The 144,179-nt window shown below is 35.7% G+C and overlaps 3 pseudogenes; all 3 read right to left on the reverse strand.

The window, feature by feature from the left end:
• Nucleotides 1-24,703: 24,703 nt before the first annotated feature.
• On the reverse strand, nt 24,704-25,286 carry LOC101051111 (RNA polymerase II subunit A C-terminal domain phosphatase SSU72 pseudogene; annotated as a pseudogene).
• A 553-nt stretch (nt 25,287-25,839) lies between these two features.
• Nucleotides 25,840-113,701, reverse strand: LOC101048359 (transportin-3-like; annotated as a pseudogene).
• A 12,968-nt stretch (nt 113,702-126,669) lies between these two features.
• On the reverse strand, nt 126,670-127,032 carry LOC101048664 (HIG1 domain family member 1A, mitochondrial pseudogene; annotated as a pseudogene).
• Between the last annotated feature and the right edge of the window lie 17,147 nt (nt 127,033-144,179).

Below are 144,179 nucleotides of genomic sequence, written 5' to 3' on the forward strand. Positions count from 1 at the left end.
CAATTACATTTGATAGAGAGGTGAATATTATTATACTGAACTTTTCTGTTTTGTAGGTGTTAAGTTTAGAGAGACAGTGACATAATCACATCTAAGTTCCAACCAGTGATATTATGAAATAGCTCTATAAGAATTGAAGGTTTCAATTTTAATGAAAACACCAGCAATCAAATGCAAAGGTCAACACATTCTACATTTTCATAAAATGAAACCCACAATGTGCATAAGAAAAGTCTTAAAATATTGTTTCGTTATAAATATTCTTAGATTTTTCTTCCTCCCTGCATCGATAGCAGTGGGATACCAGCTTTGTTTCTATGATTACAAAAGAAAAGAAAACATGCTTCTGCCAAAAAAAAAAGTGTATAACAAATTGGTCTTAGAAAATACAAGTTATCTGGGTATCGTAACTGACATGTTTTTCTTCAAGATAATGCTACTTATTATGCACCTTGAGCTATTCTATTTTTTGAGATAAAACTGCTTACTTTTTAAATTAAAAAGGGTGACTCACATAACAGAGGGAAAAAAATTCTGACATCAACACAAATAACTATGAACTGTTAAATTTTTACTGATTTGGAAAAAGAAGTATACTACATTTATAAAACAAGAAAGAAATCTAAGCAGGAAAATCACTGCCATTTACTTAGTATTTGCATACTCGAAGGGAGAATATGGTATCACAATAGATAAATATGATACCATGTATTTTCCAACTACATTATGCAAAAAAGTAGCCATTACAGTTTGCATAATCGGAATTAAGTGTGCCATCAAAGCAAGAACTCCTACAACTGATCATGATATCTACTTATATAGTCTATAGTATCTGTCACTAGAATGAGACTTACGATAATATCCATTTTAGGATTGTAGCATTTAATTAAACGTCCCAATAAAATAACAGGAGACAGAAGAGAAGCATTTTTTAAAGTAACTGAAACAACTGCAGTTGTTTGTTTTTATTCCACTCTCTCATTAAAAAAAAAAAAAAAGAAGTAGTTTAGTGAAATAGCCCTTTTGTCTATAAAGATGACAGCACTGATGTTATTTCTTAAGGTAAGTACTGTTGGGTAATACTCCCTTTTTTCAAAACATTTCGATTTTGCTGAGAGTATACATTTGTACCCATATATTCCTTGGTTATAGTGAGGGAATTTTTCCGTATCTTCTGGTAGATTGGATTCTACCATTTCATTTTGACTTTGTTGCTTTTTAGCCTTGTGAGGAACCTACACTGATTTAGTAGCAAAATAATATTGAATTATCTTCCCTTCTACTTAGATTCATATATTTTGGGTATGACACTTTAAGTTTACCTTTAAAGTGAAATTCTAAAATAAAAAATTGTATATATATTTTCAAATGTAAAATATGATGCTTTGATATACATAGTGAAATAATTACTACAGACAAGTAAATTCATTTATCCTTCTCCTTACATTGTTATCTTTTTATTTTTCGGATAACAATACCTAAAATCTACTCAGCAAATTTCCTGGATGAAATATTTTTAACTATAGCCTTCATGCTCCACATTAGATCTCTAGACTTCTTCATTCTACATAACTGCAACTTTGATCTCTTTGACCAATATCTGTCTATTTTCCCCACCCCTGGTAACCACTATATATTCTCTGTTTCTATGTAGTCAGCTTTTTAAGATTTCATGTATAAGTGAAATGCAGCATTTCTTTTGTTTATTTTCAGCTCATTTCACTTAGCATAATGTCCTCTAGGTTCATCTATGTTGTCACAAAGGCAGGGGTTCCTTCTTTATTAAGATTGAATAATTTCCAAAGACATAAAAATGGCCACATGTAAACAAAAAGGTGCTGAGCATCACCAATCATCAGAGAAACACAAATCAAAACCACAATGAGATACCATGTCACACCTGTTAGGATGGTTATCAAAAAGACAAGAAGTAATAAATGTTGGAAAGGATGTGAAAAAAAAATTGGAACCCTCGTTGGTGGGAATGTAAGTGGTGCAGCCAGTATGGAAAACAGCATGGAGGTTCCTCCAAATATAAAAATAGAACTTCCATATAATCTAGCAATCCCATTTCTGGATATATTCCCAGAGGAAATGAAACCAGTACCTGGTAGGGTTATCTGTTCTTCCATTCTTGTTGCAGGAGCCAAGATATGGAAACAACATATGTATCCCTTGATGGATGAATGGGTAAAGAAATTGTGGTGTGTATAAATATATGAAATGTATGTATAACTTAGATACACAAATAATTTTAATACATATGTGATAAATATGTATTAAATTATATATGTGTGTGTATATATATATATATAGAGAGAGAGAGAGAGCGAGAGTGAGAGACAGAGAGAGAGACAGAGAGAAAGAGAGAGAAAGAGAAACAATATCTTGCTCTGCCATCCAGGCTGGAGTACAGTGGCATGATCTGGGCTCACTGCAACCTACACTTCCTGAGCTCAAGTTATCCTCCCGGAGTAGCTGGGACTACAGGCGCATGCCACCACATCCAGGTAATTTTTAAAAAATATTTTATGTAGAGTCAAGGGTCTCTTCATGTTGCCCAGGCTGTTCACGAACTCCTGGCCTCAAGTGATCCTTCTGCCTCGTCCTCACAAACTGTTGAGATTACAGGTATAAGCCTAACTTTAATATTATATATCCAGCCTAACTTTAATATTAAAGTTAAAAACTTGACTTTTTTCTACCCCTTCCTTTTTAAGCCATGGGATAGTGCAAGTTTATTTTTATAATCAGTAAGAAAAAATGCATTTTTGTACACTTCAATACTAATTGGAATTTCCCAGCAAGGTGTCTTATCCTATAGTGTCACCTTTCATACCTAGCACAGCACTGGAGGAACTGAGGTTATTATTTGTTTCTCAGACTCCATATCAAAATATTCTGCCTGCTTGAATAAAACTATTTCGTGATTATTTACCCACCTGTAGTTGTCATTGTAGATATAATGCCTATGAATAGAAAGACATTATTCATTTCTTTTACTTTATTATAATCTCATACACACACCATCAGACTGCATAGGATTTTTAAAGACATTCAAAATGCTAATGATAGCTTTTACTAACGGAATTTTGAGTATATTAAATAGCTTGCAGTTTGCATACCACCAAAAAGCAAAGGAAAAAAAGTGTCATACTGGAAAAAGTATTTTTGTTTCCTTATTAATAATACTGGTTAGTTCTAATGTATATAAATGTCACCAAAGCCAAGAAAAGACAGCTTTTCTGGCCCAGAAAAAAGTAACATTCATAATAAAACTTTCACACTCTAAAAGTAAAGTTTAAAAGATTTCCCAGAGATATGCCACAGCATATTGGCTTTCTTGAATCTCCCAGTTCCAAATAATAAAATTTGTTCCAAATTAATCTTAAAGCATCAGAATTCCCTGATATTTCTTGATATATAAATGCATAAAGTTTCATCATACCTTTTTCTACTTGGAATTCAAAAGCTTTATTCTGAATAAGTTTATCTGCAATTCTTTAAATATTTAAGACAAGGCAACATTTTTTTCTGGTAGAGATTATAATCACAAATGCACTTTTCACAATCTCATATAATATAAAAATTAAATGAAGAAAAAATTGGTTTTAACGTTGTCCAACCTATTTACCTTCCCCTCCTTTATATGTGTCTCTCCTTTAAACTCGTTGTTCAAAATTTGTTTTCGTTGTTGATAGACATTTTTCTTTAAGCATCACAAGTTATTTAATGTCTTATAACACATTTTAAACTCTTATGAAATGTAGAAAGCCTATATCAAGTTTCTTTTTTAAATAAGTTAAAAAATTAAGGAAAAAAATTTTTGCACAGTAGCTTCTGTTGTGCCTCTACTATCTATGTACTTCTGGTGCTGGGGAAAATAATCCCTGGCCCAGCACCTTTATGCCATGGTAGTTGAGTAGCACTGTAGACAAAAGCATTCATGGGAATCTTCTTACACAGGAACAGCTAGTAATAATTTATTCACCAGGGTGATTGAGAAACAAATGTACCCCACTAAGGACAAACTAAATCACTTTATGTGTTACCTCCCCTTACCTGGATCATAAAATTACCTGGAGTCATTTTAATATGAGGGGAAGTGCGACTAATGGGAATTCAAAGTAACGATGATCTTAAACATTTGGAGTTGCATTATTGTCTTTTTATTATTTCGTTTTCTAGATACTGTATCAGGCATTATATCTACAATGACAATTACAGGTGGTAAATTGATAACAGAATAGCTTTATTCAAGCAGGCAAAAACATCTTGATGTGAGGTTTAAGAAACAAATCATAATCCTTTTTAAAAGGTAAAAGTTGCCAATGCCTTCTGTTAACTCCAAGTTTTGTTCAACATAATAGACATTTACATAAGCTTGCACTGCTCTGGATTTGGATATTTCTTTGGTGGTATGACAGATTTGTCAGAGCCTTGTTTTCAGTTTGTGTTATTCTTCTCATCGTCATTTTACATTTTCAATACTGATGGGCGAGTACTAGAACAACATCCTCTACCTCGGCTCGACTTGGATGTTGTTAGAATTATACATTTGTTATCACATATCAAGCTGTTTTGACTTATTTTGTAGATAACTATCTTTTAACTTTGGAGTAAACTGCCTAATAAATGGGGCCCATGGAGGCAGCCTTTTCTAGGTAGAGGGAAGCAAAGTGCTGTCAATAGTGAAAATATATGAGCTTCAAACAATTGCAGGATTGGATAACTAAGATGTCATAAGTTTTGAAAAACTTATAATTTTAGTTTAAACGTTTATTTTGCATTGACATTGTGGCCACAATTTTTTTCTTCCTGGGAGATGGAGTCTCCCTCTGTCACCCAGGCTGGAGTGCAGTGGCACGATCTTGGCCTCACTGAAACCTTTGCCTCCCAGGTTCAAACAATTCTGCCTCAGCCTCCCAAGCAGCTGGGATTACAGGCATGCACCACTGTGCCTGGCTAATTTTGTATTTTTAGTAAAGACAGGGGTTTCACCATGTTGACCAGGCTGGTCTTGGACTCCTAACCTCAAGTGATCTGCCCACCTCAGAATCTCTAATTGCTAAGATTACAGGCATGAGCCACCACATCTGGCCTACAAAGCTTTGTTTTTGTTGTTGTTTGTTTTTTTTCTAAATCAGCCATAAAGTGTAAATATCTGTTCTTCTTTCCCCAATATGAGCACCATAGCTCCCAATCAAATTTAATAATGAGTGTAACTACATTATAAGAGCAATAAGATTTGGAGAGCATTTGATTTTTAAAAAACAGAAATATTACAAGGGATCCAAAACATTTTCCAAAACATTACTTTCAAAGGAAAGTACTACTTCCCTAAGGCTTCATAATAAAGTATTCATTCTCTATTCTATCCACCTTCCCCAAATCAGCATTTTCTTTAATGGCATTGGAGGCCAGCTTTTAACTCTTAAATTTCTAGCCAGGTTTGAAATAACTTGAATCAAAGCATTTATTCATGGGGCTTAATGTAAAGGTGTTAAATCAGAGTTTCAGAACTGAAATTCAGATTAACATTATAGAACTACAAATGTTTGATTTTCATTTTCTAGCATATATGTTGTAGGGTATATTTTAAGCATGAATGCCCTCCTGATTGTGACATTTAAGGATAAATTACAAAATAACAACACTGCTATTGGAAATATTTCCCATAAAATCTTTATGGCATCTATCTTTGTGTATTTCAAAGACTATAGTTGTTTCAACGTTATCATTAAGGATTCCTGGGCCTAAAATTTTCTGAGATGATCTGATTGGATTAGCATGAAAACACATGAAACATTTAATGAATCAGAATGCTTACACAGAATTATAGCAATTATGTTACTTCAGATCTAGTATCTTTCAGTGAATTATTTTACACTTGGCTGTTAAAACAAGATGAAAGGATATTTTCTGAGAAATTTTAGAGAAGACATTACAATTTAAAACATTTTAAATGACCTTTTGTTGTCTGCATTTTCTGGTTACAAACGTGGTACACACTGATTCAGAAAATTTAACTTAAAACATGGGAGTGATATCTAAAGCAAAAAAAGAAAAAGAAAGTTCTCTGTCATTTCCACCCTGAATAACCACTCAAAACAGTATTTCAAACTCAGGCTACAAGAGGTTAGTTGGAAGAAGCTTGAGCAGGGAAGTGTTTTAATTAAGGCTTTCTTGATGAGACTATCTATAAAGCAACTGCAGCATGGAGACAAAAATGCTCCTTGAAAAAATAAAATAAAAATTATTTTATATTCGGTTAACACATTAAAATATACTCTATTATTTGAGGAGTTATTACCTATGACAATGCTCTTCATATTGAATATATCAATTGATAATTTATTTAGCATAGCTGTCTCTTTAAGCATTAGCACTTTGCTTAAAACACCTAGAATACACTTTTGTTTCAGTGTAATTTTTAACATGATGTAAGAATTTTGCAAAGAAAATTTCCATCATAAATAACAGTAGAGTCTAGCAAAATGTCTAGATCTTAGTAATCATGGGGATCTATTAGTAGTTGATTTGAAGCTAGCTTCACCTTTTTCTGGCTTCATTTCCTTATTTACTAAATGATAATATTGTTATCTGCCATGGCAGCTTGTAAGAGTGTTATAGGTAGCAAATAAATAATATATAGGGGAGTGTTTTGAAATTATTTTAAGAAAAAAATCCAGAATAATTATAGCCCTCCTTTTCATTTTAATTGAAATGTTGGTGATGTTAGGTTAGTTACCTGGAGCAAGCATTCTAATTGCTAATTTCATTATGCAAATCTAAAAACTTAGAGCAAATGTCTTTGGAGTATAATTACCCAGGAGACAAGAACTGGTATTTTTTCTCAACATGCATACCAGTATAAGATATAAAATAAACACAAGATCACAGGGAGCCAGCAAACATTGGGTTGAGTTTATGCCTTGCCACTTAGTAAATATGACCTCAGGCAACACATTAGAGCCAGGTGTCTTGATTGCTTCATATTAAAAAGAGGGATAATAACACTTTCCCAACGATCTCAAAGAAATAGTAGAAGGTGTAAATGAAGTAATGTGTATGAAAGCTCATTGTAATCTCTAAAGCCCAACCCCAATATAAGGTATTATAAATTAGATACTGTAACCTCACTAGAATGTGAAGTAGCACTGGAAGTTAGAGAGGAGGAGATAGGGCATTCTAAATAAATTCACTCAGTGTACAAACTGTCCCTTTTCTCCACAAAAACAATAAAACTCAAAGAAGCAGAGGATAACGGTGGCTAGCAAAGGCTAGGGGAGTGGGAGATGATGGATAAATAAGATTTCTTTTCCCTTACATTGAGATATATTGCACATCATGGTGAATACAGTAAATATTAATGCACATATCAAAATTGCTGTGAGTAAATTCCAAATGATCTCACCACAAAAAATAGCTATTTGAGGTGATGGATATATTAATTCACTTGATGTAATTATTCCACACGTATTCAGAAATCATAACACCAAACTCTACACAGTAAAAATAAAGTACTGGTGCATGTAACAATACGGATGTTGGGCAGAACAAAAGAAGAAGTCAAGCAAAAAAGACTATATACTGTATCATCCCATTTTTGTAAGATTCAAAAGAAGGCAAAACCAAGACCTAAACAAAGGTATCAGAATAGCAGTTACCCTGGGAATGGGGGTTGGTTGGAGGGGATTGGATTTCACGTTGGAGTTGAGCAAGAAACCTGAGAGGAAACCTTCTGAGATGGCAGAAATTTCCAAGGTCTTCATGGAAGCTGTGATAGTGTAGTGTATACATATGATGATTGCATTGCACCTTTGAAAATTAATATACTCTACTGTTTATATACTTCAATAAAAGGTAAAAGCAATAATAAATTTAAATAAATAAAAAATTTAAAAAGTTAAGCATAACATAATAAAAAAGAAATTATAACATCATTTTGTACTCCATAAATACATAGAAGCATAATTTGTCAATTTAAAATTTAAAAATAAAAGTTAAAAAATTAAAACATAAAAAACAATGAATTCATTCAAGAGAGAAAATCTCAAATGGAAGTATCTCTTGATTTGGCATTTTACTGGAAAAAAAATAGAGACATTCCTAAAAGAAATAATTGCTGCTGGCAATTCCCAAACTCACCTATAATCATTGGAGAGGTATGTATATTAAGAAATAACAGGATTTCTTTCTTTCTTTTTTTTTTTTTTTTTTTTCAGATTTAGAGTGGAAAATGAACTCAGGGTTATTTTCTAGCTCAATAACGTATTATTACTCTATTTCTGTTTATGTAACAAATACAAATAGCAATTGCCTAGTGATATTTCTGCTAGGATGTCTCGCCGACTGCTCAAAATTTTAGATCTGAAACAGAGCTCTTCATTTCTCTTTTAAGCATATTCCTTGTACTGTACCTCCCACATATGCAACAGCTGTACCTCCACGAATTTTCTCAGCAAATTCTCCTTTTTTTCTTCTTTCCTTCAACGCCAACCTCCACCTTCTACTTCTAAGACATAGCCTGAATGCGACCACTTCTCTCTGTGCCTCCTTACTACCCAAAGCTTTGCCCAAACCACAGCATCTTCCTTAAAAGGCTGACCATTTCTACTATGGATCTCCTTCATTCTATTCTTCACAAAGCAGACAGAATTATGTACATTTAAAAATTGATTTTAGTAAACATTGAACAGAAAAAGAAAAAGAAATCCATGGAAATTATAATCATTCTATAATTATATTATACACTGAATGGCTATGTTTCCCCAAAATTAATATATTGAAATCCTAATCTACAGAGTTATGGTATTAGAAGGTGGGAATTTTGAGAGAAAATTAGGCAATGGGGGCAGACCCCTCATGTATGGTGGGATTAGTGCCCTTGTAAAAGGGGCCCCAGCGAGCTTGCTCACTTTTTCTGCCATGTAAGTATGCAAGGAGAAGCCCACTTTCTGCAACCTGGAAGAGCACTCTCACCAGAGCTGACCATGTTGGTGTCCAGATCTCAGACTTCCCAGCCTCTTGAACTTTAAGATATAAATGTTTGTTTTTTAAAATATCCAATTTATAGTATTTTGTTATAGAAGCCCAAGTTGATTAAGACAAATAATCATCTACATGCCTACTATCCAGGTTAAGAAAAAGAACATTGCTTCTTATGTTTTTCCCTCTGATCCCATACTTTTCCTTCTGACTAAGGTAATTCACTAGCTTGATATTTGCGCTTATTGTCCCCTTTCATTCATTATAGTTTCACTACATGTTTGTTGCTTAGATTGCCTGTTTTTCTATTTTTTTTTCACATAGAATCATATACTATACATTCCTCTTGCTCTCCTGAAATTCATCCATGTTGTTGTGTGTAATTATAAGTCATTCATTTTCACTGCAGCAAAATACTCATATACAGTGTGAAAATATCACAAGGCATTTGTACATTCTACTGTTGATAGACGTTTGGGTCACAGATTTTTTTTTCTATTTTAAACAGTCCTGCTTTGTGCATTTTGTGTAAGAGGTTTTATAGAATGAGTTTTTTAATTGCACCAGGGACTTTTTTTGGAAATCTGGTAAAGCTTATTGGCTTCCTTTTCGGATTAAGTTTTTAAATGCACAAAATAAAATGATAGGACTATAAAAGACACCAATCATACTGAAACATGGTTATAAAAATGTTAAATTTTTATATAATATTAAATATCTTTCTTTATTAATCCATTAAATAGCAAGATCTAGGGATAGGTCGAATAACTTCCCTGGTTTTGAAGTCATAATTAAAAGACATTTATACTGTTATCTTCAATAGTTGTAATGTGATACAAAAATATTTTTTATTATTTTGTCACAAAGTCACTGGTACTGCTAAGACTGCTGTGGTTTGTTGCCTACATTCACAAACAAATGAAATAAATAAAGTAAATGGTAGATTTCATTTAAGGACTAGAAATAAGCAATTTTTTCCCATTCAAGTTCACATGGCCTTTACATTCTAACCATGGATTTTAAGATCAGAAACCTTTATTCTATGTTATATTCCTACTTTTCTTAGATTATGGAAGTGAAAAAAAGGGAAAAAATAGGATATATTCCTAGAAGAGGAATTGTTTTATAGAAGTACGAGCATCTTATATAGATATTCAATGCTGTTGTGCCTATTTATACATCTGTCTCTGTCCATTCATTTTTTTTTATAAGAAAACACTTTAGACTGGGTTATTTACAAAAGGCATACATTTATTGTTCGCAATTCTGGAAGCTGGGAAGTCCAAGAACAAGGCATCAACAGATTAAGTATTGGTACTTCCATCTTGTTGCCAAGATCAAGCCCTTGGTGAGGACTTGCTCTATGCTTCAAAGATGGTGCTTCCTAGCTGTGTCCTCACATGGTAGAAGGGCAAAGGGCCTAATAAGCTCCCTCAGGTTTCTTTTCTAAAGGCACTAATTCCATTCATGAGGACAGAGACCTCCTGACTTAATCACCTTCTAACATTCCCACCTTGTAATACCACATTGGAGATTAGGTTTCAGCATAATGAATTTAGGCAAGAAACATTCAGACCATAGCAACACTCACCAGTGGTATTTGAGTTCCCACTGCTTCATATGTTAGTCAGCATTTGATATTAACAGATTTCTTAATTTTGCCAATCTTGATAGTATAAAATATTATTTCATTAAATTTGTATTTAGTAATATTCTCTAATTAAAGCTGAGACTAAGCATATTTTCATATGTTTATTGACTATTTGGGTTTCCTCTTCCATAAGGTGCTTGTTAAGTTCTTTTGTTCATTATTTTTTTCTTCTAGGTTTGTCTTTCACTTAATTCAAAGGAATTATATATATATATATATATATATATATATATATATATATATATGTGTGTGTGTGTGTGTGTGTGCGTGTGTGTGTATGCATAAATATGACATTAATTCCTTCATACATATTGTAAATACTTGGCTTTCTTTTTTGTCTTGTCTTTTTCTCTCTCTCTCTTTGTGTTGCATTTTGAATAGATGTTCTTAATTTTAATGTGGTTTAATTTATTAGATTTTTATTTTATAAAATTATTAAGATTTGTGTCACATTTAAGAAATCATTACTTCCCACATGATAATAAAGATATTCTTCTATATTGTGTTAAAATGCTTTCTGGTTTAGAATTACAAATATTTTGTAGTTTAGAACTAATTTTAGTATATCACATGATGTAGAGGTCCAATTCATTTTTTTCCTACATGTTTAACCAATAGTCTCAACTACATATTGTGAAATCTGTTTTTCTTTCCTACTGACAGGATTTCCATAAAATATTTTCAGTCACAGATACATCTGTTTCTAAAATCTCTGCTCTATTTAGTTAACTTATCTATTCTTGCACTAAGACTAAAAAGCCTTATTTTACATTTATGATCATTATAGATTGTTCCTCTTTGGCAATATCTTCGTTATTGATAAACAACTAAGGCTCTTTCCATGGCTTGCCTCTGGGATCCTCAAAATGTGGCTAGAATATGAGGAGAAGAAAGTATAGAGGGTGCAGAAAAGACATACCGACTCCTAACTGATTTGGAATAAAAGTGACATATCATTCAGTCTTGCATTTGATTGTTGAGAATAGTCACATGGGCCTACCTAGGTCCACCTGGTAGGCAAAGGTAGTTTCTTTTTATTTATTTATTTATTTATTTAATTGCATTTTAGGTTTTGGACTGCCTTGCTAGGTGGGGAAGCTTTCCTGGATAACATCCTGAAGAGCATTTTCCTGCTTGGATTTATTCTCTCCGTCACATTCAGGTACACCTATCAAACTTAGCTTAGGTCTTTTCACATAGTCCCATATTTCTTAGAGACTTTGTTCATTCCTTTTTACCCTTTTTTCTCTAATTTTGCCTTCTTGTTTTATTTCATTGAGTTGATCTTCGACCTCTGATATCCTTTCTTCTGCTTGGTCAATTCGGCTGTTGAAACTTGTGCATGCTTCGTGAAGTTCTGGTGTTGTGTTTTTCAGCTCCATCAATTCACTTATAGTCCTCTCTAAGTTGTTTATTCTCATTAGCATTTCCTCAGATCTTTTTTCAAGGTTCTTACTTTTCTTGCATTGGGTTAGAACATGTTCTTTTAGCTCACAGATGTTTCTCATTACCCACCTTCTGAAGCCTGATTCTGTCAATTCATCACACTCATTCTCCATCCAGCCTTGTTCCCTTGCTGGTGCGGAGTTGTGATCCCTTGTAGGAGGAGAGGTGTTCTGGTTTTGGGTGTTTTCATCCTTTTTGGGCTGGTTTCTTCCCATCTTTGTGGATTTAACCACCTGTCCTCTTTGTAGTTGTTGACTTTCAGATTGGGTCTCTGAGTGGACATCCACTTTGTTGATGATTAAGTTATTTCTTTCTGTTTCTTAGTTTTCCTTCTAGCAGTCTGGCCCCTCTGCTGTAGGACTGCTGAGGTCCACCCAAGGCCCTGCTTGCCTGGGAGTCACCTGCAGCAGCTGCAGAACAGTAAGGGTTGCTGCCAGTTTCTTCTTCTGCTATCTTCGTCCCAGAAGGATACCTGCCAGATGTCAGTCTGAGCTCTCCTTTATGAGGTGACTCTTTGGACATATGGGGGTCAGGAAGCTGCTTGGGGAGACAGTGTGTCCCTTATAGGAGCTCAAGTGCTGAGCTGTGAGCTCCATTGTTCATTCAGAGTTGCTGGGCAGGTACTTTTAAGTCTGCTGCAGCAGAACTCATAATCCCCCTTTTTTATTTTTATTTTTCCCAGGTGCTCTGTCCTGGGGAGTTAGGGCTTTATTTGTGAGTTTCTGTTGTGCTGCTTTTTTCAGGGCTGCCCTGTCCAGAGAGGAGGCAGCCTAGTCACTGTCTGCCTGCAGAGGCTTTGCTGAGCTGCTGTGGTCTCCGCCCAGCTTCCGTGAACTTCCCTACAGTCCTGTTTATAGGGGTATAGTTAGAACTACTTCCACAGTGGTGGTCCACCTCTATAATGGTGGACTTTCTCTGTAAGATCAGGCTGCCTCAGCAATGGCAAACTACCTCTGTAGTGGTGGACTGCCTCAGTAATGGTGAACACCCCTCCCCCACAGAGCTGGACCATCCCAGGTTCAGCTGTGCTTGCTGTGAAACTCTCAATCCAGAGCGTTTCCCATTGCTGTTCTTTTGGGGGAGTGGGGCCAGCTGAGCCTGATCACTTGGCTCCCTGCCTCAGACTCCCCCTGCCCCCTTTTTTTTTAGTTGAATGGTCGACTTTGTCTACCAGGTGTTCCAGTAACCTGTGGAAAAGGCACTGGGATCTGTGTGATTTCCTGTGCAGCAACCCACTGTGCCTGCACCAGCTGAAACAGCCACACTGAGATTTGTGATGCTTTTTTGTCCAGGAAACTCCTGGCCTGGCTCCCTGTTTCAGTCCCCTTTTTAATCAGTTGAATGGGTGCCTGTCTGCCAGGAGCACCAATCACCAGCTAAAACGGCACCTGGACCTGTTTATTTTGTATGGAGAACCGCCGACAAAACAGCCGAGCCAGTGAAAACAGCCGAGCCGGTGAAACCAGCCGCACCGATCAAACCAGCCATGCTGGTGACCCATGGGGCTCCTCTGCCTGGGAATCTCCTGGTCTGTGGGCAATAAAAATTAATTTGGAAATGAGGCGGCCACTCACCCTCTGCGTTTGCTGGGAGCTGCAATCCTGAGGTGCTCCTAATCAGCAATCTTGGATCCCTCCTTCAAAGGTAGTTTCCTATTGCTCAAAAAAAAAAAAAAAAAAAAAAAAAAAAAAAAAAAGGAAATTATTTCAGTGAATATCTGGGCTATTGCCTAGGAAAATTTTATATCTGACTAATTAAATGTGCTGTAAATGTTTGTTAGAGCTTTCTGGTCAAAACTTTTAGGATTGAAAACTTTTAATAGAAACATTATAAATTATTGATTCAATACTTAAGTAATTATTGCATTATTTCAGCTACTTCTTCAGTCAGGATTGGAAAATTATGAACTCTAGGAACTTTTATATTTCCTGTGAGTTTTTGTTTATATTCATGAAGTTTATAATAGTTGAATTTAATCCTTATAATGTCTGTAACATCTATACTTATGTTTTCCTTCTCATTCCTAATCTTATTTATTAGTATCCTCTCTCTTTTTTTTCCATATTGGTCTGCTAGGATCTTCGTCAATTTTATTTACTCTTTTTCAGGGTACCAAATTCAGAAAGTTAGAATTGTTACATTTTTGTCTTGAAGTTAACATTTTATCATTATGTGGTTATCCTTTTTAACTAATAAATTTTGGCATTAAAATTCATTTTATCTGTTATTAATGTAGTCATCCCAGCTTTCTTTCATTTGCCTGTTAATGCTTTATATGGTTTTTTGCTTTCAAACTTTTTGTATCCTTATATTTTTAGTATATCTTTTCTAGACTATATATATATAGCTGGATTTTGTTTTACTACATGTTTTTCCAATTTTTTCTCTTTAACTGGAGAATTTAGTCTCTTTTTTACTTAATAAATATTCTCAAATTTAGTTTTCCAGAAATAGTTTTATTTTATTTTTTTTCAAAATATATTTTTGTGAGTTATAGAATCTTAGGTTACCAGTATCTTTTAGTACACTGGATTACTATTTCATTGTACTCTGGCTTCCTTTTTCACTCTTGAGAAGTAAAAAGGTTTTACCTGTATAATCTCAATCTCTTCTTCCATGTTATGTATTCTCTATTGTCTTTTTGTGCTACAAATCTGAATAATCTCTTGGGGTTTATTTTTTCAGTTTTCCATTTCTCTTCTCAGCTGGGTCAAGTCTGATATTTACTCTACCTCTTGAGTTATTATTTTTTATTACTATATTTAATTATAGTGATTCTATTTAAATTTTATTCTGATCTACTGGGTTAATTTTTGTAGCTTTTTTCCTCCAATATGACATTTAATTTTTAAAAATGTCTTTGAAATTATCACATATATAACTTTTATATTTTGAACCTAAGATTTCCAGTATCTGATAACATAAGTCTGATTTGCTGATTGCTATTTCTGCTAACTCTTGTTCATGGTTGTATTTATCTGTTTTCATGCTGCTGATAAAGACATACCTGAGACTGGGCAATTTATAAAAGAAAGATGTTTGATTGGACTTACAATTCTGTGTGGCTGGGTAAGCCTCACAATCATGGTGGAAGGCAAAGAGGAGCAAGTCACGTCTTACATGGATGGCAGCAAACAAAGAGAGAGGGGTGCTTCTTCAGGGAATCTCCCCTTTTTATAACCATCAGACCTAATAAGACTTATTCACTATCATGAGAACAGCACAGGAAAGATCTTCCCCCATTATTCAACTACTTCCCACCAGGTCCTTCCCACAACACATGGGAATTCCAGATGAGATGTGGGTAGGGACACAGCCAAAGCACATCAATGGTCAAGAGTTATTGTTTTATGTTTTTGTTTTGTTTTGTTTTGCATGCTTTGTGGTATTAGTGACTTTTCCTTAGAAAAGTATCCATTGTTATTTCTTGGGTCATGAATAAACATGGATTCTTCTGATGAAAACTTTTATGGTTGCTTCTGATGGGGTTATCTGTGGGTGCTATGAGTCCTAGAGAACTAAGTCATGATTATGAATTCTAAAATAAATTGTTTCTTTCTTCACTCAATACGCTTCTCCCTGAAGACCAATGAGTAAATGGTTGTGTTTATTTTCAGCCTTTCCTCTTACTCCCTTTCTCCTCTAGATTAGATTATGTCTAGTGATCTATCAACATTTCTAACACTTTTAAAACTTATCTTCAACCTGCTGTTAAGCCTTTCTAGTGGCATTTTATATCAGGCCTTGTGTTTTTAGGCTCTAGATATTTCATGTGATCCTTTTTAATTGTTTCTATTCTTGGTTGAGATTGCATATATCTCATACATCATTTCCTTTATTACTTTAAGTACAATTAGAAAACCTGTTTTTAAAATCTTTGTTTGATATCTACATTACTGGTTACCTTGGTGTTGGCTTTTTTTGTATTATCTTTTCTCTTTAAAAGGGGCCATGTTTTCCTGTTTCTTCATATTTCCATTAATTTTTTTTATTGTATGATGTACTTTCTGGGTGATAGAAAGATTCTGGATTCTGCTCTCTCTCTCTCTCTCTCTCTCTCTCTCTCTCTCTCTCTCTGAAGCATTCTATTCTTTTCTTCCCCCCTCCTCTTTTTTTTAGGTAAATGGTTGATTTTTCTGAACACAAACTCCAGACTTGGAAATATTAGATCAGTTTTTCTAGCCTTTAGCTTGGTTACTTGAACCATATTCTATGCAGGCATGGTTCAAAAGTCAATGAGAGATTTGAGTACAGCTCGTATGCAGAATCAGGGCTCCCTATCTATGGCTTTGTCCCTCAAAGATTTCTCCCCTCACTTTTTAGCTGCTATGATTGCCTCAGACTTTGTTCTCTGGTTATTCAATCCAGTAAAACTGCCTTGTTTCTATCTGCATGTAGCCCCCCAGTAATACAACTGGCTTCCTCCTCAGAATAAGAGCCATGCAAAATTTAAAACTCATTTATTACCATTTTTCCATGCAGATATCAGCACCCTCTGTCATCTTCCTGCTTTGTTCCCTTGCCAGTGGCGTCAAGTGTTTTTTAAAAAAATATATTTGCATAGTATATAGTTTTTATCTGCAAAACAGCTGATCTAATATAATCTATTGAGCCATTCAGAAGTACAATATAGAGTCTAAATTTTAAAATGCTCTCACATATTTCTAGGTCACCCTGTCAGGATGGCTTCATTCCTTTGGGGTTCAAGCTTTATGTGGGTATGTTACATTAGTCTCCTGGGTGGGCCATAAGACTTATGGCCTGTCTCTTAATCCTCATGAGGTTACGAAAACTGACGTTAAAACTCACCATATTTGAAACATCCCCTCGTGTATAAGCTTTAGTCAGTGCTTCACTCACTTTTTTTAGTTTCCTACTTTTCTTAATTTTTGACTTTTTAAAACTGTGTATTCCATATTTCTTACCAATACACATAGAAAAAACTTAATCCAGCATTTTTAGTTAGTATGAATTTGAGAGCCAGTCAGTTCATCTAGTCTATCAATCTGTTGGAAGGGGAAATTGGACAAGGGTTTAAAATATATATATATATATATATATATATATATATATATATATAATCATACAAACTGATCACTGAAGTGTTTAAAGCCCTTAAATAATTTCTGATAACATTTAGCATAAAAATAAATTATTCTCAATGTCTTCCTCTGTAACATCATCTCTTGTCACTTTCCTTCTCTGCTCCAGCCATTTAGAGCAGCTTTCAAATCTTTGAACATGATATGATCTCTCCCATCTCAAATACTTTCTATGTGTTATTTTTTTCTACTTGGAGTTCCTCCTTTTCACCCTTGTCTAACCAAATTCTAGTCATTCTTTGATTCTCTGCTTCTTTGTAACCTCTTTCAGGCATTTTCCTTTGGTATCATAGACCAGTAATGAACTCCCATATCTTTTACATTGACCTCTTTTTCCACTTTTATGACACATATCACTTTATGTGGATTACACTTAACCTAGTATACTCCATGGTGACAGCAACCATGTCTTCCCTTCATCACTATTTCCCAAAATCTGATACAATGACTGTTATAGCAATGGTGCTCAAAATTTAGTTGCTAATTATTTTGTTTGAATAAGTCACATAAGAATCTTACAAGCTTTGGGGCACATAGATTTTTATAAAACTTTCGGTATAAGAACTAGACCTTGAACATTGGTGACATTACCACAATAATGCTGAGCTGAAAACCTGAACTAGCTGGCAGTTTTCCCCAATCTTGCTAATTATGCACATCCCTTTGTTTTACCCCTCCCAAAAGTGATTCTATTATGTTATTCACTTACTCAAAAACACACTGTGTTTTTATCCCTTCTTGTGTACTCTATTCTAAACTCTATATTTTTACGTTATATCCTGTCTACAACCTACCTACTTATCTATCCAAGTCTGTCTTCCACTACTTCCCAATACAAACATTCGAAACAATATCAGACTATTCTCCCAATCGTTTTCTGTTTTTGCATATTAAATGCTATTCTTCAGCTTACATAATATTTGCTCATCTGTAGCACTTTTCTATCTTGATTCGCTCATTCCCAATCTATTTCATCTTTGATGGACCAGTGTAAAACGTAAGTATAAAGACAATGTGGTGTAGTACTTAATAGCATTTTCTTTGTTACTTGACAGCTGTGTATAACTTTGGACAAATTACTTAGACTTCAGTGCCTCCACTTCTATATTTGCAAAATTGAGATAATAAGAGTAACTTATTCTATAATGCCTTTGAGATGACTTTGTGATTTAATATATGAGTACACAGAATGGATCCTGGTGTATAGTAAGGCATCAATATTTTTTAGCTATATTCAATACCTCCACAAAGCTTTCCAATCCCATTCATTCATTCCATCTCCCAATATTTATGGTGAGTTTATTTTGTGTCAAATCCTTCACTAAGTGTTGCTTGTAAAGGAATGAACAAGGAAGCTCAAGAAACTCACATAATTTATTAAGAGATGGGTAGCATATGCATTGGAACATGGAGCAGGGGCACCAAAATCAATCCCATCAACCCAGTGTAAGGACTGGAGATTGAATTGTCAAGAAAAGATTTCTTTCCTCAGGTTGGTGAGCTGAAAGAGACTTAATAGATAAGTTGGAGATAACCAGATGAAGAAGGTGGCAGGGCCAGGGCCAGCAGGAAGAGGTGAGAAATAAGAGTGTATTCTGAATGTATATGCATAAATAGGAGAGATTAGAGAGAACAAAGAACACTGAAGAAAACCACAAATAGTTCTTTGTGACTATGGCATATGGTGAGAAGAAAAGAGAGGTAAGAAGTAAACCTGAAGAGATTGAAATGTACATAAATGATCATAAATATTTTCATGAATTTGTCATGGCAGGATCTTAGACCCATTAGTCTTATTTCTCAGTTGGAGAATTTAGAGAGAAATTTGTTGGCAACATTTTGTTATCAAGTTGTAATAGAAAAAATGCTGTTGACACTCCTCAAATATTAATTAATTTCCTAATATATACTAAGCCATGCACTAGATGACAGAGCAATAAATAAAAACTGGTGCTTACTCTCATGGAACTCACATTTTATTGAGGGGCACAGACAAGCAAATAGGCAGTTATAATGCAGAGTGAGAAGAACTGAGTTGCAGACAAGTGCAAAATGCTGAAGGAGTATAGAATGGTCACGTAAGCCAATTGTATGTGTGCATTGTTGTGGGGACTAGAGAGGGCATAGTTGTTCAGAGAAGGCATTCCAGAGGTTCTGTCAACACAGAGGCCTTCTATGAGCAAGGTGAAGGAAGCAGAGAGTAAGGAAAATCTGACATTTAGGGAAAATACATATGGCTTGGCCTACCTTCATTGCTCTCTTCTCTAGATACTGATCTCATTTACTGTCTGCACTATTCATTTTAGCACTGGATCATAAATGCATCTTATGCAGCCTTAGATGACTATGTTATTTTTGTCTTCCTAGTCAAAATACAAACTCTTGGTTAGCAGAGAGTTTTTTTTTCTAACACAATAGCAAGCAGTATTAGATAGGAAATGAATATTTACTGAATTACTTGGTTAACATTTTCCCTATTTTATTTAGTCTGCCCTAGGCTATTTTTACAAAGCAAGTAGACACTTTCCTGTCTCCCTCTCTCCTTCCCTCAGAGAAAAATCGTGCCTTAAATTTCTTTTCAGCCTCTTAGATATATTTAATTTCTTTTAGTTGCAGTCCTCTAAAACAACAACTGTATAACACCTGCATTCTTTTTCAACCGCAGAATCCTAAACTAAATGTAGCTCAGTAATAAAGATTTAGTCAAGCCAAGTATAGACAGATTTCATACTGGATTTTGCTTACTTCTGTCACTAGTTTCGATCATTATATTCTTAAATCGTGTAGGTTGCACATTTTTTCCACTTAAGTAATCTTCTTTGTCTTTTGTCTTTCTAATGTTAATATGTAAAAACTCTAATTAATGCCCGACACATAGTGAACATTACATCATTTAGCTATTATTCATATCATCATCATCATCTTCATCATAATTTTACTTCTATTCATTTGCGTTTGTGTCACAGTATTTGTATAACTTTACACTTTCCTTTTAATAAACCTCTTGTATTTAATGAATCAACTTGAAATGTTATCTTGAATATAATACCTCTTTTCAGTAATAGATCCAGAGAACTAAAAAGGAACTTCAGCTTTTACAGATATAGAAACAAACTCAGAGAAGTTTAGTAACTTTTTCAAAGTCACAGAGCTTGTTGGTAGTGTCAAAAAGTGTCAAGTTTAAAGAAAAAGAACCAAATATTAATTGTTTTGGAGAACAGCAAAATTGCCCCAACGTTTCTAAAATAATACCATAACTATCTACTCTAAAGACTAGCCTTAGAGAAAAAAGCATAGGGAAAATTAAGACTTGGTTAGATGGAAAAACTTAAATGGTGTTTGCAGGCACATAATGATTTTTCCTCCCCCTCTATAAATGATAGTACTTTGGTAGAGAGAGAAATGAAATGTGCTGACGTTATTTGTTCTTTGTGAAATCATGTTGCTCATTAGTCAGCATTTTGTGCCCCTGTAGGTATATTCAAGTTGATAGTATAATGACTTTTTCCACTATCATCCTAGGTACTGAAGTTATGCTAACAGGTCTACAATTTTCCAAGATCATCCTTTTAGTAAAATTGGGCACTGAGCTCTATCTCAGACTTCTGGCAGTTTTGTTCTGAGCAACTTTCTCAAAATAGCAGCAAAGAGATTTGCAATAACATGCACCATTGCCTTTAGAATCCTTAGTCACCAATCATTAGGGCCTGCTGATTTAAATGCTATTCGGAGTTTTCAAGTTATCTCCAAGAATTTCTATCCTCAACTTACTTTGTATCAGTGCTTTTTACATCATATGTAGTTATCTAATGACATGAGACATAGAAGAAAGAAAAAGAATAAGCCTAAATCCATTCCTAGTCAATTGACCAGCAGTTAAATTTTTGCAACCCAGTATAATTTCATGTTTTTTCTTTTCTTGTATGTTCTCATAAAAATTCTTCATTCCTATATGGGTTTTTATTTTTTAATTTTATTTATTTATTTATTTATTTTATTAACTGTTATGATTCCTGCTTCAAATCCCAAAGAGCAAGGGATGGGTATTCTCTTAAGTCAGTGGCTTTCAGACAGAATATTGGTTCTGTCTCTGTTCTTCTGGGTGACATAAATTACTACATGACGCATCTCATGGGAAGAAGACAGATTTGGACAACAAAATATTGGGAAAAAAAAAAAAAAAAAACCAGAAAAAAAATGCTGTTTTCCAGCCAAGCAGCAAATCACTTTACCTACAAAGATACAAAATGTTTCCTTATCAGTTGGGGAACTTTCCTGATGTTATATTAACAGTAGGTGAGCTTTCCTGTTGTTCTTTGAATCCAATTATATCCTGAACGATCCATTTTGATTACATTTTTTCCAGTTTTCAAAATGTTTTCATCATGCTCATAAAGGAAATAAAAGCATTTTCCATTTTATAATCAGATTAGACTATGAAACTTCAAGGCATCTAAACAACACTTGTTATCCTCCCCAAAAGAAAAGAAAATTTCAATTGTAGTTCCAACCAGAGAATATTTAGATGACATAATTAAATGTTGCAAAGTTATTGGTGAAATTGACAGTGAGGAATAAAATGTATTTTAAGAATCGCTAGCAAAAGGGTTCAGTAAATACCACATCATAAGCTGGTACATAACCCTATAGTATTACTTAAAATTCATTTCTAACTATTCAAAAACCTTGACAATAGCAAGATAATTTACAGGGAAAAAAAACTACCTGAAGATTCACAAAAACTGCCAAATAGAAATATTTGGACTAAATATTTGCAGAATAATCAATATTATGGTAATAAAGTTTCTGTTAAAAGTGGCATGCTGACTTAAATCAGGAAAAATTCACAAAAAGAAACAAGTCCTATCTTAATATTCCAACATCTGGACCATTAATTTGATAGATGGCTGCAGAGGAAAACTGTCTGCAAATTTAGGTTGACAAACAGAGCAAAATCTATCTTGGAGTCACCAGTAAAATGAAGAAGTGACATAGCAATTTGAGATGATACAATTTTGCCTTTTAAAATGGTGAATGATGGTCCACATTTTAGTCTTTAACTTTATGACCATAAAGCCCGTTTTAATTATTTTTGGTTATTTTGATCATGGGAATTTGCATGAATGACCCAGTTGTAAAAGCAGCTCTTACTTGTCTTTGTGTATAAAACACAATCCTCCTTTTCTTCTACCATTTGAAATAACATTTATTTTTCTTAATAATATTTATCTGAGTATGAGTTATTAAAAGATAAATAGTATGTCAATTTTATTTTTAGTATAACTAGCTTCAAGCTTCAACACGTTTTAATATTTCATTCTACAACTAAAATATGCTATTACATATTACATAAAGAGTAATAGGGAAAATTAATATTTATGAATTAAAGAGTAATAGAGAAAATATTAATTTCAAAATATTAATTTTTCCTATTACTCATTATTTCTTTTTTTTTCAATTGTATTTGGGTTCTGGGGTACATGTGCATGTCCTGCATCCTGCAGGATTGTTGCATAGGTACACCCATGCCATGGTGGTTTGCTGTCTCCATCCCCCTCAACTGTTGGCTACCTCAGGCATTTCTCACTTTGAGAGGCTGAGGTGGGCGGATCACGAGGTCAAGAGATCGAGACCTTCCTGGCCAACATGGGGAAACCCCATCTCTACCAAAAATACAAAAATTAGCCGGGCGTGGTGGCACGTGCCTCTGGTCCCAGCTGCTTGGGAGGCTGAGGCAGAAGAATCCCTTGAATCCAGGAGGCGGAGGTTGCAGTGAGCCAAGATTGCTCCACTGCACTCCAGCCTGGCAACAGAGGAAGACTCCATCTCAAACAAACAAACAAACAAAAAAAAAAAAAAAAAAAAAAAAAAGAATGGGCCTGCCTTTCCCAGCCCACTGACTCAAATGTTAATCTCCTTTAGCAATACCCTTACAGACACAGTAAGGATCACTCCTTTGTATCCTTCAATCCAATCAAGTTCACTCTCAGTATTAACCATCGCAGTCTCACACCCAAGAGATGATGTTTTCCTACTAAGCCAAAGGTGTTACAAATTTTAGTTTGGAAGACAGTGAAAACAATAAAACTAATATCTATTTGATAACTTGGTTTATTTTATATAACAATTTCAGCAATGGTTTTATAGCTACCTTATGTGATTATTTCATATTCTGTGTCACTATATAAGTGTCATGAATATGCTAGACCTGTATATCTTGAAATAGGATAATGTTAAAGTTTTTCTTGATAATTGGTTCTCAAATTTTGATCACCTTGTAAAAATATATGTATACAGAACTATCAGTCAGTACAAATATATGTCATTATAGACCTACAAATATATTTGTAATTATATGATTACACCCACGTCATACCTTTATATCTAACTGAATTTCAAAGTGATGTATTGTATAAGGCAACAACTCACATACACTCTCAATTCAATCTCCAGAGTAAGTACCAAAGCATTTTCTTTAGAAAATAATAGAAAGTATAAAACACATACAAAAATATGAAGGTTGGTAAGAATAGTATTTTAGTTAACATATAAGAACATCTGGATGACCTTGGTTTGGCAGTGGCTTTTAGATACAACACAAAAAGCATGACACACAAGTGAAACAATTGGAAATTTTGACTTGATTAAAATTAAAACTTGTTCTCTGCTATAGAATGTATGAAGGAAATGAAAATACAAGTGACGGCCAGGGTGAAAATCTTTGCAGAACACATATGTGATAAAGGAGTGTTATGCAAAAAATATAAAGACCTCTTAAAACACAACTATAAGAAAGCAGATCAGGCGTGGTGGCTCACGCCTGTAATCCCAGCCCTTTGGGAGGCTGAGGTGGGAGGATTACTTGAGGCCAGGAGTTCAGGACCTGTCTCTACCTACAAAGTAGAAAAAAATTAACTTAGCATGGTGACACGTGCCTGTAGTCACAGCTACTTTAGGGGCTGAGATGGAAAGATCCCTTGAGTCTCAGAGGTTGAGGCTACATTGAACTGAGATTTTGCCATTGCACCCCAGCCTGGCAGAAAAAATAAGACCCTGCCTCAAAAAAAAAAAAAAAAAAAAAAAAAAAAAAAAAAAAAAAAAAAGACAGCTAACAACTCAAAAATTGGGGTGAGGAAGTCTGTGTGCAGGAAGGCCTGGCAGCTCTTCCCAAACTCCTTGGTTAAAGGAAAGCAAAAACAACACCACTTTATAATCAAAATCCTACTCATAACTAAAAATGGGATAGAAGAAACTTGGAATTTATCCATGTCCTCTCATTTTACAAGTACAATTTCTTTCGGTAATATTATGGTCCATCAGCCAAATACCTAAAGGTAAAAGCAAATGTCAGCAAGTAAAAAGTATGAACAAAAGTAAGTTCAAGACGGTGGCTTCAAGAGGGCTGCAGCGGCAAGGGAATTAGCCGTGGCAGCAGCAGTGGCGAAGCTGGCCATGGTGGTGGTGGCAGCAGCAGCAAGGGGCAGTACCAGCGGCGGGCTCCAGGCCTGGCCCATCAGTAGAAGCCCACTGTGTGCAGGAGGGTCTGGCCGGTCTTAGCCTCGAACGCATGCAGCAGGTGATCAATCTCATTCTCGATATCGTTTGACTGCCAGATACACTGGCAGAGCTCACAGATGTGGAATGCCCCTAGGTCGGCGTCTTCCTGGCTATCAGGGATGTCCACATTCACCACATGTACTGGCTAGCAGGTCTCCTGTTCTCTGGAAGTCAGATATTCCACCGCCTGGTCATAAACTTTCTCTTACAAGTGATGATCAGATCAAACACATCTTCGAAATTCTGGCCTCTTTCTGGCCGGAGCTTGATTCTCTTATTTCTGTCTAACATATGCAGAATACCATTCTGTATATAGAACTCTTGTCTTTCATGAGAAGATCTTTGTACATCTCATCATATGTGGTTTCAAAATCATAAATATTCGGCTTGTTAGGTGTTGGTCCTGGAAGCTTCACATGAGTTGTTGTTCCAAAGGACCGGACACTGAATTCACGTTTGCTGAGGATGTTGTGTGCCTCCATGCTACGGTTCTGGTTACCCAAACACACCACTGCCACCCGCAGCGGTAACGATGACATAGCTGCAACCGCACAACCCAGGACACTCACACTTAAGTTTCTACCGACCACAGTGCCTCAGGGCCAGCGAAATGGCAACCAAAGACGGCGACCGTGTCTCAGGCAACGTGGTACATGGCGTGACGTCTGCGTGGCAACTCCTCGCACGCCCCGAGTGCCGGCCGCATGTAAATGGGCATGCAGGCCCGGGCAACGCATTTGGTTACGGTTGGTGGCTGGGGCCTGCGTAGCCAAGCCCACTCTCCACAAGGTACAGCCCAGCCTTTATTTATTTATTTATTTATTTATTTATTTATTTATTTATTTATTTTCCTTTCTCCCCGCCCGGGGCGGTGGCTCACGCCTATAATGCCAGCACTTTGGGAGGCTGAAGCGGACGGATTACCTGAGGTCAGGAGTGTGAAATCCCGTCTCTACTAAAAATACAAAATTAGCCGGGCACGGTGGTGCATGCCTATAATCCCAGCTGCTCCAGAGACTGAGGCAGAAGAATCTCTTGAACCCAGAAGTTGGAGGTTGCGGTGAGTCGATAACCATCACTAAACGGTTTTATCTATAACCATCCCCAAAAAGTCAGTCTGTCCACCTGCATGATCTCCCAGAGCACTTCGGCCACATCTAGGTTTGGGGTGGGGAGACAAAAGAGACATGTCTGGAATAGCTGACTGACAAGCTGCTGTCCAAGCCAGTTCATCTCCTGTCCAATGAGTTTTTTTCATAATTCAAAGTCTTTGTGATCATTGGCTACTCTTGCAACGATTAGCTCTTGAAGGAGCCTCATGAGGTTACCATTGGCATCCTAGTAGTCCAGGCTATTAGAGGCAATGGCCAACTGTAAGATAGGGATAACTACCTGGCTCCTCAGCAAGGTTATGGGGCTTTACTGAGTTTACCTGGTGGATAGCCTGAACAGGTCATCTGAAATGTCAGAGTGATTCTGGAGACCATTCTGCTGTTGTAGGAGCTGAAAGGTGGGGATGCATAGTGCCTGGAGCATGTCTAGTGGTCCCTTCTGACAGGCTTCTTCCATGCCATACTCATCCATGAGGATAATGCCAAAGTATAGGAAACAGGAATGATGATGTACATGGCACACATTCACACGAATTCACCATCTGTGTGAATGTATGCCATGTACATCATTCTAGTGGTTGCAGCAGCACAGCAGATCCTTTGCCTACACAGTAAAGAGCAAAGTACAGGCACCTGTGATAATACTTTGCTATCTGATTATGAGCCCCGTGCTTATTTAGAGTCTCGCATAAGACAGGCCATACTTCCAGTATGACTTTTTGGCACACATGAGTCTGTTTTCCACAATAGAACTGGTATGTCTAAATATCACTGCAAGTCAATCTAAGAGCACAGTGTCAATGGTTAGAGAAATCCTTAAAGGGTTTGCCAATAGATACAACCGTGTGAGCCCGTCACCATGACACACAACTTACTTCCACAAGCAAATCACTAGTGCTGACGAATGTACCCAAGTTTGCTGGGCCGCAGCAGGTTGTTTCCATAGCCCACACTTCTGTACTGTGCCTGTCACCCAAGTTTGCATTTCTAATTAAAAGACTGGAAGAAAACAAAAACCAAACTGTGCCCCACAATCAGAAACCTCCGTCGTGGCAGAGGGGCCTTCACTGCCACCAGGGTGAGACTCCGCCCTTCTCACCCTGAGGTCTTCCTGTTTGGGGGTATGAGGAAAATTCAGGGAGGTTTAAAAAAGATGGTTGTGACCTGCCCAGCATGGTGGGAGGGGAGGTGGTTTCCTGGAAAACTTATTTCTAAAAGGAAAAATAAATTTAAGAAGATAAAAAAGGAAAACTCAACTGAAAAAACACCTTGCAAAATCAAATTCCAAATTAATGCCCAAACTCTCTCTTCTGCTTTTGAAAACTCCAATTGTTAGAATTTTTCCTTCAAATTACCAATTATCAAACTATGTATCATTTGTGTTTGCTCATGGCTCTCTTCATCTTCAAAGTTAGGTTGTTTGGAAATAAATCTCACATGCAGAGCTGTAACTTAGGCCGAGTTATCAAAAACTTGCTTAAGTCTGTAATCTCAGCACTTTGGGAGGCCAGGGCCGACGGATTGCCGGAGCATAGCGTTGCTAGACCAGCCTTAGCTGGTCCTTAATCTTTAAAGTGACTATAATAATGGAATCTATCTCCTAAGATTCTTGCGAAGATTAAATAAGAAAATAAATTGTTAGAAAAATAACTGGCACACAGCAAGCAGTCCATAAACGCTAGCTATTATTTTTACTTTCATGCTTCAAGAGTTAGTCCTCACTTCTGAGAGATCTCATCATTTTATTCATTTCAAAAATTTATGTTTCTCCTCTCAGCCATCAGCTTGGAAGAGTCACATTTGTTTTAGTCTAACTGTAATGGATGTCCCTCCAGACCCTCTGTCATTTTAAAGGTTCTTTCCTGGATCTTCTCTAACTCTGACATTGGTAAGTATGTTGATCAGAATTTTAAACTATATTCTTGAAGAGTTTATAGACTCAAAAGGAAAATACATTTTGTTTCTACAAAATTTCCTCAAAATAGTAAACGTTTTTCTTGCCTTGGTAACTACATCAACACTTTGAGGCAGTATCTTCAGGAAACAGTTTACCAGAACTTCAAGATCATAATAATTTCCTGGATGCAGAATTGATAGCTCTAATCCCACAGCTCAAATCCTGTGTTTGAATAAGAGTTCTGCTGACAACAGATGGAATTTTTGTTATTTATTGTAAAGAAAATTAATAAATGGTTCAGCCTTGGGGCAGACTTATACTAATATAATATTATTTCTCACTTGGTTGATTCTTAAAAAGATTTGTTAAGGGCAGCAAATAAGCTTTACAAGACGAGGGAAATGGGACTTTTATATAGATTTTTATGTATTAGATTTTATATGATTAATAGGTTTAGAATTCTTATTTTGTTTTGGCTTAGACTGTAGATTATCATCTCAGAGAGTTCAAAAAGAATACTTTTTTTTTAGTAAATACTGTACCTTGTTTACAGTTATATAATAACACTTTGAATAAAAAGTTTGAAGGAATAGTTTAACTTTGTCCAAAACAAATTAAAAAATGAGAAATTTATAGATGGAAAATTTGTCAGAAGTGATCTATCCCAATACACAAATATATAAAAAACAGACACCAGAAAAGATCTGTGACTTAACTGATTTTACACAGCTGGGCAAATGTCAAGATAGAACTGCTGAAGTTTATGGGAGGTCATTGTTTTGGACTGGGCTCCTGCACTAGGTCCAAGCAGACCGGACCAAACCAGAATGGAGTAACCTGTGCTGAGTGCCATGTAACCAAACTCAACTTTGAAATGAGCAGGTTAAAAAAAAAGAGAAAAAATCAGGTGATTCTAGTTAACCTGAGTCAGTATAAAAAGAAAGACTCCTATTTTTTAACTCCATAAAGAAAGTTACTTAGAAACAATCAATCCAGTTTTTATTCTGTTTTTGCTTTTTTCAGCTGCTTCTTCCTGTAAAACCAACCTCCTCTGTGCAGCCCCTCAGAATATGCATTTCATTTTATAGACTGAGGTGTTGCCTTATTCTAGAATCACAAGTAAAAGCCAATTAAATCTTTAAACTAAATTTGTCAAAATTTTGTCTGTTGACAGAACTTATTTGTGCTCACATTTAGTTTATTTTAATTTTTGTGGGTACATAGTAGGTATGCATATTTATGAGGTACATGAAATGTTTTGATACAGGCATGCAATGCACAATAATTATATCATGGAAAATGGGATATCCATTCCCTCAAGCAATTATCCTTTGTGTTACTAACAATCCAATTATACTCTTTTAGTTATTTTTAAATGTACAATTGTTATTATTGATTATAGCCACCCTGTTGTGCTATTGAATATCAGATCTTATTTAATTCTAACTACTTTTTATACTCATTAACCATCCCCATCTCCCCTCCACTTTCCCACTACCCTTCCCAGCCTCTGAATTTATTGTATTTTGTTAAATAACAATAATTAATTAAATTAGTTTATCATAATAGAAAAGTTTTTATAATTATAAAAAAACGAAGAATAATTGACGTGAAGGCTAGAATGCTAAACTACAGGGTAAAATGAAGAAGGAGGTAATTATATCAATAGGATTTTATAATGAGGAAGGGAGATTTATATTTTGCTAAGGGCTCCAAAGTCACAAGTAAGCTCAATGGATACAAAATAATATCATACAACCTCAAAAGCTGTATTGAATTGGACATTTATTTGGGAAGACAAGTATGTATATGTAGGGGCAATACATATAATTAATATAATTAATACATGCAATTATTTTGAAATTTCAAAAGAAAGTTTGTCTTTAAAGGAATCTAATAAAAATATGCTACAAGTAACAATCGTTTTATAAAATGAGCAACTACTCTCTAAATGTGTGTTTCTAAAATTGTGGTCTGCTAACTTTCTACATAACAATCATAGAAGAATCTTTTAAAATGATAAATTTCTTACACCCTCATCACAGACCCCATCTCAGAACGGCAGAATCAGAATTAATGGGGACAGGGCCTGAGATCTGCATTTTGTGGCCACCACCCTCCCATCACCTTGATTTTGTGGCAATATGATGTTTGAATGTCACTACAAATATTCATATTTTCAGAGTGAAAACTCCATTAAGAATGCTGAAGAAGCCAACTTCTATTTAACTGAATTTATCCCAATGAAAATTATCTTTCTTGCCAATGAAAATTATCTTTCTTTTCTCATTCCTTGTTAATTTTTTTTTAATTGTTAACTACCTTAGGAAATAGAGCATGCTGAGCAAATCTTTGTTGTTGCTATGGACTTTGTAACACCATGGGGCTGACCTATGATATTTTACTACTGTTCAGTATGAGAGATAATGAAGCTGAATCTGTTTACCAAAGACATGCCCTAGAATCCATGCAGAAAATCTCATACCTATACTAAGTTTTATTTGAAAATCTCAAATTTATAATAAAACAAAGATAGTTTAGAACGTGCTTTGTGTTTTCAAAGTGAACATGTCCCCAACCCCAAGATTTTGATATGTCCACCCCTCTCTCTCTTCTCTCCCTTTTGCAGCCCTTCCCTCTTGAGAATCACTTCTCTAGAATTAGAAGTTCTTCTCCCCACTTTAAAACATCTCCAGCCACTTCTGTTACCTGCTTTGTGCTTTTCACTAATTTAGCTTAAAAAACTATTGAACTAAAAATTCGTATTAGTTGGCTTTGTACTTGCTATACTTTTCCATATCTCAATTGTTTAAAGTGGGGCACAACTGCTTATAAAAACTTATTATCAGATGTTAATGAGAAGAATGTCTTCAGTTTCAACTTTACTGCATAAGAACAAGAAAGCACAAAGCAAGAATAAAATCTGAAATAATCCTCGGGATCATGTACAATTATAGAAAAATATCTTTTGCATGTTTAATGTATGATATTTCAGTGTATTGGAAACATTATTAGTTTTGTTGACACAATCCATTATATAAATTATCTATTAGTATAATTCAGATTTATAGAATTTTCCCCTCCAATGTGCTTAATACACCAGTTAAAATTTAGAATTATTGCTTAAAACATTAAAAAATTATAATACACTATTGAACAACTTTTGTTGTATAGTTCTGAATTTAATATGTGAATGTATTTTGTAATCACCATAACAATTAGTATACAAGATAGTTTCATCACCTCAAAAACTTCCCTTATGCTGCCCCTTTGTAATCAAAGCCTTTTCTCACCCTTAAGCCCTGGAAACCATCGATCTGCTTTCTGTTGCTATAGTTTTGGCTTTTCTAAAACGTCATATAAATGGATTCATAGAAAATATATAACCCTTTGAAACTGGGTTCTCTCAATCAGCATAATATCTTTGAGATTTATTCATGTTGTTTTATAGATCAATAGTTCAGACCTTTTAATTGCCATACTGCTGCTTGTTTCTCCATTCTGTTTACCTTTTAAAGGACATTTACATTGTTCCTAATTTGTTGATTATGTATCAAGCTACTACGGACATTCGTTTACAGTTTCTACATGGACATAGTTTCATTTCTCTTGGTTTTATATTTAGGAGTGCATTGTTGGAAAAAGTAATAATTCTTTAAATTTGTGAGAAACCATACTATTTTCCAAAGTGGCTGCTCCCTCTTACATTCCTACCATCAGTGTATGAGAAGTCCAAATTGTTCCCACTCTCATCAACACTTATACATGGTTTATGTAAGCACAAGTTTTTGTTTCTCTAATGTAAATACTTAGAGTATCATTTCTGGGTCACTCAGTAATTGTGCATTTCAGTTTACAAAAAGTTCCTTTCCAGAATGGCTGTACCATTTTGCATTCCTACCAGCAATGTAGAACTCTTCTAGTTGCTCTGCATCTTCACAAGAATTAAGTATTTTCAGATTTTTTTTTCCATTCTAAGTGTGTAGTGATATCACATTTTGAATTTAATTTGCATTTCTTGGAGGACAAATTACATTGAACTTCTTTTCATGTGCTTCCTTGTCATCTGTATAGCTTATTAGTGAAATATATGTTTAAATTATCTTCACATTATTTTATTGGTTTATTTGTTTTCTAAACATTGACTGTTGAGAGTTGTTTATATATGCCAAATAAAAGTTTTTTGTTTCATAGAAGTTTATAAATATTTTCTTTAAGGTACTGGCTTGTCATTTCAACTCCTTAAAAGTGTCTTTTTGCTGGAAAAATAAGATTAATTTTTGACAAAGTCTAATTTATCATTTTATAATGGATCATGCTTTTGCAGCCATATTTAAGAGCTCTACCTAACCTAAAGTCATAAATATTTTCTTATACAGTTTCTGTTAACAGTGTTAGAGTTTTTTTTTTTTTTTTTTTTTTTTTTTTTTTTGAGATGGAGTCTCGCACTGTCACCCAGGCTGTATGATCTCGGCTCACTGCAATCTCCACCTCTTGGGTTCAAGCAATTTTCCTGCTTCAGCCTACCAAGTAGCTGGGACTACAGGCACGTGTCACTATGCCCAGCTAATTTTTCTTTTTTTTGTATTTTTAGTAGAGATGGGGTTTCACCATGTTGGCCAGGATGGTCTCAATCTCCTGACCTCATGATCCGCCCTCCTCGGCCTCCCAAAGTGCTAGGATTACAGGAGTAAGCCACCACGCCCAGCCCTAGAGTTTTTTGTTTTACACTTATATCTAGAATTTATTTTCAGTTAATTTTTGTGTAAGATGTGAGGTATAGCTTGAGATTCACTTTATTTGCATATGGATGCTCAATTTTTCCAACACCATTTGTGGATAAGGCTCTCCTTTATCCATTGAATTGAAATCAACTGAGATAAAATGGTGCATAAGGAGCTCTACAGTCTTTCTTCCCAGCAAAACATTCATAACGTTAAAAATTATTTTTTAAAAACAATAACTATTTAAAGTCTATGGAAATCATCTTATGATAACACAGGAAGTAGGGAGAATGTCAGTTTTTAAAATCTACTAAATCTTGGTAAGAACATGTGAGTCTATGCTCAAGTGGAATTTATCTTAGAAATGCAGAGTCGTTGACTATAGACACCTTGCACTCAAATTCTATGTCTTTTTCATTCTATTTTTTTTTTTTGCACCCATTAACCATCCTCACCTTTCCTCCCAGCTACCAACTACCCTTCCCAGCCTCTGGTAACCTTCCTTGTACTCCTTATGTTCATGAGTTCAATTGTTTTGATTTTTAGATCCCACAGATAAATGAGAACATGCAATGTTTGTCTGTCTGTGTCTGACTTATTTTACTTAACATAATGATCTCCAGTTCCATCCATCTTGTTGCAAATAATTGGATATCTTTTTTTTTTTTTTTTTTTTTGTGGCTGAGTAGTACTGCATTGTGTATATATACCACATTGTCTTTATTCTATGTACCCACAAAAATGAAAAATGAAAACATTAAAACCAGAAATGCACATTTGATTTAACATGTAAAATGTGAATCATCTTACAATTAATTTTAAAAAAGACAAACTCACATGATCTCTCAATACATGTAGAAAAAGCATTTGACAGAGTTCACCACAAGTTCGTGATGAAAACACTCACATATGTACTTTAAGTTCACTGAGCTTGCTTGTGCAGATTAATGATTTCCAACAAATTTGGGAAAATTTGGGGGCCTTGATATATTTTTCTTCCCCTCCTTTCTTTCCTCTCTTTCCATCATGTGCATGATGATATGCTTAATGGTGTCCCAGGCTCTATTCGTTTTTCTTCAGCTTTTTTTCCTCACCTTTTTTTCCTCCTTTTCTTCTGTGTGGGTATTCTCAATCAATGTTTTTGAGTTCATTGATTCTTTCTTCTGTAAACTCAGATCTGCTCTTGAACCCCTCTGGTGTATTTTTCATTTCGGTTATTATAATTTTGGACTCCATAATTTTCATTCAGTTGATTTCTTATAATTTGTATTTCTTCATTGATATACTCTCTTTGGTCAGTTACCTTTCTCATGTATCTATTTAGTTCTTTATAAATGCTGCCCATTAGTTCTTTGAATATATTTAAGCTGCTTTAAATTTGACTAGTCGGTAAAACTTCTGGGCCTCCTCAGAGACAGTTAATATATATTATGCTTTTCCCTCGTGTCTGAGTTTTATTTTCCTGTCCTTTACATGTCTTGTGAATTTCTTATTGTTGAAATTGTATATAATAAATAATATAATAATAGCAATTCTGTAATTCACATCCCTCCCTTCCAGGGTTTGTTGTTTTGGATATTTGTTTTTAGCTTCATTGTTGTTTGTGGGGTTTTTTTGGTGATGTTCCTAGACTAACTCTGTAAAGTTTGTTTTTTTTCTCGTGTAGCTACTGGAATCTTTGCTTAGTTTCATAGCTGTCTAGTGATTGGATAGAGATTTCTTTAAATGGTTAGAACCAGCCTATCTATCTCCCACTAATTGCTAAGTGGCTGTGTGTGTGTTGCAGGATCTTTCGAATTCCCAGGCAGGAATCTTGACTCCTTCCCTTAACTTTTACTTACTGCTTGCAAAGAGCCTTAAGGTCAGTCAGAGATAAGAGATTTGGGTCTTTTCAGGTTTTCCTTGAACATGTGCAAAGCCCAGCATATGTGCATGGTCTTCTAGGGTCCGAAGAATATTTTGGAATTTTTCAAAGCCCCTTACATCTCATTCTCCAAGTTTTAAAGTTTTGTTTGTTTTTGTTACTGTTTTTTTAGAGGGAGTCTGGCTCTGTCATCCAGGCTGGAGTACAGTGAAATGATCTTGGCTCACTGTAACCTCTGCCTCCCAGGTTCAAGTGATTCTCCTGCCTCTACCTCCTGAGGAGCTGGGACTACAGGCATGTACCACCATGCCCGGCTAATTTTTTTTTGTATGTTTAGTAGAGACAGGGTTTCACCACGTTGGCCAGGCTGTTCTCAAACTCTTGATCTCAAGTGACCGGCCTGCTTCGGCCTGCCAAAGTGATGGGATTACGGGCATAAGCCACTGCCCCTGTTTTTTAAAATTTTAAAAATCTGTCCTTCTTTGCCCTATTATCACCATGTCAGGCAGCTGTGATGTTAGAAAATTATCTCTGATTGCTTTCAGCATACGCTTTCAGGGAAAGGGCTGTTTGCCCTGAGTAATTCTTGAGTAAGGTAACATAAATACAACTCCTGTAAGTGAGAGCACGAGGGAACTGCCACACAGGTCAAATAATAACAGTTCTCTAGGAATGCGGCCTGCTGGGAAGCACCAAACTCAATATTCCCCTCTCCAGTGGTTTCTAGGTTGCTAATTATCATAGATACCATAATTACAAGACTGTTGGTTTTCAAGGCTACCATAGAATTGGGGAGAAGGAGGTTGAAAAGGGGCACGTTAAAATGCTACAAAATTATTTTTACCAAGATGCGTTTGGTATTTTTTCTTATATAAATATACCTTAGATTGATGCAAATCTTTCTCTAATTTTCAAAGTTTTGAAATAGTTAATTTTGATAATTTTTGCCTGAGCCTTAAATGCCTTTATAGAGGAGCAGTTTTTCAGATCCCACCATTACATGGAAAAATAGGTGGCTATTTTTGGTCTTTGCTATCAACCTTGTTTGGTAATATTTTTATTTTTCTTGCTGTATTTTTCAGTTCTAAAGGATACATTTGATATTTTGTCTTTTATTCCTCTTCTGAGACTTTCTGTCTTCCATCCCACTTAAGACTACTTGCACTTACTTTATGGAGTATGGCTATGATAGCTGCTATAAAGTGTTTTTTGAATAATTACAACATTTGAGTCATCTCAGAGTTGATGTCTGTTTATTGTGTTTTCTCTGGAGAATTTGTCAGAATTTCATAATCTTTTTATATTTAGTAATTTTAGATTGTGTTTTGGGCATTTTTGATATTATAAGATTTGAAGTATTTAAATAATTTCTATGAAGATTTTTTTTAAAAGAATTGAGCCAGTTATGTACAGGCCTTATGTTTCAACTTGCCTTCACTTCATTGGGGTTCCAATATATATTCAGTTTTGAAAGCTTCAGCAGTACTATTTAGCTCTTTCCACTATGTGCACCACCCAGGGTCAGTCTGAGACCTTTAGTATGCTGTGTATTATTATATCAATATTTTCACAATTTTAATATGAGTCTAGAATTGATTGGCGACTTTGTGGGATCCCATTCTTGAGCTTCTCCTTCTCTCTTGTCTCTCCCATGTTCTCCATCTGACTAAGCCATGTTTTTTGGTCATCTCACTAGAAAGTCACAGTTTTTTCTTTCTCTGCTTTCTCACAAACTTCCTGCATCTGTCTCCGTCTCTGGGGCCAAGTGATAGGAAAGTAAAAAGAGAAAGTAAGCAACAGAATTTACCCCTGCACTCTTTGGGCCACCATTCTTCTGGTAAGATTTTCCTTCCACAGAGTTTTAGGTGTCTGCCTGCCTGCCTGCTGTTGCACCACTACCATATGGTTTCAGCACCAGGAATGAAGCTTGCTTACAGGCCAGGCCTGGAGGGAAAAGTACAGATAATACAGTCCACTCTTGTACCTTAGGTATTCTCTTTCCTAACTCAGACCAGAAAGAGATGGCTTCCCTTGGACTTCTCTCTGTCTGCATTTGGTGCAGTTCCAGGACACACAGACTGCATGAGTCCAAGTCAGGATATATAGAAATGAAAAAAAAAAAAAAAAAAAAAGTAACTCAGTGCCACATTATTTATTATTTCAGTTCCTACTTCTTACCACAATCTTTTTGGTGCCATTTACTTTTCAGATGCCCCAGATAGCTACTCCACTCAATCTGCCCAGGGATTTTATTTCCATTCAGTGGGGGGAGCCAGAGTGAAGTGTGCTTACTTCATATGAACAGAAATTGGTACTCTCTTCAATATTTGAAGACTGGAAATTTTATTATATTCCTGTTTTTTACTATTAAATATAAACATTGAGTTTTAAATGTATTTAAGCTTATTATAAAATATTGCTTGTAGTGAACTGACAATGAAGGTAAAAATAGCAGTTTTAGTAATGAACAGATTCACCTGAGCCCAGGGAGGTCGAGGATGTAGTGAGCCAAGATTGTGCCATTGCACTCAAGCCTGGGCAACAGAGTGAGACCTTGTCTCAAAGAATAATGAAAATAATAATAATAACAAACAGATCAAAGAATAAACATTTCCCAACCAAGAAAGTCTCTTCAATAAAGGAAGATGGAAAACACCTATTTTCAGAAATGCATTTTTATGCATAGGTTAAAATATGAAATAAAGTAAGCTCTTCTACTCTTTTCTGAGCAAGCCCACTCTAAGCACACCTCTTTGAAATTTAATTAGTAAATTAGAATACTGAGTTTTTCTTTAATTTGAGGAACCAGTCAAATAAGTGTATCCTTAAATTTTCTTCCAAGTAATCTCAGAAATTCAAAACACATAGGAAGAAATCCCCAAGGATTATACTACTAATAATGTGATTTTTATACAAAAAATCATTTCTTACTTGTGTAATATTATAAATAGATATTACATCATGGGGGAAGTCCAAGTGAGTTCTCACAACCCAAAGCAAGGACAAAATAACCCAACTCCAAACAATGGCCAATTTTATGCAAGTTTATGAATCACTAATTAGTTCGTTTGTTTGGAGATCAGGAATTTTTCTAGAAATTCCAGGTGATTCTTATAAACAGGCAATTTTCAGATGAAATCTAGGTCCAACTCCCAAGAAAAATGTGTGAGTGCACGTGCACATATACACACACACACACAATTTTTATCTGATTTTCATGGTTTTTAAAATCAAATTATGTAACTACAAAGAAAGCAAGATTATATATATGCACAGACACACAAACATGCACACAATTTTGCATACATTTGCAGAAGTTTTTTTTATATACTCTCAATACTAGATTAAGAACACTTGTCCTAGAAATGAATGACTAACAAATTTGTTTATTTTTAGCCCCTCTGTCCTGAGTTTCAGACCTTTATTTTCAACTTTCTTCCCATGGGAAAACTTTACCTGTATGTACTGGAGTCACTTCAAATTGAGCTGTCATATAGAACTTTCCACTTTGCCTCATTTTCATTTTCACAGTTAATGGATATACCATCCACCTGATCACCCAACTAAAATTCTAGGAGTCATCTCAAAATCTTCTCACTCACGCCTCACTACACTCAAAAGCTAGTCCTATCCATTCTACCTTATAAAATACTCTAAATCTATCCTCTCATCCTCTCCCCGACTGCTAAGAAGTGACCTGAAGACCTCATTATGTTCTACCTAATCTATTATAGAGGGTTCTTAAGATGGCTCTTTGCTCTATTTTTCCATATCCAATATATGCTTCACAGTGTTGCCAAATATATTTCTAAAACATAAATTTGTTTGTTGCATTCCCTTTATAATGTCTAAAGCACTGATTTCAGAAAAAAAAATATAATAATACAAAAATCAGTGGACTCATGTTTGTTTCTCAAGTCAGATATCTTGTGGAAGCCCAGTATATCAGGTAGAGAAAGATGGGATAAAATTGGTATAAAATATAATTTCTCAAACTTGCCCTATTATGAGTCTCCACATGTGTGGGGAGCCAGGTAAAAGTAGCACTTGCCAAAGGCTCATTCCAGACTTCTTAAACATAATTTCCATGGTCAGGGCACAAGAATCTGTCTTTTCTAGAAATTCCAGGTGATTCTTATAAACAGGCAATTTTCAAAATATTTGTTTGAGAAAGTTATGAAGTGATTTAAGATGACACAAAAAGGGAAATCACAGTTTGACCCCAATTTATTTTTCTAACCTATTTTAAAGCAGCATATGTTCCAACCACATCAAACTATTCAACTTTCTTTGAATTTGCCACACCCTTTTTTGTTGTTATCGTGCCTTTGCCCATCAAATTTCCTTTTCCTGGTATTCTTTCCTCACCTTAGCCACCTGCTACTTGTCTTCCTATCCTTGAAGAATCAGAGCAAAGCTCACTTTGTCTGTGAAACATTCCCTGACTCTTTCTAGGGCTTGGGAAATTATACATATTAGTCTATTCTCACACTGTTAATAAAGACATACCTGAGACTGCATAATTTAAAAAGGAAAGAGGTTTAATTGACTCACAGTTCCATATGACTGGGGAGGCGTCACAATCATGGTGGAAGGCAAAGTCAGTTTTATACGGCAGCAGACAAAAAAAAAAAAAAAAAAAAAAAAAAAAGCATGTGCAAGGGAACTCCCCTTTATATAAACATCAGATCTCATGAGACTTATTCACTATCACGGGAACAGCATGAGAAAAACCCATCCCCATAATTCAATTACCTCCCACTACGTCCCTTTCACAATACGTGGGAATTATTGTATCTATAATTCAAGATGAAATTTGGGTGGGAACACAGCCAAACTATATCAACACCTCAGTATCAGCCATTAGTTTGATGGCAAGCACTATGTCTGATCCCCATCTGTAGCCTCTTCAAAATGTGGAACAATATTTAGTACATAACAACCACTGAATGAATGTGTTAAATATTGACTGAGTGAATTCATGAATAAAGAAATAAATGAATAAATTCATGAATATGAACAACCAAGGTCAGCAAATATTGTACTAAAAAATATAATTATTTACAGAAAGAAAGACATTGAGCCTACATTAATTTGTCTGTAATTTATTTTAAAACATTTTGGTATATACTAATACAATGTGATAAAGACATAGGCACGGTCAATATTAATTTGTAACCAAGGTAGAGTTAGTTAACATTTGAAGTACTCTTATTCAGGGATCCACATTTCTATGGTGAGTAGTTATAATTCCAAGGACATGCTCCAAGTTCTTCACATATTTCTATGTAAATGTACAAAATAGGGTTCTTTAATTAGAATACAAATAATTTTTCATTATTGAAATTAAAATAGTTCAAATTTTGTGGTTGGCGAGAAACCACAGTTTTGTGTATGAGGATCTGGTGAGTTCAGCCAACTAACAACTTCAAACTACTTAGAGCTAAGTCCCTGGTTTTATTTACTTTTTAAAAATAGATTTAAGGGGTACAAGTGCAGCTTTGTTAAATGCATACATTGCATACTGGTGAAGTCCAGGCTATTAGTGTAACCATCACCCAAATAGTATACATTGTACCCATTAGACAGTTTCTCATGCTTCTTTCCTTTCCCACCTTCCATCCTCTACCATGTCCAAGACAATATTTGAACTGATGTCAACCCTTCACCCACAGCCCCCATACCTAATACTTATTGTCTGTTGTGATTAGAAGACATCCTGATTGTGCCATCAGTATGTTTGTGCACTCATTTCCAAGTAAAACTTTCATGCAAAGCGCCAGTGTCTAAGAAAATAGTTGATGAGGACTTCAAAGAACATAGGAGAATAAGTTGCATAACATTTTTTGCCTGATTGTTAATGTTTTTTGGTGTGGCAGAATGCAGCCTGAGCCTTGCTTTAATTGTAGTAATACCATTTGGTGTGAGGCTAATCAGCATAATACATATATCTCCTACCTATCTTTTCCTGCCACCACTTTTTATTTTGAGAAATTTTGAGCCTACACAAAAGTTGCAAAGATAGTATAATAAACTACCACATACCCTTCACCTAGATTTATCAGTTATTAATGTAAAATGATTCCACATTTATGCCCCCGTCTTTCTTGCATTCTCGTTCCCTCTATATATGTCTTTTTCTCCCCCTGCTTGTGTATTTAGTGCTTACTTTGCAAGTTGAATACTGTATTTCATGAAAATTCACTCCCAAATTATTTACCATGTGTCTTCTAAGAACAAAGACATTCTCCTTGGCCTAACGCAGTATTTTAGTTTGGGAAGGGCCTAGATAGGGAGAGGGGGAAAATGAATCTGTACAGGGAGGGGAGATATTGTAGAAAGGAGCAGACTGCCTAATTTGCAAGCCAGTGACCCGCCTTTTGAAGGGACATTGGGTGGGAGGTGGGTTTGATTATACAGTCATGAACTTTTGGTGTCTACTGATTCTTAACAACTCCCACCCCACAAAAAAATAACTGGGACCAATATTTCCCCTTTGCATATTTATTTTGGCTGAGCCTCCCCCTTTCCCTATTCTGTCCTGAGACCACAGGCAAAGCTCTTGATTTTGGGAAAGAAAAAAAAACTGTTTGGAACCACACCAATAATATTTTCATTTGTAATATTGAAATTTATTTTTTTAATTATTTTGATAGCAGATGTGCTATAATACGTATAAGGGAGCCTGAAAAATAGAAAACTGTATAGATTAGGTTTAGTTGTTAATTGGTTTGGGAGCCTCCTATGTGTGACTTATGACTTCTCTGTGTTCTGTATGTTTGTCTGAATTAATGACCTGGGGTATAAAGCTATGCTAATTTCAAACAGGAGATACCTTTCAGAAACTTGTATATTTTGCAGTTGCCAGACCAATAAAATATCTGGTTGAAATACAAAAAAAAAAAAGAAAGAAAGAAAGAAAGAAAGAAAACAAAGGCATTCTCCTACATAATCGATGCAATTTTCACATTCAGAAATTTTGACATTGATATAGTATTATCTAATATACAATCTATGACTATACTTTCTCAATTGTCTCAGCATTGTCTTTTATAGATCTTTATTTCTTAATCCAGTATCCAATCATAGATCATGAAGTACAGTTGTTTATCATACTTACTTAAACTCTTTCATCTAGAATAGACTTCCAGCCATTATTTTCTCTCTCTGTTTTTTCTTTTTGAGACAGGGTCTCACTCTGTCACCCAGGCTGGAGTGCAGTGATGTGATCATGGTCAGTGCAGCCTCAACTTCCTGTGTTCAAGCAATGTTCCTGCATCAGCCTCCCGAGTAGCTGGAACTACAGGTGTAAGACACTATGCCTGGCTAATTTTTTGATTTTTTTGTAAAAACATGGTCTCATTATGTTGCTAAGGCTAGTCTTGAATTCATGGGCTCAACATAGCCTCTTATCTCAGCCTCCCAAAATCTTGGGATTACAAGTGTGAGCCACCATGCCCAGGCATTTTCTCTTTCTTTCACAAAACTGATGTTTTTGAGGCGGTCAGGCCAACTGTTTGGCATAATATCTATCGATTTGGACTAGTCTCATTGTTTTTTTCATGATTGGGTTTAGGTTAAACGTGACAGAAATACTACATAGATGATGTTTTGTCCTCTTTAGTGCATCACAAAACAAAGTAATTTCATTCCTTTATTGGTAGTTTAAATTTAGATCACTTGGTTAATGCAGTGCACAGCAGATTTTTCTTGTAGAGGTAGCTCTCTTCTTTGGAATTAGTAACTAATTTTTCACACGATACTTTTAGACTATGTGACTGTCTTTTTCCTCAAGCCTTTGCTCATTGATGATTTTTAATATTGTTGATTAAAGCAATTATTATGATGCTGTTTGTAAAATGTTTTTTTCAATTTTTTTTTTTTTTCTTTTCATACTGGGTCATGCTTTGCTACGGAGGGTCAGGGCAGTGTCTTTATAGTTCTTTATGTCTTTAGAATATATTCCAGTGAGGATAATCAGAGTACTATATTCAAATGTTGCTTAGATTAGTTCTCCATGTATGTGGTTTTGTTATCAATTTGATTAGTAATTAAATCAATTTGCTTATCTTAGAATTTAATTTTAACTTTTATTACTCTTGCTAATTAAGTTTTATTTTTTAAATGCACAAAACATTAACATGGTTTGAAAACCAAAACTATATACACACGGAATACTCTGAGAAATCTCACTCTCTTCTCCATTGCTTTTACATCATGACCACCCATCTGCTGTAGATGCCAATTTAATTAGTTTCTGGTTTATTTTTCCTGTGTCTGTTTTTGCAAAAAATAGGACACACACACACATACATTCATTTCATCACTTCATCCTTACACAAAATGTAATATGTGCTATGTACAGTTTGCTTTTTTCACTTAATCACATATTCTGGATGTTACTCAATATTAGTTAGTTGTTATTTTCCTATTTTTTCATGGCTTCAATGTAATATATTTCATTCAAGTAATCTCCCAAGTGTGGGCATTTAGGTTGCTTTGAGTATGTTGTGATCATACATAATGCTACCTTTAATAAATTTATGTATGCCTTTCCCCCCAAATTAGTTGAGAAAAGCCTAGAACACTGGCAATTTAAAGGCTAAATGCATATTTAATTTTGATAGATATTACTGGATTCTCCACCATAGGGTTTGTACCATTTTGCATTTCCATTGGCAATGAATGGCAGTAAATATTTTCCCATAACCTTCCAAACAACTTATCAAGCTTTCAAATTTTTGCCAAACTGAGATGTAAAAAATGGTATTTGAAAGCTTTGATTTGCATTTCCCTTATTATGTGTGGAGTTAGGAAGTTTTGTATGTTTAAAGGAACTGGTGCATCTTTTTTATGAACTTGTTTAAGCCTTTTATGCCCTTTATCTATTGAATTTTTGGTGGCTTCTTCAATTCTATATTGTGAAACCAGCTTTTTATCTGCTATCTCATCTTTCCATTATTATCCAAAGCAATAAAATACCAAAAGTGTTATGAATTGCTTAGGACAATGCACAGCAACTTATTTGCTAATGCTGGTACACGTACATGGTATGACTCATCTTATGCCTTGAATAATTGGAGGAGGGTTCAAATGGACTTATGAAGATGACATTAAATCCTTAAGTGCTTATCTGAAACTCTTGGGGCTAGGTGTTTCCACAATTTAGGCTTTCTTGAATTTTAGAGAGGTAATGGGTATATATGCTGTATATTATATAGTATCATTCATCAGCTCTGGGACAGTACCACATTAATCAAATATTTCTGGAGCAAAACGTATGAATATATTAATGGGGTAAATAAAAATATAATCACCCTCACATCAGCCCAGATCAGGTTTTGTAGTCAGATTAATTTAGGTAACATCTGCTTTTGCCACCAAAGCCTTAATAAATACAACTCAGTTTTCAGAGTTTTTTTGGATATTGGAATCATGGATAACAGATTGTAGACCTGTAGTTTACTGAACCAGCTACTTTGGGGTATTGTTTCTTCAAGAAAGCTGTGTATCATTTAATACATTCTTAAGAGAATCATAAATATAATTCCAGGAAAATGACTGGAATTATAATAATAATTTAAAAATCATAGTAGCAAATTGTTTATATTAAGTAGACAATATTGAATAACTCCATTAAACATCAAACATACACTCAATTTAATAAATATGTATAGAGAATTAGATTGAATGGTTGCTTAGAATTTTGAAATTGCATAAAATAATTTTTTCTCAACTGAAATACATTTAATGTAAATTTTTAATAATATATACAAAAAAACTTACTTTTCTTCCAAATTATATATATGTTTGGTTATTTGTTTATTATCATTGTCCCTCAAGGATTATTTCATTTACTACTGTGTCCTCAGTACTTAGCACGATGTCTGACTGTCTGTAGGTGCTTGATAATTATTTTAAATGAATTCATAAATGAAAGGAGATTACAAGACAAAGACATAATAAGAAAAAACAATTGTTCACTCATTTGCAATGAAAGTACAAGTTTATAACAATTATTTAAAGGGTGATGACACTCTACCTCTTATTCCATACCAATTCAGATTTATCTAGAAATAGTCTGGGCATGGTGGCTCATGCCTATAATCCAACACTTTGAGAGGCTGAGGTGAAAGTATCACTTGAGGCCAGGAGTTCAAGACCAGACTGGGCAACATAAGGAGACTCCATCTCTACAAAAAATTAAAAAAAAAAAAAAAAATAGCCTGGCATGGTGGTGTGTGCCTATAGTCCCACTTACTCAAGGAGGTTGAGGTAGGATGATTGCTTGAGGCTGCAGCCATAATTGTACCACTGCACTCCAGCCTGGGCAACAGAGCAAGACTGTCTCCTAAAAAAAAAAAAAAAAAAAAAAAGTGAAAGAAATAACTTATCTAGCAATAAACTCACATACATCTGGAGAGAGCGAAGACTACTCTTGGCAAGAGGAAGAATTCAACTTTGCTTGAACAGGTGGAAGTTAGTTACCTCAAGATGCCACTTTTTAATGTTCCCTCTTTCCTCAGTTATAACCCCTAAGAACAGGTCATTAGAGAAAAATTAAAATGTGCAACTTCTGTCATATTTTGATTCTGTCCTCAACTTGCTGAACTGCCTTTAAAATACAGTTCCCCTTTTTGCATATTTGCTTTATTTTTCATGCTAAAAATAATACATGTTCATGATAGAACATTTAGAAAAATTATAGACCATTTGAGAAATAAGGAAAAAGAGAAAGAAGAAAAAATAATTAACAGGCTTATCCCTCAGAGATGTTGCATAATGTTTTAGTATATTTTCCTCTAGTCATTCTTCTAAGCATATTATTTTAAAATGTACCATATAGACAGTTTAAATCTTGTTTTCTAATCTTTTACACTATAAAGATGTTCTGTATTACTAGAAAATTTAATGGACATTATTTTAAATAAAAGCATTAAATTCCATTGCATGGAAACAGCAACATTTTTCTTAACCTTTCCACGAGTATTAGACAATTCATTGTTTCTGATGTTTAGATATCATAACACTTTAAAGATCTAATTGTAAATATCTTTTCTGTAATTGGCATTTTTTTTCTCAGGATAGTCTCCCAGTCATGGAATTTCTAGGTCTAATGAAATGAAGATATATAAACAAGTTAGACATTCTTAAGAAATCTTTAAGAATTATAACAAATCTAGAAATCTAGGGATATCTAGCCTGATGAGACCATTTTGGTCTGCACAAGTAGCTCATAAATGAACCTAGAGACATCACCAAGAGAAAGTCCATTACTCACTTGCAGTATATGGCTTTTGTTCTGGACCACTAACTATACTCTGTCAAGCAAGGAGGGAATCTGAATGCTTGTCAATAAGAATGTGTTAACAAATTGCCAAGGAGGTGTCTTCCTTATGTTTGCACTGGGTTGTGTTAAATTTACCCACTATTTCACTGAGACAGTCATTACCTTATGTCTTAAAACACCAGTATTTCACTTCTCACTGCCTTAATCCTAGAATTATTAGAATTCCCTTGGGGGATTTTGAAAACCCAGGCGCATTTTGGCTTACTGTTGCACATTTGCCATCTAGTGGCTAAAGTAAAAAATTGCAGACTTACACCCTCTCTCTAATTGGGGGAAGCAGACACTTGAGCCTGTTTTCCTCAAGAAACCCATAGGTAGAAGGCAAAAACTGTCAATAATACTCAGTAAGGATGGGTAGGATTGCTATACAGGATGTACCCATGTGCGAAAGGGAGACAGAACTCAGAGAACATCACAGAGCTTTTCCCCAATAAATGTTACCTCATTATTTCTATGCCCCAAACACTCACCGTTCTCAGTGAAATCAGAATCAAAGGAAAATTAAGGTTAGCCTTGAAATGTAAAAGAAATCACCAAGGGCACCATGATGTTATACATGGAAAAAGGGAAGGTGTCTTTGTTTGTGCTGTTATAACATAATAGCTGAGACTGGGTAATTTATAAAGAACAGAAACTAATCTCCCACAGTTCTGGAGGCTGGGAAGTTCTAGACCAAAGCACCAGCAGGTTCAGTTGTCTGGTAAGAACTGCTCTCTGCTTCTAAGATTGTTTCTTATTGCTTCATCCTCTAGAGGGGAAAAAATGCTGTTTTCTCATACAGCAGACGGTGGAAGTTCCGGGAGGCTGAACGCTGTGTGAAGTCACTTTTATAAGAGCCTTAATCCCATTAAAGACAGAGAGGAGCCCTCAGGGCCTAATCACCTTTACAAGGCCTTATCCCTTGATGCCATCACGTTGGCAACACCTGAATTTTGGAGACTACACATTCAAACCATGGCAGAAAGTGATCTAATTTGCTTTGCTCTAGAGACTTGGTGTTTATTAGCAGATTGTTTTGATGTGAGACTCAGATCTTTTATTTACCTTCTTGTAATGTTTCTTTGTTTATCACCCCTGGCAGTCTGTCTGAGTTAACATCTAGTTAAATAGAATGTGCTACAAAAACACAGTTGCCTCGATTTACTGTTTCTTTGAATAGATAGGTTTGGTAACTTTCTATCTGCTTTGTAACTTTTTGAAATTATTTCAACCTAGTCAAATGGCATATAACTTTGAGAATGTAGACCATGCAAATTGTAAAAGAATTCTCTCTTATGACATTCAATAAAGATGCTCAGATTTTGGGAGCATCAGTAAATATAGAGATAAAGTGTGTGGGGGTGGTGAAGCATTCTTTCAAAAATAACTCTCGAAAATTGTTAAGAACTGAGCTGATGTTCAAATTTATATAGAATCTTCTTTTTCCTTCAGCCATACAGGCCCCAGGAAGGGTAAAGAAAATATTAAAAAGTAGGTGAAGTTAGAGGTAGTGAAACATTTTCAATAATAGCAGATTAATCAAGCAGTATTGAGCTTGAACTATTTCTGGGCAGTCAGTTACACATACCATTTATATAAATTTACAAACTGCAAAAAGAAAACTTACCCTAAAATGAGCCAAATGCAGAAGTCCTCCCACCTCCACATCAAAATATTTTGATATATGTTTTCCATAATCATTCCAGATCAAAGCACCAGCAAGCTCAGTTGTTTGGTAAGAACTGCTCTCTGCTTGAGTGAATGTCACCGTATATTCATTCAACAAGCAGCTACTAAGTGCAGTTGAAAATTTAAAGATATATGTATGTATACCTTTGACCCAGCAAATCTATTGCTTAGAATCTACTCTTTGATTATAATCACAAAAGTATGACAAGATACGGTTACCAGTATGTTCACTGAAACATTTTTTGAAATAGCAAAACACTGTTAATGATCCATTGATAGTGATAAGGTTATACTAATTTAAGTTAAAATGCATTATTACAATAGAATAATATATATCTATTTAAAAAATGAAGCAGAATTCTATGCACTCGTATAGAAAGCTCTCCAAATGACAATAAGTGAAAAGCAAGGCATAATACAATAACACCTGTATATGTAAGCTGGTATATACACACATATACAACCATGTGGTGTCAGACATTCATTAAGACTACTTCCCACTGCTAGAGGCTACTTAAAAATACAAGAAGTATGACCAAAATGAAGCGCTATCGAGTAAGATTATGAAATTCTTCAAAGCAAAGCCTACTTTAAAAAAGCCGGATCCTTGGTCTGAGGTGTTCCCATTTGTACCATCCCGAAAATGGAAGTGTAAAGAGAATTGTCAAGTATTTATCTTGACTTCCCTTGAACGAGCCATATCTGAAGATAATCAAGTCTGGAAGCACAGTAGCATTATGAGGAGATGACTTAAGGCCCCAGGATTTGCTTTCACCATTCGAAGTGAGTCCCAAATTCAGATGCTGGAGTTTTTATCCAGCATCTTCTCACCATACTTTGGAACTTCCTTTTTACTTATCTTGAGTGTCTGATTCCATTATGTTGCTCGACTCACTCCAATTAATATTCATTGAAGAAAACGGAGTGCGTAAGACTTACTGATTGCTTATTTAGTTACATGCATTATGCAAAGTACTCATTAATCTTCACAGCTCTCCTATGAGATACGTGCTAGTATGTTTCTCATTTTAGAAATAAGAAAATACACTTTGATGCTCTACTTAGTGGTGGCCTCTTTAAGTACTACATATATGACCTGGACGCTCTTGTCTCCTTTTCAACTTTTGTGAAAATGTTTTTGTCCCATGAGTCAGGCATGGGGGCTCATGCCTGTAATTCAGCACTTGGAGTGGCTGAGCCAGGCAGATCACCTGAGGTCAAGATTTCAAGAGCAGCCTGGCCGACGTGACGACACCCTATATGTACTAAAAATACAAAAAATAGCCAGGTATGGTGGCGAGCACCTGTAATCCCAGCTACTTAAGAGGCTGAGGTGGGAGAATTGCTTGAAACTGAGAGGCAGAGACTGCAGTGAGCCGAGATCGTACCACTGTACTACTGCCTGGGTGGTAGAGTGAGACTCCACCTCAAAAAAAAATGTTTTCGTCCTATGCATTTATTCCCTCAGAAACATGTACATTTTTCAAAGGTGATGTGTTAATCTTTAGAATGGTATTTTTGCTTGATTGGAGTTTAGCATGTCACCTTTATTTGATAATATTTACTAATTAAACAAGATTTCTGCAGACATGGATTATATGTAATTTCTCATTAATTAATCAATTTACATGATGGGAACTAGAGATCTCTTGGAACTTTGTTTTATGTACTATATAGACATTAGTTAAATAATTTGTAGACACATATAACTTTAAACTCTGATAAATGTTATGAAGGCAAAACTGTGGTCAGTGGCAATCAGGTGGGTTAGATAGAGAGGGCTTTCTTGCGGAAGTGAAGTTTATCACCATAAATGAAGGATAAGAAGGAATAAACTAGGAAAATGGGAGTGGGGAAAATTGGGGGCCATAAGAATATCGAGGGCAAAGACTCAGGCATGGTCGGAAGTGTAATGATCCAGGAAATGGAAGAATGTCTGAGTGGCTAGGACATAGACCTCTGTGCTGAGAATGGTGGGCCAAAAGACTGGAGAGGTAAACATGGACCAAAAACCATGTGAAATCTGAGAGAGGTAAACAGAAAATTTTAGAATTGAACAGATAATTAAAAATTGTGATGTTAAGTGCTGTAAATGAGATAAGTGCTAAGAGAAACCTCTGAAGCATACTTTGAGATTCAGGAAAGACTTCTCAGAAAATGTGAGCTCCGAAGGATGACAAGGCATTGGCTAGGAATGGAGGAAGGAATGGTGGTGGTTAATAGTGTTCCAGCTAGAGGGAATAACAAAGACCTGGAGATGAGAGATAGTGCAGCAAGTCTAAGGAACTGAGGAATAAGGAGTCTTATTAAAATGCTATTTTAAAATGCTGACCTTGAGCCAGGTGCAGTGGCTCACACACCTGTAATCCCAGCATTTTGGGAGGCCTAGCCAGATGCATTGCTTGACCCCAGGAGTCTGAGATCAACCTCTACCAAAAAAATGTTTTAATAATTTGCTGGGTGTGGTGGCATGCGCCTGTGGTCCCAGCTACCCAGGAGGCTGAGGTGGGAGGATCATTTGAGCCCAGGAAATGGAGGTTGCAGTGAGCTGAGATTGCACCACTGCACTCCAGTCTGAGTGACAGAGTGAGATCCTGTCTCAATTAAAAAAAAAAAAAAAATGCTGACCTTGGCTGACAGGGGGAAAGTTGAGGGCAATGGTGAATATAGAGGAAAAGACTCGTGGCATAATTCAGGCTGAAACAAGTATATTAAGGCATTGGAAGCAATGGAAGAAAGTAAGAGGCTGATTATATAGATATTAAACAGGAAAAATGACTGCTTGGTGAACTATTATGGAGAAAGGATGAGGAGGACAAAGAAGCCAAGTTTCTCATGGGGGTTATTGGTTGGCTCAAGACCCTGTTCATTTTATTACAATGAAGGAGGATCCTAATGGGAAGCCCGAGCTGAAGGAGTTTAATATGAACCATGTTACGTGTTACCCATCTGTGGAGCACTGAAGTGAACATGTCCATTTGAGAGATGTGCATTTTTGTCTCTATAACAGAAGACAGATATGTAGGCTGCAGTTATAGATGTAGACATCATCAGTATATTGAAGGTATGGAAATGGATGCTATAGCTCAGAGAGAATGTGTAGAATAAAAAAGAAGACTTAGAAAAAAGTTTTGAATACAATAGTGTTTAACAGGCAGAGAGGAAATAAGGAGCCTCTGAAAGAATGTGAATAAACAGCTAGAGAAGAAAAACTAGGATAAAGTGATCATAGAATTTAAAGAAGGCAATGTGAGAAGAAGGGAATGATCAGCAATTGACAGAGGAAACAGAGACATCAAATAAGGTAAATGCAGAGAAGTATTCATTAGGTACGCAACGGAAAATTTCTAGATGACCTTTGCACAAGCAATTTTATAGAAGTGGTTGGAGCCAGAGGGTAGTGGAGATTAAGGAAAGACTTCCCAGAATAAGGAAGAGGTAAGTGAATGAAGATCATGAGACTAGATATCCCATTCATGAGATTTGGTTGTTACAACTATGAGGTACATGGAAAGTATGAAAGGTTTCTGTCTGTTTGCTTAATTGATTTTTTTTTTTTACATGGAAAGGGGTGTAAGAAAATATAAATGGTGATGAGAAGGAGCCAAAATAGAAGAGGCTGAAGATCAAGGAGGGAGGATAATAAAGATAGGTTGCTGAAATGAGGAGGGGAAATAGGAGGCAGATTATAGGTGGAAAGATTATTGTTCTAAAGGATGCAGGATATTGCTTTGATTCTAAAAAGTGGGGAGGAGAAAAATATACAGATAATATTCCAGAACTGATGGCAACACCTAATGCAACACCTTCCTCGTATTTTCTTAACAAAGAAAAATTTACATTTATCTGATCAAAGGGAGGGAAATAGATGGTAAAGCAGAAATTTGAACAGCATGGAGAATAGACACTGGAGAATGGGAGAGAGAGTTGGTGAACATAAAAGGATTATTTGTTGTTATTGTGCCTCTCTTTAAGTTGGAGACTGTAAATCTGTATTCGCGGCAGTTGGTATGCTGGTGTGAGTTTTGTCTCATGTTCAGTAATCAGATGATAGTACAGAGTACAAAGTTAGACCCGGGTACAAGTGTGGCAAATAATTCTTCAGAGGCTGGACTTTTCAAAATGGCATTTTCATCCGATGTCTTGAGCTTACTTGGTATCTAGTGAATTTCCTACTCAACACCTCAAACAACTTGATATCATGCCATATATTTTGTGCTGTGGTTCCACAAAATGAATATGGGTTAGGGACTGTGTTAGGGCATTTGGTGGTCTGAACCACACAACCTCTGAACTACCTGCATAAGTCCATTTGGTAGGCCTGGCAAAATTGGCTTCTTGCCAGTGAATACAGTGAAAGTATAAAGAAGAAAGGAAGTTGAAAATATTGTAAAGATAATCAAGTGACAGTCTATGGAAACTAACCTGGATACAAAATAAGTTAATGGCAAAAGAGATAAAGTAAGGGGCTAACAATATTGGAAGTGCCTATAAACTGAAGAACAAGTATAATGAACATTCCTATGGTATGTTTTACGTATCTCAAGAGGGCAATTGCAACACACCACCCAAAGGCCCTTGACACTATGTCTAAACTATATTCATTTTGTGGAACCTCAGCACAAAATAAACGGCATGGCATCAAGTTGTTTGAGATCTCCAGTAGGAAATTCACTAGATACCAAATAAGTTTGCAATATTTGATGAAGATGAAGATGGTGTATTAAAGATGTAGCCTCAGAAGGAAAGAACTAAAAAGCAAACGAACAAACCTAAAGTGATTCCTAGCCTCAGAATTTTGTAATGAAGTACTTACATAAATAAGGAAAAAAAAAAAAAAAAAAAAAAAAAAAAAAAAAAAAAAAAAAAAAAAAACTTGACTCTCTTCCTTCAATTCTCTTATTTCTAAATGCTTAAATCATGTAGTTTCAGAAGTATGGTAATTTCATTATGCTTTGTGAATGCTTTATTTATCAAAGAAATTTCCCTGATAAAATTTGAACTCTAAGAGATATATGTCAAATTTAATAATAAAAATAAATAAAATCTCTGCTGGGCATGGTGGCTTTTGCCTGTAATCCCAGCACTTTTTGAGACTGAGGCAGACGGATTTCTTGAGGCCAGGAGTTCAAGATGAGCCTGGCCAACATGATGAAACCCTCTCTCTACTAAAAATACAAAACAGCTGGGCATGGTGATGCGTGCCTGTAGTCCCAGCAACTCGGGAGGCTGAGGCAAGTGAATCGCTTAAACCTGGGAGGCAGAGGTTGAAATGAGCTGAGATTGCACCATTTCACTCCAGCTTGGAAAACAGAGTGAGACTCTGTCTCAAAAATAAAGATATAAAATAAAATAAAATAAAAATAAATTTAAAAACCCTCTGAGTTGATATAGAAAAGTAAGGAAGACAAATATAGAATAAAATTATTAATCAAAACATATTATTAAATCATTATTTGCCAACACAATGCTTGGACCAATTGTATTACTGCTCTATTGTGACTGATGAGTTAACTTATAATTTATAACTTAAATTTTTAGTTTGATGGTGAAAAGCAAAATAAAGCATTTAACATTTTTTTTAAATGTATGGTCTAAAATGTTTTGAAAATATGCCTGTCATTTGGCTGTTTCATTTCTTCTGTTTGTGCTCTCTGCAAATAGACTGTCAATCAAGAATTTCACAGTCTATTCCTTAGGTTGAATGGTTCTGGAGAGCCTAAGATCAGATTCTGACCCTCATATCTTTATATAAACAATAAAAATGATATCTGTGGATCTTCTTCCCTATTAATCCTAATTTAAAGCCATAATAAAATAAGAAATTGAAAATTAAACAGTATGGCATAAACCATTTATTTGAAGTCACACAGACCAGAAAAGACAAATTGAAACTTCTCTAAAGGAGAAATTAATTAAATTGAGTTTCTGTGTGTGTGCAGTTTAAAGATAAAACTTATTTTCTTACCCTCAGTCTCCTTGGGACTTTTGACAAGGGCACCCAGAAAACATGGGAAATTCTTTATAAAAAGGTAAAAATATTATTATTGGATTTGCTACTGAAGGGCCAGTAAGAAACCCCAAGTAAACATTTTTAAAATATTGAAATCAATCTTATTTGACAATATTCTTCAAAAATAACTCAAGTGTGTGAACAATGAAGTTTCCTGAAACATAATATAATTACCCTCACCTGTACCAACTGAATCAAAATATCTGGTCAGTGGGGATAGGAAACAACAACTTCAATAACATCAGAAAATGAGTTGTATATACATTCTTCACCAATTTTTTTATGTGTGTGTGGTATTTAGAAGAGATTGGAAAGCAGGAAGCCATGATCTTGAGTTTCTCATTTTTGCAGGTATCTCTTACAAGTTTTGTGAACCTTTTGTTGCATATAATTCATTTGCAAGCTGAACAGTTTTCTAAAAGCCTGTTTTCCTTTGCAGCTTGCGATTGAGTGAGTGGAAGAATTTTACCTAAATGTAACACTTAAATTGGGGTTTCAAAGAAGCATGTGAATGGATAAGGCTTAACTTTATACTAAAGTTGAAGAAATTGGTCACCATATAAGGCAAAGATCGTTTTTTCCCTTTGAACTTGACTTTTTCATTCTTTTCATTCTCAGATTTAAATGGACACTCTTATAGAAATGCATTTATATGATCGATCTCTCCTCTATTAACTTTAGTAGCCTCTGAGTTTAAACTTGAAATCTGAGGCTATAAAACTGCCATTCTTTTGATTTGGAACATAAACTAGTAGAAGACAATTGTATTGGAAATTCTGGCAGAAATCCAGCCTTATTGGAAAAATTACCAGTTACGCATCTCTGGCTTAGCTACAGTTTTGTCCATATGTCTGTATGGCATTGTGCCCATTCATTATAAAATATGCCAGTTTTACAGGGCACTAACTGTTAAGAAAAGATGGATCCAGATGGGTTATCTGAATAAATGGCATGAGTGCTATTACCTTGGAAAAATGCCACCTCTCTGTGATAACTCTCATTGAGAAGCTATGTTTTCTTAATTATACCTGTGGTGTGTCATTGACTACATATACAATCTTTCATCATGAGAGGAAATACCACCTTGGATTTCATGATCTTTTCAGCATCCTTCTGTCAGAAACCCTAGAAAGTGCATGACACAACTGTGAAGATAGAGTTGATATGTAAGAAATATTATTCATTTGAAGGAAAGTTAAATAGCGTCTATAACAAAGGCGGAAGACAGTAATAAATATCACACAGTCTCCATATCCACATTACTTCTTCAGTGGCCTTTCATTTGGAAGAACAAGAGAGGTATCACCACAGATGGACCTTATATTTATATTATTTGCATGAATCTGGAATACAGTATAGCAGGAGCACAAAAAGGAGGATGAGCCTATTTCATGATAAGGATATGAATACAGTGGCTTGCTAATATGACAGTAATTTAGCATGAAAACATTACCCTCCTTTTTTTCCCTGTGTAAAGTAAATATCACAACTTTGCCTCCATATTGCAAAATTGGCAGATAGACTTGTCACAGGCATTGATATAAATACAGTCTTAGTCATTGATATTCAACTACCTACTCAGAAGACAGTGTAATGAGGCTCCGAAACACACAATTTTAGGCTTGCAGTATAACCAGATGCTCCCTAAAATGTTGTAAACATGCTGTTGGTGTGGTTTTTGTGAATAGACAACCTCAGAAGTGATATTAGCAAGATGGTGGAATAGGATTCAATTTGAACAATTATCCACACATGCAAACACCTTCATAGAAGCTAAGGAATACAGATGAGAGACTGCAACACCTAGAAGAAACAAATAAATAGGATAAGATGCATTGAAGAGGGTAAGAAGGACAGTTTCAGACTGCCCACATCACCTTTCCCCCAAGTGTAGGCAGCACAGCATGGAGAGATATACTCTCCTATATTAGTCTGTTTTCATGCTGCTGATAAAGACATACCTGGGACTGGGTAATTTATAAAGACATAGAAGTTTAATGGATTCACAGTTCCACATGGTTAGGGAGGCTTCACAATCATGGTGGAAAGCAAGGAGAAGCAAATTCAAGTCTTACATGTTTGGTGGCAGGCAAAGAGAGAGTAAGAACCAAGCAAAAGGGGCTTCCCCTTATAAAACCATCGGATCTTGTGAGACTTACTAATTACCATGAGAAAGGTATGGGGAAAATCACCCTCATGATTCAATTATCTCCCACTGGATCTCTCCCATAACACGTGGGAATTATGGGAGCTACAATTCAAGATGAGATTTGGGTGGGGACACAGCCAAACCGTATCATCTCCCCATGGGGAAAGGAGCATCCAATGTTACTGCAAACTTTAGTACCAGGCCTGTCCTAATGATGCCCAGCACCAAGCCAGCCCCCACAGCCTCAGGCTCCAGGCTGGCCCCTGTGGCTCAAGGTTCTAGGCCTGCCCCAGCCAAGGATGGTATCAAGCTCCAGGATCCAAGCTTGCCCCAGGAGACCCAGAATCCAGGCCTGCCCCAAGAGGAGGCCAGCCCCTGCATACTCAGGCTCCAGGCTTACTCTTGTGGTCCCAGGCTTCGGGCTCACCTCAGTGCCAGGTTGGTCCCCTTGGTCTTAGGCTTCAGGCTGGCCACTGCAACTCCAGGGTTTGGGGCAGCACCCATGAACCCAGCTTCCAGGCATACCCCAGTGCAAGATGGCTTTCACTGGCCCAGATTATAGGCCAAACCCCATGGAAAAAGGCTTCAGGCACCCCTCCATGAACCCAGGCTCCATGCCTGTCCCCATAAAGCCTATGAACAGGTCCAACCCAGTGAATACATTAACAGAAGAAAAGATACAAATCACATGATGACCTCAATAGAGGTAGAAAACGCATTTGATTAAATTCCATATCTGTTCATGAAAATACTCTCAACAAATTAGGTAGAGAAGGAATGTACTTCAATATAATAAAAACCCTATATAGCAAGCCTACAGCCAACATCTTTCGTAATGGTGAAAACATGAAAGTTTTTCCTGTAATATCAGGATTGATACAAAAAACTGACTCTCGCCACTCCTATTCAACATAGTAGTAGAAGTTCTAATCGGAGCAATTAGGCAAAAAAAAAGAAAGAAAAGACATCCAAATCAGAAAGGAAGATGTAAAACTGTCTCTGTTTGCAGATGACATGGTGTTATGTATAGAAAACCATAAATACTCCACCAAAAAAGAAATGGTAGAACTAAGTCAGTAAAGTTTCAGGATATAAAGTTAACATACAAAATCTGTTGCATTTCTATACACAAACAATGAAGCATCCAAAAACAGTTAAGAAAACAGTTCTATGTACAATAGCATCAGAAAAGTAAAATACTTCGGAATAACTTTAACTCAAAAGGTAAAAGGTCTGTACATTGAAAACTATTCAATTTTGATGAAATATAGTGAAACAGACACAAAGAAATGGAAAGATATCCTGTGTTTATGGATTGGAAGAATTCATATTATTAAAATATCTATACTACCCAAAGCTTTCCACAGATCCAATGCAATTCCTATAAAAATTCCAATGGTAGCTGGGCACAGTGGCTCACACCTGTAAACCCCGTACTTTGGGAGGCTGAGACAGATGGATCACCTGAGGTTGGGAGTTCGAGGCCAGCCTGACCAACATGGAGAAACCCCGTCCCTACTAAAAATACACACACACACACAATCTTAGCCAGGCATGGTGGCATGTGCCTGTAATCCCAGCTACTCAGGAGGCTGAGGAAGGAGAATCACTTGAACCCAGGTGGTGGAGGTTGTGGTGAACCAATATCATGCCATTGCACTCCAGCCTGGGCAACAAGAGCAAAACTCCATCAAAAGAAAGAAAGAAAGAAAGAAAGAAAAAGAAAAAGGAAAGAAAGAAAGAACAGAAAGAAAGAAGGAAAGAAAAAGAAAGCAAGAAAGCAAGAAAGCAGAAAGAAAGAAAGAAAGAAAGAAAGAAAGAAAGAAAGAAAGAACGAACGAACAGAAAAATCCCAATGGCATTTTTTACAGCAATAGAAAAAACAATCCTAAAATATGTATGGAACTGCAAAAGATCCAAATAGCCAAAACAAATCTGAACAAATAGAACAAAGCTGGAAGCATCATACTGCCTGATTCAAAATCTATTACCAAGTTATATTAATCAAAACAGTATGATAATGGCATTAAAAACAAATGTATAGATCCATGAAACAGAATGGAGAGCCCAGAAATAAATCCACACATTTAAAGTCAATTGATTTTTGATAAAGGTGTTAGGAACACACAATGGTGAAAGGATAGTCTCTTCAGTAAAGGGTGTTAGGACAACTAGATATCCACTTTCTGAAGAATGAAATTAGACCCTTGCAACATATTCAAAAATAAACTCAAAATGGATTAAAGACTTAAATATAAGACCAAAAACTATAAAATTACTAGAAGAAAACATAGGGAAAAAGATTCTTGGCATTGGTGTAGGCCCTGATTTTTTGGATATGACCTTAAAAGCACAAGCAACAAAAGCAAAAATAGACTAATGGTATTGTGTCAAGCTAAAAAGCTTCGTGACAAAAGAAACAACCAGCAGAGTGAGGAGACAACCTATGGATTGGGAGAAAATATTTGCAAGCCATACATCCTATAAGGAGTTAATACATGAAAAAATGCTTAGCATTGCCAATTATCAGGGAAATGCAAACCAGAACTACAATGGGCTATTACTTCACGTCTATTAGAATGTCTATTATCAAGAAGATAAGAGATAGCAAATGTCGGTGAGGATATAGAGAAATAAATCCTTATATACTGGTGGGGGGGGTAGTAAATTGGTACAGCCACTATAGAAAACAATATAGAGGTTCCTTAAAAAATTAAAAATAGAACTACCATATGACCCAGCAATCTTACTTCTGAATATATATGTTATATATATTATATATATATGAGAGACATAAGCAATCTTACTTCTGAATATACATATATATTTTATATATATACACACACATATATCTCAAAAGTGACATCTGCACTACCATGTTTATTGTAGCATTATTCACAGTGGTCAAGATGTGGAATCAACCTAAGTGTCCATTGACATACACATAAATAAAGAAAACATGGTGTAAGTCATACAGACAGACAGACACACAAACACAGTGGAATATTATTCAGCTTTAAAAAATGAAGAAATCTTGTCATTTGCAACAATATCTCTGAACCTGGAAGATATCATGCCAAGTGAAGTAAGCCAGACAGAAAGACACACTATATAATCTGACTTATAGCATGAATCTTAAAACGTTGAGCTGAGAAAAGCAGACAGTAGCATGGTGGCTTATAAGGTCTGCATGGTGGGGGAAATGTGGAAATGTTGATCAAAGGGAACAAAGTCACAGGCAGGATGAATAAATTCTGGAGAGCTAATGTGCAAAATGGTGACTATAGTTAATAATACTATATTGTATACTTGAAGTTTACTAAGAAGGTAGATCTCAAATGTTCTTACCACAAAAAATGGTAAATATTTTATGGGATGTTATGTCAATTTGCTTGCCTTTGGTAATCATTTCACAATGTATACATATATCAAAACATCTCATTGTATACCATAAATATATACAATTTTTATTTATCAGTTTTACCTCAAAGGTGAGAAAAATAGACAACTTTATTGGTGATTTTTTGTTCCTTAGTATGTATTAGTTCTCTTGGCTCTTCTTTCACAATACTTGGTGGAATGGATGGAGATGATTGGCTGTGGCACAGCTCCATTCTATCTCAAGTATGGATCACTTGCTTGGCAGTAGTGGCAAGCAAATGGTAATTCTCACTACCAAATATTTGGACACTTTTCAGTCAAGCTGATCTACTTGACAATATATCTAATATTCATTTAATTTTTCAACCAACGTTCATTGACTGTCTTCTATGAGCAAGACAGAGTTGAGGTTATAAATCATGGTTGAGTCTTAAACCCGTGGATTTTAGAATAAGAAAGATCTATGTTAAATTACCAGTTCATCTACTTACTTGCTGTTTGTCTTTGAGCAATTTGCCTAAATTATTTGACTTTCTTTTCCCGTCTATAGAACGAGAGATGAAAACTAACCACCTAACCATTTCTGAAAATATTTACAAAGAATATGTATAAGATAGCCCATAGCAGAGTTTCTAACACAAAACAGACATTCAAAGAATATATAGTTCATTTCCTTATGAAATTATTCACAATTTCCTGCTAGACAAATTTTGTTTAACAATTCTGATAAATTTCTTTAAACAAAATTGTATAAACAATTTTTTTAAAGTTTTAAACAGCATTGTCTATTTACCAGTAATTGTGTAAAATATTATGCCCATTCTAAAAAGAACATGAAAGAATTATATCTAATATTACACAGAACTCCTTAATATCAATGAGAAAAAGAAAACACACTAAACCAAAAAAGCCAATGGACATGAACAGTCAATTCAAAGGAAAAAAGCAAATAAGTTCAATAAACATGTAAAGATTACTCAGCTGGTCGGGTGCAGAGGTTTATGCCTCTAATCCCAGCACTCTGGGAGGCCTAGATTGGTAGATCACTTGAGGCAGGAGTTTGAGACCAGCCTGGCCAACATGGCAAAACTCTATCTTTACTAAAAATTTAAGAAGTTAGCCAGGTGTAGTATAGCATGCTTATAATCTCAGCTACTCAGGAGGCTGAGGTATGAGAATTGTTTGAACCAGGAGGTGGAGGTTGCAGTGAGCCAAGATTGTGCCACTGCACTCCAGCCTGGGTGACAAAGCAAGACTCCATCTTAAAAAAAAAAATTACTCAGCCTATCAAAGAATTAAAGGAAGATAAATGATTAATACAATAACAGTAAGATATTATATTTTGCCTATAGGGTAGGCAAAGTCTGGTAGAACCCATTGTTGGTAAATATGTCAGGGAAGAAATGATCCTGATACATTTTGGGCAGGAATATAAACTAGTATAGCTTCTTTGGAGCACAATTGGACAAAATCTATCTCATTGTAAAATACGTCCACCCCTTTACTCAGAAAATTCATTTCTGCAATGCGAATCAAAACTACACTGAGATACCATCTCACACCAGTTAGAATGGCGATGTTTAAAAAATCTGAAGACAACAGATGCTGGAGAGGATGTGGAGAAATAGGAACACCTTTACACTGTTGGTGGGAGTGTAAATTAGCTCAAGCATTGTGGAAGACAGTGTGGCAATTCCTCAAGGACCTAGAAATAGAAATTCCATTTGACCCAGCAATCCCATTACTGGGTATATACCCAAAGAATTATAAATCGTTCTACTATAAGGACACATGCACACGAATGTTCATTGCAGCACAGTTTACAACAGGAAAGACCTGGAAACAACCCAAATGCCCACTGGACAGGGAAAATGTGGCAATATACACCATGGAATATTAGGCAGCCATCAAAAACGATGAGTTCACGTCCTTTGTAGGGACATGAATGAACCTGGAAACCATCATTCTCAGGAAACTGACACAAGAGCAGAAAATCAAACACCGCATGTTCTCACTCATAGGTGGATGTTGAACAATAAGAACACATGGACACAGGGAGGGGAGCACTACACACTGGGGTCCGTTGGGGGGAAATGGGGGAGGGACACCGGGGGGTGGGGAGTTGGTGAGAGATAGCATGGGGAGAAATGCCAGATATAGGTGATGGGGAGGAAGGCAGTAAATCACACTGTCACATGTGTACCTATGCAACAATCTTGCATGTTCTTCAAATGTACCCCAAAACCTAAAATGTAATTAAAAAAAAGAAAATTCATTTCTGCAAGAGCAAACATTAGAGGTAACTACATGTCTAACAAAAGAGGATTACTTAGGTAAGATGAAAAGACACACAAAAGCTAGAGATAAATCGAAATCATGTTCTATTAATTTTTAAAATGATTATTAAACTTGTCTTTTTGGAACATAAATTCTGGCTAAGAGGTAACATTTTAAATGATAATATACTTCTATAAAAAATTTAAAAAATTAACACATACATAAATTAGGAGTAGGTTTAAGAAAATATTTTTCTAGTATGGAAAAAATTATATTTTGTAAAATACACTCTGCCATGATTTTAATACTCTAATTTCCTTGCAACCTAATAACACAATGTGGCATCTGTAATTCTTACAGAGTGCCATCTCTGTTTCTGAAATTTAGAGGCACTTTCACCAAAATGCTTATATTCTTATAATCTACATTATTTGTTCAAGGCCAAGTTATGTCACCAAAATTAAATGAAACAAGATTACATTGGGGACATTAGAACACTGAAATTTCAGTCCATTCTAAATCAAAGAGTTGGAAAGATTACAAATGCAGTACAATTAAATATTTAGTTTCTTGTGATTCATTTCACAGTATTATTCGTCTCTGTCAGATTTAGGTAGTGTGCTAACATAGTTTAATCTTCCAAAACATACTGACCTCAAAGTAATTATATAAATGTCAAAAGATAAAAGTGTGATTATACAAAATTAATTGTTAGCATGGACACAGTTCTAAAAAGAAAAGAATTATAGGATAGCTTTCAATTTTGTTTTCTATGAGTCTTTTTCAAGTTTACCTGATATTTGAAAAAATTCAGGTGATATGTTGAAAAATAAACTGTAAACAAGCCTAGCTTTTAGCCCAACTCTGTTCTGAATAGTTGTGCTAATGAGTAGGATTCCAGGAAGAGTGATGTCTAAAAAAGCATTTTTGGAAAGTTTTGCTCTCTTTGGTCAAAATATCCCATCCTCTAATATCAGGGATTAGATTTCAGTAAAATTTTGAAGTAGGCAGTATTTATTTTTAATGCTTTTGATAGTGTTCTTATGCCTTTCTATGCATCGCTGTCTCTCATTCAGTGTCTTGATTCCTCTGCTGTAATGTTCAATCTGTCATCTTTCCTACCTTATGTGTCGTTGAGAAGTAATATTAAAAACAAATAAATAAATAAATAAATATCCTTCATAATAACTAAGGTGCTGAGAACTTGATGTAGTCTGCTTCCCAAGATAAAAGGGAGATAAAAAGATAAGGCAAAGTATAACTAAAAAGCTATAATTGCTTATGAATTATGATTGTAATTGTGTATGTTGTGCAAATTTAATTACCTCTGCAGTTGATTTGGTGGATGCAGAAAATTCTTGCTCTGTAGTTGACTTAGTGGGTGCAGAAAATACTTGTAATCTAGAACTTGTGGCATTTGACTTCTTCAAATGATTTTTCTTAATCCACTGAAATTATCATGTTTTTTCACTCTTAAACCTGTAATATGGTGATGTGTATTGATTGATTTTCAAATAGTTAATTAATGTTGGATTCCTGAATAAAACATACACAGCTACAAATTCTGCACCCACCAAATTAACTACAGAGGTAATTAAATGCCCTTATACATAAAGGTGGTCTTTGGGTTATTTACACACAAGTATAGTTGTATTTTCTTTTTCAAAATTTGTTTTTATGTTCTTGGTTCTTTGAATTTCTATGTAGAATTCAGAATAAGCTAATCAATTTCTATAAAAATTTAATCTTGAACTAGGATTTGGAACTGTGTAGACTCTATAGATGATAGGAGAATTGTCTTACCAATTTTGAGACTTTTGTTCTAAGAACAAGTTATATAGTCACATTTACTAATATCTGTAGTTTCTTTTACTCAGTATTTTATCACTTTCAGCATAAAGGACTTGAATACAATTTTTTCATTTGATGTTCAGGTGTCTTTTAAAATGTGATTTTTGAATAATGTAACTTTTCATATTTAATTTTATATTTATTGATCTTGTATTCTTCTACTTGGCTAAATTCATTTATTAATTCTTGTCATGGTGGTAGATTCCTTAGGATTATCTAATATAAAGAATTATGTAATATGCCATTAGAGACAGTTTTACTTTCTCCTTTCTAATCATTTTGAAATGTATTTAGTTGCCAAAGGCCTTGTGAATGGCCAGGGTTTCCAGGATGACACTGGATAGAGCATTCTTGCCTTACTCTCCATCTTCAAGGGAAAATAAGCCCAATGTCATCATTAAGTATGATACCAGGTTTTCTGTAGATGTTCTTTATCAAATTGAGGCTAATTCTTGGAAAGGTTTTTTTTTTTAGGGGTGGGTGTTGGATTTTTTCAAATGTTTTAAAAAATTATTTGTATAGATTTAAAGGGTACAAGTGGAATTTTGTTACATGGATACATTGTGTAGTGGTGAAGTCTGAGCTTTTAGTATAACCATCACCTGAATAGTACACATTGTACCTGATAGGTAATTTGGCTCTCATTTTCCGAGTCTCCAATGTCCATTATTCTGCTCTCTATGTCTATGTGTACACACTATTTACTTCCCACTTATAAGTGAGAACTTGTGGTATTTGACTTTCTTCAAATAACTTTTCTTAGTCCATTGGAATTATAATTTTTCTTTACCTTTAAAGCTGTAATATGGTGATTCCCACTGATTGATTTTCAAGCCTTTAGCCAATCTTGGATAAAATATACTCAGCCACAATGTGTTGTTCTTTTTATACATTGCTAGATTAAATTTGCCAATATATTTTTAAAGCTCTTTTCATAAATATTTAGGAAGAATATTAGCCTGTAGTTTTATTCTGGTAATGCCTTTGTTGAGTTCTGGTGTTATGGTGGGCTCTTAAAATAAATTGAGGAATCAATCTCCTTACCTGTGTTTTTTTAAAGTAGTTGTATAAGATTGATATTACTTCTTCTTTCAAAGATTGATAAAATTAACCAGTTAAACTGTCTAGACCTGCAGTTTTGGCATGGGGGAGTTTAGTTTCTTTGACAGAAAAATGTTATTCAGATTTTCTCTATCTTCTTGTGTCAGCTTAAGGAAATTGTAGGATCTGTATCCATACCTCTCTTTTATTGCTCATGATGATATATTACACTATTTTTCCTTTATCAGTCTAGTGTGAAAAATATGTGCAGTTTGTTGGATTATTTGAAGGATCCGTTGTTGGTAAAGACCCCATCAAAAGATGGTTTCATTTCAGGTAATCTTCCAGAGTGAATTGATGAGGATCCCCATGAGAGGCATGAACTTTCTGTGACACCTGAGCAAAGCTACCAGATATTGTACCTCCTTTTTCTTTGCCAGAGTTTTTAAGGACAACAGTTTCTCTGTAAGAAACTCAGTGATTGTTCTCTGGGTATCAACTCACATGGTTTCCAAGAAGTTTACTTGAATAGCAGACCCCTGTATCTTGTCAACATTACTCTTCCAGACCTGATTACTCAGATGATAAATCACTCTTCAACTTAGGTAATTGTCTCTTTTCCTTTTCTGATTTCTAGTTTGTTATGATATGCTCTTATTTTTAGTTCTTTATATTTACATTGGACATATTTTGGTCTTCTTTATTTATTAAGGTTGAACTTTAGGTCAAGGATCAATAAAGTTTTTCTTTCAAGGTATATATAGTAAATATTTCAGGCTTTGAAGGCCATATGGCCTGTGTTGCAAATCCTCACCTCTACCAATGTAGCACAAAAGTAGCCATAGACAATATATGTGCATTATTGTGTCCCAATTAAACTTTTTTTTTTAAACAAAATAAGCCTAAATAGACATGCAGGCTGTAATTTGCTGATCCATGATTTAGGTTATTGCTTTGATACCAGTCTTCTTTTCTAATATAAGTATTGAAAAGTACATATTCCTCTGTAAACACTGCTTTAGTTACATTTCACAACTTTCAGTATTTGATATTTTAATAGCCATTCATACAAAATATATATTTTTTTCATTTTCTCTTGTGATTTTTTTCTTTATGTGTCTCTTAGAAGAATATTGTTTAATTTCCAAATGTGCAAGTTATTCCTAGATATCGTATTGTTATTGAGGTCTAATTTAGTTTCCTCGTGGTCAGAGAACATACACAGGTGACTTGAATCCTTTTAAATTTATTGAAACTTAATTTATGGCCCAGAATGTGTTCTATCTTGTTGAATATAACATCTGCCCTTGAAAATAATGTGTTTTCTACATTCATGTTTTGTGGGGGAAAAGTAGAAAATGAGGTGCATTCTACAATTGTTAGCTATAGTAATCTATAAATATCAATGAAGTCAAGGTGATAGATTATATGATTCATATCATCTATGTCTTTACTGAGTTTTTGACAAGTTATTCTACCTATTTCTGAGTGAGGGTGTTAAGATCTACAAATAATAACAATAATAAAACCCCTATAACATTCTAAGAAGAGCTTTTCTAATAAAACAGTCTTGATATGCTTGCAAAGGAAGAGACCAAGATGGAAACAAAGTCCACTAAATTTCAGGTTGTGGGTTGACTGAAGGGTGAACAGAGCACAGAGACAGAAATAAATCTCAGATTTAACAGTCTAGATAATCTTTGACTCTGATTACCAACCCATTAACCCCTGAGGAAATCTCTATTTCCCCATTCCTCAAATACAGACTATTAAGGCAACAGGATGTGCCTTATAGTCTGCCTTCCCCGGCCTCCCCCGACCCTGCATGCAAATATGAATTCTTCCCTAAAAGCATTGTAGACATTCCTGTAGAGAGCAATGGACAAAGGAGATTCTCCCACAGAGTTAAAACAGGGAACACAAAGGACAATAGACAAATGGAAAGCCTCCTAAGTTACAAGTCCAATACTGTCTGGTAAATTGATTCATTTCATTTGTCGGATATTGACCCCTCAATATTCCTGCCCAAGGGAATGAGGTATATGCCATGAATCAATGTGTTGTTTACCATTCTCCTCTTTTCTGAATGGGAATTTTTATTTGTTATTCTAATCTTTTCCCAACATTATACCCTGCATGCACTGAGAGTGAATAAATTGTCATTTTTAGGATATGTCACCACACCCTGAGGTAGCTACCTCTGGACTTGATAACAAGAGTAGTACATAATCCAAAGATCCTAGACTTAGTTCTGGTTTCAGTAACTGCATGACATACTGGATAGTTTCCCTTGGAGGGCAATGTGAGTTGATTCATGCGTGTGTACTCTTATTAACATGGAGTGGGATTATCCACAGAGAAGATAGTCTCTGATGGAAAGAAAGTTGGCTGGAATCTTAAGTCTCACAATGACCATAGACATCATACCATACTCCCTTGGGGCATATGCAGCACAGTGTGGCTAATTCAGACAAATATACTTTATTTTTACCCATGGCTTTATCCCCAAAACTCTATCAGGTACAATCCTGATGAACTGGGCTGGACAACATGTGAGTCCAAAAGATTCCTTTGGCCTTCCAGTTAAGGGCTTGGATGAGAGACAGTCTAAAACCAGCCACTTGGTCCATTTCCTTTGTCTTGAAACAGAGTGTCAGAAAATTAACAGCAAGAGGATGCATGGGAAAGGGAGTGCACAGAACATGAGCTCATTTTCTTGAACACTAGAGTTTACACATATCTGTTCTTTTCTTTGGATCCAACATTTCTCCTGTTCCACCAGGTAAAAATGAGTAAAGTGCTTCTCAAACAGGAGGCAGATGCATGTCTATCTTACTCCATCTGATAGAAGAACAGCCAGGCCTTATGGGGAAACAGCATTAAGAATTTCATAACAATAAAAAAAACAGAGGAGCTTCTTTCACATTCTTTCTCTTGCTGAAACCACAGTATCTTTTGGGACTTCTTTCAGGCTGTCTCTCTCTTTCTCTGTCTCTTCCTTCTAGTCATGCTTTGTCTTTTCTGCTTAAACACTCTCATTATCATTTCATCCCCAACTTTACATACATTACAGATTAAATGCCTGATGCTCACTGGTCTACTCTCTCCAGATACAAATTCTGAATTCCAAAACAGAGACTATAATTGGTACAGATGAGACTTGGGATAGCTTCTCCTGGCTGAAAGGTCAGTGCATGTCTGAACGTGTTTCCCTATAAAGATCACTCTTTGTAATCACAAAAGTTATTCAAAAAGAGACTGTGAAAGATTACAATTGTGTAACTCTGACCATAATCAATTATCAGAATGGCTTCTTGTTGCAAATCAAATGAGTATGGTGAGAGGAAGGAGGCTTTGCAGATATTAAAATATAGCACTAAAACAAAGATCACATTTAAGTCATTATCAGTCTCCATTTCAATTTGCTTATCAAATTAGTTCTAAAGGAAAATGAGTCTGTTAAGAATGAAATGTAGTTCCAGATAGTTGTCATACAAAACAAAGGAAAAGTAAGGATAAAATCATGTGTTGCTGCCAAGAAAGGTTTTGGTCAGATGGGTTCTGATCTTGTCTGCTCTCATGCCTTCACATCACTAGCACACTTGTTACTTCTAAATCTGTATTTCTAAAAAAGTTCTCCCATGACATGGTTTGCTTGTGTATCTGTAACCCCCAATAGGTCGGGCATGGTGGCTCATGACTGTATTCCCAGGAGTATGGGAGGCCGAGGTGGGAGAATTGCTTGAGCTCAGGAGTTCAAGACCAGTCTAGGCAACATGGTGGAACCCAAACTTTACAAAAAATTAAAAGGTTAGCTGGGCATGATGGTCCGTGCCTGTGGTCCCAGCTTCTCAGGAGGCTGAGGTAGAAGGATCACTTGAACCCAGGAGGTTGAGGCTGCAGTGAGCCAGGTTCATGCCACTGCACTGTAGACTGGGTGACAGAGTGAGACCTGGTCTCAAAAATACATAAATAAGTGAATAAAACACACCACCCCCTCCACCAAATAGACTACAACTATTTAACAGAAAAGGATAGGAATTATTTACTTGTTTATTGTAAGCATCTAACTTTCTTCCTGGATTATAGTAGATAAGCCATTTTGCTGCATGAATGAGTTAACTGAAAGCTTATACAGCTTGAGGATGATTGGAGGAGAAGAAACCAGAAAAAAGACAAGAATGGAGGTAAGTTTTGAAGTGATGCAAAAACATTGGTATAGTTTAGCTCTGTGTCCCCACCCAAATCCCCAATGTTGGTGAAGGGGCCTGGTGGGAGGTGATTGAATCATGAAGGTGGATTTTTCCCCTTGCTGTTCTCATGATAGTGAATGAGTTCTCACAAGATCTGTTTATTTGAAAGTGTGTAGCACTTCCCCCTTTGCTCTCTGTCTCTTAGTCTGCCATGGTAAGACATGCCTGCTTCCCCTTCATCTTCTGCCATGATTTTAAGTTTCCTGAGGCCTCCCGAGCCATGCTTCCTGTACAGCCTGCAGAACTAGGAGGCAATTCAACTTCTTTTCTGCATAAATTACCCATTGTTAGGTATGTCTTTGTAGCAAAGTGAGAACGGAATAATGCAACCATCAATTTTGCTTACTTGATATTTGGCCAAAGATTGACTTTGGGAGTGAGAAAAAGAAAACTATTTTGAAAAGGTGTGTAGCTTTTGCTCAATGGAGCCAACAACCATGGTTCTGAACCTATGTCATTCTGGCATCTATCATCCTTTTAGGTTTTTAAAGTTACCTTTTAGTGTTTGATAACTTCCATTTAAACATTTTGCCTTCATCTCGGTTATCTGTCTCCCAACAAAAGTTGGAGGTGTGAGTTTAGCAGCATATATATGCTCAAATATTACTCCATTCCCCCAAAACAAATAAAATAGCCAGAAATATAGTAATATAGTTCATGTTTAGTCAATGTTGCCTTACTTTTTAAAAAATATTCTCTTTTTTTTTGAGACAGAGTCTCTTTCTGTCACCCAAGTTTGAGTATAGTGGTGTGATCTCGGCTCACTGCAACCTCCGCCTCCCAGGTTCAAGCGATTCTCCTGCCTCAGCCTCCTGAGTAGCTGGGATTACAGGCGTGTGCCACTGTGCCAGGCTAATTTTTGCATTTTTAGTAGAGACGGAGTTTCACCATGCTGGCCAGGCTGATCTTGAACTCCTGACCTCAGGTGATCTGCCTGCCTCAACCTCCTAAAGTGCTGGGATTGCAGGCGTGAGCCACCATGCCTGGCCTAAAAATATTCTTTTAAAAGAAGCACCATAGTTTAACAACTCATTACATGGAAGTGGTATTTATGGTAAAATAAGATTTACATGAAGCCTATTTACAGTCACCGCTTAAACATATCTCAGCTTTGCTTTCCCCTTTTAATTTTGCATTCATTCTTACATATATCTATAATCCTTTAAATCATTTGAAGGTAAACACTCAAACATTACACATAAGGCTGAAGTCCTCTCTGATGACTTGGATTTTGTTTCTATTGTAGGGATAACCAGTTTCTATTACTTCTGCTGTGACTTGTTACTAGATTTCCACTGCTTATTCTGCTTCCTCTTAGTGAAGGTCCCTGACAACCAGGCCACTCTCTCTTGATGATCCCACAACTTCCTGTCCCTGCAATCTACCTTTGGCAACTTGTGTGAAACACGTGTGTGGCTCAAACTAGCCTGATCCTGCATGTACTATTCCCTTTCCCTGTCATTCTTTTCTTCCTCTTTACTACCTGGTGTACTCCAGTTCTTCTTTCCCTGCTGTGACCAAATGTCACATCATATCTAAAGTCTTTCCTGTGTCTGAAAACTGTTTTGTGTAATAAAGAGCCCTGAAGAAATTAAGCCCATGAGATCTGAAGATAGATTTCTTGGTTATGATTCTGGGTTTTGTCTCTTACTAGCTACCTTAGACCAGTAACGTAACCTTGTTGTGACTCAGTTCCCTTGTTTGTGAAATGAGTATATAAGTAGGTATTCATACCTACTTCAAAATGCTGTTAGTGGGATTAAATGAGTTAAAAGATGGGAAACACTGAGATCATGCTGCCTAGAAGATAGTGAGTGTTTGGTAACTGTTGTTATGGATATTTTAACATCCTTAATTAGAATACTTTTCACATTTTATGATAATCCTTTCCTGTCTGCCTACCTTCTCCAATCCTTGAGGGCTGCACCATGTCATCATTTACTTCGTTTCACCCCGACTTCACCTTGAGTCTGCCTCAAACTCCAAAGTCTATGCAGTAAGTGCAATGCCAGCCACTTAGTAGGTACTCCATCAAGAAGAAAGCAATGACATAGTGTCAAGCACCTTAGTAACAGAAAGCTTCAATCTGGAACATTACACAGAGTGTTTTTAGGGGATTCTCCATTGTAGCTCTTAGCCTCCAAGCTCTCTTGCTTTCTCTTTCCCTTGGAACCAAATAAAAAAAGGGACTTTGACTTTCTATCTGGCCTCCTGATGGAGCAAGTGGTGTTGAGTCAACAGCATACCTCAGCAGGTGGTTTCTTTGCCCCCTCCCTCTCCACTTCTCTTCATTCCTTGCATCTTACTCTCTCATTCCCTGCAATTCCACCTTATTGATCACTTTTTACCATAGAAAGGTTTCCCATAGAAGCAGACTTCTAAGCTATGTTGACAAAGTGCCTCAGACCTCTGGCCCCAATTGATTCTGATTTAAAGGTCTATGCTTTCATTCTTTCTTTCCCTCACTAAAATTTTGAAAACAATTGAATTAAAAAAAAGCGCGGCTTTTCTGATAGTTTGCAGCATGCTTGCCTCACAGCCAATTTGAATTGAGCCTTGTAGCTTTTAAGCCAAATATGACATTTTAAAAGTTTCTCTTACTGGTACATTCCAATCGAGTTAATTGTGTTCCTCAAGAATTTTAAAGAGTAAAAATGTACCTGTAAGAGTCATAATTAAGGTAAAGAGATGTATTTCATTAAATGCTCCTATTAACTGATATTAGTGAATATCCATAACCTACATTACTTTGTTGTTCATTATCAACATGAACACATCTTCCTAGCTTTGGGTGAAACCACTGGAAAAGTTCTTCTGTCAGTGTACAGAAAAATGTACCTAGTTAATATTTAATGAAGTACATGTTACTGTAATGTTACCATAAAGTTAGCTTAGCTTACGAGGAAATGTTATAAAATGAATCTTCTTTTATGCTGGCCAATAATTTAAATAATGTACTTTATTAAAAGAGCCAAGCAATGTTTTAAACTATATTATATACAAACTTCCAATCTAGAAAACTGCTATTGCTCTTTTATTTTCTACTTTAGTATTTCCACTTACTGTAAAATATTTTCTGAAAAGGATTTTGGAAGAGTTAATAAAGCACTTAGCAGAATAAGAAGCAGAAGTATTATTTAGTTTCAGAGCAAATCCCTGGCAGTTTTGACTGTTACCAGTGGTTCTCATTTAAGCTTTTACAAGAACATACATTTTGACCTTTTGCAACTCTCCTGACTTCTAGAAGAATGAAGTGTTTATCTCAGAAACTATTGAGACTATCTTAGGATCCCAGGCTGTTCAGGAAAGTAGCTGTGCAAAACTTTTTAACAGATAAACACAAAAGAGCACTGCATTGGGCTGGAAGTCTGATCTGAATTTTATCTGCTAAATAATGAGGGTCATGTCACTTAATCTCACCAAAAATAAGGATAAGAAAGCATTATATTTTTCACACAGGATTGTTGTCTCAAATTTTTTAAAAAGATGTAAAATACTGTGAAAAAGAGAATAGTTTAAGAAGTATGACTTTCATTCTTTGTATTATCATTTCAAATCACACCATTACTACTGCTTTTTATTTTTTTATTTTTATTATACTTTAAGTTCTGGGGTACCTGGGCAGAACATGCAAGTTTATTACATAGTTATACACATGCGTGGTGGTTGGCTGCACCCCATCAACCCGTCATCTTCATTAGGTATTTCTCCTAACGCTATCCCTCCCCTATCCCTGATCCCCGACAGACCCTGGTGTGTGATGTTCCCCTCCCTGTGTCCAGGGGTTCTCAATTGCTACAAAGAGAACAAAATACCTAGGAAAACAACTTACAAGGGATATGAAGAACCTCTTTAAGAAGCACTATAAACCACTGCTCAAGGAAATGAGAGAGAACACAAGCAAATGGAAAAACATTCCAGGCTCACAGATAGGAAAAATCCGTATTTTGAAAATGGCCATACTGCCCAAAGTAATTTATAGGTTTAATGCTATCCCCGTCAAGCTACCACCGACTTTCTTCACAGAATTGGAAAAAAACTACTTTACATTTCATATTTTTTAAAGACGGAGTCTTGCTCTGTCGCCCAGGCTGGATTGCAGTAACACAATCTTGGCTCACTGCAACCTCTGCCTCCTGGGTTCAAGTGATTCTCCTGCCTTGGCCTCCTGAATAGCTGGAATTACAGGCATCCACCACCATGCCCAGCAATTTTTCTGTTTTTAGTAGAGACGGGGTGCCACCATATTGGCCAGGCTGGTTTCAAACTCCTGATCTCAAGTGATCCACTCGACTTGGCCTCCCAAAGTGCTGGTATTATAGATGTGAGCCACCATGCTTGGCCTATTGCTGCTTTTTTTAAAGATGGCAGGATTGGTATGTGTCCAATTCTACAAATAGATTCCTATGAAAAATTTTTAGAAGCAGAAATTTATGTTAAGAGTTGATGTGTACTGACTTAAGACAATGTTGGCATTTCTCAAATGACAGATTGCTTTTGCAAATACTGATAGTGTCCTGTAGTTACAGGCAAGTTGGGGTTTTATATCCCCTCCCCTACACATTTGCCAGAATTACCCCTCTCTGCCTTAGGCCTTTCAACTGGTACCTTATGTGAAAGAGTCACTGAAAGGCAGACACAATGGTGTTCTGATTCAGGATTAGAAAATAATGGGGCTGTAGACCGCAAGCACTGCACAAATGGTCCTATCGTGCCTTATTAGATTCTTATCCCTTGTTCATGAGAGGACAATGGGACTTGTACAAATTTGCATAATCAGTTACCTATTTTGACCATGGTGCATATTATCAGCAGAAAAATATTTCTAGTATCTTTTATGTAGATTTCAATGACAATATGTGAGGTGCCAAGTAATCACTTTTCAGTGTTGTCTCCTAATTAGGGAACTCTAAGATACAGAGTTTTTGCATATTCTCATATTACATAATTTTTATTAATATTCTTAATGTAAATTCCAATGCAAACTATACAACAAGAGTGTCATTCATCATTATATGAAAATGCATAACACTCTAAGTACTATTACCAAGGTCTCATATATTTTTTTTTCAAAAGTTCTTTAAAGAATACTTAAGACAATTATTTAAGACACAAACATCATTCATTTTAATAAACATTTATTGAGCACTTACTATGTACCAAGCACTATGCTAGGTCCTGGAGTGGTAAAAACTAGGCATGATTTAAGTTCTCACAGTTTATAAGGAAATGGATATTAAACAAATAAGTACCAAAAGTACTTTTCACCATAGAAAGTGTGATTGGTTCCATACCTTGACTATTGTGACTTATGTTATAATAAACAGCAGTGCAGATATCTTTTTTATATACTGATTCCATTTCCTTTGGATATATGCTCAGTACTGGGATTGCTGGATCACGTAGTAGTTTTCTTTTTAATTATTCGAGGAACCTCTATACTGCTTTTCATTAATGGCTGTATTAATTTACATTCCCACCAGCAGTGTGTAAGGATTACCTTTTGGCCACATCCTTGTGAATGCTTGTTAATTTTTTTTTTTTTTTTTTTTTTTTTTTTTTTTTTTTTTTTTAGAATAAAGAAGAGGAAGAAAGAGAAAGAGGAAGAGGGAGAGAGAATGGGGGTATTGCTTTGTTGCCCGGGCTAGAATGCAGTCTAAATATGGGTATGCCTATAATTGTCCTTAATAATGGAGACATGAAAGAAAATGAGGGAAGAGAGTAACAAACAAGGAGCCAACCAACATTTCGTTTAAACTTCTAAGTTGATATGATGTGGTACTGATAAGAGTGTATATTTTATGTAAAGTGGAGAGTTCTATAAATGTTAATTACGTTTACTTGTTCCAGATCTGAGTTCAAGTCCTGGATATCATTGTTAATTTTCTGTCTCATTGATCTGTCTAATATTAATGTTGAAGTCTCTCACTATTATTGTGTGGGAGTCTAAGTCTCTTTATAAGTCTTGTATGTCTGGGTATTCCTATATTGGGTGCGTATATATTTAGGACCTTTAACTCTTCTTGTTGTTGCATTGATTCTTTTATCATTATATAATGTCCTTCTTTGCTTCTTTTGATCTTTGTTGCTTTAAATACTATTTTATCAGAGGCAAAAATTGTAACTTCTGCTTTTTATTTATTTATTTTTGCTCTCTGGTTGGTTGGTAAGTCTCTCTCCATCCTTTGTTTTGAGTCTTTGTGTATCCTTGAATGTGAGATGGGTCTGAATGCAGCATACAGTTTTAGTTTTTTGTCCAAATTGGCTGTCTGTCTTTGAATTGGGGAATTTAGTCAATTTAAATTCAGAATTAATAATGATATATGTGAGTTTAATACTGCCATTTAATATTAGCTGGCTATTTTGCCCATTAGTTGAGGTAAATTCTTCATTATATTGATGTTCTTTACTTTTTGGTATTTTTTAGAAAGGCTGATACTGTTTGTTCCTTTCTATGTGTAGTGGTTCTTTTAGAAGCTCTTGTAAAGCAGGCCTGGTGGTGATGAATTCTCTGAGTGCTTGCTTGTTCACAAAAAAACTTTATTTTTCCTTCACTTATGAAGCTTAGTTTGGCTGGATGTGTAATTCTTGGTTGAAAGTTCTTTTCTTTAAGGATGTTGAATATTGGTCCCCACTCTCTTCTGGCTTGTAGGGTTTCTGCTGAGAGATCTGCTGTAAGTCTGATAGGCTTCCCTTTGTGGGTAACCTGACCTTTCTCTCTGGCTGCCCTTAGTATTTTCTCCTTCATTTCAACCCTGGTGAATCTGACGATTATGTGCCTTGGAGTTGCTCTTCTTGAGGAATATCTTTGTGGTGTTCTCTGTATTACCTGGAGTTGAATATTATCCTGCCTTACTAAGTTGGGAAAATTTTCCTGAATAATATCCTGAAGCATATTTTCCAGCTTGGATTCATTCTCTTCGTCACATTCAGGTACACCTATCAAGCGTAGATTAGGCCTTTTCACATAGTCCCATATTTCTTGGAGACTTTGCTCATTCCTTTTTATCCTTTTTTCTCTAATCTTGTCTTCTAGTTTTATTTCATTGAGTTGGTCTTCGACCTCTGATATCCTTTCTTCTTCTTGATCAATTCGGCTGTTAAAACTTGTGCATACTTCACGTCGTTCTCGTATTGTGTTTTTCAGTTCCATCAATTCACTTATTTTCCTCTCTAAATTTTGTATTCTTGTTGACATTTCGTCAAACCTTTTTTCAAAGTTCTTAGTTTCTTTAGATTGTGTTAGAACAAGTTCTTTTAATTCACAGAAGTTTCTTATTATCCACGTTTTGAAGCCTGCTTCTGTAATTGGAACACACTCGTTCTCCATCAAGCCTTGTTCCGTTGCTGATGAGGAACTGGGATCCCTGCTGAGGAAGAGGCGTTCTGATCTTGGGTATTCTCAGCGTTTTTTGACTGTTTTCTTCCCTTCGTTGTAGATTTATCCATCTGTGGTCTTTATAATTACCGTCTTTGTAATTGGGTTTCTGAGTGGACGTCCAACTTATTGATTCTCAGCGCCGAAATCTGAGCAACCCACTGCACCGACTAAATCAGCGGCGTTAAGATTGATGGTGCTTTTCTGACTCTGCACCAAGAACCAAGGCTCTGAGGCGCCGGCAAAACCGCCTCGCTGGTCACAAGAGTCGCGCTGGCGCCCTGTGGGGCTCCTCCGCTGGGAATCTCCTGGTGCGTGAGCAACAAGAATTCATGTGAAAGTGTGGCGTCCTCTCGTTCTTTGCGTTTTCACTGGGAGCTACAATCCCGAGCTGCTAGTGATCAGCCATCTTGGATCTCTCTCCAATTTTTGTTTTTTTTGGTAATAACCATTCTGATTAGCATGAGGTTATACCTAATTATAGTTTTGATTTGTATTTCCTTGATCTTTAGGAATGTTGAGCATTTTTCACATATCTGTTGTCCACTTGTATGTCTTCTTCTGAGAATGTTTATTCAGATCTTTTGTTCCTTTTTAATCACTTTATTTTTAAATATTGAGTTATTTCAGTTCCTTCTATAATTTGGTTATCAACCCCTTATCAGGTACATAGTTTGCAAACATATTATCCCATTCTTTGGGTTGTCTCTCTGCTCTGTTCATTGTTTCCTTAGTTGTGTAGAAGCTGCTTAACTTGATGTGATCCTATTTGATTGCCTTTGCTTTTGAGGTTTTATCTAAAAAAAATCTTTGCCTAGACCATTGTAATGAAGCTTTTCCCCTATATTTTCTTCTAGTAGTTTCGGGTCTTACATTTAAGTATTTAATCTGTTTTGAGATAATATTTGTTTATGGTGAGAGATAAAGTTCTAATTTCATTCTTTCTCATTTAGGTATCCAGTTTTCTCAGCACTGTTATTGAAGAAGTTATCCTTCCCTTAATGTGTGTTCTTGGCTCATTGTCAAAAATCGGTTAGCTGTAGATGTGTGAGGTTATTTCTTGACTCTCCATTCTATTTCATTGGTCTATGCATATATTTTTATGCCAGTACCATGCTGTTTTGCTTACTCTAGGTTTGTAGTACTTTTTGAACTCAAGTAGTGTGATGCCACCAGCTTTATGCTTTTTCTCAAGTTTGTTTTGGCTATCTGGGATCTTTCATGGTTTCATACAAATTTTAGGATTGCATTTTCTCTTCCTGTAAATAATGCCACTGGTATTTTGATAGAGATTGCACTGAATCTGTATCTCACTTTGGGTGCCATGATCATTTTAACAATATTAGTTCTTTCAATTCCTGAACCTGTGATATCTTTATATTTTCTGTGTGTGTTTTCTTCAATTTCTTTCATCAATGATTTAGACCTTTCACTGTTAAGTGTATTCCTAGGTATTTTAATTGTTTTTGTATTTCTGCAAATGAGATTACTTGATTTTTTTTTTTAGATAATTTGCTGGTAGTATATAGAAATGCTGTTTATTTTTGTGTGTTGATTTTATATCCTGCGAGCTTAGTGAAATCTTTTATTCTAATGTTTTCTTTTGGTAGAGTTTTTGGATTTTATATATATATGTATTTATGTCTATTATAAGCGCATATTTGTATACACACATATATGTGTAATATCATAAGGTTATTTAGAAAAAGCCTATGGGAGAAGATAGACATGATTCATCTTATGAATTAGAATTGCAAATACTGAATAGTAGTTAATTTCTTTCCCTTGTGTATGCATACATATACATATGTGTATATATAAACATGTACATGTACACATGTATGTATATATGTATATGATCATGTCATTAACAGCTAAAATTTGACCTTCTCTTTTTCAATTTGGATGCCCCTTATTTCTCTCTCTTGCCTGATCACTATGGCTAGAACTTCCAGTACCATATTCAGTAAAAGTGGTGAAAGAGGACATTCTTGCCTTGTTTCAGATTTTAAAAGAAAGCTTTCAGCTTTTCCCAATTCATTGTGATCTTAGCTCTGGGTTTGTTATTTATGGCATTTATTATGTTGAAGTACAATCCTTCTATATCTAATTTCTTAGGAGCTTTATCATGAAGAAATGTGGAATTTTATTAAGTATTTTTTTTTTCTGACAAATGAAATCCTGTCATTCGTGGCAATATGGATGGACCTGGAAGACATTAGGTTAAGGAAAGTAAGCTAGACACATAAAAGGTAAATACTGCATGAACTCACTCATATGTGAGTATAAAAAGTCATTCTCATGAAAGTGGAAAGTAGAATAGTAGTATCAGAAGATGGGGAGAGTGGAGGGGATGGGAGATTGAAAGACATTGATCAATGAGTATAAAGCTACAATTAGATTAAGAGGAATAAGTTCTGATGTTCTATTGCATAGTAGAATGACTAGAGTTAATATTTATTTCAAAATAGATAGAAGAGAGGTTTCTGAATGTTCTCATTAAAATAAATAATAAATGTTTAAAGTGATGGAAATGCTAATTACCCTGATTTGATCGTTACACAATGTATACATATACAGGTTGAGTATCCCTTATTCAAAATGCTTAGGACTGGAAGTATTTCAGATTTCAGACATTTTCTCTGCATTATACTGGTTGAGCATTCCAAATCCCAAAATCCAAAATCTGAAATGTTCCAATGAGTATTTCCTTTGAGCATCATACTGGTGCTCAAAAAGATTCAGATTTTGGAGCATTTTGAATTTTAGATTTTTTAGATTTAGTATCTTCAACCTATATCAAAACATAACATGTTATCCCACAAATATTTACAATTATTATGTGTCAATCATAAGTTTTAAAAATACAATGTGGTTTTGCTACAAAACATAAAATAGAATGCTATGAGAACCTTTAAAATATCATAAAACATTACCTAGCAAAAGTCTATGGGAGGAGATAGAAATGATTCATCTTATGAATTAGAATTGCAAATACTGAATTATAGTGGTTAATTTCTTTCTCTTTTAATGTTTTTACATTGAAGATGAAGCTAAAGAGCAGAAACACTTATAACTGGGAAAATAACTTTATGTGCCACTGAATGGTTTGGCTGACTGAAACTATAAAGTGTTTTAACAACTGGATGTCACAGGAATTAAAGGCACTTCTATTGAGTCAATAAGTCAATACATTACTTCTGTTCCCGTGAGGAAACCAGCTTGCTACACACACAATTCAAGATACAATAACATTTTTCAACAGCTAATGAGGAAAATAACTCTGACAAAAACAAAAGTTTAGGATTTTAAATTTTTTTTTCCTGATTTTTTTTCAGTGTAGGGCATTGTAAATTTAAACAGAAAACATCAATAGACTTCAATTACACTATGAAGAATAATCCTAAAGGCAATTTTTGGTTAGATGGAATAAATTCTGGTTTTGCTGAGACCTGATTGCTTTACCTATTTAACGGTTTCTATTAATTGATTTGAATTTCCTTTTGCCATTACTGAGTACATTTTAGGTTTGATGCTTCATTGCAGTCTTAGAGCTCTGTTAATTTTTATATGCTTTTTATTGAGTTTTTATATTAGATACTCTGTTAAATATACATATTTTGAATGCTTTTTTTAACATTTAGTTGCTGAAATACAATGTAAGAAATATGAAGTTTACCAGTTGACAGAAAGATGTTACATAATATCTATTCATTTTACTTTTCCATTAGATGCTGAATAAATAACGCAGTTCTCAGGAAAGAAGTTATACTCACGTTATTCTCAAGGTCTTCAATTTAAGTACTAAAATGTCTTCATCCGCTTTATTTAACCTTCCAAGATTCTAGCAAACAATATTTAAATCAGCAAAATCAATAGAAAAAAAAAACAACTAGGGATTATATTGTGATTTATTTTGAACCTCTTCTTTTCACTGTTTCTATCAGCCAACATTGTAAACTCTCATCATAACCAGAATACATTGAAAATTGTGATATAAATAAAAATATTTAAGACATCAGTCCAGACATCCAGATACAGATGGACGTAGATATGTAAGCAGGAGACACACACACACACACACACACACACACATACACACACAAACACATTCAAGGACGTCATTGTTTGGTATCTTTCCTTGATATCTAAGATGACACCACTGCAGTATAGACATCAAAAATTTCATTGTCTCTGTGTTTTGACAGATATGATCACTCAGCAAACTTGGCAGCTCAAAGAACCTGCACAAGTCCTCTGTCTTTTTGATTTCTTCATTTATTTAATAACATGTTTTTGTTGAGTACTAACCACATCCCAGACACTGTTCTGGTGTTGGAACTAGAACAGTTAACAAAGCAGGCACAATTTCTTCTCTTATGGGGTTCATATTCTAATGGAATTTTTTATCTCATAGCCACACACATACACAGACACAGAAAAGAGATACATGAATAAATTAGGTATACATAGTTTATTTTCAGCAGTTTGACAATGATGTGGTAGATGGTAGATAGATAGATAGATAGATAGATAGATAGATAGATAGATATAGATTGATACACACACACACACACACACACACACACACACACACAAAGATGTTCATTGCTACATGTTCTATTGCCTGATTTTCCCCCTGTAACCACCAGAAACTGTGATAAAATTATTGACAGAAACTGTGATAAAATTATTGAGTTAAGAAAAAAAGCTGCTGACTACTCTCATACTCTAAAGAAAATAATCTTTCTGGCCTCAAATTTGAGTCCCAGACTCCTTCTTATGGGATTTTCTAAGAGTGTATTAAACTATCTCTATCTTTTTTCCCAATTTACATGAGAGGATTAGTTAGAGGAAAATTTTGGGGCAGTGGTTGTACAGGGTTTTAGCAAGAGAATGGTCTTTTCTAGTCCTTGATCTTTTCTCTCTATGCCAAGAAAAGAAGGAATCTAAAATGACCACTTGAAGACTGGATGTAGCTTTCAAGAAGGAGACACTAACAGCACTCTCCTCAGCTTAAGTGCCTGTTGAGATGAGAGTGGGAGGTCTACCTGGTGTTCTCATGAGAAAGAAGCAAGAAGGCAGATTTCTTGGCAATGCTTTGTAGTTGTTTTTCGAAGTTTTGGAGGCTGCAGGGACATAGAGGTCGTATCTGTTTCCGGTCCAGAGATTTCTATAGGCAAGAGATCTGCTAAGGTAGCCCATGCCAGCAGTGTATAGAGAGATGATGTAATGAGCTGAGGGCAGAAAAGAGAGAAAGTAGCATCCTATATTCCAGTTTGCTCTGGCTTTTTTGGAGACAAGGAAGTTAGGATCTTGGTAGCTCTTTACAAAAGCATATGGAAATTAGAGGTGATTCAGGTGGCTTCCAGGGCAAAACAACTCAGGATCTAATTCTAATAAGGAGTCAGGGGATTGATGATAAGCCTGAAGTGAGATTTGGCTGCTTTTCTCTGAACGTGGTCTTCAGATACAGAGGATACAAGATGAAGTGGAAAAACTACTTACATTGTATACTTGCAGTACACCTGATGGAATCAGTCATCTCTTTAAAAAATTCTATTCTACTCGAGCATTTTTTTTTCAAATTTAAGGTCCCCTTTTCATTCTTTCAACAGATATTTATTGAATGCTGGCAGTCTTCCAGGTTGTATTCTTGGTGCTTGGGATATAACAATGAACAGACACATATAGGGAGAAGACTGTAAAGCAAGTCTACTGTCAGTGTCAAAGCTGCCAGCACAAAGTCTGCAAGCTGTACTGAGTGCACTGTGAAGCACAAAGCAGGAGCCCTGATATACATTATATTGAATGAATAAATGAGGTTAAATTAGATGACTTCTAGTATCATTTCCAGTTTTGATAATTTGTGTTTTCCTTATTGTATCCAACTCTGTTTTTAGTTGTGTCTATCTTATTTGGGCATCATTTTAATATTAATCAAGTACCAATTATATTTTGGATAATGCTGAAGTGTATCATATATTTGTATGTTCTCATTTAATTTTCATTGCAGCACCATGAGGTAGATTTGATTATCCCATTTTACAGATGAATATACTAAGGCTCATGAGTTTAAATGTTTCACCCAATTGGCGCAGCTGGAATTTGAAGGCTATGGGTTTTTTGTTTGGTTGGTTGTTTTGTTTTTCTTTTGCTCCAAATCCTGTACTTTTTCTGTTAGATCATACTGTCTCCATAATATTATGATACTGTATACTACGAAGTGCTAGAGCATCATGTAATTACCATTAATAGTCAAAACTACAGTTTTCAAAGTATTTTTACATGGTGTGTGTATATATATATATATATATATATATATGTATGTATATATGTATATATGTGTATATTTATATGTATATATTTATATACATATATACATGTTTATATATGTATATATATATGCATTTCTATCACTTTCTTTTGCATAGGAACACACACACATACACATATATATATATATATATATATATATATATATATATTCTTAATTATACTCTGTGCAGACAGAGAAGATACTCTTCATTGTTTTATGGATCAAAAACAGATACTTATAGAAGTTAATTTATGTAACTAAGAGGAGTTATTACTGAGATTGGAGCTCATGTCTTCGAATGCCAATTGCTATACTTTCAATATAGCATAATGCCTCAGTGACCCTCAGAAGATACTCTTTTCTTCCCAATCTCCTTAAAATTGTAGTTTAAAATATAACTTTTCTAGGAAGTATCTCCTGGTAATACCATTTGACCTCAAATCATGTGTGTTCTTCATTTATCTTCTGTACTTCTAAGTTTCATTGATAATAATAGCTAATATTTGTTGAGTCTTCTATGCACCAGATGTTTTTCTAGGCACTATGCATGTACTAATTCACTTAGAGCTCGTAGAATACTCTTGAGGTAGATTTCATTGCCATTCCCATTTTATAGATGAGGACACTCAGACATAAATTGCTTATGTGACTTGTCCAGTCTAAGAGAACTGGTAAAAAACTAAATTAGCTACTTGGGAGTCTAAGGTTGGAGGAATGTTCCAGTGTACGTGTTTGAATTTGAGGCAGCAGTGAGCTGTGATTGCACTACTGCATTTTAGCCTAAGCAACAGAACAAGAAGCCGTTGAAAGAAAGGAAGAAGGGAAGGAAGGAAGGCAGGAAGGAAGGAAGGAAGGAAGGAAGGAAGGAAGGAAAGGAGAAAGGAAAGAAGGAAGGAAGGGGGGATGGAGGGAGGGAGGGAGGAAGGGAGGAAAAGAAAGAGAGAAAGGAACAGAAAGAAAGAAAGAAAAGAAAGAAAGTAGATGGATTATGAAATGTATGAAAGCAGACAATCTGACTCTAGAGAACTTGCATTTCTATCCATTTCATTCTATACTCATGTGAATTATATTACTTTACTTTTAATTAAATATTGTTTTTATAAATGTTGTTCAATCTTTTTTCATGTCTCACTCAATAGACATGCTGTCACTCAAGTTTTTCTGTACTACAGATAGGGTTTAGAATAGCATTTTACGTATAGAGGGAGTCAAGCAAATAATTTGAAAGAGAATGATAGCTCCTTGAGCACACAGGCAACAATTCAGCATTTTTTTTTCCAGAACAGAAACAGAGTCTAAATAAGCTCCCTTGTTCTTTTTATTTTTCTTTAAATCCCTTGTGGCAGGGAATATTTGATATTGATGTGAAAAATATCATTTTTTCTTATATATTAAATTGTTTTTTCTAACCCATGTTGAAATTGTTCTCCAGGAATGGAAATAATTTCGAGCTGACGAGCCATAATCGTCCATTGCCCCTGGTCATCAAAAACATTGATTGGCAACTTAGTTCCAGAGGTGAGGGTGACATTCTGTGACTACAGACTAGAAGAAAACAAATGAGATCACAGAAGAGTTAAGCCAAATAGACTTCCTTCTTCCGGTCGCTCCTCAAGTTACACACACATATTCCTCCATTGTATTAGTCCATTTTCACACTGCTATAGGAACTACCCAAGACTGAGTAATTTATAAAGAAATGGGATTTAATTTAATCACAGTTCCACATGGCTGGGGAGGCCTCGGGAAACTTGCAAGCATGGCAGAAGGTGAAGGGAAGCAAGGCACATCTTCACAAGGTGGTGGGAGAGAGAGAGAGTGCAGGGGAAGCTGTCACTTATAAAGCCACCAGATCTTGTGAGAACTCCCTCACTATGATGAGAACAGCATGGGGGAAACTGTCTCCATGATCCAGTCACCACCCACCAGGTTCCTCCTTTGACATGTAAAGATTACAATTTGAGATGAGATTTGGGCAGGGACACAGAGCCAACCCATAACACCCATGTTACACATTCATGCTTGTTAGAGCTATGTCTCATAAGCAAATAGCTGATACTGCCATTTGCCTGCTCTTCAACATTCAATGGCTCCCCTGTGCCTCTGACAATGTTTTCAAATGTGGCGTAAATCAAAATAACCCAGGAAACGTGAAGAAAATGTAATTTTCAAATCTAGGGAACTAGTGTATTTAACAGCCTCCCTGAGGGATATTGATACCCATTTAAAGTTGAAAAACAGAGGCCTTTGGGAATGAAATACAGACTTTTCAGCTTGACATTCAAGGCCCACCTTCCATTGTCCTGTTCTGGCATTTCCAGACTTATCTTCTGGTAAGTCTACACTTCAATCATATTTTCAAATCCCCTAGTACTGGCTCTGCACAGAACAGGCATTCAGTATGGTTTATAAATTGACCTTGCTATTTCAGTGTTCTAGTCCACTAAGCTAAGTAGCCACCAAGGTGTTGCAGGAAATTATATTGCTCTATGTCATTTGCTTAATCTACTAATTCTTCTTTCTTTTCCATCAAACTTGGTGCTGCTTGATAATTTAATTTTTCAAAGTGACATTCAGTTTTTACTTAGTCATTGAGCTTCAAAGTATGGTCACAATAGAGTGGTAATGCAAAAGGCAGAAGTATTTCTCATGTGTGAGAATACTAACTCCGAAAGCAAAGTGAAAATCATAGTTCAGTCACTTTCCCCATCATTCTGCATTAATTATTGCAGTGTCCGGGTTCCAAATACTGATTCTCTGCTGTTTCAAGAAGCTTTCAATTTACTCACATTCCCGATTCCATCCTAGATTTAAAGAGAAAGATGTGTCAGTGTTTACTTTGTCTCTCTTCAGTCCTGAAGAATGCCAGTGTTCCTAACCCACACCAAGTGGTTCCGTTAGTATTATTCATTTGTCAGTCTGTTGAGGTCTTATTGCCCCTTGCTCCCTTGAAAATAATGTCATCATCTAAAAGATCACTTAGCTGTGCTTTATTCTCTGTGTGCTGTAAAAATCCACTCCGATGGAAATGGAAATTTTTCCCATATGAAAAAAGTAGTCCCCTATTTAATCATTTAATGGGTCAGGCTGACATTATGGGAAGATTAATTAGCTAAACCAAACAATGTGCCTGTGTGTGTGTGTGTGTGTGTGTGTGTGTGTGTGTGTGTGTGTGTATTTATGTGTGTGTTTGTATATTCATTGCACCCGTGAGTGTGTGTGTGTGTATTCAGTCTATCTGTGTGTGTGTTTGTGTGTGTGTGTGCCTATGCAGGGGGCAAAAGATGCTGAAATCGACATATACTTTGGTGCTGTGGTGGATAATGCCAGGAGGAAAGCAGTACCTGTTTCCCTTTCTGAGAGGTTACATTTGTCCACCATCTATGTGCCTGAGGGACCACCTTTTATTTTGATTCAACCATTTATAGATGTTGGCTTTTTTCTAATTTTCACAGAAATTCCTATAGATTAGCAGTGTCTGTATGTAAGTACATATCCGTGCATATGTTCATGCGTATGCATATTTGTGTGTGTGTGTGTGTGTGTGTGTGAGAGAGAGAGAGAGAGATAAGAGATACCATTGACCATTTATTTGTAGACTGAGAGCTGAGAGGGTTGGTATTTTGGATAGACAAACCAAGCTTCTACCTATTGTGGTAGACACAAAAGTTAAAATTACTCCCCTTCACAGTATTACGTACTATGCAAATATCCCTTCCATACCCCAATGTAATAGAAATTTTCCCTCAAAATGGTGCAATACGGATGAAGAAGCACTGAGATAAGAGTTGGGATAATTGAGTTTTTACCTATCCCAGTTCTAACAGTTAGCTGTGTGACCTTGAGTGAATTCTGTAACCTCATAATATCAATATTCTCATTTATACACACAGATTCCTCAAGGCCCACTTTACTATCCCTATACAATTCCACATGTGCACATATATGTGAATATTTATTTATCTTTTTTTTTCTCAAAGAAAGAAGTATAGCTGGTTGACACTTTAACACTTCTTACTTCTTGCTCAGGCTTCTCTAGCACCCCTCCACAAAACTTGCAACATTTTCTCTCCAGGCTGTCTTTAAAAAGAAGCTACATAGCTTTATTTTTTAAATAGCTCTTTATTGCTTTTCACTACAGGGAAATGGATGTGAATTGTTGAAAGATAAAAAATACTGGAGTGGCTATAAAGCTTCTGGAAGTTTCAGAAAATGTCAGTTGAGGCTTGGAAAAATTCAAGGAGCTTTATCTGTCTTCTTTTCTTTCTTCAGTTCAACAAATATTTATTGAAGGACTACAAGGTGGCAGACCCTGTCCAAAGCACCAAGGCCATGGCAATAAACAAATTAGACAAAAATCATTGCCATCGTGGAGCTTATATTCTATTGGGTGGAGGCAAACAAAAAATCAGTAGATATATATGAATCAGTAGAATATATATATTCTATTAAATAGTGATAAGTATTATGGAAAAAATTAGGCAAGGAATGGCAATAGAATGTGTGTGTGTGTGTGTGTGTGTGTGTGTGTGTGTGTGTGTGTAAATTAATTGGAAGAAGTTGTAGTTTTGAAAAGGATTGTCAGGAAATGCCTCACTGAAAAGTTAATATTTGAGCTAAAACATGAAAGAAGTGAAGGAATGAGCTATGTGAACACCTGAAGAGCAATCTAGCACAATGGACCTGAGCCAGAAGCATTCCTGGCATGTTCTAGTAACATCAAGGAAGCCAGTGTGGCTGAAGCTGAGTGAGTTAGTGTAAAAACAGATGTCAGAGAGTTAAAGCCGGGCCATACTGTGTGGGATCTTGTAGATTACTGCAAGGATTTTGCATTTTACTCTGAGTGAGAAGAGAAATGCTGGAGGACTTTGAGTAGATGAGTGGTATGATTACAGTTGAATTTTTATAAGATCACAATAGATACTGTGTTGAAAATAGACTGTTGGGGTCATGGTATAAAGACAAAAGTTGTTTAGAAACTATTGCTATAATTTGGATGAGAGAATATTGGTAGCTTGGATCAGGGCAATAGCAGTAGAAAGTAAGAGAAGGTATTGATTATTATATACATTTCTGAGATACAACCTAAGGATTTGCCTAAAGTTTGGAAGTGGGATGTAAGAGGAAAAATGACATCCAGAATGACCCTAGAGTTTTAGGTTCAGTAACCAAAAGGTGCATTGGAAACCTCTTTCCTTGTTCTCTTGAACTTATTCTAACCAGGCTTGAAGGACTTTGGATTTTACTCTGAGTGAGAAAAGAAACACTGGAGGTGGTGCAGGCCATCACATAGTGAAGAAGCGCAGCATGCTAACATGCTAGCTCAATCTCTCTTCCTCAAAAGTATGTAGTTTCCTCTTACTGCTGTTCCATACACTGATAAGGGAAAAACAGCAGGAGAAGTCCAGATCTTGATGAGGTAATCAATGATTCAATTTTGGACATGTGACTTTTGGACATCTCAGTAAAAATGTGAAGTCAGCAGTTTGACATATGTCTCTGCATTTCAGGAGAGATGTTTAGCCTGGAGATAAAATTTTAAGAAACATCTGAAAATAAGTAGTAATTAAAGACATTAAGCTAATTTAATCACCCGGGGAGTGACTGGAGGTAAAGAATAAGTCCAAGCAAGAACTGAGTCCTGAGACTGCAATTTTAACAAGGAGGAAAGGGGAATAATCAGAAAATAAAGTATGTGAAGTTCTGAAGGCCAAGTCAAATAAGTCCTTTACAGAGAAGGGAGTGTTCACTTGTTTCAAATGTTGAGGATAGGTAAGACACACATGGATAAGAAGATTCAGCAATTTGGAGATACTGGCAATCTAGACAAAAGTAGTTTTAGGGCAGTGATGAGTATGAAAGCCTGATTAGAATGAGTTTAAGGAAAGAGAGAAAGAGGGTTCCAATGCACCTTTAAAGGAGTTTTGCTCTAAAAGGAAGGAAAAAAACAAACAGTAGTTTGAGGAAGTGTGTGAGATCAAAGAAGGTTTATTTTCTTTTTTAACTTGTGACATATAACATGTATGCAAAACTACATCAAGCATGAATGTATTTTAATAAATAATTACACAAGGAACAGCTGTGTAACTGCCACCTACATCAAGAGGTAGAACACTGCAGCATCCTAGAAGTCCAGTGGAGGCCCTTCTTGACCAAAAACTTGTTCTTGTCCCTTAAAGCAACATCTTGACTTTCTCAATGATTTCCTTGATATCTTTATATTTTTGTAATATAAATATGTATCTTTCACTATTAGTCTGTTTTCTGTTGCTTATAAAAGAATACCTTAAACTAGGTACTTTATAAATAAAAAGAATTTATTTCTTACAGTTCTGAAAGCTAAGTCCAAGGTCAAGGGACCACATCTAGTGAGGACCTTCCTGCTGATGAAGACTCTGCAGAGTTCTGAGGTGGTGCAGGGCATCACATGGTGAAGGAGCTCAGCATGCTAACATGCTAGCCCAGTCTCTCTCCCTCTTCTTATAAAGCCACCAGTTCTCCTCTCATGATAACCCATTAATCTATGCATGGATTAATGCATTCATGAGGGCAAAGCCCTCATCACCCAATCACCTCTAAAAGGCCCCACCTGTCAACACTGCCGCATTGATGATTAAGTTTCAACATGAGTTTTGGAGAGGACAAATATTAAAAACCATAACATTTGTTTTTCAGATTAATTCATATTGCAGTTTTTAGCTGTACTTCATTTAATATTATAGCTGTGTGATAGCCTATTCTATGAATGATCCGTGAGGTATACATCCATTCTCTACTCATACAATAGGACATTTCTGGTTTATGCCCTGCATCACCTTCCCATGACCACCATCAGATTTCAGTCGCAGCTGTGGTCAGCAGTGCTCCTGCATACTAGAACAGAAGTACTCTAGCTGACTCAATGCTCACAGACATTCTGGATGAATTTTCTTTTCTTTTCCTTCAGGTCATTTCTTAAGGTCTCACTTGATTGATTGATTGGCTTGCTAGCAGGGCAGCTCAGAAGAACACGGAAGCTAATTCTTCCAGGATCACTTCTCAACCAATGAGGGGTAGCATCCTTTTTGAGGGACAATTTTTAGCTAAATACTATGTAGTTCTTCATAACACAAATGGGCCCCAGTTGCCTTGAATGCTATTCACCTAAACAATGCACACTTCACTGGTTTTCCTTCTTTCCCCATCTCATTCTTCCCATATCCTCAAATGTACTTCCTAAGATCACCTCTCAAATGAACCACCTGAACTCAAATCCTTGTTTCAGAGTCTGCTTGAAGGGAAACCAAAACAAAGATAAGACTTTTATGAATAATGCAATATGAATATTCTTAAACATATCTCTTGGAATACGTGTGCACAAATTGCTCTAGGGAAGGACCTAGCAAACATTTTCTGCAGCAGATTAGATAATAAATATTTTAGGCTTTTCTGGACACATATCATCTCTGTCACACGTTCTTTATTTTATTGTTTTTGTTTTCATAAGTATTTAAAATGCAAAAGTATAGTTTGTCAATCACTGCACTAGAGTATGTTCTTATGAGTGAAATCACTGGGTCAAAGGGCATATGTAAGTTTTTCTTTCTTATATTCTGCCAATTTTTCCAAAGTGCATGTTCACTCCCAGTAGCAAGACATAAGAGATTTAGTTATTCCATAACTTTGCCCACATGTGGTATTTGACAAAATTTTTATTTTTGGCCATTTTCTTGGGAGTGTAGCAATATTACAATGTGGTTTTATTTTGCATTTCTTTAATGACCAATCAGGTTGAGAAATTGTACATATGTACAGTGACTAATTGGTTTTCCATATTCAACTGGTACCTGTTTAAGTCTTTTTTTCTTATTTTCTTTTGGTTTACCTGTTGGTTTTTAAAACTGTCTTGCAAAATCTTTGTATATTCTGGATATGAATCCTTTGTTTTATTTGACTGTGCTTCAAACGTCTTCTCTCACTTCATGACATGCACTTTCACTCTATTAAGTTGTGTTTCAATGAACAAAATTTCTTAATTTTATTGAGGTAAGATATATCAATCATTTCTTTTATATTTAGTGAATTTTGCATTCTGCTCAAGAAATTTTTCTCTATTTGAAGGTTATAAAGATAGTTTTCTATCTTACATTCTGTAACTTTATTTTTTTTCCTATCACATTTAAGTCTAAAATCTAACAGGAGGTCAGGCATGGTGGCATGCACCTGTAATCCCAGCACTGTGGGAGGCCAAGGCAGGAGGATCACTTGGGGCCAGGATTTTGAGACTACCCTGGGCAACATAGCAAGACCCCAACTCTATGAATTTTTTTTTTTTTTAATTAGGCAGGTGTGGTGGTGTGTGCCTATAGTCCTAGCTGCTTAGGATGCTGAGGTGGGGTGATCACTTGAGTCCAGGAGTTTGAGGCCGCAGTGAGCTATGTCTTGCCACTGTACTCTAGCCTGAGTGAAAGAGCAAGACCTTGTCTCAAAAAAAAAAAAAAAAAAAAAAAAACCTAATGGCATCTATTTTTGTGTATAATATGAGGTGGGGGTTCAATTACATTTTATTTCCGTTTAGCTATCAATTATTCCAGCAACATTTGTTTAAAAGATTATCTTTGCTCTACTACCAAACTATAGCTGCTTTGTTATAACTTTCTTATCAATATATATTTGAGTTGTAATCCAAGCTCTATTATGCTGCATTAGTCTGTTTGATGACCTTGCACAAATACAAACTGTGCATAGAAATTTTAAAGTCAGACACTATGGCCAGACGTGGTGGCTAACGCCTGTAATTTCAACACTTTAGGAGGCTGAGGCAGGCAGATTGCTTGAGCTCAGGAGTTTAAGACCAGTCTGGGCAACATGAAGAAACCTCATCTCTACAAAAAATACAAAGATTAGCCATTTGTGGTGGCTGCTTCTGCAGTCCCAGCTGCTTCAGAGGCCGAGGTGGGAGGATAGCTCGAGTCCAGGAGGTCCAGGCTGCAGTGAGCTAAGATCACGCCAATGCATTCTAGCCTGAGTGACAGACTGAGATCCTGTCTCAAAAACAAAACAAACAGGCCTGGCGCAGTGGCTCATGCCTGTAATCCCAGCACTTTGGGAGGCTGAGGTGGGTAGATCACCTGAGATCAGGAGATTGAGAGCAGCCTGGCCAACATGCCGAATCCCCATCTCTAATAAAAATACAAAAATTAGCCAGGCGTAGTGGTGCATGCCTGCAGTCCCAGCTACTGGGGAAGCTGAGGCAAGAGAATTGCTGGAAACCAGGGGACAGGTTGCAGTGAGCCGCGATAACGCCATTGCACTCCAGCCTGGGTGACACAGCCTGACTCTGTCTCAAAAAAATAAATAAATAAAATAGTCAGACATTGCTCCCTCAAACACAAAGAAACTAAGATTTTGATGATGATTGCATTGGGTCTATGGATTAAGTTTGGAGAAATGATACCTTTATAATGTTGAACCTTCAATATGTGGATATGATATATTTTTATATTTATTTAAGCTTGCTCTAATGTCTTTCGACAATGTTTGCAGATTCCCATGTAGATTTATTGCTTGATTTTGAGATTGTTAAAGTTATGGCAGGTTTTATCAACTTTTTTTTGATTTGTGTATTTTTTTCCAGCTTCATTGAGATATAATTAACAAAAATTGTATATATTTATGGTGTACATAATATTTTAATATATGTGTATATTGTGAAGTAATTACCACAGTCAAGCTAGCTAACATATCCATCACTTCACCTAACTACCATTCTTTTTTGTAGTGAGAAAACTTGAGATATGCTCTCTAGGCCAATTTCAAAGAACATAATACATTATTATTAATTATAGTCATCATGCTGTATGTTGGGTCTCCAGAAGTTACACAACTGGAAGTTTTAACCTTTTGACCAACATCTCATTTCTGCCATAGGCCCCACATCCTAGTAACCACCATTCCATTCTCTATCAACCATCAGTTAGACTTTTTTTCTTTTTTTAAGATTCCACATATAATAGCGATCATATAGTGTTTGTCTTTCTGTGTCTTGGTTATTTCAGTTAGGGTAATTCAAATTCACATATGTTGTCAAAATGACAGAATTTCCTTATTTTTTAAGGCAGAATAACATTTACACACACATTTTCTTTATTCAGTTGTCTAAAAACACTTAGGCTGTTTCCATATTTCAGTTGTTGTAAATAGTACTGCAATGAACCTAGGAGTACAGATTTCTCTTTGAGATAGTGATTTTATTTCCTTTGGATTTATACCCAGAAATGGAGCTTCTGGATTATATGGTAGTTCTATTTTTTAACTTTTTGAGAAATCTCCATACTGTTTTCTATAATGCTGTGTTTTTACATTGATTTTTGATTCTTTTAATAATATAGAGAGATATAGAACTAAAATTGATATGTATATATTGACATTTGGTTCAGAGACTTTAATAAATTTCACATTCTTTTGGTTATTGTGACAAAATACACATAACAGAAAATTAGCCATTTTAGCCATTTTAAATTGTACAATTTGATGGCTTTTTGTGTATTCATAAAGTTATGCAACTGTCAACACTATCTAAATCCAGAATGTTTTGATCACCCCAAAGGAAAGCCCTATACTGATTACACTTCTCCTTCTCACATCACTTTCAGCCACGAATCTACTTTCTGTCTCAATTGATTTGCTAATTCTGAAAATTTATAAATGAAATTAGACATTTTGTGAATAATGATGCTATAAACATTCAATACAAGTTTTTCATGGACATGTTTTTATATTTTGTGAGTATGTACCTAAAACTGTAATTACTGGGTCATATAATAACTCTTTTAGTTCAAGGAACTAAAAATTGTTTTTTAAAGTTTCTGTACCATTTTCTATTTCCACCAGCAATATATGAGAGCCCCACTTTCTCCACATCTTTGTCAGGATTAGCTACTGTTTGACTTTTTGAGTATAGCAATTCAGGTGGATGTGAATGGCCAAAAAGTCTGATGGCCATTTGTAGATTTTCTTTTAAAAATAGCTATTCAAGACCGGGAGTGGTGACTCACGCGTGTAATCCCAGCACGTCGGGAGGCTGATGTGGGTAGATCACGAGGCTGGGAGTTCGAGACCAGCCTCCTGATCAACATGGTGAAACCCCATCTCTTAAAAAAAAAATAGCTATTCAAGTCATTTGTCCGTTATTAATTGAGTCATTTGGCTTTTCGTTGTTGAGTTGTAAGAATTCTTTATATGTCCTGGATACTAGACCCTTATCTTACATAGGACTGACAATTATTTTCTTCCATTCTGTGGTTTCTCTTTTTATTGTCCTAATGATGTACTTTGCACAAGGGTTTCTCATTTGGATAAAGTCTCATTTATTTATTTTCATTTTTTGTTTTGCTTATGCTTTTGGTATCGTATATAAGGAAAGCATTGTGAAGTCAAGGACAGAAAGATGTACCCCAATACTTACTTTCAAGGATTTTGTAATTTTAGTTCTTACACTTATTTCTTTGATCTATTTTGAGTTAATTTTTGTATATGATATGGAGAGGGGTTCACCTTTATTCAATTAATTGTGTAGCTCCAGTTGCCCCTGCAGTGTTTTTGAAGAGACTATTGTGTTTCCACTAAAGTGCCTTAGCCCTGTTGTCAAAAATCAAATGCCATAGAGGTATGGATTTATTTCTGGATTCTCACCTTATTCCATTGAGGTGTAAGTCTGTCCTTATGTCAGTACTATGCAGACTTGATTAGTATAGCTTTAAAATAAGTTTGAAAATCAGGGAGGTTAACTTCTCCCCTTGGTTGTTCTTTTTTTTAAAGATAGTTTGAGTTAATTGGAGTCCCCTGGATTTCCATATGAATTTTAGGAGTATCTTATCAATTTCTCCAAAGAAGCCATCTGGAATTTGATGATTGCTTTGAATCTGCAGATGAATTTGAGGAGTAATTGCATCTTAATATTAAGTCTTCTAACCCATGCACATGAAATATCTTTCCATTTATTTAGGTCTTTTTACATTTCTTTCAAGGATATTTGACAAATTATTAAAGATAAATATACATATATATTTGATAGATTTCAGTATTCAATTTCTTTGCTTCTTTTGTCAAATTGATTTCTAAATATTTTATTCATTTTGATGCTATTGTAAATGTAATTGTTTCTTAATTTTATTCTCACATTGTACATTGCTAGTGCATAGAAATACAATTGAGTTTTACACATTGATTTTGGATCCTCTAAACTTGCTGTATTTTTATTAGCTATAGTAATTTTCACGGGATTCTTGGAAATTTCTATATATAAATTCATGTCATCTGCACATATAATTGTACTTCTTCCCTTCTAATCTGGATGCTGTAGTTTAATTTTCTTGTCTAATTGACTTTTTTAGACTATCCAGTATAAAACTGAATAGTAGAGGTGAGGGTGGACATCTTTGTCTTATATCTTGTCTTTGGGAGAAAGCATTCTGGTTTTCACTGTTAAATATGATGTTAGCTGTACATTATTCATACATATCCTTTATTAGATTAAGGATATTCCCATTTATTGAGTGTTTTTATCATAAAAGTGGATTTCGTCAAATACTTTTTTCTGAGTTTATTGAAATAATCATGCGTATTATGATGTGTTATAGAGTCATTGATTTCTTTGTTTTTTGTTTTTTATTTTTTGAGACAGAGTTTAGCTCTTGTTGCCCAAGCTGGAGTGTAATGATGCAATCTTGGCTCACTGCAACCTCTACCTCTCAAATTCAAGCAATTCTCCTGCGTCAACCTCCAGAGTAGCTGGGATTACAGACATGCATCACCAATCCTGGCTAATTTTTTGTATTTTTAGTAGAAACAGCGTTTCATCATGTTAGCCAGGCTGGTCTCAAACTCCTGACCTCAGGTAATCCATCTTCCGCAGCCTCCCAAAGTGCTGGAATTACAGGTGTGAGCTACCATGCCTGGCCTAGTGATTGATTTTTTTAGATCAACATTCTAGTATCTACATTCTATGTCTACATACTGGGAATGTCTAATCTTACATTTCTGTGATAATTCCCACATGATCATACTGTATAATACTTTTTACATGATGCTGAATTTGACAGAATTTGGGTGAGAATTGTTATTTCTATTTATGGTTTATATGGATCTGTAGTTTTATTTTCCTGTGATGTCTTTGTCAGGTTAATCAGGGTAATACTGGCTTAATCAGGGTAATACTGGCTTCATAGAATAAACTGGGAAGTATTTCACTTTTTAAATTTTTTGGGAAGAATTTCAGTATTAGAGTTTGTTTAATTTCTTAATGGCTTCCCGGAGATTACAATTAGCATACTATTTCTAATAAGCACTTTTGGATTGATGTTAAAATTTTCATCTGGTAAGTCTAATGTCTGGGTTTCCTTAAAGATAGTTTGTATTGACTGTTTTTGTTACTGTGTATGTTCCATACTTTCTGTTTCTTTGCATGCCTCATGATTTTTTATTGAAAACTATATATTTTGTATAATTTATTGTGGCAATACTGAAAATCAAATTTTCTCCCCTCCCCAGGGTTTGTTGTTGCTGCTGGTTGTTGTAGTTTGTTGTTTAATGACTTTTCAGAACTAAGTCTGTACATTCTGTGTCTTTGTCATGTGTGGACACTGAAATCTCCTTTTGATTAGTTCAGTGGTTAGCTAATAATCAGCAGAATCTTCCTTAAATACCTAGAACCAATCAGCCTCTCAGTCTTTTCTTAGGGGCTCTGTGTTCATGTTGGGGCGTGCCTTCAACACTCAGTCAGGTAGTCTACAATTGTGCCTACCTTATCCTTCACTACACACTTTTGTGGAGCCATTTACAATGTTGCCACCCTTTCCTTTATTCTTAATTATTATTTGGGGACTTGGCATGTACCTTTCACTTTGCACATATCTTATGTTTTCCTCACAATATCTTCATAAAGTAATATTGACCTCAAAATGATAAAGCTAAGTCTCTGCTACATCTTTTAAATGGCTGAGTCAAATAATGAGCCCATAGATGACTTCAGAGTTTATACACTTAGTCCTACATTAACTTTTTCTAAAATAAAAAATAACTATACTATTCTTTTATTTTGAATCAGCATTTAATCCCCCTCTTATAATGAGCAGCCACCCATCTAAATATTGTTTGTATGGATCCCTGTGGTGTGGGAAATTATTTTTTGCAAAGTACCAAGGCATTCAATTTTCATCAAGTGCCATAGTATTTAGCCCCTTACATTTTCTCATATTCATAATGTCTGGTAATAAGTATTCTTGCATCAGTGCCTATAGTTCTGACTTTCTTTCTTTATAACTTGGAGCATGCTTTTTGTCCTCTAAGCTCACCAATTCCTCTCCTCTTTAATTCTCCTTCCTAGAGGGGAATTGGCCTCTGTGGATATGTATGAAAATTGCCCTACAGTCCTGGAGACAAATCTTATCTTTATCTTGAGTGGGTGTTCAAATAATAGCTGTGACCCATTACCCCATTAAGGATATCTATGTCATATTCAAAATTTATATTCATTTTTATGATTTAGACGAAGCTATTTAACCTTATAGTGTTAGCTTAGCTCCTCCAAGAACCACATATCAAGATGCAATTAGATATGAAAGAAAATAACTGTGAAGGATAAATGGAGAGGAAACAGGATAGGCAAAGAGAGCCTTCCAGCTGTGAAACAGTTATGACACCTATGAAAAAGAATGGAAAGGTAAAAGGATTTGATAGGAAAAGTCTCAGAGAACACTGCAATTGTATGACAATTTTGGCAGGCTTATGAGGTGTCCAGGAGTCAAAATTTCCCATTAATGGAATCACATGTCAGATAGGAAAGGGCTTGCACTAGCGCCACTGCCATGTTCAGTCATTGGCCATAAACAGTCGAGGGGAAGATGACCTTGGCACTAACATGATGGTGGATCTAGACAAGTAGCAGCTGGGTGTGTCACTCAACTGTGCTCCCCACAGAAAGATAGCTATCTGGTGCATTTTCATGGTTGCCACAATCAAGCACACCTAGAATCACATCCTACAGGGTCATTTGCTTTTGTAAAGAATTGCAACTTATTAAACATATTAAAGGTAGACAAGAGCAACAAATAATTCCGAGCTGTAAATATGAATTACTGAAAACAAAACAAAAATCCTGTGCCTGCAATCTTAAATATGTAAGTAGGGTTTACGTAATTATAAAGAGATATTTAATATAGTACAAAAAAAGTCACTTAACCCCCACCATGCATGTAATAAAATAAAATTACTATTGACTCAAAAATTTATTCTTAGGTAAAAGAAAAGCTGTTCCTTAAAAAATTAGTGATTATAAATGTATAGATTCTACTATTCAGGGATGGGTAAAGTAAATAATAAGATCTGTATCCACAAGGGGAAAAAAAACAATTTCACTGTTTAAACACCTCTTTAAAAGAGAGAAGAAATAGCAACCAAAATAAATAAATAAGTTACATTTTATTAAAATATAAGAATTATTTTTTTCTTCAAAGAATACCATCAAAAAAGTGAAAAGACAACCCACAGAACAGAAGAAAATATTCATTAATCATAGATTTTATATAAGGTACTTGTATAAGAACTCTTACATTTCAATAATAAAGATACAAATAACCCAATTTAAAAGTAGGCAAAGAATCTGAACAGACGTTTTTCTAAAAGAGGTATACCTGACTAGCAAGCACATAAAAAATGCTCATTACTCATCAGGGTAATGTACCAAATAAAACACTTCACATTCACTATGAGGGCTATAATCAAGAAGACTTATAGTAACAAGCGTTGGTGAAATGTGTAGTGTTGAAACTCTTTTATACTGCTGGTCACTTTGGAAATTCTTCAAATGAGTAAACATACAGTTACCCTATGAAGAAACCATTATACTCCTTGTTTTTTGTTTTTTTTTTTTGTTTTTTTTTTTTGTTTTTTTTTTTTTTTTGAGACGGAGTTTCGCTCTTGTTACCCAGGTACCCAGGCTGGAGTGCAATGGTGTGATCTCGGCTCACCGCAACCTCTGCCTCCTGGGTTCAAGCAATTCTCCTGCCTCAGCCTCCTGAGTAGCTGGGATTACAGGTAAGCACCACCATGCCCAGCTAATTTTTTGTATTTTTAGTAGAGACGGGGTTTCACCACGTTGACCAGGATGGTCTCGAGCTCTCGACCTCATGATCCACCCGCCTCGGCCTCCCAAAGTGCTGGGATTACAGGCTTGAGCCACCGTGCCCGGTCCTTACTCCTTGGTATTTACTCAAGAGAAATGAAAACATATATTAAAAAATTTTATATGAAATATAGCAACATATTTCTAATAGCCAAAATTTGGTAAAAATAAGTCAAATTTAGCCAGCCATGGTGGCTTGCACCTGTTAATTCCAGCACTTTGGGAGGCCGAGGCAGGCAGATCACCTGAGGTCGGGAGTTTGAGACCAGCCTGACCAACATGGAGAAACCCTGTCTCTACTAAAAATGCAAAAATTTAGCCAGGTGTGGTGCATGCTTGTAATCCCAGCTACTTGGGAGGCTGAGGCAGGAGAATCACTTGAACCCAGTTGCTGTGAGATGAGATCGTGCTATTGCACTCCAGCCTGGGCAACAAGAGCAAAACTCCATCTTAAAAAAAAAAAAAAAAAAAAAAAGTCAAATTTCTATCACTGATGAAGGGATAAATAAAATGTGGTAAAATCCATACCATGGAATGTTATTCAGTCTTAAAAATAAAGTATTGATACATGTTATACATGGCTGAACCTTGAAAACATTATGCTAAGTGAAAGAAGCCAGTCACAAAAGTTCAAACACGTCCAGAATAGGCAAATCTATAGAGACAAAAAGTAGATTGAGCTGTGTTGCTTAGAGACAGGGGATGTGGAAAGGAGGGGTGATGACTGAAGGGTACAGTTTTTCTTTTTGGAGTAATGAAAATATTCTAAAATTGATTGTGGTGATAATTGCTCTGCTCTGTGAATATAGTAAAAATTATCGAATTGTACATGTTAAATGGGTAAATTTTATGCATGAATTATATCTCAATAAAGCGTTTATTAAAAAGATGGTGGCAACAGCAAATTGGTTTGTGATTACAGAGAATCCTAAGTATAACCCATTACAAATACAGTACCAAGATGTTAGTAACACACTTATTAATTCTGCATAATAGGATATGTTTTATGTAACTTCTGTGAGGTGAGTTCAAATGATTACTGAGTGTAATGTGTTCATATGGACATTTCACCTCAGAAATGCAATTAGATTAAGAAAAGCCATTAGCCATATTAAACAAGTTTCAATGAGCTCAATGTTCAGTAATTATGCTAGAAAAGCAATACATGTTATCAAGGCAAAAAGAATCCTTGGTTCTGTGCAAAAGGTAGAAATCTTTCCATAAAATGAGACATAAAAAGGTATAACAGTAATTAAAGCCTCTAAAAGTATAATGTTTAAATGAGCCTGATACATTTTATTGGTGAGCTATGATAGATATACGCCATTCAGGGTATATAAAGATATAAGAGTAAAAGCCTTTAAATGAAAAATTGTTAGGAAATATTGCATTAAATTTATATATAGATATGTTAGCGCTTCCTAATTTTAAAAGATTAATTTGATTAATTTTTAAAGGTTATATTTTTGTCTAAATAAAAATGTTTTCACTGTAAAAGCTGTTCCCTACTTACATTTTTTTTTGTTGTTTGGAGTGTATCATTCGCTATTTATAGAAAGCATTTTCAACCACTATTATGTTGCATGTCTCTAATGTCATTGACATAGAATCATAAAATGAAATTGTCAGTGATTAGTAAGTTTATAAACTTACATGTGATGCATATTAGTTTCAACTCATATTCAAATATTGTTTGCAGGTGAAAACTAAAGTATCCAGGTTCCAAGTCATAACATTATATGAGAAACTGGATCAGCTGAGACAAAACCATATAGTAGCAACATTGGAATAGCATTCAAGAGATTGTTACTAGTTCAAGATCTAAAATGTATAATCTGCATGAAAAAGCAGTGCCTCTTCTCTGGCTTTCTGGTGTTTTATGCATCAAATGACAAAATTTATCTTGATGATTTTAAAAGATCTTTCTTCTGTGACAGATACCAATGATGCTCACTAATATGTCTGCTCTTTTTGCCCCTCAGGACCCACAAAGCTAGATGTTTGTTTGCTTTGGCCAATGAAATGTGCATAGAAGTGATATGTACCACTTTTGGGGAGATGCATTTAAAAGTTGGGTCCAATACTCTATGCTCTCTTTTTTCCTGCTGCAGCTACCAGCAATGCTACAGATGATAAAGTCTCCATTATCCTGGACCCTTGAGTGGAAATGATATGGAGCAGAGACCCCTGTGAACACGTAACTGGTATGTAGTAAAAGCAAGATGTGCATACCTTGTTCTTTGTAAGCCACTGAGAGTTGGAAGTTGTTTACTCCTTGTAGCATAACCTAGCCTTTCTTGACTTACACAAATGTTAGTACCAGAAGTAGAGTGCTTCTATAACAACAACAACAACAAATCCCTATAATAAACAGCATTAGCTTTAAAGCCCATAATATTTGGCAAAGAAAACTGCTATCTGAGGCTGAAAAGATGGGGATGCCTTGACAAAACATTTGCCAAATTGGTCTTCTGTTATAGATTTAAAGGCAGCTCATGTAACTAATGAGTGTACAGCTTCCCAAGGAAGAGATTAGAAAGAAGAATATTAGTAGCAATAGTTAGCTGCTTTGGGCAGTATTTGACAAGAAAAAAAGAGAGCTTAGAAAAAGAAACAAAAAGCAGAATAAGAGAATTAGAAATTGGGTTATTACAAATCTGGAAAAAGTGACTACTTCTTAGAAACAATAGGAGATGAAATTAAGAGAGACTTTAAAATATTAAGTCCAAGTGAAACTGATCTTTGAGGCAAATATCAAATTAAAGATAAAACTCTACACCTATAGTTAAATGCTGCAAATGGATTTTGGTGCCTCAAAATGAAGGTCAAATTAGGAGTGTTGTGACCAATAAAACTTTTTCATTGAATAAAATGGCTCAAGGAAAAAAAAAAAGATTAAGAGAATGTGTCTCATGCTGAAACCCTACAGGTTTAAGAAACTGGCCATTGATTCAATAGATATAAATAGAAGCTTTAAAGCCATTAAATGGAGCATTTCTAGAAATTATGTTTTAAGCAGAACTGTTGTTAAGAATTTTGGCAAGTGAAACTGAATAAAGTAAAATAGATAGGAAGCCTACTGAGTTTTTGAGAGAGTTATATTGCCAACTGAAGCTTGCCACTGTGACTATTAAGATTTACAAGGAAATTTGGGTCCCCAGCCATGTACACAGATTACATTAGTTAAGAAATCTGTTCATCCCTTTAGTAGCACATAAACTTGTCATTCAATTCATGTATGACAAATTCTATAGAGTATAAACAGTGACAATAGAGAAGACTGGACTGAGAGGCCTTTCCTAGAGAGCAGGATTATCCCTGTTAATGTCTTGCTTTGGATGATGAAATGTGAATAATCCAAGTTTGTAGTTTTGGGGGTAATCAAGTGGAAAATGCATAAAAGTGCTCAATAAATATTTAGTATTTCATGAACATGGACATAGAAAACAATTTCCAGGCTTTTGATGATTAGTCCCAGGTGAAAAATATATCCTTAGAGATTTTAATTAAAATATGCTGCTTCTGACAATGTACAGATAGTTAATTCAATTCTAACCAGTAGAAATTCTAAGTTTTATTCTAGTAATGGCTTTTCCTTGCATGGAGTTTTTTGACCCCAATTCTAAAAAAAGAGTGCTTGAATTTGAGGTAATGGTGAGAAGACAACCAAACAATAGCTGATTAAAGCATAAAAATCATCTGCTTGGAAGTATTTACAAACTCCTAAAAGAGAAGAGAAATATTAGCTTTAAAGTATTTAGGATTTGAGATGGTATAGAAGATTTGAAGGTGGGTGTACATATACAGCCATTTTTTTCCTTATAGCAGAATTGACAAACTATAAGGTGCATGTCTTATCCATCTCACCTTGTTTCTGTAAATAATGTTTTACTGTAATATATCCACATACATTTGATTATGTATTGTCTGTAGTTGCTATCATGCTTCAATAGCAGAAGTAAGTAGATATGGCAAAGACCTTATGGCCTGCAAAGCTTAAAATATTTACTCATTGACTATCAAAGTATTGGAGGATTGCAGAAGAGGCTGTCTGAAATGCTAGGCAGCACTTCTGAATGATTTTCAGGTTTCAGAAGATAAGGTTTAAAATCCAGCACCCATCAATTTGTAGGCAGGCCATCTCATTTCCTAAAATTAGATTGAGAAAATCTCAAATTGCAAGTACTGACTAGCATTCAGCAGAAGCAAATATATACCCTTTCTGGTGAGAGATTATTTCTGCAAACAATTGTGTGAATACAATGCCTAGAAAAAGATTTAGCTATCACATGCAAAAGAAGACAAAGTTATATGAACAAAAATGAGCAGAAACAACAAACAATAGATACAGACCAAAATGGGCTCCAGAAACAAACTTAAAAATCCATCCAAAGGACTTGATATTAGTGGACATTTTTCGTATCATGAGTTCATCAAGTTTCTTTAAAAGACTTTTAAACAAACTAGTGAGATGATTGGCTAGTAAGAGGAAATGGTGCTTTCTCCATGATATTTTAATATATTGAATAATCGTCTATGTCATACCTATTCATCTCTTTCCTATTTCTGTATTTTTAGAGGTATACAGTATATGTACTTCTCCAAATTAATGTGAACCAGGGATGCTGTTCCCTCTAATTCACTTATTGAGAATCCCTCTAATTCACCGTCAAGAATTCTGACTCTAAAAGTGAATGACTATAGCTTCCAGTGCCTGACCAAATAGCTGGTTTCAGATGGGCCAAAAAGATCAATCATTGTCTTTAAGTAAGCAATCAGAAACAAGCTTTTATTCACATCAAATAAGTGTAGCTAAGTAAAGATACTAATGGAAGCATGAGCATAAAGAAAATGGCCTAAAGGAAATATCATACCTGCTTGACAAGAGAGAAATGTGATTATCTAAAATCACACAGTGTAAAAACTCAATTGTTTTAAAGTGGTCCAAACTACCTATAAATTTGTCAAAGGAAAGTGAGGAGAGTTAAAAATAGCTCTGAAAAGATGCTGATTGTGGGAACTTGCCATAGAGAGGTATGGGGCAAGTGTCAGCCCAAGCCCTGAATACACAGCAAGGTGAGTCCAAGTTTCAGGGCATCAGCCTTAATTTCAAGAAATGCTGTCCCAGAGTGAGGTATACATTCTGCAAGCATGAGACATTTCATCATAATTTTTCTGCATTTTGTGTGTTCTGTCTCTCAGTTGGCACATCAATAGCTCTGACCTTTTAAGGTCATCCTTTATTGAGCCAGAGAAATGAAAGGCCAGGGAAATCTTTGAGGAGCAATGGAGAAGAAAGCAAATGCTTTGCAGATGTCATCCCCTTCCTTCTCTGACAACAGGCATTCTCTTTCAGCCCTGCCAAACAACTTAGGCAAATTCTTAAATCTATGAAAATAGTCAATTGCCATCTACTGTCTCTCTTTCTCTGAATGCTTTCTTGATCTCTCCAATATTCTTTAGATGTTGAAGACTTTACGTAAAAAGTTTGTAACATAAAAACGGAATTAATTGTTATACTCTCAATTACTTAAATTGTCTTAAACACTTGAAGGTCTTGATAATTTGGTCCTGAGCTACACTTTTAAATATATACTGCACTGTTTTTACATTTTCTTCTCAAAATGCACGTTGTCTTACTATCTTCCTGAGGAGAGATCTAAGTTCTCCTTATTATTGACCTTGATGATCATCTTCTTATGTTTTAACTGGTCCTTTTGCTTCATGCTTGGAATTATAAGTAGCATTATCATCCCTGGTACTGCCTTGCTGGTCATATCACTTCAATGTGCTTTGATCTTTGTGTTTCAGTGTATCTTCTGGTAAACATTTATCCTTATATCTGTCCCTTTACCTTATAAGGGAGAGAATATTTTACCCTTAATACAGATATTACTATAAGATACGAGAGATAGTAGAAGTAGAGAATAGTGTTTAAGTGTTTGGATTCTAGAAGGGTTCAAATCCTACCACCAATATTTATTAGCTGACGTCAGGCAATTTATTTTAGTCAGTTTCTGGACAGTTGGATTATTATCAGTTTTTGACTATCATGAAAACCTATTTTAAACATTTACATAAAATCATGGTTTTAATTTATATTTGGAATAAAGAAGTAAACATTGTCTATATTTATAGTATACAATATGCTGTTTAAATGTGTATATAAATTGTGGAATGGCTAAATTTAGCTATTTAACACATGCATTATGTCATGCCGTTTTGTGGTAACAACATTCAAAATCTACTCTCTTAGCAATTTTCAGTTACACAATATATTGTTATTAACTATAGTCATGTTTTACAATAAATCTCTTGAAATTACTTCTTTCTAACTGAAATTTTGTGTCCTTTGACTAATATCTCCCCAATTCTACCAATCCCAGCCCCTGGCAACCACCATTTTACTCTCTGTTTCTATGAGTTCATTTTTAAAATTCCATATATAAGTAAAATCATGTGGTATTTGTCTTTGCATGCCTGGCTTATTTGACTTAATCCAAAATCCTCCTGGTTCATTCATGTTGTTGCAAATGATAGGATTTTCTTATTTTTTGAGGCTGAATAATATTTCATCGTGTATATACCATATATTCATTATGTTAAGTAAAATAAGCTAGGCATGGCAAGACAAGTACAGCATTATTTCACTTGTATGTGGAATCTAAAAGAGTTAACCTCAAAGAAATAGAGAGTAAAATGGTGATTAACAGGGCTGGGGTAAGGAGTGAAGAGATATTGGTCAAAGAATATAAGATTTCAGTTATATAGCAGGAATATGTCTAAGAGATCTATTGTACAACATAGTTACTATAGTTAATAATAATGTATTGTATTCTTGAAAACTGCTAAGAGAGTAGATTTTCAATATTCTCACCAGAAAAAAAAATGTGAAGTAATGCATATGTTAATTAGCTCAATTTAGCCATTCCACAATGTACACTTGATCCTTGAATAACATGAGTTAGAACTGTGAAGGTCCACTTACATGTGACTTTTTTTCAACAAAATGCAGATCAAAAATACATTATTTGTGAGATGCCAAACCCGCATATATGAAGGGCTGAGTTTTCCTGTACACACGTTTTGCAGGGCTGATTATAGGACATGAGTTGTGCAGATTTTGGTATGGGGGATGGTGATGTTTCTGGAACCAATTTCCTGCAAAAACTTAGAGAGGACTGTTGACGTATTTCAAAACAACATATTGTATATGATAAATATTTACAATTTTTATTTGACAATTAAACACTTTTAAAGTTAAAAAAAGGCATTGTGTGAAAAATTCACAACTAACATCATACTCAATGGTAAAAGACTAGAGTTTTTCCCCCTACGATTAGGAACAAGACAAAGATGTTCATTTTTCTGCTTCTATTCAACATTGTACTGGAAGTTCTAGCCAGCACAATCAGGCAAGAAGCAAAAAAAATTAAAATCCAAACTGAAAAAGAAGAAGTAAAATTACCTCTGTTCATAGATGACATGATCTTATATATAGAAAATTCTAAAGAATCCACAAAAAAACGATAAATGCTGATTTAAAAAGTAGCTCTCACCTGGTATGCTTATATTCTTTAAATATTTATATTCCAGAGCTTACATTTGTTACTGATAGTAAGGTTGATCTTATACAAGACAACACTGCCATTTTGGGAACAGAACATGATCTGTGACATTTTAATCTTTGTCTAGCACTTTTCGTCTATGTCTGGTACTGTGACTCCCTGTACCTAGCTTTCAAGTGCTAATTTTTTCTCTTGTTGGGACACATTTGTTAGTTAGTGGAAGATTCCTCCACTGAGGAGCTCTTATGACAGTTCTGAGTTATGGGTAATACTTTTCCTCCCTGACTCTTTATGACTACTTTTAACTCAATCCCTAGATTCTGACTCAGTATTTATCTTTTATTTGGGATCACCAATAGTGCTGTCAGTGTTCTTGAGCAGAATCACTTTCAAGACAAGTCAGTTTTGTTCGCGTCCAGATGATACACAACTGTTCCATGGTGCTTATTTACTTTTGCCTTTATTTATTTAAGTGAAGCTCACTCTAAACACTTTTCCCTTGTCTCCCTCTACTCTTTAACCATAAGCTTATCAGGCCAAATTTTCATTCCTTTAGTCTTTTTTCAAAACTGAATTTTTTTGCCTTCCCTTATGTGACATGGCAATGGGTGCTTTCTATTGGCTGGTCCATTTAAAAAATACCTTATGACCATTTCACAATATCTTTGTATTTTTTGATGTAGCATCTTACTTTGGCATGTTAGGCTGCTTGACCTTTATTTTGTTGTTCTTTTAACTTTTAAGTCTGCTGAAACACCGAACCCACAGAAAAAGTCATATTTAACAGTCTGCTTTGTTAATAAAAATCCTCCCTTGGTATTTCTTTTATCCCCAAATTTTGTTTTCTTTTTGTTATGAATATTGCTTACTTGTTGCCCTGCTTCTCTTATCTTGAATTTGTACAGTCATCACTCTGTATAGCAAACTAAGAAACTTCCTGAAAATTCACCCTTCTCAACAGGTTACAAAGTATTGTAAATAACAATTTCCCCTTGTATAAATAGTTTCTCTCCAGCAATTCTATCTCTATGGTTTTTTAAATTAGAAAATGATAGCATCTGGGCAAAGCATCCCAAAGAAGGCTGTTCCTTTAGAAATATGTCCCAGTTTCTCTGCCTGTTTTCAGTTTACAAATACCTTATCTGACAAATAAAAAACAATTGACAAATTTATCATGTGTGCTATAAAATACCTGTGACCTTTTTGTAAACTGTTGCCATTCCAGAAGCAAAATTAACTTTCATTGTCCTAAAGTCTTTATCAGTCTCTGTGCTAATATCCCCTTATACCAAGTCAATATAAAAAGCTCGTTACACACTGCTGTTAGCATTTTGCTTTGGAGAATCAGGATAAGAAGTGACAATGTGATTTACTTCATGTGGCATAGAAAACTCACTATCGGAGCCAAAATGGAGTCCTCTGTTATTCCCAGTAAATACCATCATCCAAGCTAAATTATGTTACCTGTGAAACTTGAATAAAAACCAAACACTGTCTGATAATTCTCTGGAACTATTTTCTAACTATAAAAAAAAAGAACAGTGTTTCTTTACTTCCACTTTCCTTGTTTCTTTTGCACTGAGTTATCACAGTCAATTTTATGATATACTCTGCCCTTTAGAAATGTGATTTCTATATTTCTTTGTGTCTCCTGAAGGGACTGCTTAATGTGGTTCAAAAAAATAATGTATAAAATGATTAAAGTGATATTCTGTATTATGTACATCATTATAATTCATTTAATGGAAGAAATACACAAAGCTACACCATTAGATATCCTGCACAACATATTCTCACATTTAATGGAAATGGTAAAATTTATGAAGGTTGACAGTGAATTTGTCTTCCACCACACACACACTCAGGCCAAGTAAAAGAAGGGGAAAAAGCAGCAGCAATTTCAGTTTCGAGTGACTGAGAGTGCCTTAGGCATTTTGCTGATCTTTAAGTATACCGTTGGTCAAATAAATCTTTAAGTAGCATGACCAGACTGTACAATAAGCTTTAGCTTTATTCAAAGATTTTCCCAGATTTCTCCCATCATCCATGAATGGCTGTATAACACATCTACAACATGAAAGACGGAACAACATATTTCAAAGCATCACGATGAATTGAATGTTATCTAACCTGGAGGGTTTGAGATAATCTTATCTAATGGTTTCTATGCTTCACTGCACATCAGTATTAGCTGAGGGATCTTTTAAAAATCTGGATGCCTATGCCCATCCCTGTTGACTATGACTCATTTTGGCCAAGGAGGAGGGAGGAGGTTAGGTTAGGACACCACTGCTTTAATATGAACTCTGTTTTAGATTGTGATGAAATGGACCTAGAAAGAGGACTCTACATACCAAAAGTCACAGTAGCAATGCTTACACTCCTAGCTACGAACCTGGTCCTGTGTGTCTCAATATTTTTGGTACCACGTCTTTTTCTGAAAATTATTAGGAAGTAACAACTATAATCAATAATAACTAACATTTCAAGATAAACTAAGTAAATTAATGTGAGTATAATGTTACAGGAAACGTTATTTTGATATCAAAAATAGTTTTCTTTGAAAATATAATGTAAATTGGTCCATATAGGCTTTCTTATCACAGCACTCCTATAATAGATATTGGGGAAGATTACTTTCACAATAAAGCTTGCTGCTGTACATTTCTTTCTCTTTCTCCTAACAAAAATACAGTAGGTGAACTAATTCTACTTCTCAGTTTATTGTGCACATTTATCATTAGTTCATTGGAATGCCTTATCATGTTATTTGTTCATTTATTTATTCTCTTTTATCTTCCCCTAAATTCCTATTATCCCCATAGGCAGCCACTGGTTAAATTATGTCTTTTATAAGAATGTTTTCAACAGTCTTTTAACTTTGTATGTAGTGTCCAGAAATAATTAATTTTGAGTTGATTTTAGCAATTTGCTGCCTTATAGTTTATGATTTTGAGATTGTATTTCAGACTACCTTTCCTGCTCCTAGGTGACAAGGATGTTTTTAAAGATGTTTTTCGAGTAAATACACAGTTAACTTTGATATTATCATCCTCAATAGGTACAACTTTATATTAAGTGTTAAGCAGAAATCTAGTTTCATTTATTTCAATTCAGTTAGCCAGTTTCCCCAATATCATGTATTAAAAATAATTCATCCTTTCTTCATTGGTTTTATAGTGTTCCCATTATCTTATAATTTTACACACACACACACACACACACACACACACACACACACACCCCACATCACACCAGTCTGCCCCTGAGTGTTCAACTCTTTTCCATTGGTAGTTTTTCCCCTTTGGTGAATACCACAGAAAATTTTTTTAAATTACTGAGGTTTTAAAATATGTATTTATATCAGGCAAGGCATATCTTCCTTCATTAATTTTTAAGATCCAGATAAAGGTCTTTATTCCTCCATATAAATTTTGTCTTAAGTTTTTCAGGTTGCTCAAAAAAATCCAACCAAAAATTTAAAGTGAATTTCTTTAAATTTATAGATCAATTTATAGATATTGTGATTATTATAATATCAAATCATCCCATTGAAGAACATGGGATACCTCTTTTATTTATTTAATTTATTTTTAACTTGTATTAAGTTCAGGGGCACAAGCGCAGGTTTGCTACATAGGTAAACTTGTGTCACAGAGGTTTGTTGTCTGGACCATTTTATCAACCAGGTATTAAGCCTAGCAGCCATTAGTTGTTTTTCCTGATCTTCTTCCTCCTCCCACCCTCCACCATCCAAAAGGCCCCAGTGCGTGTCATTCCCCTCTATGTGTCTATGTTTTCTCATCATTTAGCTTCTCACTTATAAGTGAGAGCTAAAGTGGCTCTTTTACTAATTTAAATTAATAAAACGCATGTGGCTCTTTTATTAATTTAAATCGTTTTCTGTGTCCTTTACTATAATTCTGGAGTTTTCATGAGAGAGGTCTTTTACATTCTTTTTAAATTCCTAAATACTTAACTATTTTTGTTGCTATCACAAATTCATTTTACTTGAGTTATATATCCTAGTTGCTTATTTCTATTATAAAAATATTATTGATTTTGTAGGTTGCTCTTAAAATCGGAAATCTTTTTTTCTATACTCTCATTAGTTCTAACAGTACTTTATTAATTCTGTATTCTTTCTCCATTTATTTCTACAATACACAAATATTCCTTTTCTTTTCTTTTTTTTTTTTTTTTTTTTTTTTTTTTTTTTTTTTTTTGAGACGGAGTTTCGCTCTTGTTACCCAGGCTGGAGTGCAATGGCACGATCTCGGCTCACCGCAACCTCCGCCTCCTGTGTTCAGGCAATTCTCCTGCCTCAGCCTCCTGAGTAGCTGGGATTACAGGCACGTGCCACCATGCCCAGCTAATTTTTTTGTATTTTTAGTAGAGACGGGGTTTCACCATGTTGACCAGGATGGTCTCGATCTCTTGACCTCGTGATCCACCCGCCTCGGCCTCCCAAAGTGCTGGGATTACAGGCTTGAGCCACTGCGCCCGGTCAAATATTCCTTTTCTTAAGAGAAATAATATGCTCATCACTCATAGATATTTCTCCTTCCTAGGGCAAAATATTAGATTTGTAGAGGTTTTATTTATTAATTATTTAAATATATTCATTGAGCAGTTATTGTACTCCAGAAGCTATGAAGAGAATACAATGGTGAGCATGACTAACATTGTTGCTCTCCTAATGAGCATACAACTTAGTGGGGAAAGCATCAGGAAAGCAATTACAATACAGTAGGTTTTACTAACATAAAGGAAGTAAGGGTTCTATAATGGCATATCACAAGGACAAGTAACTTAGCTTAAGAAATTTCAGCTAACATATGATGGTTGAATAATTATTATCTAGCCACAGATGAAGGAAAGGAGTATTCCATGCAATATAAATTTCCAGGAGCATGGAATTTATAGCAACTGAGTGAATTTTCTTATGGCTGCAGTGCAGGCTGTGAAAGGAGATTTGCACAGGATAAAGTTGATGTGATAAGAAGGGGCCAGATCATTACCTAGTCAGTGTCTAGTAAGGATTTTTGTCTTGAGGACAAGAAAGACCTGTCGAAATACTTTTGGCAAAGAATTGACATGATTACATTTATAATTTGATATTTGAATTATTCTCATTTAGAGGTAAAGTACACAATGTGACCTGCAGCAACTCTCCTTTCTGCAACAATTTTTCAGTTAAGAATATAAGGATTATGGTGTTTGCCTAAGCCTGTATAACAGAATGATTAAACAAAAATTAAATCTTATTACATCATAAAACAAGATGAACAAATACAGAATGTTTTCAGGGTTAGTAAATTCAGTAGCTTAACAACTTCAAGGTCTATGTTAGCTTCTTTGCCAATTTTTAAAAATTTTTAACTTTTGTGGGTACATGGGTGTATATATTTATGAGGTATAGGAGATATTTTGATACAGGCATGCAATGCATAATCATATCAAGGTAAATGGGGTATTTGATATCTTAAGCATTTATCCCTTGTGTTATAGACAATCCAATTATATTCTTTTAGTTATTTTTAAATGTGCTATTGTCACCTTGTTATGCTATCAAATACTAGGTATTATTCATTCTTTCTAACTACTTTTTTCAACCCATTAATCACCCTCACCTCCTTCCCCCAACTGCCCACTACTTTTGCCAACCTCTGGTAATCATACTTCTACTCTCTATCACCATGTGTTCAATTGCATTGAATCTGCAGATTGCTTTGAGTAGTATAAACATTTTTAAAATATTTATTCCTCTAATTTATAGACATGGAATATATTTCTTTTTTATGTTCTCTTAAATTTCTTTCATCAGTGTTTTATAATTTTCATTAGAGAGATATTTTGCTATGTTGGTTAAATTAATTCTGAGGTATTTAATTTTATGTGTCACTATTATAAATGGAATTAATTTTAAATTTCTTTTTTCAGATTGTTCACTATTGGCATATAAAAATGTACTGGATTTATATGTTGATTTTGTAACTTTCAACTTTACTGAATTTGTTTATAGGTGCTGATAGTTTTTTGGTGGCGTCTTTGTGGCTTTCCAAATACAAAAGCATATCATCTGCAAACAAGGTAATTTGACTTCTTCCTTTCCGATTGGATGCGTTTGATATTTTTCTCTTGTCTGATTGCTCTAGCATCGACTTGCAGTACTATGCTGAGTAAGAGTGGTGGCAGTGGATGTCCTTGTTGTTTTTCAGATCGTAAATGAAAAGCTTTCGGTTTTTCCCCATTCAATATGATACTTGCTATGGATCTGTTATATATATCGTTTATTATATTGAGGTATGTTCCTTCTGCATCCAGTTTTTTGAGGGTTTTTGCCATGAATCAATGTTGAATTTAATCAAAGGCTTTTTAAGCATCAATGTAAATGATCATATAGTTTTTGTCCTCCATTCTGTTGTTATGATGTATCACATTGGTTGATTTGCATATATTGAATTATCATTGCATCACTGGGATAAATCCCATTTGGTCATAATGGATGATCTTTTTAATGTATTGTTGAATCTTGTTTGCTAGTATTTTGTTGAGGAGTTTTCCATCAATATTCATCAGAGATATTGGCTTGTAGTTTTGTTGTTGTTATTTTTGATGTGTCTTTGCCTGGTTTTGGTATCAGGGTAATACTGGCCTTGTAGAATGAGTTTGAAAGTATTCCCTTCTCCTTTGGTTTTTGAAATAGTCTGAAATTTTGTTGTTTCTAAATTTACAGGATGAGTGAGGCACGCACAATATTGTTCAAAAGCAGAGTCTCTCCTCAAGAGAGTATTTTTTATTAGGGATGAAAATCATTTGAGACGCTCCTTTAGAGACATCACCTAGTGACATCATTTCATTGCATAGTCTTGGATCATGTAGCCATTCAGTGAACGACCAACCAAATAATGACCATGATCATCATAGATCAAACTTCAACCTCTGGGACCATAGAGGGAGGCATGTAGGCCATCTTATCTGAGCACAAAATCCAGAACTCTATCAGCAATAAAGAAATGAAGTAGGGGTGGATTTTGGGTAGGCAAAGAACAGCGTCAGCTGTACTGTACAGTGGCCAGAAAGACTTTATGAAGTCTAGCCCATGCTGTTCCTCTGTCCTCATATTCTTCCCTTATTCATTGTAGCAAGTATGTTATCATCCACACAAATTACCTTTTGTTAGGTAATTACCTTTTGAGTTAGGAATAGAAAACTCAAGGTGGGGGCTGTTTCATCATGCCCTTTCTAAAACTCCTTACTGTATTAATCTCATTCACTTTCTCTTTCATTCTAACTTAATATCTTATATTGGTAGAAGGTGTTGCTTATGTCAATGCCTTCTCATATAGTACCGCATCTGATTTTTCACAAGCAGTATAAGGTAGGCAGAGGAGCACAGTGTAGTCATCTCTATTCAGCATCATCCAAATGCCTTCTGGATCAAAAGTTACCTCACTCAACCAGGAGTCCTCAGATAATGGTTTATGAATTATTTCAATGTATCTACTATAAACTGTGATCATACTCTTATTTCTCTCATTTGAGAAACACTGTACAAAGTAATAACAGGGTATGATTTGATCAAAGAGCTAAAGGAAAGTGCAGAAAAAAAAATAAATTAAGTTGAGAGGGAAATATAAGCCAAATCATACCTGCATCTCAGTGCCCTGACTGTAAGAAATCTGAGCCCACAGTCCAGTTAAGCCAGCTATTTGCATAAACCTCAGCAGGATACTCCAGAATGGCTTTCCACCTGCTCCAAAATATTGACAAATGGAATTCTTTTGAAACAGGCAAACCAGGCTGCATTGGAATTAGGCTTCAGAGGATCACTCATGCCTAGCTAGTTTGCAGGATAATGACAATAAGCCCAGATGGTCTGCATACTGTGTTGTCTATATTGTACTGGATGGCTGTGGATGCTGCTACTAAAATATCCGTCATAACGTCCATTTTCATTATGTAATTTCCCCCACTAAAAAGCAAAAACAGAAACCAACAAATCCCCCTCCTGACTAAAAGCTAACTAAAATCAGATACTAAAATTAACATTATCTTTTATCATGAGTTATATATTTTTGTTTACCTCTTATTACCTCTAATATGCTTAAAGGATCAGACTTGCAAAGTCATTTTAATTCAAACATACTATCAGAAAGAAAATTTTCTTTATTTAAATGTCTGTGCTTAAATGTTTATGTCTAAACATTTGTGCAGAATATTTGCATTTTAATCGTCACATGAAGCAAATTATTTTTGCTGTTTAATTTTATCTGGATGACAGCATGGCTAGTAGCGCATTCATGTGGCTATAATTTACCCCAATCAGAAAGATGCAGTTAATAGAGTGACTCTTATGTCCTGCTTATGTGCTTACTAATATGCTGCTTTGTGCCTCCCTTGAGCCTCACCCACAAATCCCACTTCCATCTCTACACATATTGTCTACAATATATTTGAACAAAAAACTAACATACATTTTCCCTTTACTACTGGAGCAAGTGTTTTGAATTCTTTGATTTCAGAAAATTCATTTATTTTCCTAAAATGAAAAAGATGGCCTTCAGTTATTTGAAGACCTATCTTTTAAGGAGTGGAGTACATAAAAGGAAAATATTCAGTGGAATAGAATACTCCTTACAGACTGGACCCATGATTGGGTTCTACTACTTACTATCTGATTTTGGGAGAGCTACTAAACTGACTTAAATTTTAGCTTACTCAGCAGTAAAATGAAGATACTCGTATTTCTCTAAAAGGTTCAGTAACTGAATACTTATGAAGCATGTGTCACTGTGCTGGACACATAGTGAGTCAGAATCATTGTTTATCCAGCTTATTATAAAACAAAACAAAACACTCAAAAGCCCTAAATGGTAAAAATTATGCATATGCTGGGGAAATACTCATACCAAATCAAAAAGAGGTTTAAAACAATTTGTACATGATTCCATTTATTTTTAACTAAAATAAACTCTGTGAAATACAAAATAAAAAGGTAAGTAAACTTGAACTTACAGTCGTTAAAATCTCCCATGGCAAAGAGCCCCAACCCACTCACCAATCCCCAAGAGATGCATTATAAATTGGAAAAAAAAAAAAAAAAAAACATTTTTAACGTATTTTCCAAATATTATAATATATAAACATTTTATACAACTTAGTAAGAAATTTTAAAACAGACTAACATCTCAGGAGAATGAAGGGCAGAAGCTATGAAGAGGTAATTGGCATGAAAGGAAGTAGAAATGCAGACATACGACAAGTTTCTCAAACTTTGTTAGCAATTAGGGGATCTATTGAATCTTGAATTCTCCTCTCTCTACCACTGCCTTTCATTGATGTCCACAGGGGAGGAAGCATGAATCCTTTTTTTCCTTTGTACTGGGCTGAATAGTACACTCACTCAAAAGATATATCCATGTCCTAATCCCCAGAACCTGTGACTATAATACTATATGGCAGAAGAAGGACTATTACCTTATATGGCAAAATATGTGATTAAGCTCAGGATCTTGAGAAAAAGAGTGTATCCTGGATTACCCAGGTGGGCCTTAAATGCCATCACATGTATTTTTATGAGAGAGGCAGAGGGAACTGTGACACACAGAGGAAAAGACAATGTGAACAAGGAACCAGAGATTGGAATGATGCAGCCACAAACCCCAAAATACCAAGGAACGCTGACAGTCACCAGATGCTAGAGGAGGCATGGAAATTGTTCTTTCCTAGAACCAGATGGAATGCGGCCCTGCCAGCATCACGGTTTCAGAGTTCTGGGCTCCAGAACTGTGAGAAAATAAATTTCTGTTGCTTTGAACTACTAAGTTTGTGGAAATTTCTTACGACATCCCAGGAAACTAATACACTAATATTTGGTTTTTCTAATGTGGTTAAGGCAAAAGGAAGGACCGGCAGGTGCTATCATGTACCTTAAATGCAACAAAATTGTTTTCTCTTTTCCTCAATACTATTCATCTAAAAACAATCATTTTCCCTCTTACTTGAAAAAAAAAAGATTGATAATGGCATTTTACTGACACTGTCTTGTGTCAGTAAAATGTGAAGCAAGGATACATTTCATATATTCCTGATGGCAGTATCAAGTAATACACTCTTTTGGGAGAATAAATGTCAATGCCTATTAAATTTTTAAGTATTTACAGCAACTCCATTGGTACATATTCACAATTAGACACTTATAAGACTATTCATTATAGCATTATTCAACAAAGAGAAGATAAAATGTATTTACCTAAATGTCCAGTAATAGAAAAATAGATAAATTAAATATAGTTTGGAATACTATGTATAGATTATAAAAGAAAGCAGTAGAGCTATATAACTGACATGCAAGAGTCTCTAAGGTATATATATTGTTTACTTTAAAAAAGCAAGTCGGATAATATGTATAATCTACTAAATATATTTATGAAAGGGAAAACCGTGAGTCTGTCTGCAGGACACTGTTTCCACCCGAGTCCAACGTATCATCTTCTCTCCCCTGTGATACTGCATACCCTCCTAACTCTTCTCCTTGTCTTCTCTCTTGTGCCTTCAATACACTGTGTGCACAGGAGCTTAAGAAATGCTTGTACAACGTAAATTACACCAGTCACCTCTGCTTAAAATTTTTCTATAGATTATCTCTGCCTTGTGATAAAAAGAAGAAAAAAAAATGAACTCTGTTTATCATGGCCTTAAAATTCCTACATGATCTGGCTTTTGCGTCTTGCTGAAACTTCTTCTCACACTGCAATTTCCTGCAGTCTGGGAGCTCCCGTTCTAATCCTGGGTCAAATTACATCTTTCCTAATTCAAGTCCTTTGTCCCTGCTTGTCCCTTTGACTAGAACACACTTTCACTAACCCTTGAAACCACTGGCTCATTCTCATCACTGAAGTTTCAACTTAAGTTTCACCTTTTCAGAGTGTCTCTTTTGAACACCATATGAAGCAGAGATGAATTCGTTCCTTGCAGATCCCCAACTGCAGAGTATAGAATTGACCAGGTAGACTCTTACTCAAGGCCTCACTTCACATGGGCTGCTTCCAGCCAATGTCTGGGTCTAACAGGGATGCTAAGTTATTTCCTAGGTGATACAGAACTCCTTTGATAAGGAACTTTAGCTTGATGCTTCCTCATTAACTGAAATGTCCTCAGAATGTTTAAAGAATTTTAGTTCTATAATTTTATTTCCTTTCTTCTTTTCCTCACAGAAGTTACATCATCATCAAGGTCTCTCAGCTTCCTCTGACCCCCTCTATGTTTTCTTTCACAGGCATTTTCCCCAGTACACCTCTTGCACTTTTAATCCTATCTTGGTGGCTGTTTCTCAGAGGCACCAGACTAACACACCATGTCTAAAGGGGCCTCCACCAATCAGTAGCTCATTCTCTTGTTTGCTTTCTTCAGAGTATTACTCCATCCGGAAGTTATTGACTACCTGTGTACTCATTCATTGTTTGTCCTTTCTTCTCCACTGTCAATTCCATGAAATCATATTGTTTTTATTTATCCTTGTGTCCCAACATACTATGCGGCACTAATTAGGTACTCAATAGATAACTACTGAAACAATGTATTCCTGAACTACCAAGTGAACAAAGAAGAGGACATAGACTAAGGCTTCAATAGTATAGTGTATTTACCTATAGTGAGGGAAATAGGGAACACTATTGAAAGAAGACTTCCAAATTTTACTCTGTACCCTCTAAATTTTAGCAAATATACACTTTTATTAATTAATTTGTAATTTTGAAGAAATTAAAATAGATACAAATAAAAATATTAATAACTTATATCAATGTAAGAAAAAGCATTTCAATCTGAAATCCAAGTTATAAGTCAAAATAATTCACTTTTTTCATTCAGCTCTCAGATAGGTAATTCTGGTTTAACGAGATTTTAAAACCTATTATGACCACCTGTAAAATCCTTTTATTTAATGCATACAAAATAATCTGCATATTTGCTTTATAAACCTATGATTTAGAAAGAGAAGGGGTAATGAATAGAATACGTGACAAGAAAATAAGAAATGTTTGCAGATCATTGTGTAATAAGACACAAAGTAGTGACTCACCTTCTCTAATCTTCACCTGTGCTCCTGTAATGATTAAAGAAAAGCTCCTCAGAAGAATTGATAATGAATTTTAAGAAAAGCATATTGTCAACTGAGCACAGGAATATTATTCTAAACATATAAGGCCACAGAGAACTGAGATTATACAACTTCAGCCAAAGAACAGAGTAGGCAGGAAAAGGGTATTTGTCTAACCAACTCAAATCTATAGAATGCCTACTATGTGTCAGGTGCTGTGTTAGAAGCTTTGGATAGGAAGAGAAGGTCAGAGCCCCTAAACTCAAAAAAAATAACTAATGGAAAAATCTGGTATGAATAAGAATGTATAATAATCTTAGATAAGTACAATAAATAGTGGTATATACTGAAGTAGTGAAGATAGAAAGAAAAAGTCTTGTTTCCATTCTTTGTAGAGGATTGTTGAAAACAAGTGATGTTTCTCGAAATTTGAAAAAGGAGAAGGCAGAATTTAGAGGGGCCTCACATACAATGCTAAGTAATTTGGACTTCTTAGGAGTCAGTGGTCCCCTAATTTTTGGTGGTGCAACCCAATCAGCTAAAAAAAAAATAACTGAACATGGATGTTCAAAATGTCACTTCTTTATTTATGTATTACTTGATGAATATAAGATATACATTGTGAAGTATATAAAATGAAATTTTAAAGAATGAGGTAAAATTAATATTTTTGAAAATGTACAGCTTTTTCCTGCAATAGAGCGAATAGTGTGGATCAGCAATTTGGAAATAATAGGTGTTAAGGTGAATAAAATGATTCGATTTTTGTTTTAAAAAGATCACTGACAGCACTATGGAGTACAGCTTGTAAAAAGTAATATACAAGCTTACGAACTACTTTTGAGCCTATTCAAATTGTGATTATGAATGACTGGAATAAAAGAGAAGTTATGAAAAAAAAACATTGGGAGTAGATTTCAGAGCTATTTACTAATAGTAGCATATGAATCTTTGGCCTATTGAATATGTATTAACATAGTCAGTGCAAAGATGAATTGAGAAACAATCTAGAAATTTAGGATGCCTCCCTGATTCCTTAATTTAATATTTGCTGCCATTAACCAAAAAAGGAATACAAAAAGTGAGCACAGGTGAAGGAGAGATAGGGATACATTTAATTTTGGATTTCTGAGATAAGGTACAAGTGTCATATCCAGGGAGAAATGTATGATAGTAATTGAATATGCACAAGTGAAGCTCATAGCAAAGATGTGGACAAAAGATCTACTCTGGGTTGTGACTGTTGAAATTATGGGAATAAAATATCCCACACAGGCTTTTTATCACAATCTCCAATACGGGTCCTGTCACTATTCATGGTTAACTTCAAAATTCATATAATACCAGTTATTCTCAATTCTATTCTCACATTTTAATTAGCTGGGAAGTCTTTTTAAAAGCATCACTATAGATCCATTAATTTAGAATATATATGCATGAGACTTGGGCATTTTTTGTTTTAATTTATCTAGGTGATTCTGATGTGAAGCCAGTATGGAGACATTTTTGTAGAAATATTTATCTCAGTTGCTTTATATCCTCTCTTCCAGTAGGCTGGTCCTCCAAACTACCTCAATCACACACTCCAGAAATTGTACCCTAGACATTTCCATTACCATAAATAGCTCCATCTTCTTAATTTTAAGCACTCCATTATTCTTCAACTACATGTGCTATCTTTCTAGCTACTTTCTCCTAGAACCTTGGTTCCAATAATGAATAATGCCAGAAAAAAATTAATTCCACTAATTATTTAACTACATCTATTTCTTCTATTATCTTCTCGGCTGTCTCCCAAACATCTTCTATATTCACTTGTCTCTTTATACCATTTAAATTCCACAGACAATCATGATACTCCAGCCTTTGTATGTACCCTTACTTCTCTTGCCTTTTTCTTTCTATCTCACTTTTGCCTGCCAAATCATTAATTCTATTTAAGTTAACTATCTTTTCTCCACTTTCATACACACCTTAATATGGATAGATAAAAAGTCCACTAACATGATGCCTGGGTTCATTATTTAAATTCACAAATATTAACTTGAGGTAAGCGCTCAATGTTCCTTGAAGTTCTATTGTATTATACTAGTCCATTCATTTTTGAAAACTGTATCATACCTTCTTACTCCTCAAATTCCCAATGCCTTCTGTTTCATCTTTGCTCTTAGCTTATGACAGTTGCTTCTCTTTAACTGAGGAAACTAAAGCAATCATGAGATAATTTCCACAAACTCCCAGTCAGTAGTACATCTACAGTCAGTACACACATACTTGGCCTTCCCTTCCGTTACTATGTGTGGACTGCTTGTGATTCAATCAATGTGGGACCGTTCTGAACAATAGTGCAGAGTGCACATTATATAACATAGTGGGGAGTATTATTAAACCAGTCCCATTACTCATGCACTGGATCTCATCCCTTAGCACCTACTTGGAGACATCAGTACAGCAATTTGTTCCCCTTTTATCAGTCATAATTTCTTTTTCTTAACTTGATCTTTACCATCAGTAAACAATCATGCTGTTAATTGTACACGTCCTTCATCCCACATATTTCTCTATCTGCTAAAAGACAAGCCATTTTATCTGCTCCTGTTTCTGTCAAAATTCCTTGAAACAATTCTCTGTAGTATCTCTTACAAGTTTGTCTCCTCTATTTCTGTCTTGAAATCCCCCCAATAAAACTTTAAGCCCTAAACCCCATTGAGACAGCTCTTATAAAAGTGATCAATGACCTCCGCTATGCCAAATCCAAAGATCATTGCTTGCTGTACTTGACTTTGACAAGTTTGTCCACAAAACGTATTCTCTGATTGAGTTGCAGAATACTATTTTCTCAAGTCTATTAATTCACTAGATACTCGTTCCTATTCTTCTTTGTTTGTCCCTCTCATTTATTCAATTTAACATATGTAAGTCCCAGGAATCAGTACTCAGGTATCTTTTCTATCTACACTTATATGATCACCTAACAGTCTAATCTTTTAGTATAAAATAACATCTATACGATAAAGACCTCCAAATTTATTTCTACACAGAGGGCTGTCTCCTCGACTAAAACAAAGGCTCCAAACAGGGACCTTTTGTGCCTACTGCTGCATCACCAGTTCTTAGAACAGAACTTTGGAAATAATAGGTGCTCATTAAATATGAGACCAATAAATTAATAAAGGAATTCCACTCTTTCATTATATACTAGGGTGATTACTACATATGTGTGTAGAAATGTGCTTTGCAACATGCTTTTAAATTTTAAAATATTTTAAAATGTCTATCAACCTGTGAATAGATAAAGAACGTACAGTTTATTTATACAATGAAATATAATTCAGTATCCTTAGTGATTGAAATGGGTTTCTAATCATCTAAATCAGGTACAATGTAAAACATTACATGAATAAAGCAAGTTGAAAACTGTTACATGCAACATGATACCATGCACAAGAATTATTCATATTTTATGTTTTATTCCTACTTTTACATATATTGTAAAAGTTTAAACAATGCCATAGAAATTATAACCACCAAATTATAGAATAGTAGTGAGGACACGGAATAGAATTGAAGGCAAAATTCAAATTTATCAGTTACTCTTTGTTCCTTTGAAATAAAAGATTTAAGGTAAATATGGGAAACGTTAAATTTTCTTTAGGCAGGTGTATAGGAACATGGATGCCTGATGTCTAAAAGCATAAAAGAAAAAAATTATGACAGATCCATACATTGAAACATGTTACAAGGATGCTCATAACCTAGCTCCCTCTTTGGGTCCCTATATATACATTCCATTGTTTACAAAACAAATGTAGGGATCTTAAATAGGCTTTAACTCATAGTCCTCACTTGGTTAAAAAATGATTGGATCTTGCGGGCACAGAATGAAAGGACAACAGGAGTTTCTAGTATGTCAACAGCAAACATGAAAGCACTATACTTTCTTAAAGTGTTTTTTTTTTTTTCTTTTTAAAAATCTTCCTCCCTCTCACTCTCCCTTCCTTCTTTCTAGGCATGGCTTATAAATTTCATCAAATGTCTTTTGGCAATATTTTGATATAATTATATGTTTTTCCTGTTACAATTTTTTAATATGAGAGATTATTAATAATTTTCCTAATGTTGGGCTATCCTGATGTGGTTTGAAAATCTGTCCTCTCCAAAATCTCATGTTGAAATGTGAGTCCCAATATTGGAGGTGTGGCCTGGTGGGAGGTAATTGGATCTTGGGGGTCGATTCCTCATGAATGGTTTAGCAGCAACTCCTTGGTGATAAGTGAGTTCTTGCTCAGTTAGTTCACAAGAGATCTGCTTGTTTAAAAGAGTCTGGGACCAGACCAGGCATGGTGGCTCACATTTGTAATCTTAGCACTTTGGGAAGCCAAGGCAGGTGGATCACTCAGGTCTGGAGTTTGAGACTAGCCTGGCCAACATGGCAAAACCTGTCTCTACTAAAAGTACAAAAATTAGCTAGGCGTAGTGACACATGCCTATAATCCCAGCTACTGGGATGTCAAAGAAGAAGAATCACTTGAACCTGGGAGGCAGAGGTTGCAGTGAGCCGAGATTGCACCACTGCACTCCAGCCTGATACAGTGAGACTGTATTAAAAAAAAAAAAAAAAAAAAAAAAAAAAAAAGAAGAAGAAGAAGAATCTGGGACTTCTTCCTGCCTCCTTGTCTTTCTTGCTCCCTCTCTCACCGTGTGACATGCCTCCTCCTAGTTCATCTTCTGCCATTAGTAAAAGCTCCCTGAGGCCTTACCAGAAGCAGATGTCTGCACCGTGCTTCCTGTAAAGCCTGCAGAAATGTGAGCCAATTAAATCTCTTTTGTTTATAATTATCCAGCCTCATGTATTTCTTTATAGCAATGCAAGAACAGCCTAATACGTAACCTTATATTCCTGCTATAGTTTGATTGTGTCTTCCCTAAATTCATACATTGAAATCCTACTGCTCCAAGGTGATGGTATTAGAGGTGTGGCTTTTAGGAGCTGATAAGGTTATAAAGGCAGAGCCCTCATGTATAGGATTAAGGCCTTCATAAAAGAGCCCAAGAAAGTTCCCTTCTTCTTTCTGCCTTGTGAGGGTACAGCCAGAAGTTTGAAGTCTGGAAGCCAGCCCTCGCCACAACCTAACTATGTTGGCACCTTGATCTTGGATTTTCAGCTTCCAGAACTGTGTGAAATAAATTTCTAGTGTTCATTTATTTTTAGTTTTTGACATGGTAATGTACTTTAATAACTATATGTGTACCATGTTATTCCCATGGAACGTAAATTCAGGTTAGGCAAGAGAATTTCACAAGTGTAATAAAGCATTCGGTAGTATATCAAAGTCTGTATATATTGTCTGGTAAAACCAACTTGCTCATAAATCATTAATTCCATTATAGGTAATTTGCTTAGTTTAATGTTTATAGTTCTTATGGAGAAAATAAACAATGCAGACATTTAAAAAGTATTCTTTATTTACCTTTTCATGAGTATCTAAAATGTACATTTCTATTTCAAGATGACATTTGAAAATTATTCTAATATAACAGCAGCAAAAGTATAATTTTACAATTACAAAAGAATGAAACTAGAATCCATAATTAAGTTATTCTCATGTTTACAACTGTGATTCTTTAATAAATACCACTACTATGCAACTCTACTGTATACTTTCTAAATTTGGTTTAAACACACACACATATACTTTCAGTTGTAGGTGGCTTTACAAATTACATTCCGTGCACTCTTTGAAGGAGTTCTAAAACAGACAGCCAGTCCACAAGACAAGCAGAAAAAAAGTTACTTTAACTGGGGTAAATAGGACTCTTAAATAACATCCAAAAGATGTGAGATTTTGCAGCAAACAGGAAATACTTCAGGGTCAGCCTGCGATCTTCTCTAGAACTGATTTCATCTTAGCAGTTTCAGAAGGTGGATATTTTAACACCATCAGGTGCAATTAGGTGATGTGTTTCTTCTGTGTCAACTTGACCTCCCTGAATTACACAGTTGGTGAATCAGTCACTAGTAATTTGGTCACTAGAAAAATCAAGCCTTCAAGAAAGGAAACCAATATTCAAAATACCATATTATCATCTGAACCCACTCACATAGTTTATTTTAGACATTAACATGTAACTTCAGTAATGAGATGTTTAACTAAAGCAAGATTCTCCAACAAGACTGATATGGTTTGGCTCTGTCCCCAGCCAACTCTCATCTTGAATTATAGTTCCCATAATCCCCATGTGTCATGGGAGAGGCCTGGTGGGAGGAAATTGAATCATGTGAGTGAATTCCCTCATGCTACTCTCATGATAGTAAGTTCTCATGACATCTGATGGTTTCATAAGGAGCTTCCCCCTTTGCTTGGCTCTCTTTCTTTCCCTGCCTGTTGTCATGAGAAGAACGTGTTTGCTTCCCCTTCTGCCACAATTGTAAGTTTCATGAAGCCTCCCTAACCCTGCAGAACTGTGAGTCAATTAAACCTCTTCCCTTTATAAATTACCCAGTCTCAGTTATGTCCTTATAGCAGCATGAGGTTGGACTAATATAGTAAATTGGTACCATAGAGAGTGGAGTGCTACTATAAGCATACCCAAAAATGTGGGAGTGACCATGGAACTGGGTAACAGGCAGTTTGGAGAGCTCAGAATAAGACAGATAAATGTAAGAATGTTTGGAACTTCCTAGAGACTTTTCAAATGGCTTTGACCAAAATGCTGATAATGATCTGGACAATGAAGTCCAGGCTGAGGTGGTCTCAGATGGAGATGAAAATCTTGTTGGAAACTGGAGTAAAAGATCACTCTTGCTATGCAAACAGACTGGTGGCATTTTGCCTCTGCCCTGGAGATCTTTGAAACTTTGAACTTGAGAAAGATGATTAGGGTATCTGAAAGAAAAAATTTCTAAGTGGCAAAGTGTTCAAGAGGAAGCAGAGCATAAAAGTCTGTAAAATTTGCAGCCTCATGATGTGATAGAAAAGAAAACTCCAGTTGGAGACAAGAAATTCAAGCTGGCTGCAGAAATTTGCTTAAGTAATGAGGAACTGAATGTTAATTACCAAGGCAATGGGGCAAATGTCTCCAGGGCATGTCAGAGACCTCCACACCAGCCCCTCCCATCACAGGCCTGAAGGCCTAGGAAGGAAAAATGGTTTTGTGGGCAAGGCTCAGGACCCCTACGAGTTATGCAGCCTCAGGATGTGGTGCCCTGTATCCCAGCTACTTCAGCTCCAGCTGTGGCTAAAAGGGGCCAATGTATAGCTCAGGTCATTGCTTCAGAGGGTACAAGTCTGAAGACTTGGTGACTTAAACGTGATGTTGGGTGTTCAGGTGCACAGAAGTCAAGAATTGAGGTTTGAGAACCTCTGCCTTGATTTCAGAGGATGTATGGAAATGCCTGGGTGTCCAGGCAGAAGTTTGCTAGAGGAGCAAAGTCCTCATGGAGAACCTCTGCTAGGGCAGTGCAGAAGGGAAATGTGGCGATGGATCTCCCACACAGTTTCCACTGGGGCACTGCCTGGTGAAGCTGTGAGAATAGGGCTACTGTTCTCCAGACCCCAGAATGGTAGATCCACCGACAGCTTGCACCATGTAACTGGAAAAGTCACAAACACTCGAAGCCAGCCTGTGAAAGCAGCCAGGATGAGGGTTATACCCTGTAAAGCCACAGGGGTGGAGCTGCCCAAGGCTGTGGGAGCCCACCGCTTGCATCAGTGTGACCTGGATGTGAGACATAGAGTCGAAGGAGATCATTATGAAACTTTAAGGTTTAGTGACTGCCCTATTGAATTTTGGACTTGTATGGGGCCTGTAGCCCCTTTGTTTTGGCCAATTTCTCCCATTTGGAATGGGTGTATTTACCCAATGCCTGTACCTCCATTGTATCTAGGGTTAACTTGTTTGTGATTTTACAGGCTCATAGGCAGAAGAGACTTGCCTTGTCTCAGATGAGATGTTGGACTTGGACTTTTGAGTTAATGCTGGAATGAGTAAAGACTTTGGAGGACTGTCAGAAGGGCATGATTGGTTTTGAAATGTGAGGATGTTGCTGGGTGTGGTGGCTCATGCCTATAATCCCAGTATTTATGGGGAGGCAGAGGTGGCTGGATGACTTGAGGTCAGGAGTTTGTCATCAGCCTGGCCAACTTGGTGAAACCCTGTCTCTACTAAAATACACACAATAATAATAGTAATAATTAGCCATGCATGGTGGCACATGCCTGTAATCCCAGTTACTTGGGAGGCTGAGGCATGAGAATTGGTTGAACATGGGAGGTGGAAGTTACAGTGAGCTAAGATCATGCCACTGCACTCCAGCCTGGGCAAAAGAGCGAGACTCTGTCTCAAAAGAAAAAGAAGAATTTTAAAAAAGAAGTGTGAGGTCATGAGATTTGGGAGGAGCCGGGGGCAGAATTATATGGTTTGGGTGTGTCTCCACCAAAATCTCATGTTAAAGTTTTGTGCCCATAATCCTCATGTGTCATGGGAGGAATCTGGTGGGAGATAATTGAATTATGGTTCTGGTTTCCCTCATGATATTCTCGTGATAGTAAGTTCTCATGAGATCTGATGGTTTTATAAGGGGCTTTCCCCTTTGTTCAGCTTTCTTCTTCCCCTTCCTGCCACCATAAGAGGAAGGATGTGTTTGTTTCCCCTTCTGCCATGATTATAAGTTTCTTGAGGCCTCCCCAGTCATGCAGAACTGTGAGTCAATTAAACATCTTTCCTTCATAAATTACCCAGTCTCAGGCATTTCTTCATAGAAGTGTGAGAACAGACTAATGTAAAGACCAAGATAGGATCTCTTCTTCTAAGCCTTAAGTTTTGCCCAGAATTCCAAATACATGGAATAGCCCAAACCAACAGTCATGGCTCCTACTCAAAGCCTTGGACTGCCCCATGAATGTGGATCAGATGAAGGGGGATTTTATTATTTTCCCTGCTCTTCAATTTTATAATCTATATGCAGCAATTGCTGCAAAACCTGCCATTCCAATGGGTACGAATGGTGCCTCTTTAGCTTTTTGAATAAGTTTGGATCTGTGATCTTTATCATATAAAGAAAGAAAAAATACCTGTGTCTGTTGACATAGTAATTGCTTGACTAATCTCTTGCCCATCAGCGAGTCTTCCTTTCTTCAGCAGTGACTCACTCCACATGTTTCTGCTTCATCTCCTCATTTGCTCTGTCACCCCTCACCAGGCAGGAGCCCAAGCCTTATATCCTGACCCATAGCCTCCTTCAATGCTGACGGCCAAAATTTCTGATGATGTTTGTTAGCCATTCAAGTCTGTGGTGTTTTGTTATAGCAGGCTGAACATACTAAGATAGCAAATTTAACCAAGAATTGGAGGTGCTATTGTAACAGATGCCTAAAAATGTGGAAGCAGTTTTAGAAACAGGTAATGGGGAGAGGCTGGAAAAGTTTTGAGGTGCATGCTAGAAAAAGCCTACATTGTGATGAACAGACTCTTAAGGGTGATTCTGGTGAGAACTCAAAGAAAAACGGACAGTTGTAGAAAAAGCCTGTATCTTCTTAGAGAATACCTAAGTAACCTTGAACAGAATGTTGGTAGACATGTGAATGACAAAGGCCATTCTGGTGAGGCCTCAGAAATGAGGATATGTTATTGGCCTATGGAGAAAAGACCATTCTTGTTATAAACTGGCAAGTAGGTTGTTACAGAACCTAACTGGGGTCCATTCATCTAGCAGAGTAAAACAAAACTACCATACCAAGGTTTTGCAGTGAGAGAAACGAGGGTGTTTATTTTCAAGGTGGCAAGCAAGGAGAATTGGGAAGCTCATGCTTAAGACAGGACTCCCTGATGGGTTACATGTAGGGTTTTTAAAGGGGGGAAGACAGAGGTTACAGGCAAAATCATAAATCAATACATGGAGGCTATACATTGGTTTGACCTAAAAAGGCAGGACATATTAAACAGCAGGGAAGGGAAGGTTGTGCTCACAGGTCATAGGTAGATTCACAGATTTTCTGATGTGATTGGTTAAAGACAAGAAGCTTTGTCTAAAGACTTGGGGTCAGCAGAGAAGAATGTTAAGTCTGGCCCTTGGCATGACTTCTTCCAGGACCCTCAGAAAGAAACTTAGAACAAAAAGCAGTCCTCAACTCCATCTTATCTGAGGTCTACATGCCAGAGGATCCATTTGGTGGGAGTCCTGGTATCTGAAGAATAACTCAGTGATATGTTAAGATGTTATTTTTCTTTTCTATAGGGAGCAAAACATCTCAGGTATCTAACTTCCATGGCCATTGTTCTAAGCTATTACATTCTATTAGTTCAATTAAGAATTTTAAAAATCAAAATTTTTATTTTACCCTTATTTATTGCTTCTTTGATACGCTCTTCTATTCTTTACATAGATCTGAGTTTCTGACCTACATTAGTTTCCTTCTCTCAAAGGAACTTCTTTTACCATTTCTAACAAGACATATCTACTGGGAACAAATTCCCTCAATTTTATTTGCTGAAAAAGTCTTTATACCAAAGATAATTTTACAGAGTACAGAATTCTGTGTTGATGATATTTACCCCTTTACTCTTTAAATCTTTCATTCCACTCTCTTCTTGCTTTGCACACTTTCTGAGAAGAAGTTTGATATAATTCTTATCTTTACTTCTAAGTAAGATGATTTTTTCTCTGGCTTCTTTCAGGTTTATTTCTTTACCACTGATTTTCTACTATTTAATTATAATATACCTATGAATAATTTTGTCAGCACTTATCCTGCTTGTTTTTCTCTAAGGTTCCAGGATTTGTAATTTGGTTCTGCTACTATTTGGTGAAAATTCTCAGTCATTATTGCTTCAAGCCTTTCTTTTTAAAAATTTTTATTGATTTATTTTTATTATATTTTAAGTTCTGGGATACATGTGCAGAACGTGCAGGTTTGTTACATAGGTATACATGTGTCATGGTGGTTTATTGCACCCATCAACCAATCATCTATGTTAGATATTTCTCCTAATGCTATCCCTCCCCTAGCCCCCGACCCCGCTACAGGCCCCATTGTGTGATGTTCCCCTCCCTGTGTCCATGTGTTCTCAATGTTTAACTTAAATTTATGAGTGAGAACATGAGGTGTTTGGTTTTCTGTTCCTGTGTTAGTTTGCTGAGAATGATGTTTTTCAGCTTCATCCATGTCCCTGTAAAGGACATGAACTCATCCTTTTTTATGTCTGCATAGTATTCCATGGTATATATGTGCCACGTGTTCTCTATCTAGTCTATCATCAATGGGCATTTGAGTTGTTTACAAGTCTTTGCTATTGTAAATAGTGCTGCGGTAAACATATGTGTGCATGTGTTTTTATAGTAAAATGATTTATAATCCTTATGGTATATATCCAGTAATGGGATTGCTGGGTCAAATGGTATTTCTGGTTCTAGCTCCTTGAGGAATTGCCACACTATCTTTCACATGGTTGAACTAATTTACATTCCTACCAACAGTGTAAAAGTGTTTCTACTTCTGCACATCCTCTCCAGTGTCTGCTTTTTCCTGACTTTTTAGTGATTGCCATTCTAACTGGTGTGAGATGGTATCTCATTGTGGTTTTGATTTGCATTTCTCTAATGACCAGTGATGATGAGCTTTTTTTCATATGTTTGATGGCTGCATAAATTTCTTCTTTTAAGAAATACCTGTTCATGTATTTTGCCCACTTTTTGATGGGGTTCTTTGGGTTTTTTTTTTTGTAAATTTGTTTAAGTTCCTTATAGATTCTGGATATTAGCCCTTAGTCAGGAGGATAGATTGCAAAAAAGTTCTTTTATTCTGTAGGTTGCCTCTTGACTTTTTTTGCTGTTCAGAAGCTCTTTAGTTTAATTAGATCTCATTTGTCAATTTTGGCTTTTGTTGCCATTGCTTTTGGTATATTAGTCATGAAGTCTTTGCACATTCCTATGTCCTGAATGGTATTGCCTAAGTTTTCGTCTAGGGTTTTTATGGTTTTAGATCTTATGTTTAATTCTTTAATCCATATTGAGTTAATTTTTGTATAAGGTGTAAGGAAGGGGTCCAGTTTCAGTTTTCTGCATAAGGCTAGCCAGTTTTCCCAACACCATTTATTAAGTAGGGAATCCTTTCCCCATTGCTTGTTTTTGTAAGATTTGTCAAAGATGAGATTGTTGTGGTTGTGTGGCATTATTTCTGAGGCCTCTATTTTGTTCCATTGCTGTATATATCTGTTTTGGTACCAGTACCTTGTTTTTTTGGTTACTGTAGCCTTATGGTATAGTTTGAAGTCAGGTAGTGTGAGGCCTCCAGCTTTGTTCTTTTTGCTTAGGATTGTCTTGGCTAAGCAAAAGCCAAGACTTTTTTTTGTTTGTTTGTTTGTTCCATGTGGAATTTAATGTAGTTTTTTCTAAGTTTGTGAAGAAAGTCAATGGTAACTTGATGGGGATACCATTGAATCTATAAATTACTTGGGCAGTATGGCCATTTTCACAATATTGATTCTTCCTATCCATGAGCATGGAATGTTTTTCCATTTGTTTGTGTTCTCTCTTATTTCCTTGAGCAGTGGTTTGTGGTTCTTGAAGAGGTCCTTCACGTCCCTTGTAAGTTGTATTTCTAGTTATCTTATTCTCTTTGTGGCAATTGTGACTGGGAGTTCACTCATGATTTAGCTCTCTGTCTATTATTGGTGGATAGAAATGCTTGTGATTTTTGCACATTGATTTTGTATCCTGAAACTTTGCTGAAGTTGTTTATCAGCTTAAAGAGATTTTGGGCTGAGATGATGCAGTTTTCTAAATATACAATCATGTCATCTGCAAACAGAGACAATTTGACTTCCTCTCTTTCTATCTGAATACACTTTATTTCTTTCTCTTGCCCAATTGCCCTAGCCAGAACTTCCATTACTATGTTGAATAGGAGTCATGAGAGAGGGCATCCTTGTCTTGTGCCGGTTTTCAAAGGGAATGCTTCCAGCTTTTGCCCATTCAGTACAATACTGGCTGTGGGTTTGTCATAAATAGCTCTTATTATTTTGAGATACATTCCATCAAAACCTAGTTTATTAAGATTTTTTAGCATGAAGGGGTGTTGAATTTTATCAAAAGCCTTTTCTGGCTTGGTTCTATTTATGCGATGAATTATGTTTATTGATTTGTGTATGTTGAACTAGCCTTGCATCCCAGGGATGAAGCCGACTTGATCGGGGTGAATAAGCTTTTTGATGTGCTGCTGGATTTGGTTTGCCAGTATTTTATTGAGGATCTTTGCATCGATGTTCATCAGGAATATTGGCCTGAAGATTTTTTGTTGTTGTTGTGTCTCTGACAGGGTTTGGTATGAGGATGATACTGGCTTCATAAAATGAATTAGAGGGGAATCTTTTTTTTTTTCTATTGTTTGGAATAGTTTCAGAAGGAATGGTATTTGCTCCTCTTTGTACCTCTGATAGAATTTGGCTGTGAATCGGTCTGGTCCTGGATTTTTTTTTTGTTGGTAGACTATTGATTACTGTCTCAAATTTAGAACTTGTTATTGGTCTATTCAGGGATTCGACTTCCTCCTGGTTTAGTCTTGAGAGGGTGTATGTGTCCAGGAATATATCAATTTCTTCTAGATTTTCTAGTTTATTTGTATAGAGGTGTTTATAGTATTCTCTGACGGTAGTTTGTATTTCTGTGGAATCAGGGGTGATATCGTCTTTACTATTTTTTATTGTGCCTATTTGATTTTTCTCTCTTTTCTTCTTTATTAGTCTGGCTAGTGGTCTATTTTGTTAATTTTTTTGAAAAACCAGCTCCTAGATTCATTGAGTTTTTGAAGGGTTTTTCATGTCTGTATCTCCATTCAGTTCTACTCTGATCTTAGTTATTTCTTGTCTTCTGCTAGCTTTTGAATTTGCTTGCTCTTCCTTCTCTAGTTCTTTTAATTGTATTGTTAGGTTGTCGATTTTAGACCTTTCCCACTTTCTCCTGTGGGCTGGAGAAATGCTGTAGATTTAGTGTTATAAGTTTCTCTATAAACACTGCTCTAGCTGTTTCCCAGATTCTAGTACATTGTGCCTTTGTTCTCATTGGTTTCAAAGAACTTATTTATTTCTTCCTTAATTTTGATACTTACCCAATAGTCATTCAGGAGCAGTTTGTTCAGTTTCCGTGTAGTTGTGTGGTTTTGAGTGAGTTTCTTAATCCTCAGTTCTAAGTTGATTTCACTGTGGTCTGAGAGACTGTTTGTTATGATTTCCATTCTTTTGCATTTGGTGAGGAGTGTTTTACTTCTAATTATGTGGTCTATTTTAAAATAAGTGTGATGTGGTGTTGAAAAGAATGTACATTCTGTGGATTTGGGGTGGAGAGTTCTGTAGATATCTATTAGGGCCACTTGGTCCAGAGCTGATTTCAAGTCCTGAATATCCTTGTTAATTTTCTGTCTCGTTAATCTGTCTAATATTGACAGTGGGGTGTTATAGCGTCTCACTATTGTTGTGTGGTAGTCTAAGTCTCTTTGTAGGTCTCTAAGAACTTGCTTTATGAATCTAGGAGCTCCTGTATTGAGTGCATATATATTTAGGATAGTTAACTCCTCTTGTTGCATTGATCCCTTTACCATTATGTAATGCCCTTCTTTGTCTTTTTTGATCTTTATTGGTTTAAAGTCTGTTTTATCAGAGACTAGAATTGCAAACCCTGCACTTTTTTTTTCTTTCCATTTGCTTGGTGAATATTCCTCTATTCCTTTATTTTGAGCCTATGTATGTCTTTGCAAGGGAGGTAGGTCTCCTGAATACAGCACACTAATGAGTCCTGACTCTTTATGCAATTTGCCAGTCTGTGTCTTTTAATTGGGGCATTTAGCCCATTTACATTTAAGGTTAATATTGTGTGTGAATTTGATCCTGTCATTATGATGTTAGCTTGTTATTTTGCCCGTTAGTTGATGCAGTTTCTTCATAGGGTCAATGGTCTATACAATTTGGTATGTTTTTACAGTGGCTTGTACCAGGTTTTTCCTTTCTATATTTAGTGCTTCTTTCGGGAGCTGTTGTAAGACAGGCCTGGTGGTGACAAAATCTCTTAGCATTTGCTTGTATGTAAAGGATTTTATTTCTCTTTTGCTTATGAAGCTTAGCTTGGCTGAATATGAAATTCTGGGTTAAAAATTATTTTCTTTAAGAATGTTGAATATTGGCCCTGACTCTCTTCTGACTTGTAGGGTTTCTGCAGAGAGATGTGCTGTTAGTTTGATGGGTTTTACTTTGTGGGTAATCCGACCTTTTTCTGTAGCTGCCTTAACATTTTTTCCCTTCATTTCATCCTTGGTGAATGTGATGATTATGTGTCTTGGGGTTGCTGTTCTCAAGGAGCATCTTTGTGGTGTTCTCTGTATTTTTCGAATTTGAATGTTGGCCTATCTTGCTAGATTGGGGAAGTTCTCCTCGATAATAACCTAAAGAGTGTTTTCCAACTTGATTCCATTCTCCTTGTAACTTTCGGGTACACCAATAAAACATAGATTTCATCTTTTCATATAGTCCCATATTTCTTGGAGGCTTTTTCATTCCTTTTCATTCTTTTTTCTCTAATCTTGTCTTCACACTTTATTTTATTAAGATGATCTTCAATCTCTGATATCCTTTTTTCCACTTGATCAATTCAGCTACTGATACTTTTGTATGCTTCATGAAGTTTTTGTGCTGTGTCTTTCAGCTCCATCAGGCCACTTTTGTTCTTCTCTAAACTGGTTATTCTAGTTAGCAATTCCTCTAACTTTTTTCAAGGTCCTTAGCTTCTTTGCTTTGGGTTAGAACATGCTCCTTTAGCTTGGAGGAGTTTGCTATTACCCACCATCTGAAGCCTGCTTCTGTCAATTCATTGAACTCCTTCTCTGTCCGGTTTTGTTCCCTTGCTGATGAGGAGTTGTGATCCTTTGGAAGAGAAGAGGTGTTCTGATTTTTGGGATTTTCAGCCTTTTCATGCTCATTTTTCCTCATCTTTGTGGATTTATCTACCTTTTGTATTTGATGTTCCTAACCTTTGGATGAGATTTTTGTGTGGATATTCTTTTTGTTGATGATGATGCTATTCCTTTCTGTTTGCTGGTTTTCCTTCTAACAGTCAGGCCCCTCTGCCACAGCCTTGCTGGGGTTTGCTAGAGGTCCCCATCAGACCCTGTTTGCCTGCTATCACCAGCATAGGCTGCAGAACAGCAAAGATTCCTGCCTGTTCCTTCCTCTGGAAACTTCATCCCAGAGGTGTACCTGACAGATGCCAGCAGGAACTCTTCTGTATGAAATGTCTGTCAACCACTGCTGGGAGGTGTCTCCCAGTCAGGAGGCACAGAGGTCAGGGACCCACTTGAGGAAGAAGTCTGTCCCATAGTAGAGCTCGGGCACTGTGCTGGGAGATCCATTGCTCCCTTTAGAGCCAGCAGGCAGGAATGTTTAAGTAAGCTGAAGCTGTGCCCACAGCTGCTGCTTCCCCCAGGTGCTCTGTCCCAGGAAGTTGGGAGTTTTATGTAGAAGCCCCTGTCTGGGGATATTGCCTTTCTTTCAGATATACCCTGACCAGAGAGGAGGAATCTAGAGAAGCAGTCTGGCTACAGTATTTTTGCGGCACTACAGGGGGCTCTGTCCAGTTCGAACTGGTGACTTTGTTTGCACTGTGAGGGGAAAACTGCCTACTCAAGCCTCAGTAATGGCTGATGTCCCTCCCCTCACCAGGCTCCAGTATCCCAGGTTGACTTCATACTGCTGTGCTGGTAGCAAGAATTTCAAGCCAGCAGATCTTAGCTTGCTGCACTCTGTCGGGGTGGGATCCACTGAGCTAGACTACTTGGCTCCCTCACTTCAGCCCCCTTTGCAGGAGAGTGAATGGTTCTGTCTCACTGGTATTCCAGGCACCACTGGGGTATGGAAGAAAGCTCCTACAGCTAGCTTCTCATCTGCCCAAATGGCCGCTCAGTTTTGTGCTTGAAACCCAGGGCCCGGGTGGTATAGGAGCCTGAGGGAATCTCCTGGTCTACAGGTTGCAAAGACTGTGGGAAAAGCATAGTGTCTGGGCTGGAATGCCCCATTCCTCATGGCATAGTCCTTTGTGGCTTCCCTTGGCTAGGGGAGGGAGTTCCCCAACCTCTTGAGCTTCCCAGGTGAGGTAATTCCCCACCCTCTTTGGCTTGCTCTCCATGGGCTATACCCACTGTCTAACCTGTCCCAATGAGATGAGCCAGGTACCTCAGTTAGAAATGCAGAAATCACCCACCTTCTGTGTTGATCTCACTGGGAGCTATAGACCAGAGCTGTTCCTATATGGCCATCTTAACAGTCCTTGCTTCAAGTATTTCTTATGTTCCTTTCTCTGTCTCTCTTCTTCTTCTTGTATCCCATTACATGTATTTTACACCTTTTGTAGTTGTCCCAAAGCTACTGGATACTCTTTTCTGGTATTTACTGTGGTAATTTTTTTTCTGTTTGCTTTTCAGTTTTGAAAGTTTCTACCGAGAAACCTTCAAGCTCAGAGATTCTTTCCTAAGCCATGCTAGTCTACTTATAAGCCCACCAAAGGCATTCATTATGTCTGTTACAGTGTTTTTAATCTCTGGTATATTTCTGATTCTTAGAATTTCCATCTCTCTGCCATTATTACATGATGATATTTACTTAGTGTATGCATTATAGCTATTTTAAATCTCCAGTCTGAAAATTCCAACATCCCTGCCATAGCTGAGTCTAGTTCTGATGCTTGTCTTGTCTTTTCAAACTGTGCTTTTTACCACTTAGTATGTATTGTAGCTTTTAGTTGATACTCAGAGTTGATGTACTGGGTAAAAGGAACTGTTGTAAATAGGCTTTTAGTAATGTGGTGGTAAATTACTCAAGTAATGTGGGGGCATGGAAGTTTTCTATAGTTCTATAATTAGGTCTCCATCTTTAACTGAGTCTGTCTCTAGACTGTGTGCTTCACAAATGTTTCTCTCTTTTTGTAAAATTTTTCTCCTTTAGATGGTACAAGATAATTGGAGGAGGCTGGAATTGGGTATTTCCCTTCTCATGGGTCTTTTAGGTTCTGAAAAAGCTCTAGTAGTGCAGATTCTAGTTAAACACTTTCTGCTAAGGGTAGGACTCATTTAAAAGAACAGAATGCTCTGGCATATTTCAAAGTGTCCACTTCTCTACCATTGCCAGAAGCACAGAGGTATTTTTCTCCAATATTCTCTGTCAGAACATGATCAAGCTCTTGGAAGTAAAACTTGCAAAAACATGCAGACCCCCAATCCCCACTGAGTCCCCCTGGAGTTTTCCACCTTCAAATTTTTCCACAATGAGCCTCCAGCAATTTGTTAATTACCGTCCAGGTTTTCCTATCATGGTAGTAGTACCCACAAAGGTTTCTACTAATGGGTTTCTGCTCCAGTAAGTTGTGCCTCTGTATTCACTTGTCTGTCTCCAATTGAGGGAGGCAGAAGTTTGCCCTACAGCCTCACTTCTCTTACAGATCTAAGAAAAGTTATTAATTTTTCAGTTTGTTCAGCTTTTTACTTGTTGTTAGGATAGAGAGACAACTTCCAATCTCCTTATCTGCTGGACTAAACAAGTTCTTTGACTTTTTACCTTTTTTTTTTTTTTTTTTTTTTTTTTTTTTTTTTTTTTTTACTATTAATGTGCCTTAATGTTTTTCCTTTTGTGAACAATGTTCTATGTTTTGAGGCTTATTTCAGGCTAATTTTCAGTTCTTTTCTTTTTAGGCTGCTCCAAATAAATTAAAAAAAAAAAACTTATAGCACTTTTTTCAGTAGAACTTCTGAATAATATGTTATATGAAAAACTAATTATTGTTTCCTGAAGTTCTTTGATCATGGGGTTTTCTACCTGTGCCAAACCTGAGAGCATCTTAGGAGGCTATTATCATGTGACACACATTGGGAAACAGTGTTCGAATCACTAGATTTTTTGAGTTTTATATCAATTAGCTATTGTAGAACAACAAAATCTCAGTGGTATATAACAATATACACGTATTTTACATTTTCATATCAGCTAATCTAGGCTGACTCGATGGTAACAAATAATATTCATTTCCATGTGTTTCTCATCTTTCTCTGAGACAAGAGGCTTAATTATAGTTTTCTGGTGGTGATGACATAAGCAAAAGAGGTCACATCCAATTTTGTGAGCACAGTTCAAGTACCTGCTTTGTATTAGGTCTACTCACACCCCATTAGCCAAAGCAAGTCACATGAATTGAGGATTGTAATTCAATTTACCAGAGTTCTCAAAATTATCATTTTGAATGATGCTACAGGTAGGAGTCATCATATCTGAGCTTGCAGTGTTTCTCAATGGGGTTCTATTTTCATTTCACATGGGGCAATCCTTCCTGGATGTTGTTCAATTTTAGCATTGCTGGCTCTTACCCACTTAACTCCAGGAAGTGTCCTGACAGACTTTTCCAAAATATTCCCTATCTAATCAATAACACTGCTAATTTGAAAAGCACTTGCGAATTCTACTGTTAACTAATTGTGTGACCTTGGGCAAATATTCAGTATTTCACTTTTTCGGCCATAAAGACTAAGTTAGAATTCAGCTGTAAGTTCTATTTCACTGTGAACACTTGATAAATTGAAATATAGCAGATAGAGGTGACTAGAATAAAGTGTCTGAAAAACAACATATATGCTTCAGGCCATCTCTTCTACCTTCAAGTGATCCTGGGAGTATATGGTTTCACTCTCATCTTTAAGATAATTGTAACAAGTTAAGATGTCAGAGGAAAGCAATTAGAAAAGTCATTGAGGATTGAATAATATGTCACATTAGTGATGTTTGATCCAACTGGAGTTGTTTAGTCAAGAAATCAGTAATGAACTTGTTTAGAAAAGAGAATTGGAGCATGAGGATGAGAGCTCAATTCGAGTTTTATTTGCTCATTAGACAAATCATTATTGAGTACCTGATATGTACTAAATGCAATGTTGAGCATTTTAAAGTTTATTATGTAAGATAGACTTATTAAGTGTTATTCAGAGAACAAAGCTAGAGGGATTGTGCAAAATGGCAGGTAAATGACTCTAGGCTTAACATAAGAAAAAAGAAATATATTTACCAGGGAGGCTGGAAATGAAATGAATGATTTTAGGAGTCACCGAAGTCCCCATAGTTTGAAATATTCAGCTTTTCAGAGAGTTGGAAATGAATCTGATCTCTGAATCTCTAGCACCTTAGCACATGGCTAGGCACAGCATAGGTTTTGAATAGGAATTTGTTGAATAAACAAATATATCAAAAGATTAAAAAATTGAGATTAAAAAATTGTTAATTTCTTTTTATCCAACTGCAAGATTCCATTTTTTTTCAGAGAACATGAGACCCCCACAAAGTCAGTCTCTGTCTTTTCTTCTCCTCTTTTCCCTCATAAATTATGTCAAACAGAAGGATCTCTTCAAAAGAAGTTCAAAGACAATATAGAACAGAAAACAATTTATTCAAGGGAAGCCAGAAGGGGATATAAGCAATGCAGGGCTTTGCATGGTGTTAGGATGGGAGCTGAGAGTATGCATGTGATTCATGATTCCCTTTTTTCTACCATTTGTAGTACTTTATAAAGTAGTAAGGTAAGTTTTCTAGAGAAACTCATAATTCTCCATTTTCCCTCATTACTTTTGAATGAATACAGCAAATTGTTTCTTGCTGTTTGTTTCCTTTGAACAAATAAAACAGAATGACAGATATAATACCATAGAAAAATACATCAATTACAGGCTTAGTTAGGTTGTGGTTAATCAAGATTTTATCTTACCAAAATGCAGGAAAGGAAATTTTTCTTAATGAGAAGTAAAGAGTTATGAGATAAAAGAGTGAGTGGGAACACACTTTTGAGTCACCCATGTCTCTCCAAGGAAAATCTCAGAGTTCAAATGGCCTTTCTTGATACTACTTGATCATTCAAATATAATTTGCATTTTCACAATACATAAATTTTAATGCCGAGACAGGAAATTCAATCTAAAAAATGATCACTTGCCAAATTAATGATCCATTTATATCTGAGGTTAGGGCTGAGTCATAATTATATTGAAACTAAAAGATAAGTCCTGGATGTCTTCAATCATATCCATATTTGCACATTTATTCAGCACTCACCACAACACTAGAAATGAAATGTACTGTGGGCAATAGAGAAATGCATAACATGTATTTTTTATTTTTGGATATGGTGAAATATCAGAGATGGGATTTATCTTCCCACTGAAAATAACTAGAAAATTGGACCAAATATATGAAATAACTGTTTTCACACATTAGACAACATGCAACACAAGGAAAATAAGTGAGTTGAGCCGTATAATTACTACTGGCTTTCTGTGTGTAGGCACAATTCACAACAGAGTGTAGTAGCGGTAGCTCATCCAGAACAGGGTTGTTTCCCAAAATTGAGATGGAAATCAGGGAAGATGAGGGGCCGGAACATAGTGGGCAGAGTTCTGCGAAAAGAAAGCTACCCAGGAAAAGAACTCTCATTATTGATTGAAAGTCTTACTGATTACATAGACAGTTGATTAACACAGATTTTGTATGTTACATGTATTGTGTACTGGATTCTCACAGTAAAGTACACTAGAGAAAAAAATATTCTTAAGCAAATCATAAGAAAGAAAAATATGTTTACTGTTCAATAAGTAAAAGTGAATCATCATATAGAACTTCATCCTCATTATCTTTATATTGAGTAGGCAGAAGAGAAGGAAGAAGAGAAGGAGTTGGTTTTGCTCTCAGGGGTGGCAGAGGCAGAAAGAAATCCACATATAAGTTCAAACACGTGTTCAAGGGTCAACTGTAATCAGTCAAGTAAGTGCTAAAATCTAAAATACATCAATGAAAATGGCAGAGTGAGACATCTGAAAATCAACAATAACAATGGCGAAAATTGTCTAAATCAACATTTTCAGGATGCTGGAAATTAACTAAAAGCTTGCAGCAACCCAGGGAGCACTTATTTTAGAAAGTAAGCTGAATCTCAGTACAAAGAGTGAGCTTTGTGGCTTTTTAACTGGCTCAATTCCTACACTTCTCCATTGAGGTCTGCAAGAACCTTGAAAAACAACAACCCACAATCATGGTGAAAACCAGCAGTCTGGCAGCCATTAAGAGGAGACAGAACAAAGTCGGAGCCCTTTTCAAAGCCTCAGTCCCAGAAAAATTGTCATTGTTTACTTGTCTTGTGATTCACTGGAAGACACCGTTTCATAGGCTGTCTTTATTTTACCGCACTTGGAGCTGGCCCAGCAAAAAGAGCCTTTTTCCTGGGATGTTTGTTAAAAAAAATTTAGAGAAAAATGTTTAAATTCACAGATACTTAAGGTGCGTATCAGGTAGGGCCAAAAAGGGTAGCCAAAAACCTTGGGAATGAGATGTCCATAGGGGCTTTGAAAAGATCTTACATTTTACTGGGGATCTAGAAGGAGATGTGAATGTTATATCTATATATGACATTCTACCCAACAACAACAAAATACACGTTCTTCTCAAATGCACATGAAACAATCTCCCAGAGATGTTAGGACACAGAATAATTTTCATTAAATTTTAAATGCTTGAAATCATATGATATATCTTCTTTGACCAAAATGGAATAAAACTAGAAAACGATAGCAGTAGAAAGTTTGGAAAATTCACAAATACGTGCAATTTAAGGACTGTACTCTTAACTAATGGGTCAGTGGAGAAACCATGAAGGAAATTAGAAAATACTTTGAGATGATTTAAAATGAAAACATACTAAAACTGATGGAATGCAGCAAAAATAGTACTGAGAGATACATTTAAGGTAATAAATTCTTACATTAAAAAAGAGTATGGATATCTTTGATATGACACCAAAAAGACAGGCAACAAGAGAATAAACAGATAAATTAGGTTATACAAAATTCAAAATTTCTGTGCATGAAAAGACACAATCAACAGAGTAAAAAAGGTAACCCACAGACAGGGAGAAAATATTTACAAATCATATGCTTGGTAAGTGTTTAGTGTCCGAAATATATAAAGAACACCTACAACTAAACAATGACAGTAAATAAACAATCTAATTTAAAAAAAAAAAAAATCAAAAGACTTCAATAGACATTTCTCCAAAGAAGAAATACAGATAACCAATTAGTACATTAAAAAAAGATCAGCTCGGCATGGTGTCTCACGCCTGTAATCTCAACAATTTGAGAGGCTAAAGCAGGCAAGTGTCTTGAGCCCAGGAGTTCAAGACCAGCCTAGGCAATATGGCAAAACTCTGTCTCTACAAAAAACACAAATTAGTCGGGTGTGGTAGCATGTGCCTGAAGTCCCAGCTACAAAGCAGGCTGAACTGGGAGTATAGTTTGAGCCTGTGAGGTCAAAGCTGCAGTAAGCTGTGATAATGTCACTGCATTCTAGCCTGTGTGGCAGAGTGAAACCTTGTCAAAATAGATAAATAAATAAATAAAAAATAAAAAGTCCAATATCACCAATTGTTAGGGAAATGCAAATTAAAAACACAATGTGATACTCATTAGAATGGCTACTATGAAACAGAGAAAATAACAAGTGGTGGCGAGGATTTGGAGAAACTGGAACCCTCATACAATACTGCATGGAATTTGAAGTCATGCAGTCTCTGCAAGAAACAGTGCAGCAATTACCCAAAATTTTAAACATAGAATTACCATTTAAGTTAGCAATCCAATTTCCAGGTATATGCCTAAAAGAATTTAAAACTAGTATTTGAATAATTTGTACATAAATGTTTATAGCAGCATTATTCACGCATAACCAAAAAGCAGAGTCAATACAAATGTTTATCAATGGCTTCATAAATATTAATCCATTAATGTGATATACCCATACAATGGAATTTATTATTTTACCATGAGAGGAGTAAAGTACTGATTCATGCTACAGCATGAAGGGACCTAGAAAACAACTTGCTAAATAGAATAAGCCAGATACTAAAAGCCATATATTGTATGATTCCATTTATATAAATGTCCAGAATAGGCCATTTCCTAGAGATGGAAATCAGATTGTTGTTTCCAGGGAAGAGGGGCAGAGAGAAATGGAGAGTGGTTGTTTAATGGGTACAGGATTTTGTTTTACAGTGATAAAAATGTCCAGGAATTAGATATAGTTATTGGCTGCCCCATATTGTGAATGCAGTAGAAGCCAATGAATTGCATACTTTAAAATTATTGAAGCGATGAGTTTTATTTAATTGAATTTAGCCTCAATAAAAAGCAAAAAAGGTAAATATAAAGTTACCGTATGACCTAGCACATCCATTCTTATGTATATAGCTAAGAGAAATGTAAGTGAATGCCCTCTGAAAACATGTTCACTACCACTAAAGCAGCAAATTAGTAATGTTGTAATGTTTCATTTTCAAAAGCAGTAGTAGGATATAAGCCTGATGAAAAAATGATTGTCATTCTACTTAGCTAGAACACATTTTCATGTTTAGGATGAATTTATCTTTCAAATCATTTTGCTTGTAAAAAGTTTTCATTCCACATTTCACATTCTTCACTTAGCAGAGGCTTACATGATATCATTGAGCCATTCAGGAATTATATTAGCACATTAAATTCCAGCAATGAAAACTGCTGAAGAAAATAGTAAGTCTCTTAGTTTTGCCACAAACAAGAATTGAACTGATAGTTTAATAGTGAATGTCATCTTAAAAATAATTGTGAAGGAGATTCACATTACACTGCTGCTTCTTAGAGTATGAGAAATAGATTATTACTGCAAAACCACACAAAGACTATCTGAAGTCTAAAAACTGGAGCTACTACTTTGACTTATACTTAAGGAAATATTTACCATCAGTACTTGCAGCCTCAGCCTGAGCTTGGAGTCCTAGTATTCACTTGTGATGTTTCCTTGTTTTCAGCATCAAGGGTTATAAGGCAAACCTTGGTTATAAAGTAGAATCCCTTTACTGTGCTCAGATCAATAAACCAACTAGCCCATTCCCTGTGATCTGGACTAGTATATCCCACTTTGCCCATGTAAATGTATGTGTTTCCTCCTAACCTATCAAAACCCAAGTAAGAGTGGGATCCTCCCGTTAAATGGGACTTTTCTGTGTCTTATTAAACTACTTACCATGAATTATTTTACTACACAGGCAACTAATTAATATTGTCTCCTTTCTATTTCTCTGGTTGTATATAAACACATAAATCAGTAGTAAAAAAACAAAGCATTTGTCTGTTCCCTGAACAAAACCTTTTAGAACCCCTTGAGATACAGAACATATATTATTCAGCTTGGCACCCTCCGTGTTTAGAATAGTGCCTGATAAATGAGTATTGAAGAAATTTGTATTTAATGAGTGTATGAATGAAGTGAAACACCTCCACTTTAAAAATATTTAGCGCTATAGGGTGCAGTGGCTCACGCCTGTAATCCCAGAACTTTAGGAGGTGGAGGCAAGCGAACTGCTTGAGCCCAAGAGTTCAAAACCAGCCTGGGCAACCTGGTGAAACTCCATCTCTAGAAAAATATAAAAATTAGCTGGGTGTGGTGGCATGTGCCTCTAGTCCCAGCTACTTAGGAAGCCAAGGTGGGAGGCTCACTTGAGCTGGGGAGGCAGAGGTTGGAGTGAGCCCAGAATCCACTCCACTGCTCTCTAGCCTAGGCAGTAAGACTCTGTCTAAAAATAATAAATAAATAAGTGTATTATGTATGTATGTATATATGTATGTATGTCATTATAACTGGTTTCATTGATTTTCTTCCCAGTTTCAAATCTATCTAATTACTGCAATTCTTCTAATCAAAGGCAAAGAGTGAAAAATGAAACTGATCTTTTCTGTGTCTTATGTCTTTTTCTCTGAGAAAGCCAGTATCATATCAGGCATTGAAATCAAGCATGCCACATCAGGATCATTTTCTACTGCTTACTACATATTCAAAGCGTAACTTAGTCTATTGCCACTGCTTTATCATTTCCTAAGCCCTTCTCCCTGTCACTAGGCTTGTAGACTCTGTTCATGTTCTGGTTACCAAATTACTTGGTTATAACTTTCTTTCTGACCCTCTTTACCCTTGTGCCTGATACTACAGCATAATGAAATGACCAACACTAAAATTGGTTTCTTTTTATCCCATCGCACCTCTCTTCATGTTCTTGTGATGGCTTCCTACTGTGCCATAGGTTATTCAAACATCTACTTTCTATAGTCAGTGTAAGCAAAATATAGTACACAGCAGGAGATTGTGTGTGTATACACGTATGTGTTCGTGTAGATACAAAAGAACAAGGTTCACAACTTTAGAATACGATGATATATGAAGGAAAGTAAA

Source organism: Saimiri boliviensis, chromosome X (assembly GCF_048565385.1).
Source record: "Saimiri boliviensis isolate mSaiBol1 chromosome X, mSaiBol1.pri, whole genome shotgun sequence".
NCBI lineage: Eukaryota > Metazoa > Chordata > Mammalia > Primates > Cebidae > Saimiri > Saimiri boliviensis.